General features: G+C 43.4%; 2 protein-coding genes across 3 annotated transcripts; both read left to right on the top strand.

Annotated features, from left to right (window-relative positions):
- Positions 1–3165: 3165 nt before the first annotated feature.
- Positions 3166–6011, top strand: LOC147437498 (uncharacterized). Its single transcript, XM_086486572.1, has 8 exons — positions 3166–3226; positions 3756–4244; positions 4565–4625; positions 4715–4922; positions 5085–5216; positions 5306–5526; positions 5623–5851; positions 5955–6011. The coding sequence occupies exons 1-8, from the start codon at positions 3166–3168 to the stop codon at positions 6009–6011; spliced, it is 1458 nt and encodes a 485-aa protein (XP_086342698.1).
- Positions 6012–33947: 27936 nt separating this feature from the next.
- Positions 33948–128774, top strand: LOC147437497 (persulfide dioxygenase ETHE1 homolog, mitochondrial-like). 2 transcript variants are annotated; one of them, XM_086487017.1, is made up of 9 exons: positions 33958–34329; positions 79463–79591; positions 85644–85751; positions 101171–101305; positions 101400–101441; positions 104569–104628; positions 126789–126842; positions 128250–128274; positions 128343–128774. In XM_086487017.1, the coding sequence occupies exons 1-9, from the start codon at positions 34036–34038 to the stop codon at positions 128423–128425; spliced, it is 930 nt and encodes a 309-aa protein (XP_086343143.1). In that variant the 5' UTR covers positions 33958–34035; the 3' UTR covers positions 128426–128774. The 2 variants fall into 2 exon arrangements, with proteins under 2 accessions (XP_086343144.1, XP_086343143.1); XM_086487018.1 differs by lacking the exon at positions 79463–79591 and having other exon boundaries at positions 33948–34329.
- The last annotated feature ends 15405 nt before the right edge of the window (positions 128775–144179 follow it).

Here is a 144179-nt window from a genome sequence, read left to right as displayed (position 1 = left end):
TTGCTTTTCAAGTCAAGCACTGCATCAAGACCTTTTGAAGTGATATTCTTTGATCTTTTTGCAGACTCCAAACTTCGTTCGACTCTCCTTTAATTTGACAGGGGAGTCATACTGTCAAGGAATTCAGCAAATTCCAAATCTTCAATCATTACACTTGCAGTTGAACCTGCTCCAATAAGCTTTTCCATGATAAGATATTAGTGGTGGCCCGCTCCAATTGTTTCGCAGTCACCATAGGGTCCCGACTTGCTCGATCAAGCAACATTTCATCTATGTGACTTTCAACCATCTGACTCCTCCCTTCTACACATGGATGATTATATTCTCCAAGATGCAAAGCACACCTAGTACAATTATGCTTATCTCTAGGCAAACAATAGTAAATTACTGCAGGACATGTAGATACACATTCAGGAATCTGTCCACAATGAGTGCATACTAGTGTGCCATATTGAGAAGAGATCAATCCTTTAGGAATGGATTTAACAAGCCGACCTCGCCATTGAGACTCATTGAACATATTTGAGCGCAAATAAAATGGACAATCAATGTTGATGCAGCGCAAATGCTCAGAGCATCTACTAAATCTGACAATGCCATTAAAACTATCACTGCTACAAGTGACATACTCTATCCACATGTGACTATCATGTCTTTGCTCCATACCACTCATACCTGAAGAATTACCAGATGGCGGTAATTCAAAAGCAATATACCCATCATAATGAGCTAGTAGCTCATCAGTACATACCACTTTCTTGGCTTGATGGAGGGCAATATATAAATTTCTTTGCAATGGCATGCACTTAATCATGTCAATAACACTCGCATTGATCTCAGAGAGAGGTACTTTCTTGTCTTTCATGTCTTGAGAAACTCTGCCAATGCCGGTATCAATCTGATCCTCACTTCTCATATCCACCTTGTAGAACTGGTGTTGTTCATGACCAAGCATAAAAGTTTGCTCACCATGTGATGATATAGTAGCTTCTACCTTGACTTGCGGTCCAGATAATGTTAGTGGACGAAGATAGAAATTAGCATCACGAAGCTCAAAATGTTCTTGCAAAGAAGCAATTGTCAAGGAATAAATTCTGGTATCAAACATAAGCACTAGCTTCTGTCCACGCCCTGGACCAAAAACTGTAATGCATCTCCCCATGGGTTAATAGTGTATTTAGCAGAAGGTAAGAATATCAAAGAGGAGTGGCATGGTTGTTTTTGATACAGCGGGTGTAAATAGAATAGATTGATATCCTTAAAATTCTATCCAGAATCACAAGCTGCCAGGAATATTGCACGTTTGTGTTCCCATGAACAACACTTATTGTTTTATAAAATATATATTAGAAATAATAATTCACTATATAATATAGTCAAAACATGAAATATAAAGTGCTCAAAAAACGAGCCTACTTTTAGTGTTAAAACACTAAAAAAGAACCTGTTTTAGTTTTAAAAACACTAAAAAAACGAACCTGCTTTTAATTTTTAAAACACTATAAACGACCCTGCTTTTAGTTCTTTGAGTTTTACGATTTTCAGTCAATTGAGCATATTAATGACAACCGAACTTCACCTACCCAGTTAAATGTCCCATGCACAATATCCCATGCCGAAGTTAAGGGTGTTTATACACTACTGAGTGTTTTTGGTTTATTAAATTCTAAGACACTCAAATTTCAAAAATTCCCAAAAAAGCCCTAATATTTTGTCACAAATTTCTAAAATGCTCTTCAAGTTTTTCAAAATTCCCAAAGTACCCCTTGTCGTGAGATTAAATGTCTTGAAAGGCAAAAAAATTGTAGCTTTTCATAAGAAGACTGACTGTCTATCAATACGAGTAATTGCTTTATTATTTTTAGTTATAATTACCCTTTTTGCATCGTAATTTGTGACAAATTACATGCTAAGAAATTAAAAACGGAGTCATGGTTTCATATTCTTTAATCAAGCTCAAAAAAAACCTAGATATAGTGTAATCCCAACTACAAATTTTGAAATTTACCTTTAAATTTTATATTTGAAGGTGAAAAAACCCGTAAAATTTAGAAAAAATTAGTGTAATTTGGTATAAAAACCTTAAAATTTTGTCAATTTACCTCCGTTGTTTCACATATGTAGGTTTTCCAAGTTTTTGAAAAAAAAGTTTTTTTCAAGCACTGTGATCATTAGCTATACGCGGGCAACTCCATGACCATTAGCTATATGCGGGCAACTCCATGATCATTAGCTATACTCCATGCACTATAACTATTACCTCATGAGAGAGAGAGAGAAAGAAAGAAAGATAGAGGACGATCATAATATGAAAGGGGCCCTGTAGGCCCCTACTGTAGTTTTTTAAAGCAATTCACAGGTCTAGCTTTAAAGAAATTCACAGGTCCAGCTTTAACGTTTCTACGGCGCTCTCTCTCATCTCTCTTTGCGCTATCTCTGATGCCGCTTGCTGCTTTGTTTGATCCTTTCACGCCAAGCCTTTCACGCCTCTTGCCTCAGGTTCCTTTCACGCCAAGCTCTTCACGCATCTCGCCTCACGTTTCCTCTCGCCTCTCCCCTCCACCTGCTCGCCACCAAGCGCCTTGCTTGCGCCCACTTGAGGGAATTTTGCCTACGCTAATTGAGTGCACCGGCCTGTTGCATAACTAATGAGTTAATCTCTCAAGCTGATAACGTTCAACCACCTTCACAACTCGAATCAAGTTCGGAGCTCGGAGAAGGGAGAAGGGAGAAGGGAGTCTAACTCGGCCATGGGGAGAAGGGAGTCTACGTCGGCCCGAAAACCTCCTGCCAGGTAGATTTGTAAACTACCTGTAGCCATCCACGCCGGCGTGGATGGCTACAGGTAGTTTTTTTTTCAATGTTTTAAAGCTATGTTTCTAAGTCTTATGTTTTAATTAAAATGAGAAGCCTTCTGTAACTGTAACTCTTCAATTGGAATTTGAACCTTTCTGTAATTGTAACGCTCTCTGTAAAGCCCAAGAGAGATGTTGGAGGGGTAGTGCACCCCCCGCAAAGAGAGAGAGAGAGAGAGAGAGAGAGAGAGAGAGAGAGAGAGAGAGAGAGAGAGAGAGAGAGAGAGAGAGAGAGAGAGAGAGAGAGAGAGAGAGAGAGAGAGAGAGAGAGAGAGAGAGAGAGACCTTCTAGCCAGTGTATAGGAGAATCATGGCGGAAACTCAAACCAAAGCGCTTGTGTTGGGTGCCAAGGCTCTGCCAGGACTTCTGTGTAGCTTCTTTATCATTATGATTCTAAGCCTAAACTACCTGTAGCCATCCACGCCGGTGTGGATGGCTAGAAGGAGTTTTGCATGTGAAAATCTACCTATTTATAAGCTCTCTCTGAGAATCTTCATATCAGTATAGCTTCTCTTAAAACTACCTGAATCCATCCACGCCGGCGTGGATGGCTAGAATTAGTTTCTTGCGACATTGGTTTAGCGGTAGTGATTCGTTTTTGCATTGAATTTAATCATGTTTTATTAAGCTAAGTAAGCTCAGTCAAGCTATCCACGCCAACATGGATGTCTAGAGGGAATTTCTCAAAATTAATTTTTATAATTGACCATGCTTTTTTGAAATTGTTAGCTCCCCTCTATCAATCCAAGCCGACATGGATGCTTAGGTGGAGATCAATAAGATAAAGTTTTGATTTTTTGAATTGCCTCTAGGCATCCGCGTCGGCATGGACGCCTAGAGGGAATTTTAGTGAAGTAATTAAATTGTTTTTGGTTTTGTTCAAAAAATTCGTGGATGAGGTCGCAGAGGGAGACGACTTTCTTCAACTCAAGCTTCCAGTATCTTAGAGAGCAGTCATCAAATAAGTGCAGTCTCTGTCACAGATATGACAAATGGTTTGGAGACACAGGAGGAGGAGATGCAAAGTCAGGACTTGGGGCTTGGCTCCATAAATGAAGTTGATGAATCTCTTGCCCCACAAGAGGCATGTTTTCAAATAGTGCCTTATGTCAAAAGAGATGAAGTAGCAGTAGAGACTGAGATAGGGGAAGAGCACAAACTTTACATGCATAGAGGACAAGACATTCTTCAATGTACTCGTATGTTCAGTTGTTTTGATTGTCCACCAATTCCTTTATGTCGATTGATCCCTTATGCAAGGGTGAGAGGCTTACGAGATGATGTTAGTGGATTGAAAGTTGCTTTTGCAAAGGAGGGCTACATGCAAGAAAAAGGAGCTTTTATTGTTTCAGTTTGGAATTGCAAGAAGGAGGAAGCTTATGTGACAGGTATTTCATTTCTCTGCTTTGGTCTTTCCTACTCTCTGTTTCTATGTTGTTTTTTGTTTTTCTCATAAATAGTAGTTGAGTGTGCTTTTTTGTCTATGATTATCTTTTTTGCAGAGGACTTCTTTCTTCATGGGACCCAATATGGGTTGATATATATAAAGAGTTTGAAATTGAGCTTTCTAAAAGACCAAATCTTCAAGTTCTCTCTAATAAAATGTTCTATGTTTGGGAGGGTAATCATAGAACGGTCGCTTGGATGGCTGCTATTAAAGAGAGATTCTTCGTTGATCGAGAGAAACATTGTAGTGTGCTTTGTACAGTTATTGATCCTACTCGAGTGCCAGAGATAGCTCTGCTTAGTAGCTTGCAAAGAATGAATTTGTAAGCTTCATGACTTTCTATATATTTTAGTAGAAATTTTCTATGTTGTGTTTTTGACTTTGTATATATTGTATATGACCTTGGAATAGCATGAATACACATGCCCTTGTAGTCACGCATCCTAGGGATGAGCTTGTCAACTGCTCCCACATTTGTGCAGCAGATCATGAAGCCTATGTAACAAGGCTACCAGAAAAAGATCAAAAGTTGATTACAGCAGTCCATAAGAAATACTCGAAGGGTGTGGAGCCTTGGTATCCACTTACTCGTCGATACTTGGGAAAGCTCTTATACGATGTGAGTGTCTTTGGCTTGCTTTTTTGGAACGATCTTATATTTGCTTTTTGTGAAAATTACATATATTAAATTGTGTATTGAAGGATAAAATATGCAAGTAATTGAGCCAAAGAGTATGTGCTTGTTTTTTGCAAATTATTTATTTTTAAGTATGTGTTGAAGGTTCAAATGTCCAAGGAATTGAGCCAAAGAATAGAGCAAGCTAGGCACACAATGAAAAATGAAGAACTAATAAAAGAGGAGGAGAAAATATTGAATGATTTAGCACTCAAATATGGAGAGCGCATTGGGAAGGTGGTTGAATTATTTTTGTTTTGGGTGTTTTTCACATAGTGTAATAGCCGTTTAAACTTGGTTTTCTATTCGTTCCTCAAAAACTGCAGTTGCTAAATATTGTTAATCCGAATCTTGGACCGGATTGGATGGTTCGAGTTCTTGCACTCAAATGGGGTCCTGATAGTTGGGCTATGCTTGAGAAACTGAACTTGATTGCTATGCATGATGCTCCTATCTTGAGCAAACTGTTATGGGTTTCCTTGCTTGAGGAAGATAAGATTACTAGATCCTCTTATGGTTTAAAGAAAGGAGATCACGTGTATCGCATGTGAGTAAAGTTTCTTTTGACTTTCAAGAATCTTTGATGTAGAGTTTTTAGTTTTTGTGATTATTTTAGTTTTTTCTCAACTTCCTTGTTATGTAGTTGGATCCGTAGAGAGGGCCTTCTACAAAGGATTTTTGATAGGGCCACAAAGTTTGTGGAGGACTTGAGCAACATTGCTGGTGGTATTTTGTTGCCTCATGATTGCTCTCTTGCCTCTTACTTTGAGGAGCTCAAGTTTGAAGCACGGCCCTATCTTTATCCTTTGGAGACCTCTCTTGAAGCTAAGACAAAAGATGTTGACAAGCAAGCTATGAAGAAAGTGGACACGGTACGCATGGCATCTCAGCGGCTAGCCTACAGGTCAAGCTCATCATACTTTTATTTCAAGCTTTCATAATTATGAAGTGTGTAGTGATGTTATTTTGTTTTAGATTTCTATTATTCTTGGTTGGAAAAGACTTTCTACCAGGGATTCCATTCTTAGCTAAGCAGTGGGCACAACTATCTACTGGGGAAGGATGCATGTACTCCCCTTCCATGCATAAGCTCACTACTTGGGAGATGGAGGCATGTCCATGGTGGATAGACATGGCTTCTGGGCATGTATTGGCGAGAGAGAGAGAGAGAGCTTCACGATACTATGAGAGTTGGTGGCACATCCGTCGATGTGCCTCTCCCTCTTAGAGTGGACGAGGTTATATCCGGTAAATGGCTACTCAAAATAGCCTCAAATATAATTTGTCTAAGAGCTTTAAATTCTCTTTTTCCTAAAGTTATTTGTTATACATACCGGTAATATTGTGTTTCTTTGCTTTTTTCAAGCTACAAATACTTCTCGCAAGGGAAAGGAGGTGATTGTTGAGACTAGGGTGGCTGCAAACATGGAGGGAGAGCATGGTGAGCTTTCACTTGCGATGCAATTGTTTGTTTCATTCATTTATTGGAGTTAAGTCACTTTGTACTGCCTCTTATATCGCAGTACCTCTTGGGAGATTGTTGCAAAGAAAACCATTTCTTTTGTCTACATCGTTGATACTCCCTTTTCTTCTCTGTCCTCATTGCCTGACTCACGATGCATGGCCATTTCTGGGGACTACATAGCCATTGCTGTTGATTTTAGGGCCGGTGTTCGACATCCAACGTGGATTCGTGTTCATGAGCACATGGGATGTGCACGCCTCGATGGGACCTTGTGTGTGCGTGGTGGGAGAACAGACGCATGGGCTGCTGATTTTATTTTTTTGGATCTTCCCTTTGGTGGTTACCCATTAGCCTCCCCTGTTGTACCCCTTTGGGATGTTTGTAGCGAGGATCATGTTCGTGCAGGCATGCAACTTGCATATTCGAGTTTGTCAGACTTAGGGTGGTTGTTGATCATGGTCTCTATGGCAGGTTTTTGCTTCATTCATAATTTTATACAATACTTGTTGATTTTTGTTGTGTGTTTTCTATTGTGACTTTTGAAACCTCTTGCGGGAGATACCATTGGTTGGGTTGAGAGATTTTGTCGTGCATCAGAGATGGCTATTCATCGTCGCATTGTGGTCCTCCATCATGGAGCTTATGGTTATGGTAATAGCTTTGGTGGTAGGATTGAGGTAATGCTCTTCTACATATTAACTTGTTTATTTCTCATTTTGGTGTGTTATTATTATTGTGATTGCCCTCTAATTGTCTATGTGGTGGTGTAGTGTCATTGTTCTCTCTTACTTATGGTGCATAGGGTTGGCATGCAACCACCTTGCTTTGTGGTTGAGAGCACCCCACTATTCAATCGGCTTGGCATGCAGCCTTTGGATTCTTACATGATGCACCATCTTCCAGAGTCTTCTCTAGCCATGGCCGCAACCCTATCTTTCCTCGACCCACAAATATATTGTAATGCCTCTAACCCTGCCCTTCAACAACCCTGCACTAATCCTCTTACCACATGGGCACTAAACTTGAAGATATGAACTAATCATGAAGATATGAACTAATCATGAAGGCAAAATTCTTGTACAAAATGCCACTTATCTGATCAATGCTTCTTGGGCTAACAGATCATCATCAGGGGAGCCATGGCGTGGTGGCTTGCAACGAAGTCACTCTTTTATTGCATGTTTTGTGGAGCTTCTTTGTAGGCCTGGAGGTCTTTGTTTGGAGTTGGGATGTGGTACAGCGCCCGTATTGGCAGCATGCTTAGGCACAGGGCGGGTGTGTGCAGCAGTCGACATTGATGACACTTGATTTCAGATTATGTGCAACCATTATTTCGCCCTAAAAAGCGAAGCAGAGAGGGAGCCTCCACCTCTCTTGATGTTGATGATGTGGGTGACATGCCTTCGCATGTCAACCCCTTTGATGACTAGTCAGAGTCCACCTTACACTTCATTTCCCCCACCTATTTTATGTTTCCATCATACTTTTATGCTATTTTCTCACTTTTTTGTATCATTGTTTAGTATTTGAAAATTATGGATAATGATTCAAACAACAATTTGAGATTTCTTGTGCTTTTAGGATGTAGATTTTGTATTGCTTGCATGTGGATTGTGAGACTTATCTTTTTCTTTTTGTGTGGAAGTGTGTTGCCAGTTTATGCTGAGGGGATTGCAAAAACCATTGCTGCTGATATACGATGCAATTTTGACACCCACAAGAAGTGTCAGAGACGCAATGTCTTTATTGATGATGAGTGTGACTCTTCATAGTCACGAGATAGAACCATAGCATTTCTTGTTGTCATTAGAGTGCAGAGGCACGACATGCTGTTCTCTATATTCCACTAAATATTCCACTTGTTATCTTACAAATCTGAAGAAATCCCTATTTTTTTTGTATAAGATATGGCAATTCTCTCTTAGTACAGTTTTAGAAACTTTGTAGATGTATGAGCATTGTTGACTTGCATTAGATTGCTCCGTAAAATTTAAAGTTAAAATAAAAATTATGGTGTTGAATGTAGTTGTGGATCATTGCATGATTTGTAATAGCTTTGCTACTAGCTTGGATTTCTCATTGCTCGACAGCAAGTATCAACTGTGCAAAAGAATCTAGAGTCTAATTTTGAACAATCATATTGCTATGATTACTTAGGGATTCAAGATACTACTATTATTAAAGTAGGATCTTCATTCATCTTTCTTATCAAAGCCCATTTGGTTTCCTTATTCATTTGCTCGGATTTTCCTTCGCTCGAAAAATCTCGCTCGCCACACGGTAAGACTCCTTTTAGTGCAAAAGAAAGATGGTACATACCGCATGTGTGTGGACTATCGCTCACTAAACCATATCACTATCAAAAACAAATTTCCCGTACCTGGGGTAGAAGATCTATTTCACAAGCTACAAGGCTCTACCTACATTAGTAGAATTGACCTTAAAAGTAACTATCATCAAAGATGAAGATGTCCTAAAGAACATGTTCTGTACAACGTTTGGTATTTATGAATATATATTCATGCCTTTTGGCTTGACTAATGCACCAGCCACGTTCAATCGTTTAATGGAGAAAATCTTTAGAAACTATCGCAAATTCACTGGTGTTCTATGATGATATTATCATCTACTCCAAGTCCTTGGAGGAACACAAGAAACATCTTCAAGTGATAGCTGTTCTACATGTCCTAGACACATGAAAGCATTATCTATTGGGGACTCCATTTATTTTGCGAGCTGACCATTAAAGTCTCAAGTACTTCATAATGCAAACCAAGCTTTCCAACAAATAAATGAGGTGGAAAAATTTTCTTTCGCAATTTTACTTTCATATTGCTCACATTGCTGGTAAGCACAATCAAATGGCCGATGCAATTCACGACGACCAAAAGTTAATGTTGTGTCTATGGCAACTCACAATGATCTATCTTCTATGATAGATGAGTATGCTACTAACCTTGGCTTTAAAGACATAATGTCAGTCCTTGCTTTGGGGAAGAAAGAGAAACCATTCACCTTGCAGGATGGTTATCTTCTCCATGGCAATAGGCTATGTGTTACCCACTTCCTTTGTGAGAAAGTCATGTATGAATCCCATGCTCCTCCCTATGCGGGGCATAGAGGCATTCAACCTACTCTTCAAGGAGTAGGAACGTACTTTTATTGGCCTACCATGAAAGTGGACATACAAGAGTATGTTTCAAAATGTGTGGTATGCCAAAAGACTAAGTATGATAGAGGGAACCAACCTGGATTACTCCAGCCATTTCCAATCCCTAATTCACCATGGGAGAGTATATCCATGGATTTTATCTTTGGATTACCCAAGTCTATCCATGGGAATACGGGAATATGGACAATAGTTGACAGGTTTAGCAAGCAAGCACACTTTATTCATGTCAAAAAGACTATTAAGGCACACCAAATGGAAACTCTCTTCATATCCCAGATTTTCAAACACCATGGATTGCCGACATCCATCGTGTCAGATAGAGATCCTAGAATTGACCAGCAATTTTTGAAAAGGTCTCTTTGAAAATCTAGGTACAAGATTGCATTTCTCTTTGGCCTATCACCCACGAACGAATGGCCAAAGTGAGATAGCCAATCTTATGATTCTTGATCTACTAAAGACCTATGTTACAGAAGTAAATCAGCACTCACAATGGGAAAAGTACTTACCTCTTGTAGAGTATGCGTACAATAATATTGTCCATACTTCTACCGAAAAATCACCTTTTGAAATCATAGAGGGAAGACCTAAAAGTCCCTTGCTACTTAAAGTACATGGGAAGATCTTCATTGTCAATGAGTATAGCCGTGACTTGCAAGAATCTTTTCAAAAGATTAAGGAGGCTATATCCATCTCTCAACAAAGGCAAAAAGCTAATACTGACAAGCAGAAGGGCCTTAACGTTCAAAGAAAATGATTGGGTCTTACTTAAGTTTCCCAAGGCTCGATTGAGAAAAACAACGGGCAAAAATCCTATGGGCCATCAAAAGTATTATGCTAAACTAGCAAAAAGATACAATGGTCCTTTTCAAATTTTGAAGACAATCAATGAGGTGGCTTATCAACCCAAGTTGTCCAACCATTGGCTCATACACAATGCTTTTCATGTGAGCCTACTTAAGCCCTACAAAGAAGAGCCACAAAGGAACCAATTATAAAAGACCCTCTCAAAATCGAAGACCAAGAAGAGGTGCTACAACCCGAAGCTATACTTCGGCATGAAGACAAAGTACTACGACATGGTAAGATTATTCGACGGTATCTTATTCAGTTCAAAAATTATCCTTTTGAAGATGCTAGATCGATGCAAGAAATACATCTTGAGGATAGTATGAACCTTGTCAATGCTTACAATGCTACATTAGAGTAAGCAAATGTACATGTTTCTTTTAAATGATCAATGTTTTTGTCTTTCAAGATTAATTCTCTTTTTATTGCACAAATTTAAGTAGTATGCACACTTAGAATCGTGTTTGTGATGACGACGTCTCATAAACACCAAGTAGAATTTATCACGCTATTTGGGAAAATGAAATGGACTAAAGAGCAGACATGCTTGCGAAAGCTATGTCTCCCAAGCACCAAATGGATTAGTCATTCATCTTGCAATGATGTTGTAGGGTAAAAAGGAATCATCTACCCCCACTAAGAAAATTTGACTAATGACTATGGTTGTATCTCTTCTACCTCATAGTCGAGGACGACTATGATTTCAAGAGAGAGGTAATGTCATAAAATCTAATATCTAACCAGCCCAAATGATTTTCTCATATTAAATTGATCATTTAATGTGGGATAATAAACAGGAACAAGGGTTAGAATATAGACATGTACTTAAAGATCTATCTTAACACGGGGCCTATGGTAAAGGGGTCCAAATGAGATATGGTCTTTTAGAGAGCAAGGCTAGCTAATGGAGCTTAAAAAACTTTAGGGTTAGCTTCATTAAAGACCTCCAGTGGTTAGTGTTAAAAGTCCTTTAACCTTAGGCTTTACCTACGTCAGTAGGATTGACCTTAAAAGTGGCTATCATCAAATAAGGATAGTGAATGAAGATATCCTAAAGACCACGTTTTGTAGAACGTTTGGTCTTTAATAATATCTAGTCATGTCTTTTGGCTTGACTAATGCACCAGCCATGTTCAGTCGTTTAATGGAGAAAATATTTAGACCCTACCACAAATTCACTGAGGTGTTCTTTGATGATATTATCATCTACTCAAAGTCCTTGGAGGAACACAAGAAACATCTTCAAGTGATTTTTCAGGCGTTGAGGGAGAACAATCTTTTTCTCAATCAAAAGAAAAGTGAAGTTTTCCTTCAAGAGATTCAATACTTATGTCATATTATCTCTCAAGATGGTATCCATATGGATCCATCAAAGTTGGAGATGATAAAAACGTGCCCTAATCCAATGAATCTACATGAGCTAAGAAGCTTTATTGGTATGTGTGCATACTATAAACGCTTCATAGCAAAATTCTCTCAAATAGCAGAACCATTACATGACTTAACAAAGACGAATGTAAAGTATTCATGGACTGCTAAGGAGCAAAATGCTTTTGACAAGCTCAAAGAGAAGTTTACCTCCCAACCAGCCTTAATGCTTCCTGATCTCTCAAATCCATTTGAGGTCCAATGTGATGCTTGTGGTGATAGCATTGGAGCAGTCTTGCTTCAAGAAGAGCATGACATAGCATATGAGAGCCAAAGGCTCAATACAAATGAACGGGCCTTGGGCATTGATGCGAAAGAGCTTTTAGTTTTTCTACATGCCCTAGACACATGGAAGCATTATCTATTGGGGACTCCATTTATTTTGCAAACTGGCCACCAAAGTCTCAAGTAATTCATGATGCAAACCATGCTTTTCGACAAACAAATGAGGTGGGAAAATTTTCTTTCTCAATTTTACTTTCATATTGCTCACATTACTTGTAAGCACAATCAAGTGACCGATGCACTTTCACGATGACCAAAAGTTAATGATGTGTCCATAGCAACTCACAATGATCTATCTTCTATGATAGATGAGTATGCTACTGACCCTCGCTTTAAAGAAATAATGTGAGTCCTTGCTTTGGGGAAGAAAGAGGAACCATTCACCTTGCAGGATGGTTATCTTTTCCATGGCAATAGCCTATGTGTTACCCACTCCCTTTGTGAGAAATTCATGTATGAAGCCCAGGCTCCTCCCTATGCGGGGCATAGAGGCATTCAACCTAATCTTCAAGGAGTAGAGATGTACTTTTATTGGCCTACCATGAAAGTGGACATACAAGAGTATGTTTCAAAATGTCTAGTATGCCAAAAGACTAAGTATGATATAGGGAAGCAACCTGGATTACTCCAGTCATTGCCAATCTCTAATTCACCATGGGAGAGTATATCCATGGATTTTATCTTTGGATTACCCAATTCTATCCATGGGAATACGTGAATATGGACAATAGTTTATAGGTTTAGCAAGCAAGCACACTTTATTAAGACTGTTAAGGCAGACCAAATGGCAACTCTCTTCATATCCCAGATTTTCAAACACCATGGATTGCCAACATCCATCGTGACAAATAGAGATCCTAGAATGACCAGTAATTTTTGGAAAGGTCTCTTTGAAAATCTAGGTACAAGATTGAATTTCTCTTCGGCCTATCACCCGCAAACGAATGGCCAAAGTGAGATAGCCAATTTTACGATTCTTGATCTACTAAAGACCTATGTTACAGAAGTAGATCAGCGCTCACAATGGGAAAAGTACTTACCTCTTGTAGAGTATGCGTACAATAATATTGTCTATACTTCTACGGAAAAAACACCTTTTGAAATCATAAAGGGAAGACCTAAAAGTCCCTTGCTACTTAAAGTACATGGGAAGATCTTCGCTGCCGATGAGTATAGTCGTGACCTGCAAGAATCTTTTCAAAAGATTAAGGAGGCTATATCCATCTCTCAACAAAGGCAAAAAGCTGATGTTGATAAACACAAAAGGGCCTTAACATTCAAAGAAAATGATTGGGTGTTACTTAAGTTTCTCAAGGCTCGATTGAGGCAAAGGAGGGGCAAAAGTCCTACGGGCCATTAAAAGTATTATGCTAAACTAGCAAAAAGATACTATGGTCCTTTTTTTAAGACAATCAATGAGGTGTCTTATCAACCCAAGTTGCCAACCATTGGCTCATACACACTGCTTTTCATGTGAGCCTACTTAAGCCCTACAGAGGAGAGCCACCAAGTGAACCAATTATTGAAGACCCTCCCAAAATCGAAGACCAAGAAGAGGTGCTACAATCCAAAGCTATACTTCGGTATGAAGGCAAGGTACTATGACATGGTAAGATTATCTGACGGTATCTTATTAAGTTCAAAAATTATCCTTTTGAAGATGCTAGATGGATGCAAGGAATATAGCTTAAGGATAGTATGAACCTTATCAATGCTTACAATGCTACATTTGAGTAAGAAAATGTACATGTTTCTTTTAAATGATCAATTTTTTTGTCTTATAAAGACTAATTCTCTTTTTATTGTGCACAAATTTAAGTAGTATGCATACTTAGAATCATGTTTGTGATGACAATGTCTCTCAAACACCAAGTAGAATTTATCACGCTATTTGGGAGAATGAAATGGACTGAAGAGCAAACATGTATGTCTCCCAAGCACCAAATGGATTCGTTATCCATCTTGGAATGATGGCGTAGGGTAAAAAGGGATCCTCTACCCATTAGGAAAAATTGACTAATAACTAAGGATTTATCTCTTCTACCTCATAGTCGAGGACGATTATGATTTCAAGAGAGAGGTAATGTCATAAAATCTAATATCTAACCAACCCAAATGATTTTCTCATATTAAACTGATCATTTAATGTGGGATAATAAACGTGAACAAGGGTTAAAATATAGACATGTGCTTACGTAAAAATAGAAGCATGAGTGAGTTTGTCAAACAACTCATCCACTCGTGGTAATGGGTACTTGTTCTTAATAGTTATCACATTGAAACAATGGTAGTCAACGCACATGCGCATGGTACCATCCTTTTTCTTCACCAATAGAATAGGAGAAGCCCATGGAGAAGAATTGAGATAGTCAGCAAGCTGACATTCCACCTCAGCAGCCTCAGAATGACTCATTCTGTAGGGTGGTTTGCTAACCAGTTTACTGCATGCAACTATGTATAAGCCATGTTGCATAGATCGTGTCGACGGTAATCTTGGTGGTAAATCATTAGGAAGCATGGAAATATATTTTAAAATTCCATTAAAAAAAATTAATTGACTAGCAACTTTTGCTTCTTGAGCAGAGAGAGTAGTATCCATTGCTGGGAGAGAAGAGAGAGAAGCATGTGGCTTTGAGGAATTCTCAACGTAATCAATATTTGAAAGAAAATGACACAAAGAGTAACATAAGAAAACTTCTTCTATTGCATTATTAGAAGTGAGCTTCATAAGCTGTGATGTACATATGAGTGGTGAGGAAGGTACATCCTTCTCTCCTAACAACAACACATCTGCACCATGGGATTCAAACATCATATTGTTGTGCTTGTAGCTACACTTAAGTGATAGTCCTAGGCTATGCAACCACTCTCGACCAAGTACCACATCTGTTCACTCCATATTCATAACCTGAAAATCCAAGGATATGGCATACCCTTGAACTTCCAACGGTACAGCTCTCACTTGAGTGTCCCATACCTCGGCATCATGGTTGTTCATCATCACTACCTTGTAACGGTGGGCACTCAGAATTTAGGGCAACTTGAGTTGTTTCACTTATCCGTAGTTAATAAAATTGTGTGTGGCATCGTCATCTACCAATATACGCACCTTGTGCCCTTGAATAGATCCATGCACATGCACTAGCTCATGTGGATCAAAGGTCTACTTCCACATAGAAGTTGGTATATAGCATTCATGTACCACCTCGGTGTGTGTTACCTCCACATTGGAGAAACGTGAGGAAGACTCAAGAGGAAACAATTGCACCATGTGCACTGCTCTTTCCTTGCCTTGGGCAACAGATCCCCTTGGGACAATCCTTTTTTCCATGGCCACTTTCTAAGCATTAAAAATATAACTTTCTTATTTTTCCTTCTCAACCTCTTCTGTAGAGAGAGGCTCTCTAGACCCCTTAGGTTTCTTGGACGCCTCTAAATTGACTACTATGAGCTTTCTTTTATTGTGCCTATGTTGTGTATGTGTATTACCATGTGGATTGTTAGACACGTTAGTACTGTGCGGTGTCTTATCATCAGGATAATCATGGATGTGAGCTTGAACTAAGGCCTCCCCAAGTGTTTTGGGATCTTGAGTATTAACATGCTTCTTAAGCTCTGGTGTCAGACCGCGGATAAGACCACGCACTTGCAGAAAGGTATCTAACCTTTCCAGCTTGCAGATGACATCTCGATAGTGCAAGACATACTCCAACAAGGATTTATGATGCTGCATGGAACACTTATCCCAAGCCGACCAATTTCTACTCCATGCTGTCGCATGGAACACTTATCCCAAGCTGACCAATTTTTGTTAGCTTCATTCGTGGGTAGAAATTCCTTTCTAAATACAGCCTCAAAGGCGATCCAAGTCTATGGTATGATGTTCTTCTCCTCGAGAGACATCCACCATTTATAGGCCTTGCCTTCTATTATCAAACTTGTCTACAGTGCCCTGACTGCATTCGGAGTACGCCGCAAATCATGGTTTCCTTCCCTTTTTACTGAGAAAGATATTCACCACATCTTTATTGCCTCTCTTTCCTCTCCCTTAAATGTCGACGGCTTTGTAGTTTTCAAAAAATCGTCCACCTCCTTTTGAGTGAGAGAGTTCTGAGAAACCGAAGGGGGACCCTGTCCCTTATTGGAGCCTTGCTCCTGCATATGTGTATTAGAGAGCCCTTGGCCTACTGTTGCATAAATTGCACTACTAAAGTGGATAATTTACTAACATTTTCATTTAAAGATGAAAAATTATTTTTCATCACAGACATACGTGCTTGAAGTGCTCAATTTTTGAATATCAAGCAATTCGTAAGTATCATCTCCTCCCGTAGCCACACGGGTACCCTTTGTGAATCAACAGCGGGCCATCATTCGGAAGATTGGGTGTAGTGTGCTTGAAATCAAACGTCATTGAGAATCCATGGTGACTACGTGCAGTGCTAGCAAGAGAAAGAAGAGTACCTTTACTCAAGATGCATGTAGCCATAATATGCATCGCAGATGCCAATAATTAGCCGTTCTAATTGCATCTTCAATTTATAGACACATGTTTGCCGACAAACCACCCTTCAAAAACATTGCCGATGAAGTAGTGCTAGTACTCTGCTTTTGGAATTCGCACAATGTCTCTCTTGAATTCATGCAATCTCATTCTCGAATTTGCACTTACTCGAGAAGAATTTTTTAACTTTCCAAAAAAAAATCTTGTCATAAATTTTTTGAAATTCTGTTGCATCGTTGGCGGTTGCTCACCCCAATACGGTGGTTTGTCGAGGTGCCAAGGTCAAAGGCCAACGGGATGAAGGGGGATTAGCCCGTGGGCACCCTCTCGTGATTTTAAAATTTTCCCTAAGGTAAAAGACCTTGAGCGCTCAATATGAAAGGGGGCCCTGGTTTTTGCTATGGCATTAAGCAGCTACAATGAATGAGAGAGAGAGAGAGAGAGAGAGAGAGAGAGAGAGAGAGAGATTCCACCTACCTTGATGCTCTTCGGTCCACGCTCACGTGACGTGAAGTGCCATGCACACCGAGGAAATCTTGCCAAGCCCTTTTGCATGCGCTTTTGAGTAGGTCAATGTCACCTCTTCGCCCTTGCTAGGGTTGCTGCATGCAAGTCTCTTGGCTCTTTCTTCCTTGTCGGCTCCATGGCTATTGCATGAGCATGCATCAAAGCCTCAGTTCAAGATGACCACTCCCTCCCTTTCCCCCAAAAAGTCTAGCTTTGACACCAGTATAAAACCCCTGGGAACTGCATGAAAGAATCCTCCTCCCTACCTCCCTATTTATAGCCCCTTGGCCTTGTAGGATTCCTTGCCCACTAGCAATCAGCCCTTGGCCCAGGTCCTTGACCCGACCTTGGCATGACAAATCCATATGGGGATTATTTACATATGACACCTTGTCAGACGTCCACCAAGCACGGATCCATCTATACATGGTTGTAGCTTCTTCCTCACTTTGAGTGCAATGCCACATTTTACAAAGCCTCTTGTGCTCATTTTGAAAGTTCTTGTTTACATATTGGTTAGTGTGAATATTTAGGCTTTGTTCCTAGTGAAACAAAGAGGAATGTTCTCTTCCATCCATCACATTTTGCGGTCCTCCATTAAAAACAGTTCAAATTGCTCTCTAGTTTGCACTGGCTTCGTCAGCCATGAACCCTCAAAAATCTGCTAGGGGGTGTCCATTATCCAACATCACTGCATTCATCATCTCCCAAAACATGACCTAGGCTTTTGTATCCTCCTCTTTCATTTTGCATATTGCTATAGTTTGTATTTCTTGGATCTTGCAATACAATATATGGCAAACTCATTTTCTAAAGCAAAGACTTAACTACTTGTATTCACACCTATTTACGTTGGATCATACACATGTGCTACCATGGTTGTCCAACCAGACACTCTTCAAAAATGATCAAAGCAAACCCAGCTCCTACGTAGATCACAAGATTTATCTTGACACATTCTATTCACTAGCTCGATTCCAAAACCAGTTCTAGTGGTTGACATTTTGAAAACGTGACATCTTCTATACGGGTCACTACTCTGATCAGGAAACAAAATGCCATGGAAAAAAGGATATCTACAAGTTCTTTTTAATTTCAGTAGTTACGTTTTGACACCAACACCGATTTTGATACCACTTTTCCTCCATCATTTGTTTGAATCTACATAAAGCAAAATGTGAGTGCTTAAAAATTAATAGAAAATACATTTCAAGTCAAAGAAATATCAGGAAAAACTTGTGCATATGCACCAAGGATCTCGTCTCTTCTAAAATTGACAAGAGCTCATTACTATTTGATTCACCACCATCCTCTCATATGACAACTCCCATCACCATTTGTTTTGCAACATTCAATTGCATTTGTCTTGGTCCTACCGTGGGTACGTCTAAAATGGCACGGGACACAAGATCATGTGTTCTTATGATAGCAGATCTAAGCACTCCTTTGGCCATTGGATGATTATATGTACCTTGATAAATGAAAAAACGAGTCTTGTTGTTGTATGTCAACACATAATATACATAGCAAGGGAAATCTTGTAACCTTATTGGTGATTCACCACAATGAAAGCAAGCGAGAGATCCATTTGCATTAATTTTCATGCCTAATGATGGGATAACATGCAATAGTTTTCCTATTCATGTTGTCTTGTTTGGTGCACCACTATGAGCTCTAATGGGACACATACGGTTATTGCACGTTAGATTTTCTCCACATTTGCTTCTCCTCACCACAATAAAAAAATTCACCCTAGTTTGCACTAGCTTCACCCAGCAATGACCATCGTACTTCTGTTCCATCCCCACCATAGTTGAGCCACCACCATTGATAGGGGGCAATTCGTATATACAATTCCCATTGTAGTGTTGTAGTATTTCCTCAACTTGCTCAATAATTGTGCAACTTGAAATAATTCTGCTCAATTTGTGATACCTGTGTTTAGCCAAAAGAATGCGCTACAAAGTGCTTTTTGTATCAATGAAATTGGGTGTAGTACACACAAAACCCTCCACGTTGTGACCTATGACATGGGTTCCAAGGCTGTTAAGAAAGCTAAAGTCATTTATTATTTCTTCGTTGCGATTGTCACTAAGCAAAGAGGATGGAAGCATTGGTTTTTCATCAAGCTCATCCAAAGAACTTGATGAAACATCAATAATAGTCTCTCCGTTCTTGTTTTGAAACATGCCAGGTGTCATTTGACATGAGGATCCTTCATTTTGAATGATCAAGAATTTCTTTGCAAAAGTCAAATCCAACACGAAGTGGAAATCTTTTCCTATCGTCACACCATCCCTCACACGAGTTTGAATCTCACCTTTCAAAGTAGGCACAAGTATTTGCAAACACCTCAGAGTTTCTCGACCCTCCATGATCTTTTGGGTTGATCATAGCATATCTCTGTGGACAATCAATAGCAAAAGGTTGCGATGCAATAGAGCCCTAAAATAAACTCGCTTCTTAGAAGAATCCATGAGCAATGACTTGATGATAAACTAGTGAATTTTTCGTTCAATTAATGTTATATTTATAGGTAAATAGGTTCTTATTAGACAACACCTAACGAAGCTTTCTATCAACCACCTAAATATGGTTTCAACACACCTCATATGCTTTGTGTCCTATTCCATATTGGCAAATGAAAGTCTTGAACCGAGATTACTCAATTGAAGAACATGATTATAAGAGCATGGAAAATTCCATGTTGTGGATGGGGAGAGAGAGAGAGAGAGAGAGAGAGAGAGAGAGAGAGAGAGAGAGAGAGAGAGAGAGAGAGAGAGAGATTTTCTTGAATAAAATTCTTAATCTAGGTATATTTGGCTTAGTGCATTTAGGGGAAAGTAATTTGACCCAAGTGTATTCCACTAGAGAGATAAAAAATCAATACAATAGAGAGAGATAGAGAATTTTTAGATTAGAATCTTCAACTTGTGATTTCAAAGTGTTAACTTAGAAATAGAGTTGAAGTTGGAGTGTATTATACTTGAATGTATGCCAAAAGTGTTTTCAAACCTAGGCTTGGAAGACAATAAAGATAAATCACGTAGGGCACAATAATCAGGTTGGTCGTTAATAATGTTATCGAGTCCTTTGACTAGTAATGATAAGTCAACCAAGCATCAAAGGTTTTATTTAGGGGCAACCCTTTGCATCCAACAACACCCTAGATTCTTGTAATTGAACAGAAGCAACCCCTCAGCATGTTGGGGTGCTAGGCACCCCAGATTATAAGCTGCGAGATAGACAAATTATTAAAAACTTATTAATATACAATCAAAGAAAATCGTGTCTTGGTATGGTATCTAGTTAACATGATTATAATTGAAACTTGTGTCTCCTTTTGTAGAGAAAGAAGTCAGAGGCCTTAATTGGCTAGGTATGCCCAAGTTTCCTAGCACCCCAGGTTGCCAACTCAATGCTCTAACAAGGTGCCTAGCCCCAGCTTGCCTCGCGATTCCAATCTAACTAGCTTTGGTGTGAGTTATGACTAGCACCCTAGGAATTCTCTAGTTGGACCACTATGAATGATGCATAACTCCCTCTGGCAATAGGTCAATTGTCTCTTATGAGTAAGTTCCACAAACGTTTTTGAAGTGGTTAACTAAGAAGAATAGTAGCAATTGCCCCTTGAGTAAAGAGATGAAATGAAAGGTGAAGGGTTGGAGTCATGCAAGGCTGGGAAGGACAGAGAGTGGGACAGTTGGCAGGTGGAAGTGGTAGATGTCAAATAAGGTGGGTGGCAGATAGAGGAGGGAGCCTCAAAGCATATTGGGGTGCTAGGAACCCCAAATTTTTATTTCTTTGCAAACCCTCTAGAGACTCTAAAGTAAGCACAATATCTTGCCCATGCATTTTTGGGTGCTATGCATCCCAGAGGCTTGCAAAAATTATAGTTTGAAAAAGCATAGCCACATAATGTGGTCAATTTTCCAAAAACAATATTGCCCCTCAAATGAGGCATTTTCTTTATCAAATCATACATTATCTGAATTTTTAGCACACTCTAATCTTTTGGAGTATCCTCCTTATGGTGTCATTAAACATAGTTCAAGTGTCCTACTAGAGGACATGAAAGGACATTGGAATTCCAACCGAGTGATGATCAAGCACATGCCTTACCATTACCCTCAGTAACTTGATGGCTTGTAGATCCCCCTTGTGTTCTACAGGCATGGTTAGGTTCTGTTGACATGCTTCGAGCTCTCTTCCTATCTTGGTATGTCTTCGGGCGCTAGGCGCTCTTGCTCTCTTCGCGCTCTTGCTCTCTTCGCCCTAGAATCTTCCAAAAAAGAATCTTGAACAAGTCTCCCTTTCTCTCTTGCTCTCTTCGCACTCTTGGGGTTCTATGCGCCCAAGAGTCTTTGAAAATCCCCACATGCATCTTGGGGCGCTAGGCACCTTGGAGTCTTCCAATACCAAAGATTGAACAAGTCTCCCTTGCATCATGGGGTGCTAAGCACCCCATGCTATAGCAAAAATGAGATCGACATAGTCTCTTGTGCATCTCGAGGCACTACGCACCCAAGACTTGCGAAAACTGAAATCTCCCTCTATGTGAGCATCGAGAACTCTCCCGTGCATCCTGAGGTGCTAGGCACCCTAGAGCCTTAACAAAAAAACATTTACAATTTTGCCCTTGTATCTAGGGGTGCTAAGCGCCCTAAAGACTAGCAAAATAGCAGCAACCACACAATATAGCTAGAGTGCTAGTAGGCGTCCCACATACTCTGGCATAATTGCTTGAGATCTTTCTTTAGCTAGATTTGGTATGAGTTATGAGTAGGAGCTGGTAGCAACAGTTACTCCCATCCAATTTCCAACCCCTTAGCATGTTGGAGCGCTAAGTGCCCTAGAATCTATACTATCATCTGAATAAGCATTTAACAGATTCAAATGTCTTTGCAAACCCTTTGTAGACTAAAATTAGCACAATATTAGCAGTAGAGGTTTCATGTATTTAAAAACACTGACCATATATCCTCTGCAGTCTCAATATAGTAAAAAATCTCATCAATCTACAATCCAAACAAAGTTGAAGACGATTGTTTGATGCATATTTGGACGCTAGACACCCCAAAAACATGAAAACCCTCTATAGATTTTGAAATCATCACAATATCATTGATAGTGTAGCAATAGAGGTTTATGTACCTAAAGTATGTGACCCTATATCCCCTGCAATCTCAATATAGTTAGAAATCTCATTAATCTACAATCTTGGGGCACTGGGCACCCCATAATCAAGCAAAAACGGTCACTTGCAATAGACTTGAGGAGACCATATGGTGGGGAAAGGAATCCGAGGAGGAGGATGTGGACGAGGTACCAACCCCTCAAGTGATAGGGGTGCTAAGCGCCCTAGAAACATGACTAAGAGCCACTATCTAATAATAACCTAGAATATCAACTACCACATTGTAGATTCATTACAACAATGACCACAATTTTATTATAATACCTTTCTCTTCCTCTATAACACATAAATATCTTTTAAGTTACAAGCTCTAGGATGATTGTCGATGAGAAGTTTTGATCGAAGAGCACTTTGCTATGTGAATATCATTAGGTTCTTTCAATGTTCTTGTTTGGCATGTGTAGTAATACTATATTTAGTAGCATCATATTACTATCTGTAACAAACTATCTATATGCCATGTTTATCTATATGTTCTTGAAATCAATATCCAAGTTATTTTCTCTATTTCGCAGTCCTCCAATAGACATGGCTCCCACAAAAGCAAAGAAAGTTGTTCCCTTGGCGAGAAATAAAAGAACTGTGGGAGAATTAGTTGAATTTTGGAACAATGGAGAAGCTATTGGTAGAGGAAAAATAACAAAGGTATGAAATTTGGACGTTTTGTATGGCTCAAGAATGACTAGTGGATATTATGGTGTATATGTGGTTTAAGTTTATGCTGGTAAGGATGCACCTTTGCGTCAACTCAATCCAATGGATAAAGACACAAAAACTTTGCGTTGTGCCGTGAACACCATTGTTGCTTGGCCCAAAGAAGAGCTGGTAGGATTTGATTTCTGGACCACTTGATTGATTTTGAATCTCCAGTATTATATTTACATTTTGATATGGTCCTTTCTTACCATTCATTTTAGAAAATTCTTGAGGACATTGGACAAGAGGTCGCATCCACAAAGCCTCCAATGGACATGCCATCACAATTACATCCAGGCACAGAGAGTGAGATGACAATTCTGAGTACTAGAGTCAGACCTATCAGTACACATATGATAGAAAGGGAAAGAGTAAAAAGACAAGGCTGCTAAAGAACACATCCCGTATGAATCAGAACATCCATACTAGAGAGAGAAGAATTTAAAGAAGAGCTTGATGATGAAGAGATTGAAGCTTACATTAAAGAGGGAGCTAATGTTGAGGGAGAGTTTCCCATAAATAAGGACGTTACCCTTCATCAGGACATGCTATCAAAGCATCTCACAAAATAAAAGTAAGTAGTCCTCCAGAACTTTGATTGGGTCACTCAGTTATAAATTCATTTTGGCATATATCTTAAAATTTTCTCGAGCAGGACGAGCGAGAACAACAGTTGCCTTGGGTGCAGCTTTGTCGTCTCTTGAAATTGGAGAAGGCAAGGCAGGTTAGCTGGAATCCCAAGATACTGCAGTCTCTCGCCGAAGCGTTCTTGATAGAGAGGTACTTTGAACCAAAGGGTTCATTCATTTGTTCTCTTGATGCTCCTAGTCATCCAACAGGTCTAGTGAGCAGCAAGATTACAGAGCAATGGGATAGTTTGTGGTACTTGGCCAATGAAGGTTTTGAGCATGAAATTGCAAATACATGTTGGAGTGATTTGAGTGGGAAGATTCTCTACACTTGGGATGGGAATCGTCGGCTCACAACTTGGATGGGAGTGTTGCGAACATGTGGGTTATTCTTAGCTTTGCAATTGTCACTTCAAAATGCCAATCAATATAATGTTTCAAAAATACTCGTGTTTACGACTATTACTTTTAAAAAACGATGCTTCAATGTATCCAAGAGTTCGACTAGAGCTTGTGAAGGTGGATGATTATAACAAGACAAATAATTTGAGCATTGTGATACACATCAATAGGTAAGTTTAACCACCATTGGCCATTCTAAACTTCTCCTAAAATGCATAATTATTTTGATTCGTGTTTTGAGGTGATTTGCAGGTTGAATGATTCTGGATATGTCACCACTTCATACAATGACATGTTTTGGATGGTGCGTGCAATAGGGTTAGCTTCAAAATACGCCTTGGTTAAGAAGACAAATTTCACAATCTACAATTGGATGTAATCATATATTGAAAAAAATATGGAAAGAAAGCGTGGTACCATGTCCTAGTGGTGGCAGTGATGTCACAATTGTTGAATCCGGTGAGTATACCTTATTATGTAATTTTCATTTTCTCAATGTGTGCATCTCATAGGTTGCAATGTATCATAGGACAAGTACGCTATAGCCTTGAAACAACTACAGACTGAAAAGGATACTCTGCTACCTTCAAAGTTTCAACAACACTACAAGAAGGCTTTTTTGAAGGAGATGGTCCGAGTAGGAGGAGGACAAAATAGCCACTCGCTATTGTAGATCCCAATTTGGGTGATGAATGGTAGAGGTAAGGAAGTGTATTGTGGATCATTGCTCTATGTCCAGTGCTAATTTGATTATCAGAACTCTGTGGACTATTGAATGGACTAATCCACCCAAGTGGATTACTAAAGGATAGATTGTACGTGCTAGTGTGTGTCGATCTTTTTCCGCAAAAGAAAAGTTATATTCTTTGAGTAACGGCCTCCAATAAATGTCAAGAGTTTGGATATTTCGCACACATGTACTATCTTTCGTTTTGTTTTGCGCAAAATAAAAAATGGTATGTTTTTCTCGATGTAATTGGCGTTCTTCTCTATTTTTGGTATTATAGTTGACCATGCCTCGTTCCGTGAATGAATGCGTATGGAGGTTCTATAGAACACCATAGAGCGTGAAGCTCATATTCTATACAACAACATGAGAGATATTAGAGCCAAGCTTGGTCCAGAAGAGATGCTTGATTCTTTCTTAGATGAAGCAAAGTTGGCTCATAAAATTGAGGTGTTCCAATACGAGCTCGGTAAATTTAAGTCTTCAACAAGAGATAGCCTTGAGATTAAGAAAGCGTTCATTGACACCGTTCACATATGACTTTGCAAGTTGGAATATTTCTCTAGGCACTTCTGTCATTCGGTGGCCTGAATGTGGATCGCATACAATTGGATTGATAGCTTCTGATTATGTAGGTGGTTGACCAGGCATAGCTTCAACCTTAGAAGCGCTCATAGTCTATCCACCCTCCTCAACATCTCAAAAAAAGAAACCATTTTCAACCCAACACAATTGGCACGTAACTTCAACACAACAATTTATTTTTTGTGTTCATGGTTTCTAGAGTATAAGGAAGGCAGATTCTCGGCCAAAAAATAATTATGTTGTCAAAGAGAGGGAGGAACATGCACGAAGAGCTGTCCAAGTAGAGATGACGAAAACACCTACAAAACTTACTTTTGCAATAAGAACAGCCCTCGAGTCCAAGAAAGTCATCCAAGTATCGTAATCTAAAGTACGCTTTGATCTTAGAATGTTTTGAACGCATCATTTTCAAACTAGGACTTTGCTAACAATATTTGGTTACAAATTGGGACTTCAAAAGACATAGGAAAGAAACCCTCCTCAATCAATCTAAAGGAAATAAGTGAGTTGCAAATTTTTGGTGTTATTCTAGTTAGAAAAGAATGCAAGGATCTTGCCTTTATGAAAACTGTTCTGACTGTTCTGTACTATAGAGCACGGTGGGATTGGGCCAATTGAAAAAGAGCTCAAAGAATTCTCCCAGTCCTTGCAGCAATTGTTAGATTAGGAGGGAGATTTTCGAATGGTGACAAGCACTGAGCCGGGTTTTTGTAGGGCCAATTTTAATATTTTAAATGCTATCATTTTTGCGAGCGTAGCTGCTAACCAACTACTTTAATTTGCCCTTTGTGTTTAGTGTTCGACGAGAAAAATGTGTCTATTTCCTATTTAAATACATGCATGCAAGAAATGGAGATTGTTAGTTCCATGTTGGTAGGTATCGAAGGGCGTTAAAAAAAGGACCATCACGTGTATGTCTAAGATGGGGTTTGGGTGGCTGTCTCTGTATCCACTTCAATCATACTTTTGCCACCAAATTGCCTTGTGTATGGCATGCCGTGGCCAACTACATAGGAATGGAATGACATGGACGTTTTTCATTTTGGCAAAGTTGCACATCTGAGTTTTTTGACAGCAGATGAAAATGGCATGTTCACTGTTGTTTGCATACCTAGCCAGCATCGAATGGTCCTTGATGCTGCAGGAGCTGCAAGATGGGAGTAAGCATACACTACAATCACAGTTTGCAAGACACTAGTATGCAAGGATGCTAATATGACCATAAGCTCACTTCTTCTTACCGTGTTCAAGAAAACCCAAACCCCAATTGCTGAAGTGGTGTTGAAACCAGATGAGGACACATGGCTAGATACAATTTAAGAAGGTGAATGGACCATGCAAGAAGATGAACACCATTGAGAGGTAAGTCTAATTTTGTATAAAGTAATTTCTTTCTCTATTTCCCCCCATATCTCACTAGTCCTCTCGTTGCAGGAGGAATGGAACCTAGACATTGCTATATGTATCAAATATTGAATGTATACACCAAGAAGGGAGATATGGTTGTGTATATGGAGGAGACACGTATTCTTGCATTGCTTGGTAGCCACATGGTTCGATACTTCATGGTTATGGAGCATAGTGAAATGTATTTGGACAAGCTTCCAAAGATAATGAAAGCACAGCCAGTGTGGCTTACCAAAAGAAAACCATTAGATCATTGATTGTGGGGTATGGACAAATACTAGTAGACATCAGGTACATTTGCGATGTAGAAGTTGAAAAGTTGTAATAAGTAACGCTTTGATTCACATCGCATGCGTATTAATTGTGTTCTCTTCTTTGTTCTTATTGTGATATTGTAATTTGAACCAATGTGATAATGAGCTTGTCAAACCAATTATTGGAAAATGTGTGTGAAAATGTTCTTTTCTTTTTAGTTATTGTGTTATTGTAATGTGAACCAAGGTGATAATGTGCTTGCTAAAAAAAATGGGCATTCCTCTCATTGGTGAGTGACTAGTAGTTCCATTGGTGAACGAAGCACATGCATTGTATGTTTTTAGAATTGCGTTTGCTTCTTTGTTCTTATTGTGATATTGTAATGTGAACCAGTTGTCATACCAATTATTGGAATTTGTGTTTGGAAATATTATCTTCTTTGTTCTTATTACGATATTGTAATGTGATCCAATGTGATAATGTGCTTGTCAAGGAAAATGGGCATTCCTCTCATCGACAAGTGACGAGTGGTTCCATTGGTGAACGAAGCACGCACATTGCATGTTCTTAGAGTGTTGAGTAGGCATGTTTCTATTTGGAAAGACGATCTTGGCAAGTGGTGTTGGCTCCCGTCTACCCATGGCATGAGAGGGGCATGAGTAGCACACACCGTCGATCTGCCTCCGTTTGGATCGACGTTGTAGCTCCAAGAGTCGTCGTTGATGGAGAAAACGCAATGGCTTTCAGAGAAAATGTGCATTTCTCTCATTAGAAAGCAACAAGTGGTTCCCTTGGCAAACAAAAAACATGAATTACAAGTTTCCAGAGTGTTGGGTAGGCATGTTTAGTATCAACGTGGTTGGACGCCTAGAACCCTCGGATATTGGGCAAAGAGGGAAAGATGCAATGGGTTTCAAAGGGAGTAGAGTGAGGTTGTGGCGGCCTATAAGGAAAGACGATCTTGGCAAGTGGTGTTGAGTCTCGTCTACCCATAGCATGAGCAACATACACCATTGATTTGGCTCCGTTTGGATCACTGTAGCTCCAAGAGTCAGTAGCAACGAAAAAACGCAACAGATTTTAGAGAGAATATATATTCCTCTCATTGGCGAGCGACGAGTGGTTCCCTTGGCGAACAAACCACATGAATTGCATGTCTCTAGATTGTTGATTAGGCATGTTTAGTGTCAAGGTGGTTGGGATTCCTAGAATCCTAAGATGTTGGTCAAAGATGGAAAGATACAATGCGTTTCAGAGGGAGTAGAGTGAGGTTGTGTCAGCCTATGTGGAAAGATGATCTTGGCAAGTGGTGTTGGATCTTGTCTACCCATGGTGTGAGCATCACACAACGTTGATCTGGCTCTGTTTGGATCATCGTAGCTCCATTTGGGCTAAAAAGTGCCAAAAGGTGGAAATCAAGCAAGGTTCATGCTTGTATTGACCATAACTTGCACAAAAAATGTTGAAAATTGAATTCTAAAAGTTGTTGAGAGTTGCTTGAGTGATAAAGAGTCTTTGGGATAAAATTCACTTCATTTTGCCACAAAAGACATCATACGCGTATGATGTCTCAAGTCCCAAATTAGAGGCCAAAACTTACATCCGAGCTTACAGACTTGTTTTCCATCACAAAATAGGCCTAGAGACCAAGTTTCATTCAATTTGGATCACTTTTGGCTTAGCTAACCTCCTAGGGAAGTTGCACTCAACCAAATAGAAAAAGGAGTGACAAGACCTGACTAAAAGTGTCAAAATCACAAGCTGAGACTTGGGGTGGTTAGATACATCAAGGAGAGAATTAAAGTTTGGAGAAATTCTGAGTTAGGAGACATCATACGCGTATGAAGACTCTAGCTCAGGTTGAGGCCATCCAGGAACTTTGACTAGTCAAAGGACAGGGAAAATGGGCATTCCTCTCATTGGCAAGTGATGAGTGGTTCCCTTGGTGAACAAAGCACATGAATTTCATGTTTCTAGAGTGTTGAGTAGCCATGCTAAATGTCAAGTTGGTTTGATGCCTAGAACCCTCATATGCTGGTCAAAGAGGGAAAGATGCAGTGCGTTAGAGTGAGACTGCGTCGGCCTATAAGGAAAGACGATCTTGGAAAAGGTGTTGGCGAGCGACAAATGGTTCCCTTGATGAACGAAGCACATGAATGCATGTTTCCAAAGTGTTGATTAGGTATGTTTAGCATCAAGGTGGTCAGATGCCTAGAACCCTAAGACGTTGTCAAAGAGAGACTTGCAATGCGTTTTAGAGGGGATTAGAGTGAGGTTGCGTCGGCCTATAAGGAAAGCCGATCTTGTGCTTTAGGGTTCTTTATGGCTTATGCCCCTTAAGACAAGAGTGATGAAGATGGGAGTGCACCCGATGCGCAATGGACTAAGGGTGGGAGTGGCTAATAAGTCAGGGGTAGGGACACAAAGATTCTTCCACAAACAAAATCTTGACTGCTTTGTCAAATTCTCTTCAAAACCTATGTGTGCTACATAAAGGATTGGATAATCCGTAGAAGGAGAATCTTTCTGAGCTCTGATACCATTGTTACACACTTGGACTCCAAACGAGAAATCAATAGCAACACATGAATAGAAGCTGCAAAATCATTGAACTTTGAAGAGAGAGAGAGAGAGAGAGAGAGAGAGAGAGAGAGAGAGAGAGAGAGAGAGTGAGTCGACACAATACGGTGGAGTTCCATCATCCATGCCTAGAAGCACTCGCCCCAAAGACTGGCACTCCTTTTGGTATTCCTTTATTATTGCTCACAAAAAAGTACAACTCTTGAGGGTCCCCTCTGCTCTCAGACTCTACGTCCAGATGTTCTCAAAAGTAAGAGGCCCAAGGGCTCTTTTAAACTTACAAGGGATGCCCAAAAGCAGAGCCCTAAAAAGCTTCAATACTAAAAGCACATCAACCCAAAAGCATCTTCTCGCAAAAGCTAGCGGTGGGCTCTCCAAAAGCAGCCAACGTAATTTGTAAAAATTTGTATAGCCTGCCACGTGGCACCAGCAATGAAAAATGCAAAAAATTGTATTGTCTTGCCACGCCATTGCCCGTACAGACTGCCATGTCAGCATGTCATCTTAATCTCTTTCAGAGTTTATTGGACACTCCAAGCGTGAAATCAATAGCAACACATGAACAAAAACTTCAAAATTACTGAACTTTGAGAGAGAGAGAGAGAGAGAGAGAGAGAGAGAGAGAGAGAGAGAGAGAGAGAGAGAGAGAGAGAGAGAGAGAGAGAGAGAGAGAGAGAGAGAGAGAGAGAGAGAGACGATACATCCTGGCGGAGTTTCGTGCCCAAAGGTATTGGCACCAAAGGCGAGCTAATTTTGTGAAGCCATAGAAAGAAGCTCGCTCCATGAAAAAAAAAGCTTACTCAAAAAGCTCGCTTCCTACCCTTCCTCAAAGAGATTTCTGCTATCTCCTGTCTCTTTCATCCCATTAGGTTCCAAGCTGGTTTGCAGAATGTGGAAGGCATGGACACAATCAAGGCTTCATGGAAACCTTCCAAGGAAATTTTTTACTAATTATTTGTCTTTCATGCTAGATTCTACTTGGTTTGGCATTTTTGTAGGTAAATCTAATTTTAAGCTTTGCAGAAAAACCCATAAGTAATTCAAAGCTAGCATTAGGGTCTGGGCTGATTTGATACATCAAGCTAAACTGAAATCGATTCTCTCTCTTCATAGTAAATTTTCCATCTCTCTACAAGATGTAAGCTGGTGCCAGGAAAGAGCTAAAAGACTCATGTCTGAAATTGGAATTCCAGCCATAGCAGTTCAAGCTACTTGTAAAATATCTCATGTAGTTTCTGAAATCGGTTCTCTCTCTTCATAGTAAATTTTCCATCTCTCTATAAGATGTAAGCTAGTGCCAGGAAAGAGCTAAAAGACTCTTGTCTGAAATTAGAATTCCAGCCATAGCAGTTCAAGCTACTTGTAAAATATCTCATGTTGTTTCTAAAATTTACAAACGTTACTACCCTAAAGGGGGAGTGGAGAATGAAGTAAAGAAAAGGTTAAATAGAATATGGAAAGTTTCTTGGAGCTGCAAGCATTGGACCTACAAGTTCAAATGCCTCTCGACTTTTCCAATAACTAATAAACACTGCACTCTCATGTGGCTCATAATGCATCAAGGAATATGGAGTGGAGACAAAGCACTCAGAGCTGGAGTCAGCAATGGAGTATGTTGATTCAAGAGGTCCATAGTAGGACTTTGTTGATATTTGATTCAATTGCAGAGAAAATAAGGGTATCTTGCTGAATCTGCAGACTGCCCTCAGCCAAGTCAATTTAAAAGCTTTGGATCTAAAGGCCCTTCTTTTGGGAAATTGCAAAGGCTTGGTATATCCCATTGTGGAATATATGGAGAGGATACATTTTATGGTTATGTGGCTTAAGAGAAACTAGTATGTGACCCGCGTGTTGCTGCAGCCAAGGAAACAATGCCTCTATTCTCATAGGGCTATCTTCTCTTCCAAGTGGAACACTATCAATACTCTCTTCTTACACATATAGTCTATGGCATTTATAAAAGTGATGCATGACACCACCTCTTAATAGATGCTGCAAAGCATTCTTTGATACCAAGATTGGAAGCTTCTCATAGACATTATTTTTCATGAGGTGCTAGCCCTTGTTCAACAAACTTAGGAGTGTTCTAATTCTATTGGGGGGTGTGTGCGTGGAGAGAGAGAGAGAGAGAGAGAGAGAGAGAGAGAGAGAGAGAGAGAGAGAGAGATTCCTCCTATTGGACTACCTTGATCTAGCAATGTTACCAAGCTTGATTGTAGAGATTAGATAAGCTAGCATGGTGTGAAGAGATGAAAGCTAAGTCAATGTAATAATAAAACTTTTTTTTAATAAATTGAGTGGGTTCTAGAATTGGTTTCAATGATAGGAATGTAATTGGATTCAATGTCTCTGCTCCACTCTCTTACTTGCTTCTATCCTTGTACATATGTATGGATATATGTATACATATATATCTATATGTACACATAGTACACACACCCACACACATCTCTCTCTCTCTCTCTCTCTCTCTCTCTATATATATATATATATATATATATATATATATATATATATATATATATATATATATATATATATATATATATATATATATATATATGCTTGAAGCAAAAGATTTGTCACATAGGTCTTGAGACATCTTGATATGTTCCAATTATGTCTATATGTACACAGCGCGCGCGCACATACACACACACACACACACATGTGCTTGAAGGAAAGATTTGTCACATAGGTCTTGAGGCATACTGCTATTGTTCCAATACAATAACTATGACATTCAAAGTTTCTATGCTCCCCTCGTCCCCCCCCAAAACCCTCTAGTTGAAGTGACGATCCCATGTGGACATATAAAAAGGAGAAGCGAACTCATTTTTCTCATTTTTTTGAAAAGAAAAGTATAGATGGCTCTCTCTCTCTTTACCATCGGATAGATCTTTGAGATCATTGGATGTTCCTACAATATTTCAAATTCTCCTTTTATCAAGACGCGCGTGTGTGTGTGTGTGTGTGAGAGAGAGAGAGAGAGAGAGGATGAAATGAAAATAACTTTATTCTTACCCATGTTGTGAGATATATCTTTTGGGATTGTTCTGACCCTTCTCTCTCTCCCTCTTACCCTTCTCTCTCTCTCTCTCTCTCTCTGATTTTAGATTGGCACCCTTGCCTGCCAAAATTTAAAGAATTTATAGATTTTTAAGATTGGCCCACATGTTAACTCTTAAAAACAAAAAGAACAAAATATCCAAGAATTTGTAAAAGGTCCATCAACTGGGAAATCTCTACACCCATTTGTGGTGTTCTCTCTCGTTGATTTTAGATTGGCACCTTTACTTGCCAAAATTTAAGGAATTTATAGATTTTTAAGCATGGCCCACATGTTAACTCTCTCTCTCTCACACACACACACACACACATACACACACACACATAAGTAATGCGATGGTCTCTCTCTCTCTCTCTCTCTCACACACACACACACACACACACATTCATGGTCAATAATGTGGATAACGACCTCTGCATTTGTATGTCATGCATGTCCTCAAAGTGAAACATCCCCAAGTCAACGCTAGGTGAGCGTTTTTCTTTTTCTCAAGCTCTTTAAAAAAATACATACTTCCAAAATTTTCTAAAACATATCAATATTGGTTTTGAAAAAAGCCCCTTGAAAAGATAAAGCCAAATATATCTTCAAAAATTACATTTCCATTAAATAAAAAAAAACACTAAAATTCTTCCTTTTTTGTTATATCTTCAAAAAGTAAATTCACATTAAGTAACAAAACCTCCACTAAAGTTATCCCCATTTTGTTATGTGCAATAGAACTTCTATGTATAATAGAAAGTCTTTTGACTTTACATTTGAAAAGGCTTGTTAGTTGTTACATTTTGCAGTGTGATTTCTTACAATCTTACCCTTTACTTTTGCATTTTAGGTTAGATGTTTAAAGTGTTTTTTGAAATAAACCGAAAGTCACATATGGATGCCCTCTCTTTCCTTGAAAATTTTAAGCTGCATTATAAAGAGTATAGATGCCTCTGCCTTAAAGCAGGAATCCTCCTTCCCTTTATGTTTACCACATCATGATGTTAAACACTCAGCTCTAACCTTTTACTCTCCCTAAGGACTCTACTGTTTCTAGCATCCAAAAAGTTACGAGATGGCCACAATGTAAATCAATTGTACCTTTGTTATACCATCTTTAGAATGTTGCAGCTTTTGTAATGTCATCCTCAGCTAGGGGACTGTCTTACCTTCTATATGTGCTATGGGAGTGTCCCACCTTCTATATGTGGGATGTTTGTATCTCGTTACGCTCTTTCTTTCTTTAGTTGCACGTTTCTCAAAAAAAAATAAAAAATTCACCGAAGGATGTATTCTCTTCGGTGACGGTGGTTCGTATGGAGTGTAGCTTAGAGATAAACGTTGTCGTCCTGCGAATGCGCCAAAACAGGGTGCCGTTGAGGACATCGACAGTCGTTAGTAGGCGTGCTATGCAGCTCGCCTCGTTCTATTTGCGCAGCGGAAGTCGCTCTTCTTCTTGTGTTTGGTCCCGCAGCAGCAGCAGAGCTTTCGCGACCATGGCTCCCAGCAGCAGCCCCGTGCATCTTCTGTTTCGTCAGCTCTTTGAGAAGGAGTCTTCCACCTACACGTACCTGCTGGCCGATCTCGCCCATCCAGATAAACCTGCCGTTGTAAGTACCTTCTCTCTCTCTTTTTGTATGCAATTCCCAAGACTCGTGTGCTGAGACTTGGACTAATCCTTTTAGTCAGCTCCTCGATCATCATCCTCCCCAACTTCCTTTTGTCATTACTCGTCTTCAACTTCCCCTTCTGTTTCCCCTGGTACTCCATGTAGAAGGTGGAAACTAATACCTTGCACAAGGGTTTATTCAGATCGATTACCTAGCAAAACTATTGACCCTAAATGACTGTGCAGCCAGTCAAACCTCAACGTGGACACCTAGAAATAGGACCCATTACTCCCATTTTAGGGATCGATGGATCGATAGATTGGTACTCTTGTATCTCAACTCTAGTTGCTAGACGTTTTATAGAGCTTCACCTATAAATAGGATCCATTACTCCCATTTTAGGGATGGATGGATCGATAGATTGGAGCTCTTGTATCTCAACTCTAGTTGCTAGACGTTTTTTAGAGCTTCTGAGCACTAAGTGAGGTACTTGTAAGGTGCAGCGGAAGTGAATGTTGATCTTGCTCAAGATGAGTGCTCCGAACTTTGCTCAAGGGTTCCTTTTACTTATGGAAGGGAGAGCCTTCCGTTCCTTTAGTGAGAGAGTGCAATGATCTCAAACAAAGTGAATGCTACTGTGAATGAAGGTCCCGAGAGAGAGAGAGAGAGAGAGAGAGAGAGAGAGAGAGAGAGAGAGAGAAGAATACGATACCAGACGGTTCTCAAACCCTCCTCCAAGGGCCCCCTTCTCTATGGCGAGAGAGGTTTATGCTATTGATTGCACAAAACTGGTACAATCTAGATGCAATGGATTTACCGACGATGTCGACGAGGACGAGGACGAGGATGGGCTGAAATCTGAAAACTCTAGGGGTTGAAATTTGAAATCTGCAAAACGTTGACTTTCTGTTGACCTTTGACATTGTGTCGGCGAGGACCGCGATGGTGACAACGCGACGACGATGCGCTGAAAACGTAGAACAGCGGGTTGAATTTGAAAACACTGGTTGATCTGCGGGTAGGTGAGATCTGCGAGGCTAAGGGTTGAATCTGTGGTGTCAAGTGCTGGAAACGGAAAACGTTGAAGCACAGGGGCTGATTTGACGCCAAAAATTGCAAAACGGCAAGGTATGCAACTGAAAAACGCCAGTTGGAATCTTCTGCCGACGAAAAACGCTAGGTGGAATATGGTGTTGAAAACGCTATGGAAAGGAATCCCAAAACGCTGTCAGTTCTGTTGGTTGAAAATGCTAGGCCTTCGGCCGATCTTGTTGAGAAGGTGCACTGCAAGTTATTGATACTTCTTCTGCCAAAAAGTGCTAGCGCTAGGTTTCTTTTATAGTAGCTTAGCAAATTTTCCCTACTCAGTTTTCCAACGAAAGTCACTTATTAAATAATCAGTGAAAAATGGATAAATTGGAAAAATGGGTTTTGTGCACTGTAAAATGCTCATGATGGGTACTGAATGTCATGCTGATGATCATGCTGCGTGCAACCACAGGATATGCAACTACTCTAAGTGCCTGGACATGCACGGCCTGTGCACAGGCTCACAAGGTGCCACAACACTTCCTAAGCTGACCTGAACCCTAGACTTGAAGTAGCTTGTCCACATGCACATAGTGTTAGATGTGCAGGTGACAGTACTACTTGTACTTCCGAACTTTGTACTTTTGAATGAGTTTATGGATGTGAATCGTTCATGTCGAGTTGTCTCAATTCATGTCATTTGAAGTCTTTCATTTCAATTCAATTATTTGTGTGACTTCTCAATTTGGTCTTTTGAAGTCTAATTATGGTCATCTAATTTGACTTGACATTTGGTATTTGACTTTGAAATTCTAACATTGGAAAGACCAACTCATTCTATTTTGGTGATCATGGTGGTAAGCTAAAGCTCTTAACAGGAACCAGTCTCCTACATAGAATTTAAAGTCGATCAACTATTTGCAATGCCTCCACGTCGTCTAGTGCGAGGAAGAAGAGCTACTCCAGTGTTTGTTGGATCAAGGCAATATCAGCACAATAGCTAAGGAATCAAAGCAGAGCTTTGATGAACGACCACACTTTTTTGAAACCGGCCCGTGGGGCGGTAGGTGCTGGCTTTCACCCGAAAATCTTTACTTTAGACACACACACACAGAGCACTTTACAAAGAGAACCTGCGACGGGAGTTAACACTTGAATACACACACGGCTTGGACGCTAGAATGCCCTGAGCAGACGCCGACAACCTGTAGGCCCCAAAATTGGCGTCCCTTTCGGTATTTCTTTATTCTTTGAGAGGTAAATTACAAAGTAGAGTCCTAGGAATCCTTTACTTGTATCCCGCTAGATACTACCTGATCTGGCCAAATTTTGGCAGCATAGTAGCCCCAAAACTTGCGCGAAACCAATTCCCTTGTTGGAACTCACTTCCATTGGCGTATACCCTCTGATTTCTGCCCAAAAACAGTAAATTCAGCACGCTGTATTTACCGGTGTTTGCCCTGTTTTCAGCCCCAAACAGTCCCCTAGCTATCCTCTGCCAGTGGGGCACCATTCCCAAGGGTTCTGGCGTTCGTATGGCTGAAAAACAGTCAATTTTCTGCGCATACACAGCGCTGAATTTGCACTTGTACGGTGAGGTTATGACCGTCACTGGTGCCTGCTTTGGAGTAGCAGCTAGCTACCCCTGTTCCTGCTCAAGGAGGCTCTTGCCTCCGCACAAAAGCATGAACCCACACAGCTGTACATTAGTCAAATGAAGAGTCCTCTTGTGGGGCATCACATAACTGCACGTAGGGGAGAGACAGAGCAGTGTGTAGCGTGCAAGGCATCACTCCTAGCACCACACTGTACATGGGAGGGAAAGAAAGCACTCCATAGCTCTTAATCTGTGACAAGGCTCTCAATGAAGCATCCCCCCAGCATAAATCGAGTGCTCCCTCTGCTGCCCTTGACCTGTAATGCATCTGTGAACAAATAGATACAAAAAGGGGAAGATTTCCATGGGTGCCAAAACCTGGGTATCGCTGAAAATGCAGCAAAACAGCCCTGTAAACACACATCTGATGCCTTCCAATGTTGAAAATGAGCTCCTCGGACCTAAATATAGTCTTGGGAAGCCCAAAAATGGAGAGAAATGGCTGAAAAGCACAGTTATTAGCCTCCAAAACTGCTCCAAAAAGTTAGTTACGAGTTTTTGTTCTCTCAGACTTGGTAAATTGACCAAAAAGTGCCACTTGGCACTTATACATGCAATTTCCCGCATTGGGCTTCTTGCTTAAAAATCTCTCAACTGCTGCATCAGTTGACTTTGCAGCAGAGTAATAAAATGTTCCCCTGGTCATACCGAAGGTAATGACGCGAACACATTTCACGGCCCAAAATAGCAGTTCCCTAATTTTTAGGAGATGCTTCTGTTGGGCTCCCACTGGTCATCTGACCATCTATCCTCATTGGAACCGCATCCAAAAGTGCAATGTGGCCCAATTGTCGGATACTTTCTGTTGGTGATCCCACCTTGACTTTATGCCTTTATTGAGTTCACTTCCTAGTATCCAACTTGCTAAGTGCGACGGAGGGACCTACATGATCTTGCTTTAAGCCTAGATATCCTCTTACCATACGAATCATAGTTACCCGGAACGCGGAACAGGAACGGTGACGGGATCCCTGCGGAACGGGGGAACGGCTAGTGGTCCGGAACGGGAACGGCGCGGAACGGGAGGTATAAAAAACACCCAAATAGTGCATTTTTTAGCTCCTTGTGTTTAAATACAAGGAGTATTAGAGTGCTTTGATTGTAATACTCACAAAAAACTCGTTTTGAAGACCATTCAACCTTGCTTTGACTAGATGATGATGATGATGAGAGAGAGAGAGAGAGAGAGAGAGAGAGAGAGAGAGAGAGAGAGAGAGAGATTTGAGAGAGTGGGAGGGAGAGGAAGAGAGCTTGAAGGCGTGAAGCCTTGAGCCTTGAGAGAGTGAGTCTTGAGAGGGAGAGATCTTGAGAGTGAGAGAAAGAGAGCTTGAGCCTTGAGGATTAGCTTGTGGAGAGAAAGGGGGAGGGGGGTGCATTTTATGAGTCCTTGAGGCCTTGCACACTTCAAAAAGAAGCCCAAACATTTACTTCAATTTTTCAATTTTTGCCAAATTTGTTTGTAGCCGTTGGCCGTTCCAGGGGCATTCCGGAACGTTCCGGGGGCGTTCCGGAACGGCCGTTCCGGTTTGCATTGGCCACCCGGAACGTTTCGGGACGTTTTGGAACGTTCGGGAAGGGAACTGCCCCTCGGAACGGCGGAACAGGGGTTAGGGGGCGTTCCCTGGTAACTCTGATACGAATTCCAATGCAGAAGGTAATGACACGAACACATTTCACGGCCCAAAATAGCAGTTTCCTAATTTTTAGGAGATGCTTCCGTTGGGCTCCCACTGGTCATCTGACCATCTATCCTCATTGGGACCGCATCCAAAAGTGCAATGTGGCCCAATTGTCGCATACTTTCTGTTGGTGATTCCACCTTGACTTTATGCCTTTATTGAGTTCACTTCCTAGTATCCACCAACTTGGTAAGTGCGACGGGGGGACCTACATGATCTTGCTCTAAGCCTAGACATCCTTTTACCATACGAATTCCAGTGCCGACCATTACCCATCTGCGGGTGAAACTACCGTCCACATTGGCCAAACAATGTCCGACCATTTGCAACTTCAAAAAGAGGGTCTCAAAAATTAAACAAAAATTATTGGAAAGAAACCAACAACTAAGATTAGCAGTTGCCACGTTCTCGTGACATACCCCTATCTTGAAATCGCAAACGGCCTCGATTGCATACCGTAAATACATGCCATAGATGATCTTGTGCTGTTAGCACTCTTTTATCATCGCATGTATCCGTTAGAAATGTCGTAACACATAGATACAAATGACTTAATGAGGCCTTCATACGTTTGTCATTTCCATCTATTACACTGAATTCATATGTACATTTGATGTGCTAGCTCTATCATTACCCCTCCTTTGCACACGTTGGGTTGGGGCATAAGTAGGCTGTAACCCAAATGCTTCAAGGTAAAAGCTGCAATACATTTGGTGACTCTGACAGTTCATGCTCTTCCATCCACTTTGCATCCATAGGTGGATAGTTCTTGAACTTCACCACATAGCATCTTGCAACCTGTCCCTTAACTTTTACCTGTGCAAAAGGCTCTTGCCTCTGCAAACGAGCATAATTCCACAACATTGACGTACCACCCACAACCAAGCAAGCTCAAATTTCAAGATGATTTACCAATACATCATAGAATCCAAGCAATCGCCTCAAAGAATCGGCAAGCAGCGTGTCACCTAGCAGACCCGCATCACTCCCGCAGGAGATCTAGTGGCCAATCTATCACCATGAGACCTCTCCCTATCTCATCTTGGTTCATACTTGCAAACCCTAAAAACGCACCAAAAAATGAGCCCTGATTTGACCACTTTTTGGCAGGGCGAACATGCGGAATTTCCTGTGTGTCCTGTGAAGAGGAACCCTCTTTCATAATGCCCTTCCCTTTGTCGGCCATAGTGTAATCCTGCATTCCTGTACTGTGTCTTTACCCAAAACAACCAAGGCTCACTCTTTGAGGAAAAAGTGATTTATCCCGGCAATGAAACCTTGAAACCGGCCCGTGGAGCGGTAGGCGTTGGCTTTCACCTGAAAATCTTTACTTTAGACACACACACAGAGCACTTTGCAAAGAGAACCTGCGACGGGAGTTAACACTTGAATACACACACGGCTCGGAAGCTAGAATGCCCCTAGCAGACGTCGACAACTTATAGGCCCCAGAATTGGCACCCCTTTCGGTATTTCTTTATTCTTTGAGAGGTAAATTACAAAGTAGAGTCCTGGGAATCCTTTACTTGTATCCCGCTAGATACTACCTGATTTGGCCAAATTTCGGCAGCAGAACAGCCCCAAAACTTGCGCGAAACCAATTCCCCTGCTGGAACTCACTTCCACTGGCGTATACCCTCTGATTTCTACCCAAAAACAGTAAATTCAGCACGCTGTATTTACTGGTTTTTGCCCTGTTTTCAGCCCCAAACAGTCCCCTAGCTGTCTTGTGCCAGTGGGGCACCATTCCCAAGGGTTCTGGCGTCCGTATGGCTGAAAAACAGTCAATTTTCTGCGCATACACAGTGCTGAATTTGCACCTGTACGGTGAGGTTATGACCCTCACTGGTGCCTGCTTTGGAGTAGCAGCTAGCTACCCCTGTTCCTGCTCAAGGAGGCTCTTGCCTCAACACAAAAACATGAACCCACACAGCTGTACATCAGTCAAATGAAGAGCCCTCTTGTGGGGCATCACATAACTGCGCGTAGGGGAGAGAGAGCAGTGTGTAGCGTGCAAGGCATCACTCCTAGCACCACACTGTACATGGGAGGGAAAGGAAGCACTCCATAGCTCTTAACCTGTGAGACAGGGTTCTCAATGAAGCATACCCCCAGCATAAATCGAGCGCCCCCTCTGCTGCCCTTGACCTGTAATGCATCTGTGAACAAATAGATGCAAAAAGGGGAGGATTTCCATGGCTGCCAAAACCTGTGTATCGTTGAAAATGCAGCGAAACAATCGTGTAAACACGCATCTGATGCCTTCCAATGCTGTAAATGAGCTCCTCGGACCTAGATAAAGTCTTGGGAAGCTAAAAAATGGAGAGAAATGGCTGAAAATCACAGTTATCAGCCTCCAAAAACTGCTCCAAAAAGTCAGTTACGAGTTTTTGTTCTCCCAGACTTGGTAAATTGACCAAAAAGTGCTACATGCAATTTCCCGCATTGGGCTTCTTGCTTAAAAATCTCTCAACTGGTGCATCCGTTGACTTTGTAGCAGAGTAATAAAATGTTCCCCTGGTCATACCGAAGGTAATTACGCGAACACATAGCAGTTCCCTAATTTTTAGGAGATGCTTCTGTTGGGCTCCCACTGGTCATCTGACCATCTATCCTAATTGGGACCGCATCCAAAAGTGCAATGTGGCCCAACTGTCGGCTACTTTCTGTTGGTGATCCCACCTTGACTTTATGCCTTTATTGAGTTCACTTCCTAGTATCCACCAACTTGCTAACTGCGACGGGGGGACCTACATGATCTTGCTCTGAGCCTAGACATCCTCTTACCATACGAATTGCAGTGCTGACCACTACCCATCTGCGGGTGAAACTACCGTTCACATTGGCCATACAATGTCCGACCATTTGCAACTTCAAAAGAGGGTCTCAAAAATTAAACAAAAATTATTTGAAAGAAACCAACAACTAAGATTAGCAGTTGCCACGTCCTCGTGACACTCTTAGAATGACGAAACTGATGCCAATTCAAGGATAAGAGGGGGTGAGGAGCATCGAGCCTCTCAACACATTCAAGAAGACTTTTAGAGAGCTAAAAGATGCTCTCATTCACATGGATCTTTATATTTAGATGAAAAAGGCAAAGTGAAAGTTCATACTGACGCCAGTGATGCCAGTAGGCATAGTAATTAAGCAGGATCACTCACAAAATCTGGTTGAGAGAAGGAGCTTGACATAGTTACAGAGAGTGATGACGACTACAATGAGAGATGGGGAGCAGACACGGACCGTCATGATAAGCATAGACATTGGAAGAGAAAAGAAGATCACAATGATAAATCCAAACACGGTGAACAATCCAACGATCTAAAAATCGTGTTTCCTACTTTCAAATGTAATCGAAGAGACGATCTAGATGTTTACATACAAGCCTTTGAGCAGTATGTTGATCTAAAGGACATCAGTGAGGATGACTGATCAGTGAGGATGACTGAACATATATTTTCCTCAAACTTTGAAGGACACAGCAAGGAAATGGTACTACCATTATCCAGCTTGCAAGCTTAGAACTTATAGTAAGCTGAAGAAGGATTTCTTGGTGGAGTACCATGAAAACCGCGGGGATGAGGATATCCTCTGCGAAGTGGATAAAATCAAATAGAGTAGGCTATCCGTTAAGAGTTATGTGGAGAAAATCAAGAAATTGACCAGTCAGCTGAATGAACCACCATTAGAAAAATGCATGTGTGCATGGTTTTTGAGTGGGTTCAGAAGTAAGAAATTAAGAGAACAAGAGTTACCAACACCAACCCAAAAATTTAATGAACTGATGCAAAGAGCTGCGAAATTGGAGCAACAAGTTAAGAAAGAGAAGAGTTCCAGTTTCAGTGAGTCATCTATTGAAGGATCGTCAACCAGCTCCAGCTCTTTGGATAGTGATTCAGTAAACACATCCAAGAATAGGAAGAAGGGAACTTGAACCAGAAAGATTGAGGCGTTATTCGAGCAGATCTCTAAGATCTTTAAGACCAGATATTCAATAGGGAAAGTAGAGACCTAGTGTACAAAATGCAAATCAAAAGAACATTGATCTAATGAATGTTGCTAGTGCACTTATTGCAAATGCGTCATTTCAAGGAAGGAAAAGATGTTTCCATGATAGCTCTGACAAATCTGGAACCAATCAAGCAAGAGAGGCTACCTGAGAACATCGACAATGGAGCCGGTACTAACAATATTGCTGGAAGAGGACGCTATCAGAATTTTTTTGATAGATGTAGAGGTAGAGTTGACTTTACAAGACATAATTTCAGCTGCTACATATGCGGAAAATACGGACACTTACTAATGTAATATCTAGAGAATGTGAAAGCTGAAGTGGCCGAGGGGAAGGTGGTAGAGCCAGTTTCAGTGCGCGTGATCACTACGAGCGCTGGCGTTGTCATCGAGGAATTAAAGTGAAGAGGGTCATAAGTGGGAGAAATAAAGAGCTGTTTGGAAGGCCAAGCGAAAGGCTAAAGAAGTGGACGAGTGGTAGGAGCAGAGGGTGCTGGTAGCTCACATCACTCAAGATCTCAGATGACTCAAGATCTAGAGCGGAGGAAGCTAGAGAGGCAAAAACCATTCAAAGGCTTTTGTCGAAAGCTTTAGAAGTTTTGGAAGTGGAAATCCTAGCTTTTGAATCTGGTAAGAAGAGTGCTGAAGTAGAAAGTGAGAAACCAGAAAAAGGCTTTGAGGAGCACCCTGAGAAAGAGGTACGGTAAGTCAAGGTGGACTTGACCGGAGCTGATAAAAAGGATTTGAAGATAGAAAATGTTTAGCAGCAACAACGTGAATCTCCACAAAGGATCCATCAGCTAAGAGACGCAGGAGGCTAACAAAGACATGGCACTTTGAAGACAATTTTCTAGATGGGAGGTCGTCTAGTTCAAATAGTAGCTCTTGGAACAAACAAGATGAGATATATGTCAAAGTATGCGAAAGAATGCAGAAACTAACTATTGAATTGGATGATATCAGAAGGACGTTACCTAAAGCTGTCAATTTCATGAGAAGGTAGAAAAAGAGAGAGTCAAACGCAATGGGAGTGGGCTTATTGAAATCAAGTATGATGAAGTATCAATCATTCAAATTGACTACCAGGTGAGAAAGCAATGGGAACCACTGTCAGGTGTCATTCTGGATGGACGTGCTAGGGATTGAGGAGATGAATCCTGCTCCTTTCAGAATTAGGATGACAAATCAAAGGATTTTCCAAATGAGGGGTCTGATCGAGAATCTCCAAATGAATCGGATCAGAAAAGTTTAAAACGAGTTTTCTGGTTCTGAATGTCCAAGGTGTGTACAGTATGCTCTTAGGAAGGCCATGGTTAAGAAGTGCAGGAGCCATACATGATTATGCAAGCCAAAGACTCACCATACAAGGACCCAATAGAAGAATATAGATTAAATTGAATAATACTTGAAGTTGGAGAAGGGCGATGCGCCCAGAAGAGCAATGCAGAAGATATGGGACCAAAAAGATGAATATCTTTCTTACAACTGAAATAGACCTTAATGCAATTCTTCTAGATGAGTAGAGGGGAGAATAATAAAGACAATAGTACCAGGATAACTTGACTTAGTCAAACTAGGGGGAAAGACCAGTTAATGTGGACGGAAGGCTATCAGGAGAAGGTGAAAGCCAGATAACTGGGGAAACCAGACTAGATAGGCGGACACAGGAAACAGACAGTAGAACACACAAGCACTTGATCGTAATAGGGTTCGAGTTGATCAAGGTGAGGATTCAGCCAACACAAATAAACCTTACAATGAATATGCAACAGGTATACGTACAGAAAAAGCAGCTGAATCTCTAGGCTGACGGAACGGGGGTGGAATGCCGAACTAGTTGTTACGAGATGATCAAGAAATAAAAGAATGGAATTTGGGTTCAGAGTCAGATGCTAAGGTAATAAAGATCAATAAGCATTAAAAACCGGAGATCAAAGAAAAAGCAAGACAACTATTTCAAAATTATGGGGATGTCTTAGCTTGGGAACATACGGATTTAAAAGGGGTGAATCCAGAAGTACGCCAACATCGAATACCACTGAAATCAGATGCATGACCAGTACGACTCCAGAGGTATAGGATGAATTTCAACCATGTGAAGAAGGTTTTGACACCTACTAAAGGAGGGATTTATCAATGAAGTAGCAAGCTGTGACTGGTTATTTCTCATTGTAGTAGTTTCGATTCCCGAAAAAGGATGGAAAACTCCGGGTATGTGTTGACTACATGAAACTCAATGCTTAGCTAATAAAAGATCGATCCCTACTACCATCTATAGACATGATGTTGGATGAAATAGCTGAACATGAAATGTATAGTAGGTACATTGGGTATAATTAGTTGAAAATAGCACGAGAAAATTATTGAATGGAGAGCTTTCATGTATTTGGTTATGCCATTCGATCTATGTAATGCTCCAATAACCTTTCAACGATGTATAATGGAAATTCTTAACCAATTCTTTAGTAATTTTTGTGGATGACTTCACAATCTTCTCATCTGAAGACATGCATTTCCCATTTTTGGAGGGGTATTCGAAGATGCAGAGGGAAGAGGATCTGTCTGAATCTGTTTAAGTCAATATTCATGGTCTGGAAGGGACAATTACTCGAACATATTGTGTCTAAACTGTTAGAGTTCGGTTTCCTATCCAGTGGTAGCTCCAATATCTCCCAGGAGCAAATTAGGGAGTGAGGGCTGTTTTGTGGTTGTGCCCGGCCGTATCTGAGGTAGACGTACTTGTTCTCGGCGACGCACTCCACGGGGTTTCTCACCCTATAGGCTGGCATGAGGCGGGACCCCCGTTCCTAGGGTTTCCTGGGGTTAGAGTCTCGAGTCTTCTGTAGTTCTGCTACTAAATATGTGTGTCAGGTCATTTCAATGAGTTTATATATTTATTTATTAGCCATTTATCAGGATTGTGGGGTTTTGTTGTAGGTAGGGAAAATTTGGGATTTGCCTATATATGCAACCTCTCCCCTTGTACTTTTGGCATGTTGTGCATTGCAAAGATCAAGCGTTTTGGGCATCACACACTCTCTCTAGCGTTTTCAGTTTGTAGCGCTATGTGTGCACATTTCCTGTTTCTAGCGTTTTCTAACACTATCGATCTCTCCTCCCTTTCAGTGTTTTGCCTTGCGATCTCTATCTCTCTGCTAGGGCTCCCTTTCCTCTTTGCAGTGAGACCCCTCCCCCCCTTTGTGGTTACACGTGTGTTGTAACAAACTGCTGACGTGTCAAAGCCCTGAAGAAGGGAGCCAACTTGTAGATGTCGGCCGAGGGGCCTAAACCCTAAGAAGGACAAGTAACAGAAGAAGAAGTTCTACCAACTTATGGGGACCTCGTTCGATGGGGCCCCAAGTGACAAAGGATCAAAATAAAGCAGGACCTGCACACACACATACACAAACTGATGACGTGGCAGCTTTTCGAGAATTGCGCTGACATGATGACGTGGCAGGCTGTACGGATTTTCGTGTTTTGCGTTGGCTGATGACGTGGTAGGCTATATGGATTTCCGTGATTTACGCTGGCAGCTTTTTGGCTTTGCTTTTGGACCAGATGCTTTTGAGTTTGAAGGCTTTTTACTGTAAATTGCTTTTGGGGCCTAGGGCCTTTAAATATGATGTTAGGGCTCATTCTCTGGGATGCTTCTTGGAGAAGATGCAAAGTCTGGAGTACCGGCTTGTACTGTGTTGATGCAATATAAAGAAATACCGAAAGGGGGCGCCAACACTCTCTGGGGTGGAATTCCGCCACTCCGTGTCGCGTGTGGTCTCTCTCTCTCTCTCTCTCTCAGTTCTGTATTTATTGAAGTGCTAAAAGTCTGTTCAGTCTGTTCTTTTCTATTGGCCCATGGTGCCCGTCTTGTGACAGCGGTATCAGAGCATCAGGCGTGTACTTTTCTGAAAGCATACCGGTCCCACAAAAGACAAAGCTATTGGAATTTTATTTAAGGTATCTGCTATTGGAATTTTATTTGAGGTATCTTCGCCCTCCAACCCGGACTTATTAGCCACTCCCACCTTTACTTCATCGTGGATCGGGCGTGCTCCCGTCTTCACCGCTCGTCTTACAAGGCATAAGCATTAATATCACTTGCAAGAGAAGGATCCAAGATTTATTTCAAGTCACTGTTTTTCTCAAAAGCAGTGCCATACAGATATTGATGTCTACAGCTACCAAGCAGCACACTTCCAAGGACTTGGCAAGCTTTCAAATTTTTTTTTGCCCGAAGTTATATGGTTTTTGACATCTTCCTTTGGAGTGCAACTTTTGGCAGAGTGGGGTATCCTGAAATGCTTGCCATGGAAATCGTAGTAGATTATATCTTGAAATTTCTCAACATCTCTTTGTAGATGTCTCTTCTTGAATTGATAACCCTGGAGGTTCGGTGCGATTGTTATGTCTCGGGACTAACATCGCCGCCAGACGAACATTGTCTGTCCAAGGGTTGATGGACCATGCTGTGGTTGTCTACGACCTTATGGAAGGAACCTAACCCTAATTTTTGATGCAGGTTTCAGGATGGAAAGTCAATCGACTTTTCAAGTTCGACTGATATCGAGATTGCTTTTTAAGTTTGAGTTCTTGATCTTGTTTGGTGATCCTGTTTGGAATTTGTTTGAAATGGATGGTATTTGTTTTGAACTTGTTTTGGTGCCGATTTGAATTGTTTGACTCTGGTTCGATACTGGTTTCAATAATTGGTGATTTTACTCCCGGGTGGAGAAGTGAGAAATACTGTTTTGGTATTGTTTGAACCTCGGAACGACGCAGGCCAATGCCTGGGGATCGTTTCATTGTATGTTTGAAAACCTCGGAACGACGCAAGTCGATGCCTGGGGAGTGTTTCGTTGTATGCTAGAAAACCTATGAACGACGTAGGTTGATGCCTGGGGAGCTTTTGGTTGTATGCTTGAACCTCCAAGCGACGTAGACTGCGGTCTGGGGAGCGTTTGGTTGTACAGTCCTCTGAGCTCATGGCCCGGACCTTTTTAGGTTATTTGCAGGGGGAGTGATGAGGTAGTCGTTGAGTAGCTTCATACTGCAGACCGTTTGTCTCGGGGAGTGCTCAGCGGCACTGTTTGTTGTGTCTTGTAACATGCATATGTAAGCATTTGTGTTGCATTGTGATGTGCCAATTACTGAATATTCCTAATTGGATGAGATTGCCTTGGTATGTAATTTTAGTGCCAAGACACCCGTGGAAGATCAGTACGGTCTGGGGGTGATGGCTAATTTTACTATGCCGGAATATCAAGAGTTTCGATATGGACGAAAGGAGAAGCTAACTCCTTGATCAAAAGAGCAGAAAGGAGAAGCTAACTCCTTGATCAAAAGAGCAGAAAAGAAGAAGCTAACTCCTTTAAAAAAAAGAAAAAAAAGAAAAGAGCAAACGGAATGTCCCTCGGAATGACCCTCGGAAATTTTTGAGCTAACTTGAGCTGTTTTGCAGATATGCTGTAATCGCGGACGATTACTCTCTTTCAAGAAGGGGAGATGTAACAAACTGCGGACGTGTCAAAGCCTTGAAGAAGTTGCTAACTTGCAGATGTCGGTTGAGGGGCCTAAACCCTAAGAAGAACAAGTAACAGAAGAAGTCCTACCAACTTATGGGGACCCCGTTCGATGGAGCCCCAAGTGACAAAGGATTAAAATAAAGCAGGACTTGCACACACACACACAAAATCTGATGACGTGGCAGATTTTTGAAAATTGCGTTGACATGATGACGTGGTAGGCTACGGATTTTCCGTGTTTTACATTGGCTGATGACGTGGCAGGTTGTACGGATTCGTGATTTACGCTGGCAGCTTTTTGGCTTTGCTTTTGGACCGGATGCTTTTGAGTTTGAAGGCTTTTTACTGTAAACTGCTTTTGGGGCCTAGGGCCTTTAAATATGAGGTTAGGGCTCATTCTCTGGGATGCTTCCTGGAGAAGATGCAAAGTCTTGTGGTTCTTTCCTTGAGTAATGCAGAACACTTCCAAAGCTCTGATACCAATGTTAGGTGCAGCGGAATGAATGTTGTATTTTCTCAAGATTAGTGATCTTTATTGCTCAAGGTTCCTTTTAGTTCTTTATGGAAAGAGAGAGCTTTCCGTCTTGTAGAGTGTTGTGGTCACGAACAAAGTGAGTGGATATTGTGCGTGCAAGTGAATGAGACTGAGAGAAGGAGAGAGAAGAGATACGACACCGAGAGGTTGTAAAACCCTCCTCCGAAGCCCCACTCTCGTCGGCGAGAGTGGTCTACTTTGATTGCACAAAGGTGTACAATGCGTATGCAATGGACTGATGCAAGTTGGACTATGCCGATGACGACGACGATGATGACGACGACGACTTGGTGGCTGAAATCTGAGATCTTCTAATCGCTGAATTTCGGGACTGTTTCGGTGGCTGAAAATGACTGTTTTGTCTGCGTTTTCTTGGGCTAAAGATGGGGGAACTTCTGCAACCGATCTGGGATGTATCTACTACCTTGCTAAAGGCTGAAAATGCTGTGTATCTGCGGCAGGTTGGGGTTGAAAGTCAAAACGCTGCAGCAATGCAAAAACGCCAGCAAAAACACTAGCTTGGCTGAAATTGCTGATGTCAAAACGCTGATTTTGCTGATGCTTTGCAATCCCAAAAAAGCTGGGCTTTGGGGGCTGCCTGAAGGGGGAACAAACGCTAGAAAGGGTTGGACTTGATGGCGATGGCTGATGCTGAGAAAACGTTGAGGATGGGAACTTGCCCGGCGAGGATGGGGATCCAAAACGCTGGGGGTGCTGGGGGGTACTGCTGAGAAATTGCCTGTTGAGCGGGAAGCTCCTGTTGCCTCTTCTGCCAAAAAGTGCTAACTTGGGTTTGCTTATATATTAACTTAGCAAAATTGCCCTACCTACTTTTGTTGGAAAGTCACTTAAAAATAATAAGTGAAAATAACCAAAAATAGGAAAATAGGCTAAATGCATTGGAAAATTCTCCTAACTGATGCTAATGGATTCTGATGGGAATTTCGATGATCATGCTGTGTGCAACCGGAGGATATGCATCTACACTCGGTGACTGGGCATGCACGGTCTACGAATAGACTCACAAAAGTGCCAGATCACTGCTAATCTAAACTGACTGGACTGACTGAACCCTGCTGTGGTGTAGCTTGTCCACGGACACATAGGGTTGGGATGTGTCACGTGACATCCCCTCCTTTTCAAAGTGAGGTACTGGTACCGAACTGTATGGCGTCGAGGGAGATCGCCAACAGCATCCGGAATCCTGGAAAGTACTCTTCGCCGGCCCACTCTGCTGTGTGGGTCGAGGGGTACTTGAACTTCATAAAGGTCTGCAACGCTTGCTTCTTTGGGTCGTGCCGAAAGCGACACAAAGTCGTTTGTATCTCCTTTTTTGCGTCAACTTCGTCTAGAGATCTGCTTCTTTTGTCTTCAAGAATCTCCATGGCTGAAAATTCCTGAAACCATCTCCAACACAAAACCATGAACATACTCATTCCATGTAAAGTGAAGGAAAAAAATCTTGTCTTTTCTAACGACTATGCATGCAATGTAGATGAACATAGAGACGTCGTGACAAACCGTTCATCAAACACATGCAAACGATGCGATCGAATCTTTTCTATTTGATCGAAATCAATCAACTGGGGCAAATCACAATGGAAATGCCTATGCTTGGTGCTCATACTATCATGTGCTCTTTCAGAAACTGTGTCATGCCACGGAAGAGACATGGAATGTGACTTCCTGACATACAAACTTTCAGCTTTTCATGAACAATCCGCATACATTCGTGCTAATCCATGAGAGAAACGTGCTCAACATACAATGTCATGCCTAAGAAAAGGGATCACATAACAATGTTGACTAAAATACAGGAAACCTTCACGAATGAAACACTCGAACAATGCGGCGTATCAATCATGCGAACACATAATACTTCCTGTGAGGGTTCCTTGGACCAAGGCTCGAGAGCCAAGATCAGTTCGTTCTGAATGATCGAATCGTCCTGTGGGGGTTCTTTGGACCTCGACTCGAAAGCCAAGATCGGATCTTCATGATCGATCGAATCTACAACAAGGTTAGCTTCGCTAGAAAAAACATCTACTAACACCTCATCCTGGTGAACAATCAAATCTTCTTCATGCAATTCATCAAGCTTGTCTTTTCCATCCAAATCATCATGCAAATCATTATCCTTCAAATCATCATGCTTCTCATTCTCATGCAAATTCTGTGTGTCATGCTGTGGAGAAAAAGAGATTGAGAGAATCTCCTTATCCCGAATCCTTTCAACCTTGTCCTGCATATTAGCAATGAGAAATGGAGAATGAGCAATGTCCTCTCCATGAATGACAATAGGAGAATCACTTTTGAGAGTTATAGTGTTAGTCAGAAAATCCATGAGAGCGTCATTATCACGAAACCATCGAATGCCCAAAATCATATCACATCCTGAGAGAGGAGAAACAACAAATCTTCTAGTGAAGGCAGTCTGTTTAATTGCAAATAACACATCAAGGCATTCCTCGGTGATGAGAGCGTCCATACCGGGACGAAAGCCAGAGACCTCGATAGGAGATCTCGGACTAACTTCAAGGCGGGCTCTCTCAACAAGAGAGGAACTGATCACATCATGCATACTACCTGGGTTAAACAATATGACAAAATGGTGCCCCGACGTACGACCATAACATTTAATGAGAGAATCATCAATGGGAGGGTCTTGAGAAACTGTGGGCACAATCGTGTTATCATTCATTGCATTTACAGATGTAGTGGGTTCTTTAAATGCATTCGATTCAAGCTTAGGACATGTTCTTTTTATGTGACCCTTAATGTGACAATGAAAACAACGACCTTCCTTAGAATACGTGCTTTGTTCTTCCGAAGTGATGTAACCTCCTACAATTCCTTGTGCTACCTTTTCATCTGGAGTAAGCTTAGGTTTAGCAGTTGTGTTAGTCTTACCCTTAGATTCATTGGAAGAATTCTTTGATGAGATATTGTTGGTAGATTGGTGAGAAGAGTTATCATTCTTACCGTTCTTACCGTTCTGAGGGTTCTGAGAAGTCTGCGAGGTACTTGTGGAAGTCTTGTTCTCCTTAGGCTTTCCCTTGTTGTGCTTCATCTCCTGTGCGAGAGCAATCGCTACCGCCTTGTTGAGATCGATTGGATCGAATACCTTGACATCATACTTGATATACTCGTCCAATCCAAAGAGAAAAGCCTCTTTGCGTTCATCATCCGACATGCGTAATTGGGTACCTAGCTGCAAAACACGATTAGAAAAAGACATAACTGGCATACCATTTTGCTTGAGAGCGTGCCTATCGTCCTTTAATCGTGCGAGGTACTGAGGTGGCATAAACCGCGCCTTGAGCTTGTCTTGGAAATCAGCTCAATTAAAAGAGAGGGGCGTGAAATCGTCGGCTGCCTCAAGGTGCGCGGCTAGCTGTGCCTCTTGCCATGCGTGGTACCAATTGATGGCATCACCGGCAAGGTACATAGCTGCCGTCAAAACTTTGCTATTTCCTGTCTTCTCAGTTGTCGCAAAATAAGCATTAAATTGATGCAACCAAGAATGAATAACTGTAGCATCCATCTTACCGTCATACTTACTGAAAGTCACTTTTTCGGTGATTGGGTTGTTGGAATCCGCATCGTGGCTTGCACCACGAGAGGAACTCCCACGATCTTTGGGTGGTTCGATCTTCGAAGCTAGGATGTGGGAAATAAATTCTTGATGACGAATCTCCCTTTGAGCTTCTCGTTCATTGCGCTCGCGTTCGAAAGCAAGTCGATTTTCTTCTTGTTTTGCGGCAAGAGCAAGGCGATTTGCTTCTTGTCTATCCATCATGGCCATCATCTGCTTGACCACTTCCTCCATAGGGTTTGGTGGCGTAGATGGCGAAGGGGGAGGGTTGAAGAAATCATCTCCGGGTGGGGACGAGTCTTCGTCGCCTCTCTCATGCTCATCACCTGTATGCGAAGTATCCATTCCGCTTCCGGTGACGACCATGATCTTGGGTTCTGAAGTTCGCGAGGAACTTGGGTTCTTGAGGGTCTTGAGGTCCTTGATTCGTGAGAATCTTGGGTTCTTGAGGTTCTTGAGTCTTGAGGGTCTTGGGTTCTTGGGGTTTTTGAGGTTTTCTTTCGCTTGCAAATCGCGTTGAGAAGGATCTTCTCTTCACCGGAGTTCTACTCTTTTCTGTGGGCGCACCCCTTGGCGGCCTTGCGCTCACACCAAGGTTGCTTTTTTCCACCTCACGTCGATTGGCCGGCCGCTAAGTGCACGGTCCGCTCTCAATGAGTGAAAAGAGACACAAGGGGAGGCTGGACAAGCCCTTCTTTCTTGGGATTCCTGTCACTCTTCAACAAAACACGATTAGGAATCGCCACGCCCAAGTAAACTTGGGTTCGTGCGATCGCAACAAGCAAAAAAAATTCTTGCGGTTCTTGTGGTTATTTCCTTGAGTAATGCAGAACACTTCCAAAGCTCTGATACCAATGCTAGGTGCAGCGGAATGAATGTTGTATTTTCTCAAGATTAGTGATCTTTATTGCTCAAGGTTCCTTTTAGTTCTTTATGGAAAGATAGAGCTTTCCGTCTTGTAGAGTGCTGTGGTCACGAACAAAGTGAGTGGATATTGTGCGTGCAAGTGAATGAGAGTGAGAGAAGGAGAGAGAAGAGATACGACACCGAGAGGTTATAAAACCCTCCTCCGAAGCCCCACTCTCGTCGGCGAGAGTGGTCTACTTTGATTGCACAAAGGTGTACAATGCGTATGCAATGGACTGATGCAAGTTGGACTATGCCGATGACGACGACGGTGATAACGACGACGACTTGGTGGCTGAAATCTGAGATCTTCTAATCACTGAATTTCGGGACTGTTTCGGTGGCTGAAAATGACTGTTTTGGCTGCGTTTTCTTGGGCTAAAGATGGGGGAACTTCTGCAACCGATCTGGGATATATCTGCTACCTTGCTAAAGGCTGAAAATGCTGTGTATCTGCGCAGGTTGGGGTTGAAAGTCAAAACGCTGCAGCAATGCAAAAACGCCGGCAAAAACACTAGCTTGGCTGAAATTGCTGATGTCAAAACGCTGATTCTGCTGATGCTTTGCAATCCCAAAAAAGCTGGGCTTTGGGGGCTGCCTGAAGGGGGAACAAACGCTAGAAAGGGTTGGACTTGATGGCGATGGCTGATGCTGAGAAAACGTTGAGGATGGGAACTTGCCCGGCGAGGATGGGGATCCAAAACGCTGGGGGTGCTGAGAAGTTGCCTGTTGAGCGGGAAGCTCCTGCTGCCTCTTCTGCGAGAAAGTGCTAACTTGGGTTTGCTTATATATTAACTTAGCAAAATTGCCCTACCTAAAAATAATAAGTGAAAGTAACCAAAAATAGGAAAATAGGCTAAATGCAATGGAAAATTTCCCTAATTGATGCTAATGGATTCTGATGGGAATTCCGATGATCATGCTGTGTGCAACCGAAGGATATGCATCTACACTCAGTGACTGGGCATGCACGGTCTACGAATAGACTCACAAAAGTGCCAGATCACTGCTAATCTAAACTGACTGGACTGACTGAACCGTGCTGTGGTGTAGCTTGTTCACGGACACATAGGGTTGGGATGTGTCACGTGACATTGGCTACCGTGCCCATTCGGTGGGCGGTATGCGCTAGGGGCTTGACGACGAGGAGATCCACTGTGATAGATACGAGATCTATTGGCTGCCTGGTACGGAGAGAAGGTTTGCTCACGGTTGCAGACAAGTTCATCACCCGATTCACCTTTTTCCACTGCACCTTTGACATGGTATCAGAGCCACGGCGTGCTCTTGAATCGGATAGGTGATTTGTGCGAGTTTTTGGTGCTGAATTTCCGCGACGAAAAGAGACGGTTTGTTGTTTTTTTTTTGCGTTTTTCACTCATTTGGGATTGATTTTGGCTATAGTGGGCAGATTTGCATATTTTCTCACTTCTACCACGACCTAGCCTCATAAGTTCTTCAACACCATGGAGAGGAGTGATGACTTTGACACAAACTCAGCTTGTGGTGACGAAGTATACAATGAGGGTACTACCGGCGGTCAGGAGTGGGGAGATTGGTCCTAGTTCAACTTCGATGTAGGCGATCAATCAATCAAGATACCTACCCTTCCTACTTTTTCCTCGGATCGACAATTGAATGGAGACAATTATGACATTTGGTAAGCTACCATAATGTTGGTCTTTGGCTCTTACGAGCTTGGAGGTTTTGTCTTGAGCAACTTTTGAAAGCCAAAGGACCCTGTAGGAGCAAAGTAATGGGAATATGTCAATGCTCAAATCCGGTCTTCCATTATGCTCAACAGTACACCATCAATTATTAGCCACATATGATTGATGAAAGATGTGAAGTTGATTTGGGATTGGCTTTCCTCATTTTATGATCGAGTTTCTCTAATGAAGCGGACAGCCCTCGAGGTGTAGTTGAGGACCTTAGATGCGAAGAACTCTTCCATACGGGATCACATCAACAAGATGTAGGAGCTTCAACAAGAGATACTTCATATGGGAAAGCTTATTAGTTCAAAGGACATGGCCATCCAACTTTTGGCCCAATTACCTCCTCGGTACACCAACTTTTACTCTTCATTGATTACGAGTGGCCGGCTGAATACTCTCTCTTGGGGGGAGATTGTTCCAATGGTATTGGACCAAGAGGAGCGGTTCAATACGGGGAAGAAGTTAGGCTCCAAAGCCTTTGCGGGTTCTTCCGACAACAACAAGAAGCAAAAGGGTAAGAGGAAAAACACCACCACCAAAGACTAGAAGAGTTATGAACCCTCTTCTCCTTCCCTTGTCCCTCAGGCTTCGGAGGAGAATGCACCCATTCTTGATGATGTAGATGACAATGGTTCTCATCATAGTGTAGAGCTAGAGCCAGATATACCAGTAGCTCTTCCTCAGGGAGCAAGACAGACAAGTTACTGAAGTGGCTATTGGAGAATTTGCGAGATTTAACAACTTCAGATTTTCCACCCGATTAGCGTGAAGCCGGTACTACACGACGCTCTCAGCTACTTTGTGTTGCTGAGGTGGATGGGACTTTATTACAGGTGAACTATGCTTTGATGACTACAGTGATCAAGGATAGAGATCCTCTTATAGTTGAGGAGACACTTCCACAACCAAAGTGGAAGTTGGCCATACAGAAAGAACTTGATTTCCATCAAGAAGAACAACACTTGGGAGTTGGTTCCGCAGCGTGCCAAGCGGAAAGTGATTGGTGTCAAATGGGTCTACGGGATAAAGTGCAAATCTGATGGTTCTTTCGACAAGCACAAGGCAAGACTAGTTGCCAAGGGCTTCTCTCAGAAACCTGGTGTGGACTATGACGAGACCTTTGCACTGACTGCACAAACGACGACCATTCAGATAGTTTTTGCCCTTGCTACCTTTTTCGTGTGGCTCGTTTTTCAGATGAATGTTGTTTCAACATTTCTCAATGATGATTTAGAGGAGGAGGTGTATATGGAGCAACCTCCAAGGTTCGAGGATCCAGACTTTACAGACATGGTTTGTAGGTTGCTAAAGGCTCTCTATGGCTTAAAGAAATTCCCTCGAGTGTGGTACTAGAAGATAGACTCTTTCTTCCTACGACACTCCTTTTGACGATCTTTTGCAGACCTAGATTTATACATTTACCGTAAGGGAGAGCTGGCGACACTTGTTATCCTCTATGTGGACGATCTTGTGATTACAGGTAGCCATGTTGAGCACATCCGCAGTACTATGGAGCCTTGGCTAAGGAGTTTGAGATGACAGATCTTGGCTTGCTTCATCATTTTCTTGGATTGGAGATATGGCAGATGGAGGGGGGCATCTTTCTCTCCTAGGAGCACTATATCCAAGAATTGTTGGAAGCATTTGGTATGACCGAGTGCAAACCTATCTCAACCCCTATGGATCCCAATTAGAAGTTGTCATAGTATGATTCTCCAGATGTAGCAGATGCTACAATGCATCGAAAATTGGTCGGGTCTCTCATTCGGGTTCTCAACACCCAGTTTGATGTGAGTTTCCCGATGGGACTTCTCAGTTCTTTCATGCAGAAACCGGCCAAGTCACATTTGGAGTAGGCTCTTCGGACTCTGCGGTATTTAAAGGCAACCAAGTCATTAGGCATACACTATGCGGCTGGAGGTACAGACTCCCAGATCATTCTACGAGGATGGAGTGATTCGCATTGGGGTGGAGATCTAGATGGATGACGGTCTACTACAGGTTACACCTTTTCTTTTGGCTGAGGAGCAGTCTCATGGAGTAGGAAGAAACAACCTACAATTGCCTTATCTTCCACAGAGGCAGAATACGGAGTTGTTTGTAGTGCTACATGTGAGTCAGTGTGGATACGAAGGTTATTTTTGGAGATGCGCTTTCCCCAGCAAACGCCCATCATGTACTTTGATAACAAGAGTTGTATAGTCATTGTGAGGGACTCGATGTTCCATGCCTGGACCAAGCATATAGAGATACAATACCATTTCCTTCATGAAAAGACCAAGGATGGCTCTATCCGACTAGAGTATATCCCGACTTCGGATAACCTTGCTGACATCTTCACCAAACCTCTTCCACAGGCGATATTATCCTCTCATGCCAGCTCCCTTCAACTTGTTTCCTGTCCAGTTGAGAGGGGGTGTTAAGAGTTCAGTTTCCTGTCTGGTGGTATCTCCAGTATCTCCCAAGAGTAGATTAGGGAGTGAGGGCTGTTTTGTGGCTGTGCCTGGCCATATCTGAGGTAGACATACCTGTTCTCGGTGACGCACTCAAAGTTACCCGGAACGCGGAACGGGAACGGCGACGGGCCTCCCTGTGGAACGGGGGAACGAGAACGGGCCCGGAACGGGAACGGCGCGGAACGGCAGGCTAAAAAAACACCCAAATATTATTATTTTTTAGCGTTATGTGTTTGAATACAAGTAGTATTAGAGTCCTTTGACTCTAATACCCACAAAAAACACAATTCGAAGACCATTTAACCTTATTATGACTTGATTGGGATGTGAGGCGCCCAGAGTACATAGCCAGATGAACAACAATGAGCAAACACAATGCCCATAGTACATACACAATGCTCTCAAATAATTGCAAGAGTAGTAGTCAGAGATAACACTTTGGAATTAATTATGCCTCAAGGGCCGCTAGCGGCCAAGGTGCTACAAAAAAACCAAAGGGGGGCAAAGTTCAAACCAGACTTCAGTGACCACAATACCAAAAGACTGAAGGTGACAAATACCATAAAGATGCTAGTAGCTACAAATGGCAAAGAGGGCAAGGCTCAAGCAGCCATACAAAAAGGTGGATAAATGGCAAAGACTCAAGACTCAAGAGCCACTAGCCTGAGAGGCCTCCCAATCCGTAGTAGCCGGCATGTAAATCATGCACATCCTCCCATTCCTCATCATCGAGGTCTAGGTCCGGCTCGATCTCAGCCACAGATGAACTACCTTGTGTTGGTGGATGTGCATCTCCACCCGCTTGAGAAGCCTCTTGCTCCATCTCCCACTGTGTAAAAGGATCTGTCTGTTTGTCTGTACTCTTGCAAAGCATTTTCAAATTTGCGCTGACGAAGACAAGATCATTAGCCTTCTCCACTCCAAGCCGATTTCTCTTCTTGGAAGCAATGTGGCTAAAGGTACTCCACAATTGCTCCAAGCATGAGGTACTAACTGACTGACTGAGAATACGGATCGCCAATCTCTGAAGCTCAGGGCCATCATAGCCATAGTCCTCCCACCAAAGCACTGAACCTATTTTCCTGCGATCAATCTGAGCATCTGGACTGCCAAATGACCCCCGCATCTCTCTGTACTGTCTCAGTTGATCTCTGACAATGCGTCGCCCATCTCTGTCTAGAACCATCTTGTTTAAGATCTCTGTAAATTGGTTCATGACTTCCCTATCTGTCTCTTGCCCTGCACCTTGGAACTCTGGATCCACCATGTACGCTGTCCCGTGTAAAGGAGAGGCATATGAATTCCACCTCGAGCTGCAAAGCGCATGGATCTCCTCATATCGCTCTGCGTTCGGCTCAAGCTGTGCAAGCTGCTCAATCATGCGGTCCATTGCCTCATAAATCTTGCCAATGCAAGGATCCATGCCATCCAGAACTCGAAGCAAATGAACCACCGGTTTTACCTGTGCATCTAGACTCTTGAGCTCCTTCCAGAACTCAAGATCCTCTGCCTTATCCTTGCACAAAATCCCTGCAACTGTCTTTGCATAGGGGGAGGTGGTGAACTCATCACTGATGAAGACCTGTCGGACCGCATTTTGACATTCAGACAGCCTGCGTACAAGAAGAAAGTTGAATGCGAAGCGAGTATCTGAATACTTTAGAAGCACTTTGCCGCCCGACCTCTTGAGGTACTCACTCCGAACCAAGTTGTGATTGTTGATGAAAGTAACCATCTTCACTGCATCAGCAATGACTGGAGCAATCCAGTCTAGCTTGCCGATGTCTTTTAGAAGGTTGTTCAAGCAGTGTGCCATGCAAAAGCACACTGTCACATGCGGATAGTGGCCCTCTATGATAGCTGCTGCTGCCCTGTTTGATGCCTCCCCATCTGTGACAAAGGCCACCACGTGTTGCTCACCGATGGTTTCTATGGCCGCTGTCCACTCTGCAGAGAGGACATCGGCGGACTTGCCACTCTCAGTGGCATCATGAGAGTGCACAAAGTACATCTCTCCACTGGAGTATGCGACGAGACCATGGATAGATCTCTTCCTTGTATCGCTCCACCCGTCAGCAATGAGGGAAACGCCATGTTTTGCCCAAAGACGCTGAATGTTGAGGGTTGCTTGCTCCACGATAGCCTTCTCTCGATCGAGCAAGGTGGTTCGGAGAGCCTCTGAAGATGGCGGCACATAGCCGGTGCCATACTCTCCTATCTGTTGCACCATGACTTTCCAATACTCCGACCTATTTCGATCAAACATAGAAGAGGTTAGTATCAAAAAAGTGGAAACGACGATAACGGAAGAAATGAGAGAGAAGATTGATGAATCATAAAACAATGAACATACCTCGCTGCGACAAATGGGATATGGTCGTTTTAGAAGAATCGGGCCACGGCCGCATCCACCTCTTCCTTCTTCTTTGGGTCCCAAGAGGTGGAAAGGGTCTTTTGGCGACGAATTGGACCTTTTGAAGATGCACCAACACCTACACTGGGTAGAGAGGAAGAAGGGAAAATGAGGGTCTTTGGATCAATACCTTTGCGTGCCGGCTTGGCTTTATGGTTGAATTGCCGATCCTTTTCCTCGAGCTCCTTCCTCTTCTCGATGGTTACGTTGGCACAAAATTTCACCTCATGTCCCGGCACTCGAAGAAAGTGTGCCCTCACTTTGTCATGCCCCCCTTTCCGCGTGTAAGAGCATAGCTTGCATCCCCATGCACGAGAACCTCCCGCCGCCGACAAGGTGCCCTCCGAGGTCACTCCATCCCACCACGACCATTCCTTCGCCTTTTGAGTGTTGCCCGCATTAACGGAGGGGGTTGAACGAGAAGAAGAGGCCATGGATGATGGATTATCAGTGAAAGAGAGAGCTTGATCTTGAACTTTGAGAGAGAGAGAGGGCTTGAGAGAGAGAGGCTTGCCGCTTGATTCCGTGAGAGCTTGAAAGAGAGCTTGAGCCTTGAGCCTTGAGCCTTGAAAGTTGAGGGTTAGAACTTAGAAGTTAGCCCAAGAGAGAGAGAGGTTGAGAGCTTGAGCCTTGAGGCATGCCGCGGCGCCACACTATGGCTTGAGAGTTGAGAGCAAGTTAGGGAGAATGAGCTTGGCTTGAGAGTTGAGAGCAAGGCTCAAGCAAGGGAGAATGGGCCTTGAGGCTTGATGAGTGTGTGAAGAATGGGGGAGGAGGCGGGCATTATATACTTTTTTCACTGCTGAAAGTGGCCGTTGGCTGCCCAACAGTCATTTTTTTAAATTTCAAAAACTGCCGTTGGGGCCGTTCCGGCCCGTTCCAGTCCGTTCTGGTGGTCCCATTCTGGTGACAGCTTTCAACTGGAACGCCGTTCCGTTCCGACGCGTTCCAGAAACCTCCAGTCGGCCGGAACGCCGTTCCGGCGTTCCAAGGCCCTAAAATGCCGTTCCCCGGTAACTCTGGACGCACTCCACGGTGTTGCTTACTCGGTAGGCTGGCATGAAGCGGGATCCCCGTTCTTAGGGTTTTAAGAGGTTAGAGTCTCGACTCGTCTGTAGTTTTGCTACTAAATATGTGTGTCAAGTCACTTTTAGTGAGTTTACATATTTATTAGCATTGGTCTTTCTAGTAGGTGACACGATTTTTGAAAAAACAAAAAGAAAGCGAGAAACTCATGAGATGCAAGGCGCAGATTGCTAGCAGGCAAGTGGTGACCTGAGACGAGGGAGTGAGGGCAATGCAATTGGGCACAGGCCATGAAAGTTATGGGGGGCAATAGCAGCGCGGATGAGGGTAAGGGCGATGGAGCCGCTAGTGCGAAACCTTTTTTTTTTTATACGGTTTAGTGTGTAGGTCACGACCACCTGGATGGTGGGTTGGCTAAGGGGATCCCCTCAGGGCGTTGGACTTCTACCTTGGCGGCGTTCGAATCTGCCACTACCGTTTTAGAGGGTAATTGTCTACAGCTCGAAGGTTGGGAGTAGGAGATGCGGAGGAATCTCTTGAATAAATGACTTAATAAAATAAAGGGAGAGCAAGTAGAGCGAGTAGTATGTTGTATTTGACCATTTAGCATACCACCCTTTTGTTCTAGCCGCTATCATGCCACATCCTCATGCCACTATTTTATATACGTTTTTTAAAATCACAATGATTATTCTTTACAACCTATTTCTTGAGATGTATGGCATGAGGTTTATGTATCATTGTGACTATTGTTTACAACCTACTTTTTGAGACATATGACATGAGGTTTATGTCATTGACTAGCCATTTGAGATGTATACTAGTATTTGTCACAACTTGGTGACGTGGCTGCCCACTACACACACAGACACACCCTCTGGCTAGAACCATAAATGCTGACGTGGCTGGCTGCCGGGAAGGAACTGACATGTGGCAGGCTGTAAGGATGCCCGGAAATCGTGGCAGGATTTACGGCAGCAGGAAAAGCAGGGAAATTGCGACAGCTTTTGCTTTTGTTTTGCTACGCAATTGGAGAGAGAGATAGAGAGCTCTTTTGTTTTGCTTTATTTCCGAGAGAGAGAGAGAGAGAGAGAGAGAGAGAGAGAGAGAGAGAGAGAGAGAGAGAGAGAGAGAGAGAGAGAGAGAGAGAGAGAGAGAGAGAGAGGGCTTTTGCTTTATTCTACAAGGTTTTTGATTTTCAGCTTTTGGGGCTCTGCTTTTGGCATCCCTTGTAAACTCTTAAAATTAGTAGTTGTGCTCTCACTTCTTAGAGCATCTGGATGCAGAGTCTGAGAGTGAGTCCCGGCTACTCGCTTGTACTTTGAGTTGCAGATTAATACAAAAAGAAATACCGAAAGGGGTGCCAGTCTTTAGGGCCAATATCTCTAGGCACGGAACTCCGCCGGGCCAGTGTGGAATCGATTGTGAACTTTGAACTGTTTTGAAGTATTTTATTGTGGTGTCGCGGTAGATTCTGGACTTGGAGTGTCCAGGTCTGTTATAGTGGTATCAGAGCACGACCGATTTCTCTTCTACGGAAAATCTGATCCTTTTTACGTGGCACTTATGGCTTCAGCACAGACTAGTCGACTTCTTCTGCATCTAGAGATGCGGAAAGAGATCACAACGAAGATTCACGCGAGGAGTATGGCCCGCCCTGGCCTATCTCAAGCGGAGCTCGAAGAGATGGAGCGTCGACGATTGATCGGCGATGCAACAAAGATGATGCTTAATTTGCGAAGGACCCAAAATTTGCAAAATATATGATTCTTTCGATGAGGTGCACACATAGTGGCGGCGGACCATAGAACCACCCCTCAAACCGGCTCTCAAGAAACCTCCTACTCCCAGGATGTACACAGAGCAAGAATTAGAAGAGGTGGTTGATGCACGAATTGCTCAGCTCTTTGACGCGCAAAACAAAATTAAAAAGCACGACAAAAAGCAGAAGAAAGGCCTGGACTTCCCGGGTTATTTGGGTTGTCAGCCTACTTTTGAATCGGCAAGAAAGAAAAAGAAGCGTGTTCGATTTGAAGGAGTACCCAGTTCTTCTTCTTCTTCTTCTGACAGTTCTTCTAGCTCATCTGACTCGAGCGAAGGAGACAGAAAAGACAAAAAGTGAAGCAAAAAGCAAAGCTTCGGAAAGGGCAAGAAAAAGGCAAAGAAGCCTAAATCTTGCCCCGTGGTTGACAGTTCTACAGAGGACTTGTCTTCAGATAGTTCGGACTCATAGAAGAATTATTTTTATAAAGCCAACCAGTATGACTTTCTGGAAGATAAAAGCAAGAAGTTTGAGAGTTTAAGGAAGGTAGACAGTCAATTAAATTTGACACATTTTCTGGTTATAGAGATGCTTCGAAGGCTTTGTCTTTTATACAACAGTTTGACGTAGCTTTCTCACGAGGGCGTTACTCAGAGCACTCTTAAGATTCGGAGGGCTGCCTCTTACTTTAAGGGGAATGCTCGAACTTGGTGGTCCACGCTTCTATTTAATGGCTGAAATTCAAAAGGCTTTTTATTTCTTCTTGGCTGACTTGAGAGTATGAACGCGACATATGAACTGCTTGGAATCATCTTTGGATGACCAAGAAGGATACAGTGGATGCTTATTGCGAGAGATTCTGGAGCTCTTTTCTACCCGCATCTTCATTTAGGAAGATCTCGTTCAAGGAAGAGATTGAGCGGTTTACTTTGGGTCTTCCTACAGAGATCCGAGATCACTGCTTGGAACAAAAGTCAGCTTCCATTCAGGAGTTGATGAGTCATGCGAAACCGGGTTTTGCCATTCACTCGGGTAGTTTGACCTACCCCACAAATGAAATCATGACGCAAAAGGTTGAACAGACTTCGACAAATGAAAGTAGAAAGAAGAAGAGCAATTCAGAAAAAAAAGAAAAGGATGCACGACCCAAACTCACTCCTCGAGAGAGAGCTCTCTACATCAAGGAGGGGAAGTTCCTTGGATGCGGGAAAACTGGGCATATCTCCACGAAGTGCCCTAAAAAGGCATAGAAAAAACAGAACGACAAGGACGATGAGAGGCCTGAGAGTTCGAGAGCAGCTGAGGAACGTGGAAGAAAAGGCAAGATGAAAACAGGATTGGTTCCAGATTGCGGGGGTACTAATCCCAGCACGATGGACGAGAGTACAGAACTTTGCCGAGCTTGGGGCAAAGTGAAAGACCAAGAAGCCTTGATCTTCTTTGATGGAGGAGCCAAGGCCAACTTCATTTCACCGGAATTGGCGGCGCGGCTCGAGATCACTCCCTATCGGATGGGACCACTAGCAGAGGCAATTCTAGCGGCACCCGGCAGGGACGTAGCCATTACACCTATCATTGGCAAACTTCGGTTGCATTGTCAAGGGTATTTGGGACATGAAGACTTTTACATAATGCCTTTGGAAGGTTGTGATGTTCTCTTGGTAATTTTCTGGTACCACAAGAACAACGCCGTGGTCGACTATCGGGCGAGGAAAGCGACTTTGACCAGAGAGAAGGGCAGAACCATTGTACTCGATGTAAAACTTAAGGGCGAGTCTGTCCCTATTGTATCGGCTTCGGCCATTTCCAAATTAATGAAATCCAGTCTGTTTGTTTACTTGATCTTTTTGAAAGAGTTGAGTGGTAAAGATAGGACAAATATGTCTGAACTTGATAAACAACGCCAAGATTTTCTCCACGCTCATGCCGATTGCTTCTCAGAGGGCCAGCCAGGCGAGTTAGCGCTTGTCCTGAAGATCATACCATTGATATGATACCTGGAAGCATACCACCGAACCGGCCACCTTACCGTGTGAGTCGAGCCTAGAATGAAGAGATTATGAACCAAGTGAAAGACCTCTTGGAAAAGGGTCTTGTCCAGCCTAGTACTTCACCGTACTACTCTCTAATGTTGTTGGTTTTGAAGAAAGACGGATCTTGGAGAATGTGCATCGATTATAGAGCTCTCAACAAAATCACCATTAAGAACAGATTTTCGATTCCTAGAATCGATGATATACTTGACCGACCCTTGTGCTTTAGCAGGATCGACTTGAAAAGTGAATATCATCAGATTTGAATTGCGCCGGGAGACATCTACAAGACAACCTTTCGGACGACTTTTGGGTCATTTTGAGTTTTTGGTGATGCCTTTTGGCCTAAACAAGTCTCCTGAGACATTTAACCGGATGATGGACAAGATTTTTCGAGAGTATAGACTATTTGTTGGCACTTTCTTTGACGATATCATTGTTTTCTCCAAGGATGAGGCAGAACATAGAGAACATCTGCTTTATGTTTCTCAGGCATTACGAGATCACAAGTTAGTGATTAATGCGAAGAAAAGTGATTTTTTCCTACCAAAGATACACTTTTTGGGACACATTGTGTCAACAGCAGGAGTGCAGATGGATCTGGCCAAGATAGAGACTATCCGTGATTGGCCCGATTTGAAGAATGTCCATGAAGTTAGAAGCTTCTTGGGATTGTGTTCGTACTACATGCGGCAGAGGTGACTGCCTTTCAGACACTGAAAGAGAAAGTGACTATGGGACCGGTTTTGACTTTGCCGGACTTGCAGAAGTCATTTGAAGTATATTATGATGCTTGTTGTCGTATTCTCGGTGCGGTCTTAATGCAAGAAAGCCATGTCATTGCTTACAAGAGCCGATTGTTCTCAATGATGAGCGCGCGGCGGTGTGTGCAAGTGATAGAGCACGCGAAGATGTGCAGGCCTTGAGGCTTGAAGTGGAGGCACTGTGCTGCAGAAGGGAAGCGCTAGCAGAACGAAGAGGGAGAGAGAGAGGGCTCACGTTTTTGGGGAAAACTCAATAAGTGAGTTTTGGGTTTTCCCACTTTTATTATAAGTGACCTTTAAAAAATGTGTCCAGGTAATAGAACCTGGACAAAGTATAAAAATGTACAAAAAGGGGTTATTTAGGCCTTTAACCCAACAACCTCCCACTTAAAGGCATAAATGACGCCTTTAAGTTAACCAACTCCCACCAGCTGTATGCAATGCTCATGTTGAGCCTTAGCAAGACTCTTGGTGAGAACATCTGCATGGTTATACTGTGTATGAATCTTAGTCAAGCTGACTAGACCATCCTCCAATACCTGTCGTATGAAGTGGTACCGCATATCTATGTGTTTGGTACGCGCATGAAACATGGCATTTTTGGCTAAATAGATAACACTCTGGCTATCACAACCCAACACGGGTGTATGAGCAGGCATGCCAAGTTCTTTTGCAAGTCTGCCCAACCAAATGGCCTCTTTTGAAGCCTCTGTGGCTGAAATATATTCAGCCTCAATAGTACTCAATGCCACAATTTTCTGTAACCTAGAACACCAAGAGACTGCACCACCAACAATGGCAAATACATATCCACTGGTAGATTTCCTGGTATCCATGTCACCTACCATGTCTGCATCACAATATCCCTGCAACTTTAAGTCACTTTTGCCATAATAGATACACTGAAGGGCAAAAGTGTCACCTTGAGAGTGACATAGCCACAAGTGAAGAAAAACTAAACATTGGCTTTAGAAGCACCAAAAGAACAAACTGAAATGGAAACACAAGCGACCAAGAAGCATGGTAAAAGTGCAACAGAAGCTTCTGAAAAGGCTCCTAAGAAACAAAAACTGACAAAAGAATTCTAGGATCTGCTTAGTGCCAAAACCAAGAAGACACAGGAACTCGAGGGGGAAGAAGTCCAAAGTAACTACTGCACGGATTGCAAGGATGTCTGCATTGTGGTACTACCAGGTACTACCTCGGAGATCACTATGGATTTGTAGAAGAGTCCAAACCAGATAATTGAAGAACCAGAAACATCTGAGCAGACCACCACTGGTACAAGACAAGCCACAACAATTGCCACAACGATAGTTCATAGGACCGATTACAGGTCCATCAAAAGAATCGACTAATGGGTGATCTGATTATTGACACTTCCAAACGAATGGTGGTGCCAAATCCCACAGACAACTCTGTATGGTCTACAAAGCTCCACAAAGTGTCATGCTAGTAGTCAACGTACGACTGACAATCCCTGCTGCAAATGCTCCCACTGTAGCTGCTAGATCGGACCTCGACACTAACAAGTCAAACCTAAGATGCCCGAACACTGACAAAATTTGTGCAAACCTGGTTGTACTCACCTCCCCTACGCTATCTGCAATCAATGCATCATCAAAACTTTCCATCACATATGGATGTGTCAACACCGACACTTGGATAGCTACATTCCTCTCACCCATAGGCGGAACTGTGCGTCTTGGTACCAACTAATCAGCCTCTAACATGAGCATATCAAAAAACTCCATGTCTATCATCTTTGTCTATGTCTCTAAGGAGCAAAATTTCTCTACCTCTGCCTGATAAACTCTAACAACACCTACTATGTCTCACTAGAGCACTACCGCTCTACCTTTGTCTCTACAGAGTCTACTGGCACGTCTTGTACAGCTAAATGCTCTGTCTCATGAGCATGGTGGAGATCACTTGTGAAGGAGACACATCTCGTCTCTCGCTCAAAGCATGCCAGCAACAAGATCGAGACTATGTTGTCTCGAACCTCAGACACATGCATAGGATATACCAAGCCGTTGCGGGCTCCTATGGAAATCACTAATGAACCGCAATGCATCTGGAAAGACTTCTGTCTAAGCAGTGTTTGACAACCAAAATCTGCTAATTGTCTCACTGAGATCAAACTCTATCTCAGTTAAGGAATGTAGCACACATGTCATGTATGATGCACCACTGGGCAATGACAAACAAACGTCTCATGCACCCTCTATGCCAAACGCTGAACCATCAGCCAAGTGCAAAATCTACAAGCACAGTCGAACCATCTGCAAACTCTGCAAGCACACAATCTGGGACAAACTGCACAACAGAGCGTAAAGCGCATAATTGTATACGCAAGCAGAGGGCAAACTAGGTAAAAACGCATCCCACAAGAGAAACTACCTGTAAAAATCTGGAAAAAAAACCTGTGAAACATGTGACTGTCTATCTGTAGCCACCTATCTGTAGCCACACAAGCATACGCAATACTCACTCATGTGAGAGTGGGTACAAGAACACTAAACATGTCGAAGCTGGCAAAACCTATGAAAGTGGAAGTTGCGCTCGACCACTAAACCATCAGAGAACAAACTGCGGATACGCATAAACCATGGCGAGAATCTGAGAAAAACCGGACGAAAGTTTTCCTGAAAACTGAGTAAAAACTCAAAAAATCTCACCAAATCGCACGAAAAAAAAAAAGACACTTAGTGTCTCAATAAACAGATCTACAAATGGTCTACATGCAATGCCAAAAGCCTGGCAAACTGGCTCACTCCTGATCAAGTGGCTCTATGGATGTGTACTTGTTCAAATTTGTTGCAAACCTCTAAACCTACTACCTACGAGCTACACCTAGCTCAAGCTGTATCCACAAAGTGCATACATAGAATGAATTTGCACAAAACTGTGCTAAGAAGCTCTCTGGAATGCCCCATACAGTCGTACATGAGCACTACATGTGCCACATAATGCTGCAATGGAAGAACTGTGCAACCTATGAGCAAAACCATTGGGAAACTGGCACACACTACCTCATTGGTTGGTAAACTCATTGATCGAAAACACCTACCAAAAGACCTACCAAGAGTTGATCGCACTCAAGGGAAAACCTACTCTAGAATGGGCCGTCGAAGTCGTAGGTGTCAGTGTGTTCCGTCGAAGCCAAAAATTGGAGAATCGTCGAGGCAAAAACGTCGTGGAGAGTACGTCGGAGCCCTGCCGCTTCGGATGTGGGCTAGAGGAAGGGTGATGCCGCTCTCGCTCGTCAGTCTCCTGCAATGTCAAGGTCAAGATGTCAGGGTGCCGAGGATATGCATCGAAGCTCCAGAATGAGCGTGGGAGGGACGTCAATGGCGAGGCTATTCCGGAGGAGAGCCCTGTCACTCTCACAATGTCAAAGTCGAGGAAAATGCTTGATGTCGTCTTCCGTCACTGGACAGAAGCACTCGTCGATGTCAGGAAGAACGTCGAAGATGAGAAATGAATCGTGCGGGAGAAGCTCTCTCAATCAAAATGTCGTAGTCCCAGCCGAAGGGAAATTGTCAAAGTCGAGGTCGTCGAAGCCCTACTCTTTCTCTCTCTCTCTCTCTCTCTCTCTCTCTCACACACACACACACACACTCGCTCACTCTCTCTCCATGTTCTATCACTCACTCACTCACTCTCTATCTCCCCTTTTGGGGGTGTGTGTGTGTGTGGCTCTGCACAACCAAGAAAATATTCGATGCTTGACTTGTTACTTGGTGAGCCAAATAGCCTTTTTCACTTTCTGGATCGTAGAGTGAGCCACTTGGCTCAAGCTCAACCATCCAATAATTGAAATCTGGGTCGTTGTCTCAAAGAGGGCAAAATTAGCGTGCAGCGCCATGAAAAGCTTTTTTTTTTTTTTAAGGTCTCAACAAGTTCGGTTTTCTGCAGAGATGAGCGGCAGCCGAGGGGGTGGGCAGAGCACGGATGGCTTAGGGACGGCACAAGGGCACGGGCGTTTGGCGAGAGTACCCAAGGCGTCGATGATGGTGCTGTTGGCGGGTCCACAACAGTGAATGTCTACAGTGGTACTGCACAACGACAAGCAAACAATGCAAGGCGATAGTTGGACGTGGCGGTCGACGATTGCAGTACTAAGCAGTGGTGAAGCGGGTTACTGGCGGTGTTGGTAGGTTGCTACCGTTCTCGCTTGCATCTAATCAACTGCGTTTTCCCCTTTTGTTGACTTCATACAACATCGATCAGCACTACGTCCACTACAGTTTGCAGCTTTAGCAGGTGATGATACCCGCCGAAATCGGCATCATGAGCACAGGCACGACAGTGAGCAACCATGTTGCTTGGCAGAGATCAAAGAGAAAGAGATTAATGCGAGGTGTCTCACAGTGGAAAACAAGCAAGCAAGAGGGCGATAGACAGCCTGAATGAGAGTGTGTGCGCGTGAAAATGGGCTCGAAAAGTGGGGATGAGAGCTCAGAACGCCATAACTTTCTTCCTCGTTGATAATTACTTGGTGAACCTAATATCCCTTTTTATTGGTTATTTGAGCAAAAATCGGCCAGGTATAACCAAAGAAAAAAAGCAACGAGCGGAGGGATAAATAAGAGAATAAAGATGCACCACAGAGAGTAATTAGTGGGTCTGGGGGATGATTGTAGTGCTCAGAAGTCATTGGTAGACGGCGACCAGTTGACGAGCAGTCAAGGATCAAGCATGAAGCGAGTCGAGAGGAGGACAAGAAGGGGAGCGAGTTGCTGAGGAGGCCTCTTAAAAGGAGGAAGGCTGAGAGGACTCCCTCTTGTTCTGTTCCTGCTCTGCTAGCTCTAGGGGTGGTCCTGAGTCTCATGATTGTCCTTTCTTGAAGTTCGACTCTTTCCCTTAGCTCAATGAGCTCATCCTTGGCTGCCTCCAGCTCATCTTCTATTCGCTCCTTTGCTTCTTGTGAGCTTGTTACCTCTCTTGAAGCTTCGGCTAGTTGGAGTATCAAGCCGTCTCTCTCGTTTTCTGCGTCGTAGAGTGATGCTTTATGACTTTCAGATTCAGTCATAGCATTCTCTAACTTCTTCTGCAACTCTGCTTCCTTTTGTTTTGCTGTCTCAAGTGCTACTTCCTTTGCTCTGGATCTTTCTTTAATCTTGCTGAGCAGTTCATGCACCATGTGCATGTCTTTTTCATCTTCATCTGTCAACTTGACAGCTCTTTCTGCCACCACCTCCATTGGCTTCGGCTCAACCATTTTTTCTTCACTCTCCATTGTACCCTTTGTCTTTTCTTTTGTCATTTAAGGGAACCTTATGGGTTGATGTGGATGCTTCATGTGCATGGGTGTAATTGCTTCCCACCTTTCTAGGTCAAAACTAGCTCTATGTGCTAGAGAGGTGAAGTGCAAATATGATGCATCAACTTTGAATGATTGGATGTTGTCAAAATTGGATTTTTATATCATGTTTAGTTGCTGGTCATACTTATTTTATGAATGAAAATCTCTTGCTTAATGAACTCAATCAACAGACGAACATGCCGTGCATGCCATAAGTTGCCTATAATCCTCATAGGAATGGACTTCTTCATTATAGGCGGGTTGCCATAGAAAAAATGGTAGGTACACATGTACACCAAGGCGTGTCGTACATGGTGTCTAGACATATCTTACATGCCTGACACACGGAGTCCTACTGTAAGGTATGCATAATAGAACTCGTAAAGAAAACGATTCCTGCATGAAGTTAAGAGCATACCAAGATAGATAACTTGGTGGAGATGTTGGTGTCACATGCCAAGAACCCCAAAACCCAGGTCGAGTTTGCATGTCGACCAGTGTGTATTGTCTTGCCGATGGCACAGAGGAAGCGTAGGCGGTGCATGCATGTCCTTACATGCCCATGGCGGTCAACCCGGCCCACTTACTTGAGGCGGCCCCCATGGGTGAGACAGCCCCCTTGTTGGAAGAAAACTCACACCGAAGCTCGTAGGAACTTACCACACGTAGAAGCCGATAGCGCGCACTCTTGGTATCTGTGCGTAGCTCTCACCGTTGCTAACGCAATGGTGGTGTCGCTTCTCCAATGGCGGTCCCGTAGCTCGCGTAGCAAGGAGATAAGACTCTCTCTCTCTCTCTCTCTCTCTCAGACACAGTCACGACGCTCAAAAACTCCCTTTGATTAATAATTGAATCTTCCTTTAGGTTACAAAACTTTGGCTTATATACCTCAGCCTTGGAGGTGAAAACATCTCTAATTATTTACATCAGCAGGTGAAATTACGTCGGGATTACAAGCTGGAAACTCAATTGAGTCCCGTTACTTAATGAATGGCTCAAATCAAAATTAATGTCGGAAAGACATTTATTACAATCAATGGTTACAAAATGATGGGTGTGAACAAAAATGCGGGTGTGATCCTCTGCTGGCTCAACACTCCCCCCCTCCGCGTTCATGTCGTCCCTGACATGACTTTTAGGCTTGATCAATAGAGTCCTGTCGTCTTGAGCATCTGCAAATGTGATTCGTAGCGTAGGTTGCCGATGGTCAAGGTTGGGCCAAATATTTTGCTTTCGTGAGTGAAAAAACCGGTGTAGAAAGCTTCTTCGAATGTTTGCATGTGGAAGCTAGGCAAAAACATAATTCTTTGGTATAAGAGATGTAACACCTTTGGTGATGGCTGCAAAGAAAGATCATACATCATATCTGTCAATGTGTCGGCCGTCGATAGTAGACTCGAGGTCGTGGCTTTATCTGGCGCGAACACTTCAATGCATGCGATAGGTCTCTTCATCCAATCCCACCGCTTTGTGATTAGGAGGAGAATGTCGTCTCTCTTGGGAGAGTCCTCGATGTAATCACTACAAGAAGAGAGAGGAAATGTACTAAGTAGAGAAACAAGCATGTAGAATTTAGATATATAGAGAATGTATTATGTAATAATAAATATGTAGTTATACCGTGTTCCATCAGGAGCCCCATCTAGGATTGTAGACTTCTCAATCTCCTTGTAAGCTTCCTCCATGAAGTGCCATAGAAGCCCAATAGTTGTCCCTTCCATGTCGGTCACGCGGAGAGCCTTGTACAAGGGCAAGATCGCAACGACAAGACCCTTAATTTCTTGCCAAGACTCCTCCCGCAAGCAAAGCCGTTGGATGGCTTTTGCATCTTGTTGTGAGGCGGCGGTCTCTCCATTCATCCACTCCTTAAACTCATCGGAGACCATGGTCTTTTGTATTTTGTTTTGCACATCATAGAGCCGCTCTAGAAGTAGCCACATGGCGGCAAAGCGAGTGGCCGATGGCTTCTTCAACTCAAGGTCGGAGTAGGTGCGGTAAATGGCAAGCACCCTCACTTTGCCATTGATGAAATTGATGATGGAGAGTGCTTGGTTGAGGATATCTTTCACCCAACCTAGCTCCCCTATGTCTTCAAAGAGAAGGTCAAGGCAATGAGAGGCACATGGAGTCCATACTGTTGATGGAAATTCCTTCTCTAGCCTCTTACTCATTGCCTTGCAATTTGAAGCATTGTCGGTAATCACTTGCACGACATGCTCCGCACCAACCTACACAAGAGGCATTTGTGACAAGAAGAGTTAAAACTTAAAAATTAAAACATAGGACTCATTGGCAATTGCTCAAGACATAAAGGCTCGATTTACGGTTTTACCTCAAGAATGGCTTGGCGGATGTGCTTCCAAATGAATGCCCCGATCACTTTCTTCCCTCTCGAACCCGCATCCACCGCCCGCAAGAAGTACGTGCCAAGAGGACAAGAAACAAGAATGTTGATGATGCCCCTCTTCTTGTGGTCGCTCCATCCGTCGGAGAGGATAGAGCATCCATACTTTGCCCAACCCGCATGTACGGGCTCAAGTGACTTGTCAATCCTTGCCCTCTCTTCATCAAGCTTCTTTGTTCTCATGTCGTGGTATGACACACCCGTCCACCCTTCGCATGGACCAACCGCCGCAATTGCTATGATCATCCTCTTCCATCGCTCCAACCGAAGAATGTTGAAGGAGAGATTGCATTCAATCACCGTGCGGGCAATCTCTATTTCCGTGATTCTTTGTCTCTCCTTGAGGAAAGACAAGGGGCCGGAGCATCCACCCACCGATTTCGCAAGAGAAGTTTGCTTTGCCATCTTCGGAGGCTGGCCACCATCACTTGAAGACCCCTTGGACTTCTTGGACTTCTTGGAGGAGGCACTACCATCACATGAGGCCGCGGTGGCACCGGTAGCCATGGACATAGTTGGAGAGGCCTCTTCCTCCGAATCGGAGCTATCAACATCCGGAGACACGAACTCATCCGAGGTGACTCTACCCTTGCGTGTCTTCAATGGAAGATACTTTCTCTTGCATTCCGCAAGGATATCTTCGGGGATATTAGGACATGGCCCCGCTTGTCCTCCCATCTTTGTCAAGTGGATGATGAGACGGGTGAGCACGTCCTCTGCTGGCTCAACACTCCCCCCCTCGCGTTCATGTCGTCCCGGGACATGACTTTTAGGCTTGATCTCATAGAGTCCTGTCGTCTTGAGCATCTGCAAATGTGATTCGTAGCGTAGGTTGCCGATGGTCAAGGTTGGGCCAAATATTTTGCTTTCGTGAGTGAAAAAACCGGTGTAGAAAGCTTCTTCGAATGTTTGCATGTGGAAGCTAGGCAAAAACATAATTCTTTGGTATAAGAGATGTAACACCTTTGGTGATGGCTGCAAAGAAAGATCATACATCATATCTGTCAATGTGTCGGCCGTCGATAGTAGACTCGAGGTCGTGGCTTTATCTGGCGCGAACACTTCAATGCATGCGATAGGTCTCTTCATCCAATCCCACCGCTTTGTGATTAGGAGGAGAATGTCGTCTCTCTTGGGAGAGTCCTCGATGTAATCACTACAAGAAGAGAGAGGAAATGTACTAAGTAGAGAAACAAGCATGTAGAATTTAGATATATAGAGAATGTATTATGTAATAATAAATATGTAGTTATACCGTGTTCCATCAGGAGCCCCATCTAGGATTGTAGACTTCTCAATCTCCTTGTAAGCTTCCTCCATGAAGTGCCATAGAAGCCCAATAGTTGTCCCTTCCATGTCGGTCACGCGGAGAGCCTTGTACAAGGGCAAGATCGCAACGACAAGACCCTTAATTTCTTGCCAAGACTCCTCCCGCAAGCAAAGCCGTTGGATGGCTTTTGCATCTTGTTGTGAGGCGGCGGTCTCTCCATTCATCCACTCCTTAAACTCATCGGAGACCATGGTCTTTTGTATTTTGTTTTGCACATCATAGAGCCGCTCTAGAAGTAGCCACATGGCGGCAAAGCGAGTGGCCGATGGCTTCTTCAACTCAAGGTCGGAGTAGGTGCGGTAAATGGCAAGCACCCTCACTTTGCCATTGATGAAATTGATGATGGAGAGTGCTTGGTTGAGGATATCTTTCACCCAACCTAGCTCCCCTATGTCTTCAAAGAGAAGGTCAAGGCAATGAGAGGCACATGGAGTCCATACTGTTGATGGAAATTCCTTCTCTAGCCTCTTACTCATTGCCTTGCAATTTGAAGCATTGTCGGTAATCACTTGCACGACATGCTCCGCACCAACCTACACAAGAGGCATTTGTGACAAGAAGAGTTAAAACTTAAAAATTAAAACATAGGACTCATTGGCAATTGCTCAAGACATAAAGGCTCGATTTACGGTTTTACCTCAAGAATGGCTTGGCGGATGTGCTTCCAAATGAATGCCCCGATCACTTTCTTCCCTCTCGAACCCGCATCCACCGCCCGCAAGAAGTACGTGCCAAGAGGACAAGAAACAAGAATGTTGATGATGCCCCTCTTCTTGTGGTCGCTCCATCCGTCGGAGAGGATAGAGCATCCATACTTTGCCCAACCGCATGTACGGGCTCAAGTGACTTGTCAATCCTTGCCCTCTCTTCATCAAGCTTCTTTGTTCTCATGTCGTGGTATGACACACCCGTCCACCCTTCGCATGGACCAACCGCCGCAATTGCTATGATCATCCTCTTCCATCGCTCCAACCGAAGAATGTTGAAGGAGAGATTGCATTCAATTCACATCCGTGCGGGCAATCTATTTTCCGTGATTCTTTGTCTCTCCTTGAGGAAAGACAAGGGGCCGGAGCATCCACCCACCGATTTCGCAAGAGAAGTTTGCTTTGCCATCTTCGGAGGCTGGCCACCATCACTTGAAGACCCCTTGGACTTCTTGGACTTCTTGGAGGAGGCACTACCATCACATGAGGCCGCGGTGGCACCGGTAGCCATGGACATAGTTGGAGAGGCCTCTTCCTCCGAATCGGAGCTATCAACATCCGGAGACACGAACTCATCCGAGGTGACTCTACCCTTGCGTGTCTTCAATGGAAGATACTTTCTCTTGCATTCCGCAAGGATATCTTCGGGGATATTAGGACATGGCCCCGCTTGTCCTCCCATCTTTGTCAAGTGGATGATGAGACGGGTGACGGAAGAGGTCATACCTTTTGGGCAATATATGCACTACCACTTGCAAGAGTTTTGCTTGCCCCCCACCCGCTCAAAATATCGGCAATGCTTCTCAAAGGCTTCATAAAGAGGAGGCGGCATTATGTAGTTACTAGTATGTAGCTAGTAGCTACTAGTATGATGTATGATGTATCAATAGATTAGAGAGAGAGAGAGGGAGAGAGAGGGAGAGAGAGAGACCCAAGGAAGCTTGAAGGAGAGACCCGTCACCCAAGGGAGCTTGAAGGAGAGAGACGGTAGACCGAATGGAGACTCGAGAGCTTGAGCCCACTTGAGAGCTTCAATGGAAGCACATGGATGATGAGAGGCTAGAGCATTGAGAGGCTTAGGGCTAGAGCTTGTACAATGTAGCTTGTAGTTGTAGGTTGTGTTGGATAACAAAGGGGAAGGGTTGCTTAAATAGGAAGAGCCTAGAGGAAGAGCATGTGAGCAATGGGCATTGGGCAATAAGCATGGCAATGGCCCATGGGCCATGGGCATTGCAATTCGCTTCAAAACTGCCCGTAAACGGCTCCAAAAGCCTACAAAGTGGACGCTGCAAACGGTCAAAAATTTGCCAACGGTCATAAACTGCCGAAAAAAATGACCGGACGGAACGAACGGGACGGGATGGGTCCGGCCGGACGGAACGACAGGTTCCGTTCGATGTACGAAAACTACCCTGGTCCACACTCCATCAAGGCCTCCTTGAACTGTTGTGATTGTTGGTGAAGGGTTTGGCACCGCATGCTCCACCTCTAAACCTCATCCAAGGAAGTCAGATGATCAAACAATAAGTGGTTCTGGAGATAGAAGTATCCCTCTTTGTTGGTCAAAGCCAACTCCAACACATGCACTGGAACATGCACCTGAAGTGTTGCATACCGTATGAACAAGGGTTAACTGAATCTAGAACTGTAACTTCCATCCTTAGATGGACAATGGAAAATCAAAGAACATCCTCTGCGTCAAGAAGCGAAGAGGTCCCCCTCTGTCATCCACAATCCACAATCTGGTACAAAAGTGCAACCGAATCATCTACCTACTACCTATCGGATAGGTAGCTCCGTCGACAATTCCAAGGAGGACGTGCATTTGCAAAAGGTAGAACAAATCTGCCAATCCATCTCCTCGAAGAAAACACAGACATAAGAACTCCACGACTTGGTAAACATCCCAGAATGGGGAAAATAGAGGAAGTGGCTTATAGGGTCCTGGGAAAGTAGGAAAAAATGCCTAGGGGGTGCAGAAGGCTACATGGCCATGGAACCAAGCCAAGACGGAGCTAAACATGGCTAGACACAACCCGACATGAGAAACCTACCTCACAGTGGCGAGGCACGGCCACAAAACAGCCCTCACTCCCTAACACCTATCTCTGGGAGAAATTGGGACGGACTGGACGAATCCATAGAGATGCTTGAACTCTAACAAGAAGATATATCACATATGTACATTGATTTGTCAACTAGGCCTTTCAGAGACCAGCTCTCTCTCTCTCTCTCTCTCTCTCTCTCTCTCTCTCTCTCTCTCTCTCTCTCTCTCTCACAAAGGCCTAGTCATAAGTGGATTCTTGATTTTTTCTTCTTATCGATGCCCGAAGTGGAATGTAATGAAGTATCTTTGTCCCATAGGTCGAGTTTGGCCTCCCGTGGACGTTAATAGATCTCTCTCTCTCTCTCTCTCTCTCTCTCTCTCTCTCTTCGCAAGCATGGCGGCCTGGGGCCAAATAATCTCTCCCTCCTAATCTAACGTACACACACACACACCCCCACTTACGCACTTGCCCTACATAGCCTCTCACATACACACACTCTCTCTCTCTCTCTCTCTCTCTCTCTCTCTCTCTCTCTCTCTCTCTCTCTCTCTCTCTCTCTCTCTCTCTCGGATAATGTCTCCTTCTCTTGGTTCCCACTATCTCCGTCTCTCTGTCTACTAATAGACGTCAAAAGATCTTTCTCTCTCTCCCCCTTTCTTAGTGTCAGACATGCATATTGTTAGTCTACCACGCATAGGACGCCCTAGTGCATTTGGTGTTTTTTGGTCGGATTCTTGCATCCTAGCTGCAACAACTGAGCTAGGTGGCATCAACATGGAGGTGTCCACCCTACACCACGTGAGGCGGAGATGACAGGGTGAGTTGTCCAGAGGCTACATCCGGTGACGGTTTCAATTTCCGGCTCTCAATGGTCTAAGCATTACTTGATGATTTGTCTAGAAAACTTTCTTGATATGAAGTTTGATTCTTTCTCTAATTTTCAAGATTGGAGGGCCTTGTAAGAAATGGAATTTCTCTCTCAAGAAAACCACTTGAAAGGTGTAGCCTTGAAGGGATTTGGTAGAAAAGGACAAACCATCACTGTGAAAAGTGAACTTGACACTGCAGATGGTCTAAAAATATCAAAATTTAATGACGTCAGCAAGTGAGTATATGTGACTCCTTTACGTTATCATAAGATGGTGGCAACCTAGGTTGCATGGCATGGTTGTATGGCCAGATTAGCCTTGGCATTAAGAAATTTTTGAGCTCTTTTGGAGGGTCTTATAAGAAATGGAATTTCTCTCTATAGAAAACCACTCAAAAGGCGAAGCCTTAAAGGGATTAGGTTGAGAAGGACAAACCATCACTTTGAAAAGTGAACTTGACATGGCACATGGTGTAAAAAGGTTAAAATCTAATGATGTCAGCAAGTAAGAATGCGTGACTCTTTTACGTTAGAAACTTGTGTAACTGTACGTGTGGACACTAAACAATGCATAACCAAGCCCAGTGGGGGCAAAAAAAGACTCGAAAGCAAAGTGCTGATCAATGCGCAGAGGCCATTTCATTTCAAATGGAATGGCCAAATCGCTATGCTCGGCACTTCTGGCTTTTTGACCCTTTTTGGCCCATATCCTTCTCTCTCGATGTCCGAATGACGCAAGTATGTAGTTGTTTTTAAGGCTTTGGAGCATTCTGGATGCATTTTTAGGTCAAAATTGTCAAAATATACCCCCAGCAAAAGTTTTGTAACATGTTTTATCTTTAATGATGACGAAAGCTATATTAAATGAAGCCACTTCCACCCCGTGAAAAGGAGAAAGTGTTCGTCGTATGGGTAAGTGGCTAATATTCCTAAGAAATTATTAACCTATTTTCCAAAGTAATGTTGGCCCTTTCTTGATTGGACGAGTCCTTTTCCTCTCTCTACTAAAGGCCCTGCAAATGGGCTCAAAATTGCACTAATGCATGTGCACATGCATATTTTTCCTTTTGGTCCATTATTGTTGACCTAGACCTTTTATTAGTCAATTGACCCTTTTTGGTTCAGTTGCACCATTTAAGATGAGATGGCATATTGATTAGCTGGAAGCCCTCTCTAGCATTTGGGTGCACCTCTAGGTCAACCTATACTGGTATAGAGGTGAGCAAATACCATTTAACCCACGCACTCACCTCGAACACAGTTTTTTCCTTTAATTCTTCTTTTCTCATCTGCTGTGTATGTATGTGGTAAAGGAATGCTTCATCTCATGGTTAATAATTTAGATATGTTTTGCAGCTGGTTGACCCCGTGGACCAGACGGTTGATAGAGATTTGAATCTTGTAAAACAGCTTGGACTGAAGCTAATCTATGCCATGAACACCCATGTTCATGCTGATCATATCACGGGGACTGGTCTTATCAAGGTCTGAGGTTTTTTGAATCTACACAGCTAGGTGCTTAGTGCTTGTGAAAGGTTTGAGGTTTTTAATATTTACAGCATATTCATTGGTTTGAATTCCTTCGCATAGCTGGCAGGAAGTAATTCTGCCCTTTGAGGTTTGAGTTTTGTAATTGTCAATTACTATAAATGTATTAGTGTGTAGAGAAGACTAGTTTTGGCTTTAATTCTTTATCATCCCCAGTAGGAAGTAATTTTGACCTTTCTCTCTCTTTAAGTAGAGAAAAGTCAAAGATAACCTTCGATTTCTTCATGAGCTTTACACTCAGTGTATCTTCCATTTATTGAAGATCCCTGTCATTCAATCAAGTTGTGAAGCTGAACAAGTCACCTGTATGGGCAAGTTCAACATAGCATGAAAAGCACATGCACCTGTAGCCCCATGGGCAGTTTTTCTTAACAAATGGAAGCATCTTTTTTTGGAGAAAAGAAAATATCGTCCTGAACGCTGTCTTGTGCACATCCTTTGGCCTAATACGAATCTGATGGTAGCCACTCAGAGACGCGCTAGGGCAGACGCCTCCCAAAAAGTGAAGACGCACTAGGCTCCTTGACAAAACCTGTCTGGGTCCCATGTATAATGCTCTCTAGCAGTGGGTGGATCCTCAAGTTCAGAGCCTTTGCTAGAATTTTGTAGGATGAGTTGTGGATGGTAATGGGTCCCCGCTGTCGAATCTTATCCAAGGAGCCTCCCTCCTTAAGAATCAGGTAGATCAAGCCCTCACTCATGCTATCAGGCATCTTGCCATTGTGCAAAACGTACTGGAATGCGTTGCAAAGATCTGAACCAAGCAAGTCCCAGTACTCCAAGAAAAAGCTAGGAGTCAAACCATCCTTACGTGGACAAGTACCTCGGGGGAGTGCTCTGAGGGCCTCATGGAGCTCCTCTAGTTGGAGGGGAAGCTCAAGTCTCTTTCACATCTCCTTAGTAACAAGGCAAGGCATTTGTGCCCAAACCTGCTCTCTGCATGCATCTTGACGCTCTGACTGAGGCTCAGTTGACAGCAGATTGCGGTAGAAGTCAGTAGTAACTGCATGCATATCCTCAGGCTTTGAAGCAATTGATCTGTCAGGTCTCCTCACCTGATTAACACTCGTGTGCGAATGGCGTGGCCCCACTGTCTCAAAGAACTTCCTAGTAACTCTGCCACCCACCTGGGTCCACTAAGATGCCTGCCGATGGAAGGTAAACTCATGACGCCGCTCCTCAATGCTAGTCAACTCCTACCTAGCCTGCTGCTTCTGCTCCTCCAACCAAGGACTGTGTGGATGCTGCTCGTGCATCCTCTGCAAGGAAACAATGCCCCGTCAAAGACGCTTCTCCTCTTCTCGAGCTGCAGCCAAGCGAGTTGCAGACTCTTGAAGGAAGAAGCGACTAAGCTCTGTCAGTCCAGAGGCCACTCTACTACTACGGGTGTCTTGCTTGTCCAAGCTCTCTGTCTAGAGTGCCTCCACTCGCTCTCTAAGCTCTGGATCCAGCAAGATCCTCTTCGGAATGCGTAGCATCGCACCCCCCCCCTCCTCTGTCTGTCTGTCACAGTGAGAATCATTGGCGTGTGGCCGGAAAAAGTAGTCCCTACCAGGATGTACATAGATCCCCCCATGTCACAAATGTGGTCACTGGCGTAGAAGCGATCTATCTGAGATAGATGCACTGCTCCTACCTTGCGGTCAGAGCGAGAGAAAATCAAGCTGTCTGGGAGACTCACAAAGCCCGAGTGTTGCCAAACATCGAAAACCCTCATAGTCATCACAAAGCCTAAGTGCTCCAAAGCTGCCAACTCAGCCCCATGCACCGTAGCATGGCCACCTCCAATTCTGTCAGAGGGGTCCTCCAACATGTTGAAGTCCCTCGCAACACGCCACTGCTCTACATGCGGCAAAGACTCAACAACATGAGACCAAAACTCTACTCGTGCACTTGCCACATTGGGCGCGCATATATGTTGAGGAAACCCATGAGGCAACCGTGAACCTGCATAGTAATCTACTGAGCTCTACCTGGCACAATAATACCTCTGCCCACAATGGCCTGCTGCCAAGAATCTGCAATAGTCATACATACCCCTCCCTGGATACCTCCAGATCCAAATGCAGCTGACCAAAATGTCTCATAGCGACCACGCTAAATTTGACCACATCGTCTAATGCGGCTCTCATAAAGATGATGCTCCTGTAGCATAAGAATATCAATTTCACTGCGCACAAGGCATCGCTGAAGCTCCTTGAACCGACCACATTGAAACTTGGGCCCTCCTAATCCCTGCACTTTCCATGAGACGAACCTCCCCCACAACGTATCGCTGAGGCTTCTGACACAACCGACTCCTTTGGCGCTGAAATTGGGGCCCTCCTAATCCTTACACATTTCATGAGACGATCCTCATGGAGTCTGTGAGTATAGTCTCTGATGCTCTCCTCAGTGAAAACACTGGTCCACCGAAGACTACCCCAAGATAAGTATATGCATGTGTGTACTCCACAATCTCCTGGCCATACGTACATGTGGGTGTTGACCTCCTGACCCACTGTGGTGTGGTGTTGAACACCATAACCTTGGTTTTCCCCAAGTTGACAGACAATCCATTGTCATGAGCAAATGTATGCAAAGCATCCAAATGACGCTGCATCCTCTTTGGAGAGTTAGAAATCAACACAATACCATCAGCATATAGTAACAACGGAATCCATGTCCCTGCTAGCTGAGCCTCTCTGTCTCCCTGACGCTCTACATAGTCCGAAAACTCATCCACATACATCCCAAAAAGAGTCGGAGATAGGGGGCATCCCTGCTTTACTCCAATAGTGGAGTGGACCATGTCAGACATTCCCTCAGTAGTGCGTACCCACCTCATCACTGTCCTGTATAAAGCCAGAATACCCTAGATCAGCTCTGTAGGCACACCCATGTCCTGTAGTCTGCGTATAAGTCTGGCTCTCGGCACTGTGTCGAAAGCTTTTCGGAAATCCACAAAGCTACAATAGATCCTCTTGCCATGGTGTATACCCTTCTCAATGATAGCTATGAGTGTCAGAATTTGGTCAATAGTGGAGAAACCTCTTGTGAATCCTGCTTGCCCTGGTGCTCGTATGCCCTCCCGCTCTGCCCATCTACTCAGCTCCTACTCAAGAACGGATGCATACAGCCTAGCTAATGTGTGACCAACCATGATGGTGCGATAATTCCCGGGAATCATGGGATCTCCTGAATTGAAAATAGGCACAATTGTAGACATACTCCAAGTCTCAGGGAAGCCTTCATACATGGCACGATTAAACATCATAGCAAGGAGCTCTGCAAGCATATCTCTGGCATGGATGAAGTGCTCTGCTACCAGCCCATCATGATCATGTGCTCTCCTTGTCTTCATCTTGTCAACGGCTTTCTTTACCCTCTCGGCAGTAAAGAAAGAACATGTCTCCGGGCATGTCTCTGGTGGGTCCGGCAAGGTGGTTGCCCTAATGCTGTATAGAGTGCTTTCCTGTGCCGCCACGCGCTCATCGAGTGCGTTAATAGTACCTAGGAGATGGCGATTGATCTTGTTGATGGACTCGCTTATTTCTTCTTTGCATTTTTAAATTGCATCCTCCATAGGGTCATCCTTGCCATTTTGTTTCCTCATGATTGAAGGTCGCAAAAGGGCAGGGGGGAGGTAGAAGTTTTTTTTTTCCTCCCTCTCTCTCTACGCGGGCACAGACTCTCTCTCTCTCTCTCTCTCTCTCTCTCTCTCTCTCTCTCTCTCTCTCTCTCTCTCGCGTGCAATATTTTTTTTCCTCTCTTTCTCTCTCTACGCGGGCAGAGACTCTCTACGTGTTCTCTCTACGCTATTCATCTCTCTCTCTCTCCCTCTCTCTCTCTCTCTCTTCCCCCCCCCCCCCGTCCCTGCTCCCGCTTGCGCTACCCCCTTCCTGCTCCCGCGCCCCTGCCTAGCCCCCCGGTTCCCTGCTCCCGCACGTGCTACCCCCTCCCCCTGCTCTTGCTCCCGCTCGCTCTACGCCCTCCCCCTGCTCCTACTCCCGCTGCGCTACCCCCTCTGGAGTTTTTGACTCTCTCTCTCTCTCTCTCTCTCTCTCTCTCTCTCTCTCTCTCTCTCTCTGCTCCCTGTTCCCGCTCGCGCTACCCCCTCCTTGCTCTTTGCTCCAACCCCCTGCCTAGCCCCCCCCCCCCCCCCCCGCTCCCTGCTCCCGCACGCGCTACCCCCCCCCGTGCTGCTGCTCCCGCTGCCCTTGCCTAGCCTCTCTTCATCCCTCTCTCGCGCCCCTGCTCTCGCTGCTGCTGCTCCACACTGCTGCCCCTTCTACTCCCTCGCGCTCTCGCTGCAACCCCGGGACTCCAACCAAGCGTAGAGAGAGAAAGGGCACATGTGTAGAAAGAGAGGTGGGGAAAAAAAAATTGCTATGCAATCTCGTAGTGTCTCTACACAGCCACCTCTCATCTGCATATAGCTCACTTCTGCAGAGTACTTTCTCTTTTGGCTGTATTGATTCAATTTGTTTTGAGTACATTCAGCCCCTCTCGATACGCCTTACTGGGACGGTGAGTGGCTCAATGGTGGACAATCTGTAGCTAGCTACAGTGATATAGCCATGGTAGGGGTGACAAGTGGCGGTGGGTCACGACTGTAAAGGTTGGAGAGTGATTCTAGAGGCAAGGACTGAAAAGGTGCTCCAGCTAGAGGCCATTCAGCCATATGGCCCTTGTGACTAGGGTACCATGGTGTAGGTGTGTGAACCAGTGTATGAGAGTAGCCAGGTGGACCAGGGACCAAGCTGTAGCTGTGTAGACCAGTATACCAGTGGATAGACCAGAAGGGCACCCATACCTGTGGACTAACACCCATTCTTACCCTCATCCTGTGATAGCTAACGGTTGTAGCCAGACCACTTATTTAGATATTTTGAGCAGATATATCTTCGGTGGGATGTACCGTATGGATTATCATGAGTCATTGAGTTAGAAGTATCTTCATTGAGTCGGTTGTAACTCTCGCTACACTGTCGTACTAGTCCAAGTCTAGAGTTTGCACCTCTCCATTGCAACTTAAGCCCCTGCCCCCCATTGTCTTGATCTCGACTAGGGTGTGCTACTAGCCGGTTGTCACTCTCTGGTCATGGTCTTGTAGTAGTCTTGTGGCAATGCGTGAGTTGCTTCATTTTTCTGAGCATTGTTAGATGTTCTCCTAAGGTGTCTTGTGGTGTGCTGCGACTTTCTTACAGTGTCTACCGTGCTGTCTGAGTATTCAACTGTGGATGTGACTGAGACTTCGGCATACTGCACAGAGGCAACCCCTCTCATAGGGAGCACAGTACTTACTTTCTTGCTACAATGCCAGGGCCTTCCTAAAGATTTTCTATCTGATTTCTGGTCAATTTCTGGTCTGGTTTCCAAGCTTGCAGGATTACTGTTTTTCAGCTGCTGGTTGCAAACAGAGGGACACCAGTGGGAGTCTGGATGGCCTACAGTGGACACCCCTCAGTTTGCATTGGCTGTGGGCATCCTGAGGAGGTTTTTGGTAATAAAAAGTAAAAAAAGCACATGGTTAAGAGGCTGTGGCCAAGGAAATTCACTACTTGTACCGGTAAAGTTAATCAACTGGCTTGGGATGGTCAAGTACAGACCATGAAGGGGAAAATGACTAGTAGTGGAATGAATGATGCTCACAAACAGACCAATTATGATCATTTTCAGTTTTATGGTTTGAAATCAGAGCTTGACTAAGTGCTCATCAAAACTGTTCTGTTCCTAATAGAGAATTTTTGCAGTCACTAGTTTCTATGAAAAGATCTTCTGTTTTACTAGAGGTTGCTAAATTTTTCATCCACCATCTTTTCTATATTTATTGCTTCTTGTAGAGAGTTCATCTTGTATGAAACTTTAGGAGAATTTTATACTGTAAGTGCAAGCAGAATCCAGACACAGCTATACAGCCGTTGAAGAATTATTTTGAATATTGCTTTTGGTTGCAATAATAAAGATTGTGTTTTTGAGCTGTATGACTAAGCTCTGAATGTTACAGAAACAAATGCCAAACGTTCGTTCATTGATATCAAGAGCAAGTTGTGCGAAGGCAGACATTTTTGTGGACCCAGGGGAGAAGATTCATGTTGGGAATCTCCTTTTGGAGGTATGTGTGAGCATTATGCCTTTTTGCATGCACTTTACCTTGCAATATACTGATTATTACAATTAAAAAATATATTGAATAAACATGTAAATATCATCTGGAGTGTGCACAAAAGCCTCCTTTCGTGGACATCGTACAAGATACTGCTCAAGGCAGGCTAAAACCTGCTAGAACAGATGTTTGTGATGCATTTTGGGTGTGCATAGTATTTCTTCCTGAAATAAACAATGGAGGGTGAATAATGATCAATGAACGATTTGAAAATGCATGTGTAGAGGCCAAGTGAGAGTTTTTACGGTGCATGTGTGACTCATGAATTCCCCATACTAAGGTGATGGCATGTTGTGTTTTTGCAGTCTATTTAAGAAATGACTTCTCACAAGGCCAAAGTTTATTTTGAATGCCATATTCTACACACTACATGCTGGGTCATTCATAGGCATAGTTTACAGATCCTCTCTCTCTCTCTCTCTCTCTCTCTCTCTCTCTCTCTCTCTCTCTCGGGATAGTCTTCAATGGGCAAGTGTTTTCATTGAGGAGAGCAGCTGGGACTAGATTGACCAGAGCTTATGCTGCTCTAGGCAGATTAGAGAGGATGTGTTTGCAGGTTCAGTTCCAGGAACCATGAACAAAGTTATGGCTCTTGGATACGTTAGCGACATCAACTATGCTTTATGGAGTCCATATATGGGGACCTTCCGTGGACCACCACAATAGATCTGGTGGCACTGATAGGTGGAGATGTTGTCAAAGGTGGCAATGGAAGATGTAATGAAGACAAGAACAGGCTCATGATCCGGTGGACATCTCGACTTGATCTAGAACACCTACAATGCTACATACATGAACAAGGCTCCTGTGAAGAAGAGAGACCACTGAGGGAGAAATAGACAAGATGTGTGTGTGTGTGTGTGTGTGTGAGAGAGAGAGAGAGAGAGAGAGAGAGAGAGAGAGAGAGAGAGAGAGAGAGATGAAATGAAATGAAATGTTAACGTCTTCAAAAGGCCAAAGTGACCTATGAGACCAAAAAGTTACAATGTGGTGGATCTGATAGATAGTCAGAGTAACAAAATAACAACATAATAAAATAAAAATACTATGGAATCCTAAGCTGCTCAATGTGAACTAAGCGAAGTGGCTGGGATAGCTAAATAGCTAAATCACAGGAGATCCAGCATCGGTCGCTGTCGGATCTCATCAATCTCCTCCATGGTCAATAGTCTGACCGGGCGTCGTGCATGCCTTGCCAAACTGATCTGAATCCTCTGATGCAGCCTCCGTCAATGATGTGTAGTCCTCCGCAGTCGTGGGCGTCTGGATCTCCCCATCTCAATTGCTCGGTCGATCAGTGTGCCTTTGGTGCGAGACGAATGTGAGCTCTGCTGTGGTAGTAGCTCCTTCGGCTGTCCAGTGTCTGCTCTAAAGAAATCTGTGATCCGTCTCTGAGACTAGCTAGCCTCTCCTCTCATCATGCTCTCTCTTTGTCTGCGCAGCTTGAGCAAGAACAAACATGACTCTGGAGAGTGGTCCAAAACCCTCTCTGAACAAGCAATGGAAGCGGCCTCGTATCTCGTAGTAGACGGGGCAGCGGCATGTGTAGTGCAACTCTGTCTCAGGCTCCCTGTCACACAAGGGGCATGTCCTAGCCTCTGTTGGTACTCCGCTGTATCTCCCAGTCTTAATCCGCAGCTGGTGTGAAGATGTGCGTATCTGGCCAATAGCACATCGTATCCCATGGGACAGGTGGGTGTCCATGTATAGGGTCTCGTCACAAAACCGTCCTCCATAAGTTGGAGAAGATGCTCTCTGCAGAAAGTCATCTTCGTGCCCAGCTCCTGTGCTGGCTGTATCCATGTCCTCATGGTGTCTAGCTGAGTCAAGTTCTGGCGGATGAGCCTGGTGATCTCGGACTGTGTAAGAGTGGGAGATGGTGCATTCAGTGAGTACTGGAAGGGTGGCTTTCCGAGAGAGAGAGAGAGAGAGAGAGAGAGAGAGAGAGAGAGAGAGAGAGAGAGAGAGAGAGAGAGAGAGAGAGAGAGAGTCACAAAGCGATGACAAGAGCTTGTGTGGCCAAGGAACAGAGCCAAAACCTTGAGCTAGACATGGCTAGAATATCCCGATAAGAGAAAATTACCTCATATTGGTCGGGCACAACGACAAAACAATCTCACTCCTTGTGGCTTGTGGAGTTTAGCCCCTTGCCACCTTGATGTGTGAGCTCTATGTGCCGAGCTCACAATGCCTCCAAAGCCATGGACATTCCGAGCTTCTATCTGTTGCCAATGTGAAGCTCACCGAGAAGAGGGAAATAACACCCGTCCTTGGGAGAAATTGGCACCGACTGAAAGATTCAAAGAGATGCCTGAACTCTAAAACCCCCTCTTAGTTCTTGGAAAGAAAGACGGACGAGGAAGATGGAGTGAGCATTCTGCAACTGTAGAGAGGGGTTTCTAGGTCGTGAGGGCTGAGGGCTGGTTCGGGCAGTTTATGGATGACCCTATATAGAGAGCAGGGGGGGAGTCACTTGTAATGTATGCATTCAGTGCCCAGAGGGGGGCGCCCTCCCTTGGGTGCCCCAAAGGGGTTTTGGTGCAGATCAGCCTGGCGTTTCTCCTCCAGATTAGCCTAGCGTTTTGGTGCAGATCAGCCCAGCGTTTTTGGCATGGATTAGCCCAGTGTTTTCCTTGGGTAGCAGATGCAGTGGGCAGCAAGCACCCTTCCTAGCGTTTTCTCTCCAGATCCATCCTGTTGTCGGGAGGAGATGTAGCTCAGTGCAGCCCATGTGGAAACCGTGACAGTGGTCTCGTGTGCAGGAGCAGTTGACAGTGTCAGTAGCAATCGCAGTTGTGTGTGTCCTCGGATCTATCCATTGGCATGTCAATTCTATGCCGGACCACCCTTGGTCACTTGTATGAGTAGATTGTTATCAGCATGGAGAGCCTTTCCCAGATCTCTCTCTCTCTCTCTTTCTCTCTCTCTCTCTCATTCTCAGATGTCGTGTCTCATTCTACCTATGTGATCTCTCTTCTCTACAAGTGTGCCTTGTTCATGTGTTTGGCATTGCAGGTGTTCTAGATCGGAGTCGAGGTACCCACCGGATCACGAGCCAGGTCTTGTCCTCATTGCATCTTACGCTGCCACCTTTGACATGGTATCACAGCTCTATGGTGTTACGACCACCTGAGTGCTCGGATATGGTTGATCCGGTGCGGTCTTGGACATGATTGAGAGAGAAGAAGCTCGCTGTTTTTTTCTGGTTTTCTCCAAATTTGGGGCAGCTTTGGGTATGTGGAGGCCTTGGATCTTCGTCTACGACTTCCCCGCCTTTACCCTTGATTACCCCGACCTCTCTTCACCGAGGGAACCCGATGGAGACTCGAGGATGTGTCGCAATGCTGGAATGCCTTAGTTATTCTAGATTATCAATAATCTCTCCCGCAACGAGAGCAAGCAACGGTTGTTGGATCAAGAGGGGGGCTACTATTTCCGGCTTCTTCTTCAAAAGGGAAGTCTTTTGGACGGAAGTAGGATCTTCTTCATCCTTTTGAGGAGCTTTCTATGGCTGTGTTTGGATTGGGAGATTTCTTTTTGCAAATTACTCTTTCTTGTAATTTGTCGAAATTCTCTATCTTAAGCTTATCCAGGTTTATGATTGATGATTCCTTTTCATTTGTTCCAGATTGTGGATTATGGATGACAAATGGGGTTTCTTCCCGACCTAAAGCAGGGGATGGTCCATGATTTTTCATTTTCCATCTATGGATGGAAGTTCCAGTTCCAGCTTAGCTTCAGTAGACTCTTGTTTATCCGGCATGCATCAGTTTAGGTACATGTTCCAATGCATGTGTTGGAGTTGGCTTTGATAGGTAGAGGGGGAAACTTCTACCTCCAGAACCACTTCTTGTTTGATCATTTGACTTCCTTGGATGAGGTTTAGAGGTGGAGCATGTGGTGCCAGACTCTTAGCCAACAATGACATCAATACGAGGATGTTATGTTGGAGTATGAACCCTTCCTTTCTCCATGTTTTCTCCTTTCCCCAGTGGTAGTGTGGCCCTACAGAGTTGGTCACTCCTTGCCCTCTTGTGAGCTTGTCAGTGTCAATTGTGGGACAGTTTACGATCCTTGTCAGTTAGTCAACACTAGTTTTGGGACAGGTTTACAACCCTTTATGGGCAGTGTTTCTTGATGATCGACAGCAGATTTGTCGAGATCCTTTGGACGACAAGTTTGCATGTAGTGTCAGCAGTTAGTGGGGACATCTAGTTCCTACTCCTGCAGTCAGCAACATTTGGATGCCTCTTCCAATACATCTCTTTGAAGATCTCCAACCTTGGGGGCAGCCCTTCTTCAGGTGAGCAGATTTGTCCACGGCTGGCTAGTATAGTAGGTTCTTCCCTTGCAGTTTTGTGCCCAGTTCTTTGGCATGTTACAAATCAGCCCCAGCGTCCTTCACGGGCTAGTTTCCCGAGCTGGTTCCTTTACTCTCCGTTTGAGTATTGCAGTTATGCTGTGTATTGGATATTGATTGCAGAATTCAGTTGTGGATATGCTCTCTTTAGTACAAATACAAAGGACAATTTTCTGATGAAGATTGTAAGGAAGCAAGTTACAACAGTGGCAGTATATTGCTATTTTGAGTCTGTATGCAGTTTGGCATATTGTATTAGATTGTACCACGACTGGTTTGATCTTGACAGATGCAGAGATATGGCGGACATTTGGTTTGATCTCAATGAGTTTGCTTGAGTAGCTAGGTCTTTTTGGACCCCGACGACTTCTTTGGCAAACATGATCCTTAGGTGACGACCTTTCAGGTCTTCTTGTTCTTCGCAATCCGAGTTTACCGATGGTGTGATTCTCTTTGAGTCGAGTTTCATGAGATTGAGGCTTTGCTATTCGTTTTCAAAGGAAGCAGTTTTACTCCACGTTGTCTCGATTTCTTTCTGGTGGTACTTATTCTCTTTTCCTAGGATTGAGCGGGAGGGGGACTTCCTATCTTTGGGGAAGCTCTCAGCCTTAGCTGTTGAGCTTTCAGTGTTAGTGCTTGCTCTATTCCAACGTGGGTTGAGTCACTTGCTTCCTCAGGGCGTACTTTTGAGGATACTTCTCTTTCAAAGGGGGCTTCCAGGTTATTATCTTCAGTCAACTACCGGTGCTCCATTCAGCGGAGTACCACGTATGGTGTCTTCTAGTCCTTGGTTTTCCTTGCCCATTCCTTTCAGTTTTGGATGGTGTGCTTGAGCCCACAGTGCAGTTATTATCTTGGCGGATGTTTTCCCTTAGCCATTTCGGTGGTTGCCTTGTTCTTCGGATTTGTGGTGTGACGGTTGCTCTTCCCTGTGCATTTGAGCAGTAGTTCCTATGCCTAGTCTACCATATTGATCCTTGGAGACTGTACCATACAAGACACACCTACTTCCCTTATCCTTAGACCGGCATGTTCTCTTTTGTGCAGGTGGATAGTGGTCCTTCTCGGACTAGGAACCAGTTACAGTTAGCCATAGCATTCTTCAAAGAGGGGAGACAATCTTCTTGCTTCCCCCAAATTTGGTTCCAGGTTCCACAGGTGTATGGTTATCATTTTTTCCTTTCGGATTCACCTATCCTTGGTGATCCAATTACACAGGCAGAGACTGTTGGAGAGTTATGACTTTTATCCATGGTTCGAGTGTTCTCCCTTCAGAGGGGGATATGAAGTAATCCGGATACCATTCTTTTTTATGCCTTTTACCCTCAGTTCGGATGTATACTCTTGGAGCGGTCATCATCGGACATATAGTTCCATAATAGCCTCGGATTGTTCCTTTCCTTGGACTTCCGTCGTAGCTTGGAGTTTTTTTTTTTGGCATGTGGTATATGACTGGAGGTGCAGACTTCGGACTCTTTTCTTGAGGGTGGAGTACTTTAGAGTTGGAAAGTAATCCGGATACCATTCTTTTTTATGCCTTTTACCCTCAGTTTGGATGTATACTCTTGGAGCGGTCAGCAACAGTACCTTCTGTAGATGCTGGTTGTGCGACTTGTGAGTCGGTTGGCTTGAGGAGATTCTTGATAGAGCTGGATTTACTTTCAGCAGCAGACAACATTATACTTCCCGGACGTCTTTCAGGGGTAGCAGTTGGATCGTACTTACTGCAGGATACTTTCCCACTGCAGAGTTTGTAGCATACATCCTCGTCCATGAAACCCCAATTGCAGATTGCTCACTCTAGCTCCTTGGACCCGTTTCTCGTCCAGATCTGAGAGGGGGTGTTAGAGTTCATATTCCCGTCCGGTGGTAGCTTCGATATCTCCTAGGAGCAGATTAGGGAGTGAGGGCTGTTTTGTGGCTGTGCCCGGCTAGTGTGAGGTTGTACTCTCATGTCCGGTCATGTCTAGCCATGTTTAGCTCAGGTTTTGGCTTTGTTCCATGGTCACATAGGCTCCTAGAGGCTTGGGATATTTTATCCCAGACTCCCCCTATTTTTCCCTCTGTCTCCCATAGGCATCTCATGCCCTTCTCCCTATTTTCCGATATTTACAAGGTCGTGAGGGCTGAGGGCTGGGTCGGGTAGTTTATGGCTGACCCTATATAGGGAGCAGGGGGGAGTCACTTGTAATGTATGCATTCAGTGCCCAGAGGGGAGCGCCCTCCCTTGGGTGCCCCAGAGGGGTTTTGGTGCAGATCAGCCTAGCGTTTCTCCTCCAGATCAGCCTAGCGTTTTGGTGCAGATCAGCCCGTTGTTATTGGCATGGATTAGCCCAACGGTTTCTTGCCCAGCAGTCCAGCCCTAGCGCTTTCCTTGGATAGCAGATGTAATGGGCAAGAGGCACCCTTCCTAGCGTTTTCTCTCCAGATCCATCCTGTTGTCGGGAGGAGATGTAGCTCGGTACAGCCCATGTGGAGACCGTGACAATGGTCTCATGTGCAGGAGTAGTTGACAGTGTCAGTAGCAGTCGCAATTGTGTGTGTCCTCGGGTCTATCCATTGGCATGTCAGTTCTATGCCAGACCACCCTTGGTCACCTGTATGAGCAAATTGTTATCAGCATGGAGAGCCTTTCCCAAATCTCTCTCTCTCTCTCTCTCATTCTCAGATGTCCTGTCTCATTCTACCTATGTGATCTCTCTTCTCCACAAGTGTGCCTTGTTCATGTGTTTGGCAGTGCAGGTGTTCTAGATCGGAGTCCAGGTACCCACCGGATCACGAGCCAGGTCTTGTCCTCATTGCATCTTCCGTTGCCACCTACAACACAACCATCATATACAATGATGAACTACAAACTATATCTGAAGGAACTTCATGGGGACTGAGAGTGAAAACTGCTATTTTGTCTGGAACACATCCCGAGAGAATATGACCCCACTTTCAGAGTGAATCCGGAACAAACATCCAAGAGAAAGGATCATACATCAATACTGAGAGACCCTTCACCCAAGCTCTGCAAGAGAAGAACAAGGTGTTGTAGAAATCCACCAAATAGATTTGTCAATCTTGTCCGCTGCACATGGAACCACTAGAACTGTAAGGAAGTAGTCTTGGAAAGTGACTCCGATGTTGGCTCCACATCCCACTCCGAAGGAAGAACACCTGAACTATGGATAATCGTCACAACTCTCCAACAGTCTCTACCTTTGTAACTAGATCACCCGAGGTAGGTGAATCCGAAAGGAAATATATGCGAGGAACCTGGAATCAAATATGGGAAAACCATGAAGACCGTCTCTCTCTCCCCAGTGTGAAGAATGCCATCTAAGTGTAACTGGTTCCTAGTCCAAGAAGGACCACTATCCACCTGTATGAAACAACACGCCAGGTGTGTCCTGAATGGTACAGTCTCCATGGATCAATCTGGAAGACAAGGCATAGGAACTACTGCTCGGATGCACTAGGAAGAGCAACTGTCACACCACAAATCTAAAAGACAAAGCAACCACCAAAATGGCTCAAGAAAACATCCGCCAAGATACTAACTCCCTGTCCACACCATCCAAAGCTGCAAGAAATGGGCAAGGAAACCAAGGGTCACTGGAAACTCCAGAGCTAAAGCTGAGAATTCCCCCAAGATAGGTAGCCCCCTAACCTGCTCCAGAAGTGATGAAGAAGATCCTACTACTGTCCAAACACTTCTATTTGAAGATGAAGCTGGGAATGAATAGCTCCCCCTCTGGATCCAACAACCGCATGCTTGCTTCCCTTGTGGGAAGGCATGACAACACGACTCCATCTGGGAAGACCAAAGAAATCCAGCAATGCTACACATCCTATTATCTCCATGGGGTTCTTCTTGGTGAAGAGAGGTCGGTGTAAACAAGGGTGATGATGGGGAAGTTGTAGAGGAGAGTCCATAGCCTCCAGAGACCCAAATCAGCCCCAAACCGAAGAAAAATCAGAGAAAAATAGCAAGCTTCTTCTCTCTCAATGAAGTCCAAAACGGCACCGGATCAGCCAAATCCGAGCATCCAAGGTGGTCGTGTCACCTAGGGTTGTGATACCATGTCAAAGGCGGCAGCGGAAGATGTAAGGAAGACAAGAACTGGTTCGTGATCTAGTGGACACCTGCAATGCCACATACATGAACAAGGCACGTGTGGAGAAGAGAGACCACCGAGGTAGAAAGAGACAGGATCTCTGAGAGAGAGAGAGAGAGAGAGAGAGAGAGAGAGAGAGAGAGAGAGAGAGAGAGAGAGAGAGAGAGAGAGAGAGAGAGATGAAATGTTATATTAATGTCTTCGAAAGGCCAAAATGACCTATGAGACCAGAAAGTTACAATTGGTGAATCTGATACCATGTCTGAGTACGGAAAGTACAAAGAACTAAAACTAAAACATTAAAACACTAAGGAAATGAATCTGAAGCTAATCCGGAACTGAAATGAGATAGAGGGAGGGGGGTTGTGGGTTCAAATGAAATCTCTCATCGGTCGCTATCGAATCTGTTCAATATCCTCCATGGTCAGTACTCTGATTGGGCGTCTTGCATGTCGAGCTGGAGTGATCTGGACCTTTTGTTGCAGCCTTCGTCGATTGTGGGAGACCCCCCCGAGGTCGTGGGCATCTGGATTTGTCTAGCTCAATGGCTCAATCAATCAACGTACCTCTAGTGTGGGTGGGCTCCGAGATTTGCTGTAATGACTACTCCTCTCGCTCTCCATTGGCTGGTGTAAAGAAATCTGTGATCTGTCTCTCAGACTGTCTCGCCCCTGATGTCCTCAACAAGCTCTCCCTAAGTCTGCGCAGCTCTAGTAGAAACAATCCGAGACATCTGTGATCCTCGTATCTCATGACTCTAGAAAATGGTCCAAAACCCTCTCTGAACAGACAGTGGAAGCGGCCTCGTATCTCATAGTACACCGGGTAATGACATGTGTAGTGCTGCTCTGTCTCTGCCTCTAAGTGACATAAGTGACATATCCTCACCCCTGCTGGTACTCGAAATCGGCCAGTCTCAATCTAGAGCTGATGTGAGGATGTGTGTGTGCCAAATAGCGCATCGTATCCCATGAGACAAGTGAGTACATTTTTTGACCCCTAGGAAGCTTCAGGAGTCGCTTTTGCAAAGGACCTCTTTGCTAAATTTTTCTTTGACTGACCCCCTTTCAGGTTTCCTTGGAATCCACTGTCTTCTCCCTTCAACAAGGCAAGGCCAATGTTGGCAACTTCCATAAGTTGAGTAAGGGTGGCCACTTTGTTCTTTACACAATAGTTCATGAGCCCTTTAGGCAGCCCACAACAATACTTCCTTGTCTACTCTGTCAATGGCACAAACCTGTAGGAAGTACCGAGAGCAACGCTTTACAGAACCTTTGATTGTACTCCTCTAGGGTCTTGCAAGTAGCCGCAATAAGTTGGTGCCAATCCGTCTAACATCGGCTTCAAATTCATTCGACAGCCACACAGATGCAAACATGTGCTTGAAGTATACCCATGTGGCGGGTGCCTGTCCTTGCATCAACAGTGTCGTCCACCATGTAAGCGCATTGCCTTTCAAGAAAGTGGCAGCTTTCCTAACCTTGAGGCTTCTGTAAAATTCCTCCCTGCATAAGCTATACGGTAGGCTGTAATTTTTGTTTCACATCATTTTGAGCAGAGAAAACACGTCTACGCATGTCTCAGAAGATCACGCTCGCAATGGGATAGTTGCCCTGTAAATCGGACAAGTTTTCACGCGAGAAAACTCTCCATTTTTGCATTCCTTCTTCGCAATGGAACTGTGCGTACCAAAACGGGATTAGCAAGTAGCTAATCCAATTCCTGTTCTTGTTCCACCAACTTATGAAGTCCTGTCAAGGGGCCTAAATGACTTTAGTTGAGCTTAGCCACTTCTTTACTAGTCGGATCCCAGTGCCGATTGGCCCAACCATCTCGTGGTTGCCTGGCCTTGACTCCTACGGATGAAACTCTCGGCCAATGGTCGTTTCACACTGGCCATGCAATGTCTAGGCATTTGTGATTTTAAGAAGAGGGTCCCAAAAATTAAATAAAAATCAAGGCAAAGAAACCAACAAATATATATAGTGGTTGTCACAGCCTTGTGAGATAATCCGCATCCAAGCGACCTCGAGAAAGACGTGTTTGGAGTGTCTGTCGGACCCATACCCATGCAAGGCATGGAGTCCGTAGAGCTACACGGTTTGTCGAAGAGTTTTATATAGTAGGGTGCACTCTGAGTGTCTGCCAAAAAGTGTACCACAATGTGTCTACATCCTGCTATATTTGGTGGTGTCACAGAAAACTTGGCCAACGGCCACAAAATCTGTATCAAGTCAGTCATCCCCAAGTCTCCTGTGTGGTGAGAGAACTCGAGAGCCTCAACACTATATGCATTGTCCACCCAGTTTGATCTGTGCCTCACAAGGGGAAGGAGAAACCAAGGCGAAAATGCCGATGATAAACACTTATGCGCTGAGGACATCCCTCAAGAGTTATACGTCGACTGAGGAATGCGGGGCGCGGCAAGGGGGGGGGGAGTCGGGGGGGGGGGAGTCAAATTGGTGGTGGTGGTGGGGAAGAGGAAAGCAAGGGGGGCAAGGAATGGCGCAGGAGCAGCAACAAGTTTTGTTAGAGGTCACATTCAATGACATTATTCTCCACAACAGTGGTTCATCCTGCATTGTTCTCATACCTCATGTTGAGGAGTTGCATTTGGTGGATTCTTCCATATCGACCTTTGGTTTTTTACAGCCATGCACATTGTGCGAGCTAGGCTATCTGCAACATCTTGAAGGTTCTATTGTACTTAGATTTGTAGAGATGATCTTTACAAAACACACACACACACACACACACACACACAAACACACACACACACACACACACACACACACACAAACACACACACACACACACACACACAGAGAGAGAGAGAGAGAGAGAGAGAGAGAGAGAGAGAGAGAGAGAGAGAGAGAGAGAGATGAAACGATATATTAACGTCTTCAAATGGCCAATATGACCTATGAGACCAAGTTGTTACAACATGTGAATCTGATACCACGTTCGGAATCAAAAGAACTGAAACAAAAAAATACAACAACAAGCTGGGACTGTATGGATGTGCCAACTGATACAAAAGATGCCCAGTACAATGTGTAGTACAATGAGAGAAGGGGGGGGGGGATATATGGTAGAGATCCATCCCCATCTGCACTCTGGACGTCGAGAAAGTATGGCTCGAATCCTCTGCTATAGTCTCCATCGATATTGTGTAGCTCCTCTCCTCAATCGCGGTCGTCTAGATCTCCCTAGCTCCAATGCTCGGTCTATGAGAATGCCAGTAGTTGTAGTATGAGTGCGGGTAGAGCTCTGCAATGGTGGCTGCTCCTCTGGGTGTCCAATATCTAGTGTGTAATCTGTCTTTGGGACCGTCTCTCTCGAGCTCTCCTTAGTAAAGTGTCAGGTTTTTCAGCTTTTCCAGAGCTGCCAACGTAGTTTTGATTGCCAAATATGTTGAGGTAGATGGGTTCTATCTATGGCATACCATTCATGCACTCAGTGGAGATCCAGACATCTATGTCATCTATGAAGGTGGCTACTATCCCTACTACAGTCTTTCTAGATACCATTATTTTTAGTGGAAAGGGGTGCTGCACTCGCAGAGGATCGTGGTTACGGGCATATCGAACGAGTGCCTTAGATGTCCTGAGATGGGGCACTTGGTGAGGGATTTCGCTAGAGGGCGACAACAGAGACAAATTGGTTGGAGGAGGAGACGACCCTGAGAACCACAAAAGAGTTCTGTACAGCAATAGGACCCTGCGTAGAGTTCGCAGCAGCGAGTGTACAATAACAACACAATGTAGAGCAGATACAGACACAAAGACAAAGACAGAGCCAGACATGTAGATAGGTACATGCACAACCTATCCTTGTTTACAAAAGGGTAGTGAAATAGAGGTTGGCAGAGGCAAAGCAACCTATAGGCAGATCTCCGGAGGAGAGGTTATCGGACCAGGATCGTGACGAGGTACCATGGAAATTGGACAGAGGGTTAGAGGAGGATCAATAGTCGATGACAGTTGAGGAGTAGCCTGAGTTGCCCCAAGATAGACCGGTCTAGTAGACTTTGGATCTCTTGGAGATTCAATTGCAAGTGTCTCTCACAGTAGGCATTGTTCAGGGGGAGCAAGAGAGTGAGTCTTCCCAGTTTGCACAGGATTTTGACTATTCAACAAACTTCCCATCTCCGACAAATGTCCTACTTTTTGAGATCTTACCAGCTCAGTTCTTCACGATTGATCCAATGGAGATCTCGAGATGTTTCTTTGAGGAGTGGACCACTATGTGTCGACATGCTTTTCTTGCAATTATCAGGAACACGTCACATTTTCGTCGGCCCAGAGAGAGCCCCCTTGATCAAATTTAGAGTGCAGGTTTCACATGATGAGCCCTTGTGGACGAGGGAGGCTATCTATGATACCGTATAGGAGCAGACAATGGTTGAGGCCAATTACTTTATGGATATCAGGCAGTTTGCAGATTTGTTTGAGAGCCAGTTTAGAGAGGCCTTAGGGAAGTTGGTTTGGTCAGAGAGATGTGTATCTTGGTACCTTCCCTTGGCTTTTGAGGTGGAGAGCGAGTGGGTTCCCCCTCCCTCTCTTATAGTTTGGTTGTGCCATAGATCCGCATCCTTCTTTGGAGTACATCGTTAGGAAATGTTAGAATGGATGCGGATGATTTTGGAGGCACGGCCTAGGGGTTTCAGAGGCCCTTGGCTTTTGTGAGCTGGATGCTTTATATTAATCAGATAACGAGCACTAGACTTTGTGGTTTTTGCTACATTGCCTGAGGTGGACAAAGCTTTGGGCAAATCTGTGTAGACTTGATCACTATCCAGATAGCCACACTTCACCACCTAGTTAGAGTATCTTTATCCCCAGATGTTTCTTGTGACGGTTTTTATGGGATTTTACCCCCATGATTTCATTGTACATATGTTAGGGTTTTTCCCATATTTCTTGTGTATGGACTGATGGTCGATTCTTATGTAATGCAAAGGGTCAAATTTCACTTTTTTGGGGGGGGGGGGGAGAGAGAGAGAGAGAGAGAGAGGAGGAGGAGGAGGAGGAGGAGAAGAGAATTTTAACATCGTAGGAAGCTATCCCAAGAGACATTAAAGATCTATATGACGAGAGTTGAACTCAAGACCTGTTATTCAAGAGGGAAATGGCATAACCAATCTACCACACTTGGGTGATAGAAAGGTTATACCAATTTCCTCTTCTTATTAACACACTCACACACCCGAGAAGAAGAGAATTTTAACGGCGTAGGAAGCTATCCCAAGAGACCTCAAAGATCTATTCGACGAGAGTTGAACTCAAGACATCTTATTCAAGAGGGAAATGGCGTAACCAATCTACCACACTTGGGTGATAGAAAGGTTATACCAACTTCCTCTTCTTATTAACACACTCACACACTCACACACCCACACACACGCCCGAGAAGAAGAGAATTTTAACGTCGTAGGAAGCTATCCCAAGAGACCTCAAAGATCTATCCGATGAGAGTTGAACTCAAGACCTGTTATTCAAGAGGGAAATGGCATAAGCAATCTACCACACTTGGGTGATAGGTATACCAATTTCCTCTTGTTATTAACACACTCACACACACTCACACACCCGAGAAGAAGAGAATTTTAACGTCGTAGGAAGCTATCCCAAGAGACCTCAAAGATCTATCCGACAAGAGTTGAACTCAAGACCTGTTATTCAAGAGGGAAATGGTATAACCAATCTACCACACTTGGGTGATAGAAAGGTTATACCAATTTCCTCTTGTTATTAACACACTCACACACCCGAGAAGAAGAGAACTTTAACGTCGTTGGAAGCTATCCCAAGAGACCTCAAAGATCTATCCGACGAGAGTTGAACTCAAGACCTGTTATTCAAGAGGGAAATGGCAAATCAATCTACCACACTTGGGTGATAGAAAGGTTATACCAATTTCCTCTTGTTATTAACACACTTACACACCCACACACACACCCGAGAAGAAGAGAATTTTAACATCATAGGAAGCTATCCCAAGAGACCTCAAAGATCTATCCGACGAGAGTTGAACTCAAGACCTGTTATTCAAGAGGGAAATGGCATAACCAATCTACCACATTTGGGTGATAGAAAGGTTATACCAATTTCCTCTTGTTATTAACACACTTACACACCCACACACACACCCGAGAAGAAGAGAATTTTAACATCATAGGAAGCTATCCCAAGAGACCTCAAAGATCTATCCGACGAGAGTTGAACTCAAGACCTGTTATTCAAGAGGGAAATGGCATAACCAATCTACCACATTTGGGTGATAGAAAGGTTATACCAGTTTCCTCTTGTTATTAATACACTCACACACCCACACACACCCGAGAGGAAGAGAATTTTAACGTCGTAGGAAGCTATCCCAAGAGACCTCAAAGATCTATCCGACGAGAGTTGAACTCAAGACCTGTTATTCAAGAGGGAAATGGCATAACCAATCTACCACACTTGGGTGATAGAAAGGCTATACCAATTTCCTCTTGTTATTAACACACCCACACACACACCCGAGAAGAAGAGAATTTTAACGTCGTAGGAAGCTATCCCAAGAGACCTTAAAGATCTATCGGACGAGAGTTGAACTCAAGACCTGTTATTCAAGAGGGAAATGGCATAACCAATCTACCACACTTGGGTGAAAGAAAGGTTATACCAATTTGAGAGAGAGAGAGAGAGAGAGAGAGAGAGAGAGGGAGAGAGAGTTGAGTTGTCACTATAGTGGCTCTCCTCCTTACATTCAGCTTGTACACCCCACGTGATAGGCTATTTTGGCATCCGCTGGGGATTACATTGTACTCAGTAATATACAGCCCTGAATTTTTCCAAAAAAGAAAAAGAGAGAGAGAGAGAGAGAGAGAGAGAGAGAGAGAGAGGCTTTTCTTTTAACAGGTTCGACCGACCCCAGGACACACTGCAGGTTGTGTCACTTATGTGACGGGAGAAGGGGAAGGCCAGCCATATCCAAGGATGGCATTTACTGGAGATGCTCTTCTGATACGTGGGTGTGGAAGAACTGATTTTCAAGTACTGACCCCTCCATGTTATTTGTCTGTAGTATGGGAACGTTGCCAAGTCTTGTTGTCCTTTGCCAAACTTATAAAATTGTAATTGCCTGCAGGGAGGTGATGCCCATGAGCTGTACAAGTCAGTACACACGCAGGTAGTCTCACAGGTCCTTTATTCTTGTTTATCCACCACACAGAATTTCTCGTTGAAAATTGGTTCATGCATGGATTATGCTTGTCTATGCTCAGTATTTTTATTTTGTTAAAGGTATTTGGAATTTATAGCATTTTTAAATGAATCTCGGATTAGGATTTAGTCAGGTTCAGCAGAACTTGAATTTTGTGAAAGTAGCTTGGTTTGTGGTTTTGTTGAGGCTGATTCTGAATGAGAGGTCCATGAAATTTTTGTTATTTTCCTACGTCTTTTGACCTCTCTTCTGACAAACAACTCCGGTTTACAGAGTTACAAATCCTGATATGGGTAATGAATAAATACAAGCTTTCATCTAAAATAATATCTCCTGTGTATCCATTGTCTCATTCAAACATCAACTAGAGTTGTGTGATGTGAGGCCATGTTTTACTCCCTTTCAGCTTTATAGCCTTTTTATAATAAGAAAAATCAGCCTGGTGTCATGTTTAGAAAAGTTTTACATAATCTGTACCCTGTCTTCTTGACTCTAAGTTAATCTTTGACTCATGGAGATTGTAACTATTACCCAGGAGTCTTTTGGAATCATTTTTCTTTGTACAAACTTATTTTAATACTTATTGATGTTAGCCAAGCAGCAGCTAGGCCTGCAAACATCAGAAATTTTCAGCATTCTACAAGATCTTAATTTCAAGCGAGATTAGTTTTGGGCCCTCTTTTCTAATCTTCAGTCTGTTTCTCACCCTCCTTTCTGCTGGAAGAGAAAGCAGGTTAGCTGGCTGAGGTCGATAATCTCTGGCAGGAGACCATCATCTGCAAAGTTTTTAGCACTCATCCCAGTCATGGGACATCTTGTGATGTGTTTCAAGCTCCCCTTCTTGTGGAGGTGGATGAAGTTATTGATGTGTGGGTCGTGGGCCATGACCACTATATATATAGTTTGAGGACCCAAACATGGTATCGATGCCACTCATGCACACCTAAGATGCTGGGGCAGTGGATTCAATCTGGCAGTTGATGGCTGACTTTCCGTTTCAGTCTGCTTTCCTCGCCTGCAAGATGAGAGTACCTTGCCCTGCTTACTTGACTTGGTGATCTCATTGCTGCAACGTCTCACCGTCGTTGCAACTACTACTTGTCCGTTTTCAGTTGTGCATAAAGAATTGATTGGTCAGCCTTGAAGTTGGCTATGGGTAGAGAGCACTTTGAGTTTCTTTCATGCGACCTATTGGTGATACAGATGCAGTTGTTGTGGTAGGCCGTTTCGGGCTCATCGAATCCTCTTGTCAGCCAAGAACGATATGGCCTTGGACTCCTTTGTGGGCCTCTCCAATGTGTGGTGTTGGTCAGCAAGAGTGGACCACCAAGTAGGACGTGAATTGCTTACGAGCACTCGCCTTAGAGTTTTCATAAAACTTGAGCGACCTTAGTGTGACAGACTTGCTAAAGACTGTAGCCCCCTCCAGCGGTCAATTCACCTACAGTGCTCAGTTCACTGTAACAATTAACAGGGGGATACGGTTCACTCTTCCTAGTCGACTCAGTGGACTAGCGGGCCAGGATTAATGGCTGACTCACGGGCCACTACACTACTGGGTGAGCGCTTAGCAGGAGATGGACTAGTTGTGATGGCATAGCACCCATCACACAATCTACATACTTCAACTTATCCTAAGAGATATTTGGTCCTTGGTCCTCGTTTATATTTAGTCTATCACTGCTTGGAGATATATCAGTTCTACATCTCAGTTGTGGTGTTGGGTCTTGTCATACCAGTCTAGCACACAATGTCTTCACAATTTTCCTAGAACACACTACTTTGCAATGTGCACTATCTAGCCTCGACACCCCCTCACATTTCAGTCGCACAGTTGTTGGTCTAGAGCTGAGTGTGTAATTACTTTGGGGACCATGTGGCAGAGAAAAGAATAACTGGAACAGATTTTAGCACTTTATCACAATTGAATTGAAAGAGAGAATCACAATATAGACAGAGTGGCGGAGTTTTACTCCAATATTTATTGGCCCCAAACCCGCCCCTTTCGGTAGAGATCTGCATTTGGCACTTTCTTTTTAATTGTAAAGCCCCCCCTCCCCGCCCCCACCCCAACCACCAAATCCTCTCTCGTCGGATAGACCTTTGAGGTCTCTTGGGATAGTTTTTTTACGACTTTAAAATTCTCTTCTTCTTCTTCTCTCTCTCAGTATGGCCACAAATGCTTAATTTCTCTACAAAGGGGTCTGTCCAATATGTGGGAATGCAGCCTTGCCATTAGCACAACCATTTGTTGCAAACAGGGCCAGCACAATTAGGTGTTGGTGGCCATTTGGCTGCAAAGGTGAGATGGTACTCTGATAGATCATGCTTTTCTCTCTGTAAGTATGATAAAAAGAAAACATTTATTGCTGCTTGCGCTATGTAGGGAAAGATGAAACTTCTCACAGTTAAAAAACAGGCAGGTCATATCTAGCACCTGGTGAGATACCTACAAGATAGACTTCCGGGCTGTATACACCCGAAAGAAAAGAAGCAAGGGCAGACTCCAAAATAAATCTGAAGCGGTCATGACCAACATCTCATTATCAAGGTTGCACTGAAGCACTTTGACAGAATTTAAACTGTGACTAAATGAATATATTCAGTCATGAAATGTCTTTTGATACTTGTAGATGTTCCACCTTTTGATAAGCACGAGAATGGCGTGCTTCATGAGCTGGTTAATTTGCAAGTTTATTCCTTAAGCCATACAAGGCCCAATAGGGAGAGTGACAGAATCGCAATACTCTGACAACAATTACATTACATTTAACAACATCAAGGAGACCTTGAAACATGTTCGAGGTAAGCAGACACACATATACTCATTCAAGACCTTGGCACATTGTGTACTATCGATGTAGCTGTTTTCGGGCCATTTGCACGTGGAGTGCTAGGTTTTATTATATCCAACCATCAATCGACTTGAAGAACATACTCCGTTCTTCCTTATTTTTTACTTTATTTTATAGTCAGTTGATCATCAGTCTTTTTGTTTATTTGAAGATGTTCTATGTCTGTGTCACATGTTTAAATTCCAATCGCATGCAAGAAGGCGGGAATAAGTAAATAAAGTGTGTGCTCTGATTTGCAGATTTTTTCACTTCCAAGGGAAACGCTTTTGTATCCAGCTCATGATTACAAGGGTCAAACTGTAAGTATATATTTGTTTTGGTATCCTAAATGGTGGTAATCGATTTTTTAACGAAAGTTCAATACCATCTCTCTCTCTCTCTCTCTCTCTCTCTCTCTCTCTCTCTCTCTCTGGGACACATCAAGCCCCTGGGCAGTCTATGCCTCACATCAGTGGATACAGATGAGAGACAGTCTGCAGATAGGGACACGATAAGAGCATAGAGGGCGGGGCTCAAGGGGAGTGGCAGTGTTTCCAGGGAGAATTTGCAGCTGTTGATGCAAGGATGAGCAGGCTAGGTACATGTGGGTGAGATTGAGAGCAAAGACATGAAGGTATCTTTACATTGCTATTTGCTACTTTGCCCAGAGTACGTCAGTATATTCACCACCCAGAGGACAGTCCCTCTTTTCTATTTTGGATGATGACATATGGGAGTTCTCTAGAGATGGTGACATTATCATCCTAGGAGACTTCTATGCTAGGACTGCACATCACCAGACAATATGTTATGATAATTCAGAGGAGAAGCTGAGAGCGTTGGATGTTGCAGGCCTGTCTAGACTATCACAGGATGTGGAACATATTGAGTATGGATGACACTTGATAGACATGGGGACTGCACATGAATTGGCCATCTTGATTGGCCTACAGAGATTTCCCGCTGCGGGAGGTTTGACATGCTTGCCACACAGACATGGAGCTGGAGGAGCTACTACCACAGCAGAGCCCACATTCTCCTCTAGAGGCACGCTGATCGACTGAGTGGCCGAGCTGGGGAGATCCAAACGCCCACGACTGCGGAGGACTATAGAGCATCGACAGAGGCTGCATCAGAGGATTCAGATCACTTTGGCCCGACATGCACAACGCCCGACCAAACTACTGACCATGGAGGAGATTGATGAGATCCGCCAGTGATCAATGCTAGATCTCCTGTGATTTTTCTCTTTTTGAAGATACACCCACATTGTGTTGTATTAGCTCCCCATTCGCTTCACACCCCCCACTCATATCCTACACAATCCCAGCTAGCTGCTTAGTTCACATCTAGTAGCTTAGGATTCCATAGTATTTTTATTTTTTTACTCAAACTTTGTATCAGATCCACCACGTTGTAACTTTTTGGTCTCATAGGTCACTTTGGCCTTTTGAAGACGTTAATATAACATTTCATTTCATTTCTCTCTCTCTCTCTCTCTCTCTCTCTCTCTCTCTCTCTTAGAATAGGTAGCGGAAGGTTCATAAAGACAAGAACTGGCCTCTGATCTGATGGATGCCTCGACTTCGATCTGGCTCGTCTTCAATAAGATCCTCTAACACTAGAGAACACCTGCAACGCCACATACATGAACAAGAATTGTGGAGAAGAGAGATCATTGTGTGTGTGTGTGTGTGTGTGTGTGTGTGAGAGAGAGAGAGAGAGAGAGAGAGAGAGAGAGAGAGAGAGAGAGAGAGAGAGAGAGAGAGAGAGAGAGAGAGAGAGAGAGAGAGAGAGATGAAATGAAATGAAATGTAATGTTATATTAACGTCTTCAAAAGGCCAAAGTGACCTATGAGACCAGAAAGTTACAATGTGGTGGATTTGATACAAAGTCAAAGTAACAAAAGTAACAGAATGACAAAATAAAAATACTATGCTATGGAATCCTAAACTGCTAGGTGTGAACTAAGCGACTAGCTGGGATAGCTAAATCGCAAGAGATCCAGCATCAATCGCTGGCGGATCTCATCAATCTCCTCCATGGTCAGTAGTCTGACTGGGCGTCGTGCATGTCGGGCCAAAGTGATCCGGATTCTTTGATGCAGCCTCCGTCGATGCTGTGTAGTCCTCCGCAGTCGTGGGCATTTGGATCTCCCCATCTCGGTCCCTCGATCGATCAGTGTGCCTCTGGTGTAAGGTGACGAGCTCTACTGTGGTGGTAGCTCCTCTGGGTGTCCAGTGTCTGCTCTAAAGAAGTCTGTGATTTGTCTCTGAGACTGCCTAGCCTATCCTCTCCCCAGTCTCTCTCTGTGTCTGCACAGCTCGAGAAAAAACAAACCCAGGTATCTCTGATCCTCGTACCGCATGACTCTGGAGAGTGGTCCAAATCCCTCTCTGAACAAGCAGTGGAAGCGGCCTCGTATCTCGTAGTAGACGGGGCACTGGCATGTGTAGTGCAACTCTGTCTCAGGCTCCATGTCACACAGGGGGCATGTCTTGGCATCTGCTGGTACTCTGCTGTATCTCCCAGTCTCGATCAGTAACTGGTGTGAAGATGTGTGTATCTGGCCAATAGCACATCGTATCCCATGAGACAAGTGGGTGTCCATGTATCTGGGCCTCGTCACAAAACCGTCCTCAGTAAGCTAGAGAAGATGCTCTCTGTAGAAAGCCATCTTCGTGCCCAGCTCCTGTACTGGCTGTATCCATGTCCTCCTGGTGTCTAGCTGAGTCAAGTCCTGGCGAATGAGCCTGGTGATCTCGGACTGTGTAAGGGTTAGAGAGGGTGCATCCAGTGAGTACTGGAAGGGGGGCAATCTGTCTATGCTGAACCCATGCGCCTGAAACCATGATGTCATCTCCCCATACCAGCATGCTGTATCTCCCTGCATGGCTAACTGTCGAGAGGACTCAAGTGCAAGGCAGGCTTATTTGTCTCTAGGAAGTTCCCACATGCGGTGTATGGAGGAGACGGATCTGGTGAGTGCCTCAACCACTAGTGGGGGGGGCAGCTAGCTCTGCTCGGATAATGGCACGTGGGACTGAAGCCTTGGCTCTAATGAGCCGCGAGATCATAGAGACGAGAGGTTTCTCCATGTCTCCCCATCCATCAGTGCGACCCGTCCTCCCGTGATGATCCAATGAAGGTCCCCATATCTCAGCTCCATAGAGCAATGCAGAAGCCACCAAAGTGTCAAAGAGCCAGAGCTTCGTTCGAGGCTCCTGAAACCGGACCTGTGAACACATCCTCTCCAATCTACTCAGTGCTGCATGGGCTCTGGTCAATCTAGTGTCTCCGCTCTCCTCAATGAAAATGCTGGTCCACTAAAAACCACTCCAAGGTAAGTGTATACTCCACTGTCTCCTGGCCGTATGTGAAAGAGCCGCCATGCCTCACATGAATCCTGACTCAAATATAACTGGTATAGAACCTGTTCTAGGCGATCTGGGAAAGGCTCTCCATGCTGATAAGACACTACTAAACCAAGTGAGCACGGGTGGTTTGGCATGGAACTGACATGCCTCAAATGAATAGACCCAAGGTACACACTACTGCCATTGCTACTGCCATCTGCTCTTGCACACGAGACCATTGACTTGGCCTCAACCTAGCCTTCTGTGAAAGCAAGGTTCTGGTGGAACTTCTGTTGGCTAGAGGATTGATGTGGAGGGAGAAGTAACTAGATCAGGGCTACCCATGGTGAGGAGATTATGGATCTCCTCCTCCCCTATGCTTGCACCAAGATGGAGATGCTCTACATCTACATGATCATAGCGCCTCCATGCATCTACCTTGAGTGTAACGGGGGGGGGGGCACCACGTGCCAATTAAAAGAACAAAACTGAAATAGACTTTAGCACTTCAAACACAATTGAACACACACACACACACACACAGATCCGGTCTTGGAGATGCTTTGCATCCACATGATATAGCGCCTCCATGCATCTACCTTGAGTGTAACAGGGGGGGGGGGCACCATGTGCCAATTAAAAGAACAAAACTGAAATAGACTTTAGCACTTCAAACACAATTGAACACACAAAAAAACACACACACACACACACAAATCCGGTCTTCATGCTTACTCCTTACAGATATAGATCAGACACTCTACAGATGATCCCAGATGCAGGTCACTAGCTGGATTTCTACCAGCGAGACATTGTTTTCACCACGATATGCAACATTACGCTATGGACTGTATGGAAGGCTCGCTATGCTCACGTTTTGGGCTCACAGTGCTCCCCTACGTCCACTGTTTTGAGAGCCTTTGGGACTAAGCTATGCACACTCTTGGCATTCAGTGGGATTCTTCAACCGGCTTCTCCATGGCAACGGAGCAGTGTTGATACATCTTTCTTCGCACATGGGTGAGGTCATCACTTCTTTTCCATCGCGATCATTGCCACTTATGCACCCCCATAGTGGTTCATTCTATGCTCATCGTACAGACCACCTTGTGTTTACATAGCCTACACATTGTTGCCCCGCTTTTGTACTTGCTCTAGGTGACATGCCATTGGGCATCTTTAAAGGTATCTTATGTACACGCAGTACAATCCTGTTTCTCGCAAAAGAGAGAAAGATATATATATATATATATATATATATATATATATATATTATATATATATATATAATATATATATATATATATATATATATATATATAAGAGAGAGAGAGAGAAGAGAGAGAGAGAGAGAGAGAGAGAGAGAGATTGCAAGCAGAAGGAGTATTTTAAGATGTATTCGACATACAAAGTATGGACAAGGTGTGTAAAGGATCGCTATAGAAATTACAACATAAGGCTAGGCTTCTCTTGAGATATCATATATTCACATATAAGAGTTCTTGCGCTCACTATGAGATAATTTACAATGAAGGGGAGTCTCCCTTTTATAGGAGATTGGGTGGCTTCCTCTACAAGTTTCATGTTGTGCGCATTTCTCTCTAAAGTGAACATGTGTATTCCACTAGAGTGAACATGTGTAATATGTATTTTATTAAAGTAGAATTTCTTAGGCACTCCATTATGCGCACGCTTTTTTCCAGTCACTATGTGTTGGCACAGCCATTGCATTGTGGATGATATCAGTGCTTATGTCACCAAGAGTTAGTGGAGAGGAAATAATATTATTCCACCCGGTCTGTGGGATGAGACGGCTTAGGATGTCAGTGAACACGTTGCGGGCGCCTTTGATGTGTTCGTACTTGTAGTCGCACTGGGCAAACCAAGAGGCCCATCGGATAAGGCATTTATCTTCGCTGACATATTTTGAAGTAAGAAATCGAGGGAAAATGTTGAAATCTATTCGGAGAATGAAAATTCGTCCCAAAAGAAATAGCTTGAATTTCTTGATGCTTAATTTTGCAGCAAGAATCTCTTTTTGAGCAGAGGGATAATTTTGTTCTGCTTTCAGGAAGGATCCACTTGAAAATCTGCAGACCATCATTTCTTTGTTGTTAATTTCTTCACAGAGGACTGCTCCCCATTCTTCGAGAGAAGCGTCGGTGTGGAGAATAAGTTGTCCATCACTGGGTAGCTTTAATGGGAGAAGTTGATTGCAGATGATTTTGATTAATTCGATGGTTTTGCTGTGTGAAACCTCCCATTGTTTAGAACTATTCTTCGGCAAAAGCACCCTAATTTTCTTTGTGAGGGTGGTTAGGTAAGGGATATTCCAATTGATCCAATTTAAGCATCCAAGAAATTGTTGGAGCTCGGTGATATTTTTAAGTGATTTGGAGTATTAGCGATTTTAGCTAATACATGCTTCTGTAATTTTATACATCCATACATGATGGTAATGGCTAAAAAGTCTACTTCTTCTTGAGCAAAGCTGCACTTCGTGTAAGATAAAATGAGACCTGTTTTTCTCAGCAGCTCATAGAATTCTTTCAGATGTTCTATGTGTTTTGCCATGTTTTTCGAGTATATAAGGATGTTATCCAAATATATACTAAATAAAATTTCTTGATAGGGCCAAATATCATTTCAACCCTGAGTTGGTTCTTTGAAGGGGCATTTGCTAATCCCATGGGCATAGATATCCATTCATACATTCCTTGGGGTACTACAAAAGCTGTTTTGTACCTATCTTTGGGATGCACCTTAAATTGCTAGAATCCGTCAAATTTGGAGAAGACTTTTCCGCCATTTATTCTTCTGATTAAGTCTTCCTGGAGAGGGATAGGAAATTTCTTTGGAACCAAGAATTTGTTTAGGGGTTTGTAGTCAATTACTAACCTCTTTTTCCCTCTCTTTTGTTCGCTGTGATTGTTGACGTAGAAGACTCTGCAGGCCTAATTTGAGTTAGATGGTTGGATTATACCTTTCTGTAGTAGTTCTTCAATTTCTCTGCGGCAAAGCTCATTATCTGAAATTGACATTCCTGTGTGTGAAGCTTTGGTTGGATTAACTTCAGGGATAGTAGGGAGAGTGATCATGTACGTTTCTTCATCCCAGAAAGCTAATAGGTTGTTGGAGGTTCTCTGCATGATTTTCTCTTTTATTTCTTCTATTTGGGTTTGATATTTTGCTTTTTCTTTCTGGAATTATTCTCTAAATTTGCTATCACAATAGTTGATGAAACTAAACAACTATTGATAGCATAACTGGCTCTCTGCTTAATTGGAGTAGTATATCTTTTACCCAAATAAGAGAAATGAAAGCTGGCTTTTGTGAATGTGCTAGGGGCTGATTTTGACACTATGTCGAATCCAATTACTAGATCATAGTACATGTTTGAACTGTGTAAAAATAGTATGATAGGTAATTCGGCATTACCTAGTTCTATCCATGTATAGACATATTCTCCGATTGTTGCCTTGGAGCCGTTACCATATTTTACTTGCCTGGCTTCTGGATATTGCTTGATCATTGTTAACGGGAATAAAGCTTTTTCTGCAAAGCTTCCTCTTGCACCTGTATCGACTAAAGCATCCTGAGCAATTGCTTGAAAACCTTTCGGCTTGATTAGTAATCCAACAATAGGGATGGCTACATTATTATCATTGATGATTTGTGTTTGGTTGGCCATATTCATTTCTGTAGACTCCTTTGTTTCCTCTGGTTGAGGCTTGGGTTGCTTGAATAGGGTTATCAACTCTTTAAGATTTTTAATATCTTCTTCAGATAGTTGATTACCTTTTGAAGTTGGCTCAGCTAGTTGTCCTTTTGGTAGCAAGATATCCCATGGAATTGGAGCAGGTGGAGTTGACTGAGGTTGAGAATTTCGAGAGAACTGAGAAGTCTCACCTCCCCGAGAAAGGAAAGTGGTTTCTCATGTAGTTAGATCAGCTTCCCATCTAAGGCGAGCCTGTTGTTTTTCTAATATGAGCTCGTGTTGGCGCAATTCGTACTCTTTATGGCGAAATTTTTCATAAGAGTGATCCTGTTTGTGGGATGTCAATGGAATATCTGGAGGAAATCCAGAAGCTTTGTCATCAGAACTAGAGGAATTGGACTCTGGAGGGTGTTCTTCCTGGTGGCAATTCTTGGAGAGGTCAAGCTTGGATTTTGCCTGAGACCAGATTGTTGATGAAGTTGTGATCAAAGAGAGGCTGACTTGCTTTGATTTGTTTTAGTTTCATTTTAGTGGCCAAGGTTAGAATGACCATTCGTTCTATAAAGCTGGTGCTTTAGGTTTGTCAGCTTCTCGTAGAGCATTTCTGAGCTGCTTTTGATAAGTAGATGCTTCTTTAGAGTTTTGTTGAGAAAAGATCTTTTTACCTGGTTTTTCAGATTCAAAAGAATAATCTGAATTGCTTGAAGCAGAGTCATGAGGTTGGAATTGTTGTTTTCCTTTAGAAAACTTCTTCCATTGTTGTGGGTTGAAGGGAGTAGGCATGAAATCTTCTAAGCTCATTACATTCATTGCAATAGGGCAATCTTGAAAGCTTGAGTCGGAGTCGTAAAAACTGCTTTCTTCTATTGAAGGCATTTTGCTTTCAAGTTGAGCAATATTGAACTCGAAATCAGAGATATCTGAGGAAGATAGCTTGGAATAGCTATATCCATCTTGAAGAATAATATTGTTGAATGCTACTAATTTTTTCTTCTTTGGACATTCTGAAGCCCAATGACCTTGTTTGCCACAAATAAAACATTTGTTGTCATTCTTTGAGGATGTGGACTTACGTTTTCTGGAAAAACGTGTGCTTTGGTTTCTTTCTAAAATTCTTCTCCTTCTTTCCCTTCTTTGAATGCCTGCAAGAACATTTTTTCTTTTTGTCTGCACATCCAAAATCTCTGGAGTAATAATTCTGTTTGGAGAATGTCTTTGTAGGTTTGGAATCCTTCAATTCTTTTTGTGCTTGCTTTTGAGAACAGAGTTCCTGTATGACCACCTGTAGAGCTTGGATTATATCTCCAAGAGTTGTTGTTTGGAGATTTAGATTTTGGTTATCCAGCTTCTCAATAAGGAGCTTTGTAATTGCTTTTGGTAGTTTGTGCACAAATTCTGCTTTGATTTCCCCAGAATGGTATTTTCCTGCTTTGTATATCAGGTTTCTGCAATAAATACAAAAATCCCAGATAGAGGAGACGTTACAGATCTGAGCCTCATGAAAGGCTTGTAAGGCTAGTGTTGCTTGGTCTTCGTGATGTCCAATGAATTCTTTATATATGCTCTCTATCAAGAGTAAGAGAGACGAGGCGTTACCAGTAGGTCGTAAGATAGAGTTTTTGATCTCTAGAGGTAACATTTCCCACCACCGTTTAAGAATACCTGTAAAACCATCGACTGCAGCTTCTACTGCAGTTTGTTGTCGCATCCGCCCAAATAACATTTGCTGATAAATCCAATTATGCATGCATTCCAGAACAAGAATGATGTCCCCTTGTTCTAAATTATCAATGTTGTAAAAGGTAATGTCACTTACCTTCTTATACCTTGCACAAATTGGGGATGTTTAGGAGCTTGGGCTGCACTTGTTGAGGCTTTATCTATAGGTTCATCTTTTTCCATTTGTAATGGCACCAGAGGGATTTCGGGTTGTGAATCATCAATTTCTGACTCTTCCTGAGAAAAAGGACTGTCAAATTCTATTGGAGGAGATGGAAGGTTGTCAGGAATGATTTCTGCTTGAAGACCATTGTAAATTCTTTCATCATAGAAAGAATCAAACTGATCCCAGTCAACATAGACAAATGCAGGACCATAATCTTTAATTCCAACTCTGTATTCTGCCATTGACATATTCCATATTGGCTCGAGTTGGTATTTAGTCCATTTGTAGTCGATGGATTCTATGGTTACACCTTTAGGTTTTATGGATGACGGTTTACCTGCGTTATCAATTAGTTTGTTGCGATTTTTGTGGCAACAAGCAAGAGTGTAAAGATCTCTATCATCTTCATCAGGCAAGCCACTTCGTGGCTGGTAATAAAGCTGCTCCGCAGCTTTTCAGTCTTCCCACCCCGGTTCAATGTCTGAAGAATTATCCTGTTCTTGGTCAACATTCAAGACATTAAAGGACAGATTTTTGCCAGAGTGACCAGAGCGATGATGCAATGAGGGTTTATAGAAAGAGAAGTAAAGTAGCTCTAGAGAAGAGGGGACAATTAAATCTGTATGTATAGAGGAGGGAGATGTGTCAAGCATTTGTTGTAATTGAATTTGCATATGAGCAAGTTTATGAGTAGACTCAGTAACTAACTTATGCAAGTCATTCAATTGCTTTCAAGGAAATGCAACTTGACAGTATGGTAATTGCTTTGTAGCAATTCCGGGCGAGGTTTTGCTTGATCAAGTATAGTTACATGAGGAGCTATAAAGATTTTGTTCGTGTCACAGACAATAAAATCTTTTTCTTCGATTATGCAAAACTGGATAGTAAAAGCAGATGAGGAAGAGTTTAGTCTTCCAATTAGTCTTAAGCAATGCCTGCAAAAGGTTTTATCTTTATTTTCAAAGGTTTCGAAATGTTGGCAATCCTTTATTCGCATGGCTCTAGACTTTGTAGGGGCTTTATGTACAATTGCAGAAGAAATGGGTTTTTGTGAACTAATTAAATAATCATAGAAATTTATGCTATCTATACTTAGAACTCTATTTATAAGTTTTGTTTGTAGTGTAGGTTGTATATCTACTGCCCAATTTTCTGGTAGTTTTACTTCAGACCATGCAATTTGATCACAGCGAAGCATCTGAGAATGATCATTTGAGCGGATAATGATGTTTTGCCCTTTATGATCTTTTTTCTCACTTGCCGTCAATTTTCCTTCATATATTGCTGGTAACTCGGAGTTAATTGCTCTCCCTAAAACAGAGAAAGCTATTTCGACAGTGGGAGTTAGATGCTTTAGATCAGAGCCAACAATTTTTATTGTAAGAGTTAAGGCTTCGCCAAAATAGGGGTCGTCAAGCGACACATTATAGTTTGGGCGAACTTGCAAATAGCAGGTTCGTCTGCAAGGTTGCTTTCGATTCCTCCTAGGAATTGATCTTGCAAATTTTTGTGTCTTGTGTCAAAAATCATTACTAAACATGATACAGCTAGGCCTGCTCTAAAAAGAGGATTTACACCTATTTGTACACATCCAAGGTGAACAAAGTGATAATTCTTTTTTAGGGCTTTTGCTTTGTCATGTTGGAGGATCTTAGTAATCTTAATAAAATGCATTTGATTGTCTGAAGGAATAGATGCAACTGACCTATTATCTAGATAGACAGTGGGGTCTTTAAGCTTAAATAAGTTTATATACTTGGTCGGGTTTAAGTTCTTGGAAATGCCATTGAGCAGAAAGTTCGGCTTCTTCTACTGCCATAGAGAGGTGTACAAAAGACTTCGTCACTTTTGACAAAGATCTGTTCAAGAATACCATTGAAAGTTTACCTGAAATTGAGTCGAGCGGTAGGAGTTTACTACGGGAATCGAGGATTTCTTGCCTGTGGCTATACTCTCAAATGCCTGCGGCGATCGTTGGACCACGTGACCACGCGACCTTGCCTCACGACACGATTTCGGAAACAACAATTGATTCTCTAGCAGACGTTATTGAAAGAGAAAAAGACTTTGCTAACCTTCTTGGTAGTTATCAAAGATAACCTTCAATGAACTTAATAATGGTATTAGCAAGAGATTAACTAGGCTCTGATACCAAAATACGCACACTAAAGGGATTACAAGCGGAAGGAGTATATTAAGATGTATTCGACATACAAAGTATGGACAAGGTGTGCAAAGGATCGCTATAGAAATTACAACATAAGGCTAGGCTTCTCTTGGGATATCATATAAAGGACCTCCATTTTGGCATTGGAACGCGTTCAGGTAACAATTTCTGGTTATGTGCAGAAAATTACAGCAAGTGTGTGTGTGTGTGTTTTTGCATGTTTCTGTGGTTGGTTAATTGCAGGAATGATTACGCCCAAAGTGGCACAATTAGCGGAAGATAGACCCTCATTCGTGAGAGCTTCTGATGAGTTTTGTGGAAGGTAGACTCTCCCCTACGAGAGCTTCCCAAAATCTCGCAGAAGAGGATAGATCCTCTCAGTAGTCAAAGAGCAGTTCTTCTACTCTCTCAGACAGAAGCAGAAAAAGGCCAAGAAAGAACAGAGGACAGGCTTTCGTCCCGTTCTTGTGCTTGTAAAGATTCTCCCTTAGTAATAAAGATATTCTCTTTATGGGGGGGGGACCAGCAGCCCATCTTCTGGTCCCCAATGAAGTGCCAAGCTTTCTCTCTCTCTCTAATTCTCTTGAGTATTTGAAGTGCAATTAAACGTCAGTTTACGCTTTCGTATTTTTTTGTGACAGCTTGTCAGAACAACAAACGAGTGACGGTCTAATACCACTAAAGTGGGAAGGAGGGGGGGGGGGGGGGGGGGGGGGGGGGGGGGGGGGGGGGGGGGGGGGGGGGGGGGGGGGGTGGGGGGGGGGGGGGGGGGGGGGGGGGGGGGGGGGGGGGGGGGGGGGGGGGGGGGGGGGGGGGGGGGGGGGGGGGGGGGTGGGGGGGGCACCATGTGCCAACTAAAAGAACAAAACTAAAATAGACTATAGCACTTCAAACACAACTGAACACACACACACACACAGAGTTCACTTGGTAGACACGGAATGGCGGAGTTCCACTCCCAGAGCCATTGTTTTTTCACACATCAACGTCGGACGCACACAAGAACGGTAGTACGGATCAAATCCTCTGGAAGTTCCACACGTTGGATTCCACACCACACTAAAATTAGCCTACATATGTACTTTAAAGCCTACATACTACATCACTATGTTTAAAACTTTATACGAGAACACCAAACCAGCCTAAAGTCATGTAGACAAAGAACAAAAAGTGGAGAGATGGAGCCTCAAAGTAATGAAGTAGTCTCCAAGCAAAAAGGACCGTAGAAGCAAGCCAAAAACGTGAAGGAGTGTAGGCTCCTGAATCCAAAACATAAGTAGATACTGGAGGTCAACACCATAAATAGAGGTCCAATGGTGGAGAGTAGAGGGTAGAGGAGGCTGGAAGCAGGAGCTGTGAGCTCTAACTCTCACCAAAGTTGACATCCTCATCGTCATAAGCGGCATCGTCACTATCATCCTCATCCTCATCACCTACCAACTGAGCATGATATTCCAATATGATTGGCACCAGCAATGGGAATAGGCTCTATCGCATCATCTGTACTCTCTGCAATGGCATCCTGAATCTCTTGCAAAGCAAGCGAGCGGTCCTCATCCTTTTCCTTATTGAGCATTTCCAATATGATCTTCGTTCTCTCATAGCCGCGCTCTTTCATTTTGGATATGAACCTCAAGTTTGTGTGTATGTACACAAGCTTTTGTGATTGAGATGGAAGTAGCCTATTTCTTCTCTTGGTATAAATGAGAAAGCAGGTCTAACGGGGGACAGGCAACACTTGCCAACGGAAAAGAACAGACTGAACAGCTTTAAGCACTTCAAATAACAATTGAACTGAGAGAGATGCATGACACACAAGACGAGAGAGAGCACTGGCCCAAAACCTTGGCACCCCTTTCGATATTTCTTTATATTGCTTGAACTCTGTACAATGCCGATACTCGTGCTTTGCACCTTCACCCGGAAGTAAGCCAGAGACTGAGCCCTTTGCACATATTGAAAGGCCCTTGGCCTATGAAAAGCAGTTACATGAAAAGCATCTGGCCTCAAAAGCTGGCATTGAAAGGCTGCCCAATGTAAATCACGGAAATTCGTACATCTGCCACGTCAGCATGCTGCAACGCAAATTGCGGAAATCCGTACATTTTACCACGTCAGTAGCCAGCGTGAATTCTGAGTTGTCCGTATAGTTGCCACGTCATCAATTTTTACCCTATGTGTGTGGGTCCAGCTTTATTTATTGTCTTTGTGTCACTGGGGCCCCATCAAATGGGGTCTCATAAGTTGGTGGGAACCCTTCTTGAAAAATAGGCCACTCGGTAAGACTTTGCAAGTTGGTAAAACTTCTTCTGCTGCTTCTTATTAGGGTTAGGCCCCTCGGCCGGGATCTGTAGGTTGGCTCCGTTCTTCAGTGGCTTGACACGTCAGCAGTTTGTGACAGAAGGTGCTCCAATTCCTCTCACATGGAGAGGCACATATCCCTTGAGGGGCTTGTGGTTGAAATTCCAAAAGAATTGAATGAAACATATACTCTTTTAATTGTTGTTTTTGTTTGAGTATGTGTAAATGATGAAATGACTGCAACATTTTATCTTGTTGATGTGAATCCGGAGTGGCGAGAGTTAATGCATCAAGACATCTGTAAATGATTAGTGCAGTTTGGACGTGATGCCTAATAATTCATAATGATCAGAGTTCATGTCTAAGATCTCGACGGGAATAGTGGCGTGAATGTGATTATGATTGTTTAGTGAGTTGTGTCTTTGTGTTAGTGCATGGTTTGAAGGGTCAGTGTCTACAGAGCTATTCTCTATCTGCAGTTTGTTTTGCAGGCGTAATCAAGCGTGACTACTCTTTTTTTTCTTTTTAAAGGGGGGGGGGGGGGGGGGGGGGGGGGGGGGGGGGGGGTGGGGTGTGGTGTGTTTTCGCACAAAAGTGATGGCATGGTACTCTGGCAAGAATGGTCAAAGAAGGGATCGCAAAATTTGATAACGGAGTTAACATGGCAAATTTTCCGTGATTTGCGGCAGAAAATCTGTTGATGACGTGGTAGTTTTGTACGGCAGAACTGGGCTGCTTATAATGCTCTTGGGGTTTCTGTTTTTAGTCGTGCTCAACTTTTGGGGGCGCCCTGTTTTTGGGGATCCATGCTTATGTACTGGTGCCTATTTTAGTGTGCCTAGAGAAGCACTTTGACAAATCAGGGTATGGTTACACACGCAGAGTGGCTCTTCCGGTAGTTGTGTTGTGTGATTATCAATACAAAAAGAAGTACCGAAGGGGACACCAGACTCAGTGGCCAGTGCATCTGGAAGTGGAACTCTGCCGCTTCGTGTCTTGACTACTTGGAGTTTTGAAGTACAAGTATTGAAGTTTCTGTTTTGTTCATGTGGTGTTGAAAATTTACCGGCTAGCTAGTGCCAAGCCAGTTTCAAACAATAGCAACAAAGCAAGGCAAGCTTCCAAATCAAAAAGACCCTCTACCACACCAGCACTCCACACAATTTTTATGCATGTAGCAACCTCCATCAAACAAAAAGTAAACAACAAACAACATGCAAGAATAGGCACAAACAAACATACAAGATACCCACACACACACACACACACACCCTACCGCAAGTATTGAAGTTTTTGTTTAGTTTGTGTGTTGCTGAGGATTTCCCGTCTTGTCAGTGCCAAGCCGGTTTCAAACAACAGTAACAAAGCAAGAGAAGCTTCCACAGCAAAATGACCATCACTGCAGCACTCTACACAATTTTAAGGCCTGTAGCAACCTCCACCAAACAAAGAATAAACAGCAAACAACATGCAGGAATGAATAGGCACAAACATGAATAGGCGCGCACGCGCACACACACAGTCACACACCATTGCACACATGCAACGGCAAACAAGGCTGTCAAAGTAGATGGAGGCAATTTTGTACAACCAATCCATTTCATCTTTTAGCTTGAATATCATTTTTATGCACTTGCATTTCTCTGTAGGCGGACTCTGCACTATGTACCCTCTCTCCATTTCATCTCTCTCTCTCTCTCTCTCTCTCTCTCTCTCTCTCTCTCTCTCTCTCTCTCTCTCTCTCTCTCTCTCACCAAGGTTTGACGGGTACTTGAGAGTGACTCTTGTGGCGTTTTTACACGGCTTGAGGGCATTTCCGCTGGCTTTGTGTATGTTTAAGTCTTATAATAGTTTGTACACTAAGCTAATTTTTTATTTAAAAGAACCGTCATTTCTTGATCGTGTCGACCTCGATCGAAACTCCGAAACTCTAGTTTTTCCGTTTCCAGTTTTGGTGGTGACTATGCTTACAAGAGGGTAAGACAAAAGTATTAGCCAATGGACACCCCTTAAAAGTGATGAAAAAGTAACATCACATAGTCACAAGATTCTAAAAAATTAAACCAAAGTCAACAGCCTCATGTGACATACCACTGTAAATTATTGAAATGTGGACCAATTTTCCTTGAAAATCGGCATCCAAGTCACTACAAACTTAAAAACTGTTTGGTTGTGTTACCATATCTATTATCATACCTGCTATTACCATCTGTAGAAATATTTGGAGTGCATCCTGTATCGAAAAGCTAGTAGCTTTTAAGCACCATCTACAAGAATAACCTCATGCTCTTGCCTTTCAAAAAAGTTTCTTTCCAGTTTATCTATGCTACCCAAGTCCCCATATATATTGAGGACGGCATTTGTTATTCATGTCACAAAAGTGATGACGTGGCACATGGCTGGACAAGTCAAAAAGGGAGAGTACAAACTATGATGACGACTTGGCATTTTTGTGATTTGCACCGTGTTTTGCGAGTTGCCATGTGGCAGACTCACTACGAACTTTTGGACCAGGTTTTGGCGAAGCTTTTGAGACACTATTTTCTGCCTTGTGCTTTTCATGGAGCGTCTTGATTTTAGGGGCTTTTGAAAGAAGGCCTAGGGGGTCACTTTGGTGAGATTATTGTATTGTTACACAGATGCAGAGTGACTCCCCGCCGACAGTTGCACTCTATATTCATCAATATAAAAAGAAGTATTGAAAGGGGCGTGAGACATTGGGGTCAATGTATCTGGAAACGGAACTCTCGACTACTTTGAGTTTTGAAGTTCAACTGTTAAAGGTTTTGTAATGTTTGTGCATGTTGTTGAGGATTTTTTGTCTTGTCGGTGTCAAGCTAGTTACAGCCAACCACCGAAACATCGTAACTCTCCTCGGCTGCCTGCTGTCACACAGCCGCTCCCAAAAACCCGTCAAGAACTCAGCTGTGAGGCCCTCCTCCTGCCAGTGAAGTGTTGCAGCTAGGGGAGCCTCTCTCTGTGCTGTCAGAATGTGTCACCCCATATGTGCTGTGTACTGGAAGAAAGGAACTCCTGGGTGGTCGGCTGAAGCGAAGGGATCCTGCCAGAACCACTCACGTGGGTCCCACTGTACTCGTACCAAAGGGTGGCTCTCCCAAGCCCAAAGCTGCCAGTGTCCTGATTCAAGGTCTGTTGGGTCAGGATGGATGACAAAGGTCCCCCCACAGATGCCCACAACTCTAATCCTTTGAAAACAACACTCTGCAACCTGTGATGTCTCTACTGATACTGTGAGCCCGCCCCTCCCCCTGAATCTCGAAAAACATGTGGGGCACTGTCTCCGAGCAAGCCCTAACTGCAATGAGAACCTCCAAGGGCGTGAAGGCCCCCATCTATCTAGGAGTTGCTGCCTCAAGAGGGGTGTGCCACTCAACTAGTATAGCATGTGTAATATCCTGACACATGCTCTGTTCCCCCCCCCCCCCCCCCCCCCCCCCCCCCCCCCCCCCCCCCCCCCCCCCCCCCCCCCCGCCCGCATGCCTCGTAATTGGATGCTCTGAACTTCCTCGGGAAGGTCTGAAAACTGTAGCCGGTCACCGAACGTGCAGGCTGGACCCTCTGCCATGGGACCCCAAGAAACATGAGGCATGTTGCCAACCAAGTGGCCTCTCTATGTGCTAAAGATGGGGTTCCAAACAAGAGGCTCTCAATCGCTCCTCTATGCAAGTGGGCTGGTGCTTCTCCGGGCCCTCCTCGGCTACTTCCAACACCTAAGCAGATTCGCAGAAAAGCGGTCCTCCCAACTCTTGCTCAAGCTGACCCGATGCATCTTTGTAAAAATCCATTTGATGGACGGACTCCAAGCGCCATCCGTATGAGGGGACTCGAGCATGGATCCGCGAGCATGGATCCGATGTAGCAACAACTCCTCCGAGGGCTCCTCACCTAGAAGACCTCTGACCACCAGCTTCCCAAGGAGGGCTCTAATCTGCCGTGTTGGGTCGATGATCCCTAGCCCTCCCTAGGAACATGGTGAGGTGATGACCTGCCAGGACACCTTGGCCTTGGCTGACTGGGTGTCGCGCCCTGACCACAAAAAATTCCTGATCAGCCTCTCTAGCTGGCTGATACAAGAAACTTGAAAAGATCCAACAAGATGTGATGTACCGCATAGTAGCCAAAAGCACCTAGTTGGCCATCACCACTCTACCAGCCAAAGAGAGTCGTGCAAAGCTCCAATGTAACAGCTTTCGCCTAATGTATAGGAGGAGGGGGGTAGTCTGCTGCTTTGGAGACAAAATTGAGGCCTACTTGACAGCCCAGATATCATACCGAAGTCCCTAAGGGGATCCACTTGAAGCCCTCGCCTGGTGACCAATCAAGCTTAGGAGCATTGCCAACTCAGAAAGCCACAGTCTTTCTCCAGTTGATCAGTGCCCCTCATGCACAACAAGACACCTCAAGAGCGTGCTCACACCTTTGCAAATTGGCCTCATGGGCCCTCCGGTACGTGCCTGAGTCTTCAACAAACTCAGCGTCAAGCAACTCATCTCCCCTAAATAGGGAGCTCTAATCGGTGCAAACCAACCTCCTGTGGAGTCAAAAATCTGCTCATCGCCTCAACATAGAAGAGAAAGAGGAAGGGGGCAAGAGGGCAACCCTATCTAACCAAATGCGTGAGCATGAAGCGTTCCCCTCTTCCCCCTGCCAAGAGCACCTGATTGTGCGCACATTTGTAGAGAACTGACACTTCTCTGATCAGCATCTGAGAAGCCCATCCTGCCTCCAAGAAATCCCAGTCAACTCTATCGTAAGCCTTCTCAAAGTCGAGGAGTATCACAAGATCCTCTCCTCGGAGACATGCGAGGTCTGACGCCTCCCAGAAGGTAAAGATGTTGTCAAGGATATTGCGCTCCTTGACAAAACCTGTCTAAGTCTCATGTATAATGCTCTCAAGTAGTGGTTGATTTCTCAAACTCAGAGCCTTCGCTAAGATTTTGTAGGCCGAGTTGAGAATAGTGATGGATCGCCATTGCCAAATCTCATCCAAGGAGCCTCCCTCCTTGGGAATAAGGTAAATCAGCCCCCTCATTCAAGCTGCCAGGCATCTCTCGAGTGTGCAAGATGTGTTGATAGGTGCTACATAAATCCGAACCAAGCAGCTCCCAATACTCCAATAAAAAAATGGGTGTCAAACCATCCTCCCTTGGGCAACTGCCTCGAGGAAGTGCTTTGAAGGCCTCATGTAGCTCCTCTAGCTGGAGAGGCAACTCTAGTCTCTGACACATCTCCTCAATAACTAGGCAAGGAATTTGTGCCCAAACCTGGTCTCTAACACTCTGTCTGAGGCTCAATTGAAGAAAGTCACGGTAGAAGTCAGTAGAAACCGCACGCATATCCTCAGGCTTTGGAGCAACTGACCCATCAGGTCTCCTCAACTGGCTAACTTTGGTACGTGCATGGCGAGGCCCCACTGTCTCAAACAACTCATCAGTAACTCTGTCGCCCACCTTGGTCCACTGAGATGCCTGTTGATGCAAGGCAAACTCATGGCGACGCTCCTCAATGGTGGTCAGCTCTTGTCAAGGTTGCTCTCTCTTATAGGCCGGTTTGGATGGGGAATAATCAGCATCCGAGCGACCTCTAGACAAGCGCATGTGAAGTGATTGTCTCACTCAAGCCCAAGCAGAGCGTGCAGTCCGTAGGACCACATCCTCTGTCCAAGAATCCTCATGTACAAATACATAGCAAGGGGGCTCCAAGTGTCAGTAAACAAGTGAACCACAAGGTGTCTACATGTAAGGTGCAGCAGAAGTGAATGTTGAACTTTGCTCAAGATGAGTGCTCCGAACTGTGCTCAAGGTCCCTTTTACTTATAAAAGGGAGAGCCTTCCGTTCCTTTAGTGAGAGAGTGCAAGTGATCACAAACAAAGTGGCAAACACTGTGAATGAAGGTGCTGAGACTTAGAGATAGAGAGAGAAGAATACGACACCAGAATGTTGTCAAACCCTCCTCCGAAGGCTCCACGTTCTATGGCGAGAGCGGTCTACTATTGAATGCACAAATCTCTACAATGCTTGGACTTGCCGACGATGTCGACGACGACGAGACAGGCTGAGATCTGAAAACGCTAATGGTTGAAATCTGCAAATCTTTATCTGCTGAATTTTGACTCTAGCTGATGACGATGCGACGACGACGCGCTGAAAATGCAGATGCTGAAATCTGCGTTTCCGGGCTGAAACTGCAAACTACGCTGGATCTGACCGTGCTGCGAGGATCTATTGCGGGATGGTGAGATGTGCGAGGTTCTGGACTTGTTCTGCTGTGTCTAAATGCTGAAAACTGAGAACGCTGGTGCTTATTGAGGTTCCGTCGTGATGGAACTGCAAAACGCCGAGGCTTATCTTCAAACCAAAAATGCTAGGGCTGAAAACTGTCCTGCTTGTGGAAATCTGCTAACGCTAGGGCTGCTCTGTGGTCTTGTTGTCGCCAGGCTGCTGCAATGCAAAAATGCTATGCTAATCTTGGTCTTGGTGCAAAAAAGCTAGGCTTTGCAGCTCGTGCAAAAACGCTAGGTCTGCTGAGGGGGTTCCTGCTGAGAAGTTGCATATTGAACCGAAGTTCCTGCTGCCTCTTCTGCCCAAAAGTGCTAATGCTAGGTTTTCTTATATACTTGCTCTGCTAATTTGCCCTACCCAGTTCCTAACAAAAGTCAGTTAAAATAAGTGAAAAATGTCAAAAATAGGGAGAATAGGTCTATGCACTGTAAAAATGCTCTTGATGGGTTCTAACTGAAATTTGATGATCATGCTGTGTGCAACTAGAGGATATGCATCTTATCTAAGTGTCTGGACATGCACGATCTGCGAACAGACTCACAAAAGTGCTAGATCACTTCCTAGGCTAACTGAACTGAACTGAACTGAATCCATGTCATGAAGTAGCTTGTCCACGTACACATAGGGTTAGATGTGCACGTGACACTACATCCTGCTGCATCCAGTGGCGTCACAGTGAACTTGGCTAGAGGCCAAAGTGTCTGTACCAAATTTGTCACCCTCGGGTCCCCTCTATGGTGTGAGAACTCTTACCGCCTGGACCTTGACAAGGACTGTGTGCAAGGTCCACTTTGTGTGATCCTTGCCGCACAACGGAAAGGAGTGCCAACCGTCAGCTGGCTAATCGTTGTCCTGTGTTGAAGTGCCGGCTTGTGTGTCCTGGGTACCTGTCTACTGGGCGTGTTCGGCCTTGGGGGGCTAAGCATGCATTGTGGGTCGAGATCTCCTGCGAGGATAGGACTTTTGCTACTGTCTGAATGAGCTATGATCGCTCGGATGGGCAAGAGGCTCATCGAAATGACCTTGGCAGTCATCTTGGGAGTCTCAAACTCAATCTGGTGGTATCCTTGCCCGAGAGGCTGGATGTCAATAATCTTTCCCACCTCTGCTAGAAGAGGCGGGCCTGGAGGGGGTCATGTATCTCACCTCTACTGGGACGACTGCCAATGATCTTGCAGGTGATAGAGGTGGCCTCAAGGCATTCCACCTCTGCTGCAAGGCTTGCTTTCTCTGCGGGTGACAGAGCAAGTCAGATGGTGGGCTCGACGGGGTTGGGCGAGGGGGCTTCATCTGAGTCCCTCTGTGGCGGAACACAAGCCTTCATCTGTCTCTGCTATTGCGAGGAGGTCGGGATGAGGCGTTTCCCTGCTGGTGTGGCTGGCGATCAAAACAGCTGAGGAAACTCCTAAGTGGAAAAGACTGCGAGGGCAGGGAGAAAAAGGGGGGGGGGGGCTCTTGCGGGGAGCAGGGCAGGGACGAAGGCAGCGCTGGATGGGAGGGGGCAGCGAGGGGGCAAGAGCTGGCGGGGGTAGCGGGAATAGGCTGGCGAGAAGGTCGGGGGGGGGGGGGGGGGGGGGGGGGGGGCATTGCAGCAGTAGTGAGCTCTCGACATCACCTTTGATTACGACCGAGTTTACCACCTTTACGATGCTTTTCTTGTTGTTGCTTTCTTTGATTGATTGCTCATTAGTTCAGAGGCTTGCCCAGTGTGCCATGCATTGTGGCACTCTTACTGCTATGATGATTCCAGTGTGGTCACATGATTTCTTACGTACGACACACAAGATTTCATAAAACATATATGCAGTTATTTCATAGAGTGGCTAGCTCTAAGTTTTACCTATGATAGTTATCTCCATGACGTAGGCCATAAATCGTGATTAGCATGTTCCATGTTTTTATGTTGAGATACGTAACCTAGTATTTGCAATACTAGAAACTTGGCAAAATTCACCACCTTGAACAATGGAGGTGTTTATTGGAAATGGAGGAAGAGCACTTTCCTTTATGAATATGCTGGGCAGAATTGTGCCAACTCCTCAACATAATGATGAAATAGGCTGTCAAATACCACCAAAATGAAACTTGGACATGCTGATTACATTTTCACTGGGTTCCCTTCTATGCATGCAGAAACTCATGCCACTCATGAGTTGGAGTTGATGCAAAACTAGTCAAAGAGTCCTCAACTCATTTTATGAGTTTTATTATCTTTTTCAAAGATGCACTATATTCGTAGGTGGTAAGAAAATCTGAAAAGCATGGTGTCACAAGTATAGGGAGCATTTTGGCAAGGCCATCCAACAAACTAGTTCTACTGCTTAGAACTATGTAGGGAGGGGGGGAGAGGCTTGAGAGCAGAGGCTTGGTGAAACCTAGAAGGCAATGATGGGTCTGTGTCGTCCAAGGTAGCGACCGCTTGATTGAGAGGCTAGAGACTCTAGAGGCTTGCAGGAGAGGGCATTTGACAAGCCAGAGCGAGGTAGAAGGCAATGGTCAAGAGCTGTTCAGAAACTCTTAAATGGTCAAAAGCAACCGGACAGGCAGGTGACAAAGAGGCCTTTTTTTGTACGAACTGGTACAAATATATGCAGTACAGTACAGTACAAAAAGTTCATTAGTATGGGTACCATTTTATAAGTAATTTTGGCTCACAGAAGTTGGCCCGGTTGCCATCTTGAAGATTCAACTTTAGCACTTGCTTATTCTAGAGAGGGAGAGGGGACAATTATTTCATCTTTGCTTGCAGGTAACAACTGTGGGAGAGGAGATCTTACATAATCCACGCCTTTCTAAAGATGAGGTACACTGGGCAAGTTTTAAGTTTCTAAGGATCTTCAAGTTTGCAAAGTAAAAAAAATGATGGTGCCTCTTTTGGTATGATATTATTTGGGTTGATTAGCTTCTTTCAACATTTTTAAATTACAAGTATTGGATCCTCGAGAAAGGCACTAGTTCTTGCAGGAAAGGAAGAAACTTTTTTCTCTGACTTGTTATCATATCTCGCTGAACAGTCCGTAACTACTAGGGTCGTTATTGGTGAAGAGATTGTTCATATAACCGCCGTCATTCCTCTTCTAGCGTCTATGGTGAAGGGATAGTCCTGCTAGAAAACCATCCTTCCCCTTGCAGGTGTCCTGGTTTTATAGGCTGTTAGCTCTTCCTGAAGTAGCAGGTGTGCCATGGTGGAAACCAGCTTACTTCATTGGAGCAGTGTTAGGTTGCACATTTCGGGTATGATCAACAACTAGGGCATTTGGTTTTTATGACTGAAAGGGACTGAAAATGAACAAGATATGGCTTCTCTCTTTAGCTCCAACAAAAACGACTCTCTCAAGATCAGGTCAAATAGAGCCTTGAGGATATGCTGGGATCAAATACAAGGCATCTTTTAGCATCTTTAGGCGATCCTTCAAGACCATGAATCTGGGATTGTCTTGTTTCTTCTTATTGTGATGTGATCTATGTGATAGAACTGTCCTCTTCTCAACATGAAAGCTTGTCTTCATGCTGCTCAGATAATCTAAACAGTCATGCTTTTGTTTATTTGTCCGTATGTGAAATTTGTTCAAACTAAATATAAGAGCAGAACGCTTGTTATGTCCAAGGAGACCAATCCAACCGACTGTGTCCTGCATACGGACGAGCATTGTGGCCCGTCACCTATAAAAGGAGGTCAGGTCTCATTCGTAACAACGACCTCCATTTGCTAAGTGCCAGTGGTTAGCCCGTGAGGCTGGGCATGCATGAGGTCATCTCGAGGCGATGCTTGGTGTTACAGGTGTATGTCTATGACCTCTGACCCTACCCAGCTAGGGGTTGATGCCGGAGGATGGCAGAGTTTACTTTAGCTCCTGGAGTCATGATTTTCATCTAGGAAACCTCAGGATTACATTTTTTGAGAGTACTGCAAGGCAAATGCTTACGAGATGCACATCTCCAACTTTGGACATTTTTATTGATCCTACTAGCTTCCCCATAATTCTTTCAACATCTGCCCAGATGACTCTTGTCCTACTCCTTTCTTCTCTTATGCCCCAGGTATGCCCAGGCCCTTCCTTTGTGGGCTTAGTTAGGTGACTCTATATGTTGTTATAGAGAGATAACTATATAAATGTGTGTTTGTGGGTGGAGAGAGAGAGAGAGAGAGAGAGAGAGAGAGAGAGAGAGAGAGAGAGAGTTAATTTGTGCTTATGTTTGGGAGAAGCAGGAATCTTTCAACACGATTATGGAAAGTAAGTGCCTGTTTTTTAACTTGGTCACATTAATATGCAATATAAGCTCAAGGCTTGGAACCCTGCAGATTTGGGCTTGGCATATCCGAAAATGTTCGATGTTGCTGTGCCTGCCAATATGGTTTGTGGTATTCAAGACTCGCATGCTTGACCAGAGAATCTGGTGTGCATATTGCATGGGTTATTCTGAGGAATCCCCATATATTTACTACCTGACATAATATACCTAAAGAAAGTATATCACTAAGGTAATTCAATAGCTAAAGACATGCTCCTAAACATAAGGCATATACCCCAACTTAAAGCATATATGTAAACAGCAGGGAGCATCGATTGAATTACATGTACTGCCAATTAGCTTTACATGGCAACATTATTCGTTTATACCTGTAACTCAATTAGCTTTACAGAGGATCATGAGGAGCGGATACATGTACAGCAAATAATTGAAATACAAAACTTTTTTAAAAGCAATGAATGCTGAAAGAATTGACCATAAATTGTGTCGAATCGTTAAGCAATGTTTTGTTGACCCTAATTGCAACAATATCCTTCAAAAAATAGTCAATGGCACCACCTCCATTATGTCTTCTACAAAAGGTACACCACTTTGCAATGTGCAATGTCATCCGTTTGGCAATGTTTTCTTGAACCACCATGCTAGCTTCCCCATCAAAAAAATACTTTTGCTACACCATATTGTGACTCAACACCATCAAAGGTGAAGGCTCCATCTTTTATGAAATCTCTTCGTCAATAAACATTTGAAAACCAGGTCTTGCAACTAGCAAATAGAAGAAAACATTATATCCTTGCATATTTAGTAAGATTAGCATTAAGAACGAACTTCACTCGTTAGTGATTCACATATCCACCAAAATGAGTGATTCACATATCCAGCTCTTTGAGTGACCTTACCTTCCTCTTTCGTTACATCTTTTATTTGATGTATATACAACATTTGTGCATTGGTAGATTATGCCTTGCTGTACCTTGATTTCATCGTATTGTTCAACTTGTACTCCCATCATCAATGGAAACAAACGGTTGTCATAGCTTGTAGTGAGAGATCTAATATTCTACCACATCTTTGCCAAAATGTAGGCATCATATGCAACTTTTTGTAAGTTGATAGATTCATCAAGTACTTATATTATAGGATGAGGAGCAGATGTGTAAATCGTGGTTAAATATCAATCATTTTTAAGGTTTGGGTTCATACCATTTTTCCTCTAGTAGAAAGAGTTGTCAAGCTATTTACCCTCTAGCCAAATGAGGTGCCAAGTTGTTTAACCTCTACCAAATAGGGATCATGCCTCAGAACCTTTGGCAAAAAGAAGGGGAATGTTAAACCCATTAAGAAAAACACTTAGGGTAATAGTCATACAATATACTTTGTGTTTTTCACATATGCTAGATATTATTGTGCATCATTTGCATATTTGTCTCGTAAGAATCTAGGCTAGAAAGGTTGCAATGGATATGCGCACAATTTCTTATATCATATCAAACATTTTGTTAATGAGTGGCTCGTTTCCTTCCAATGAAGAGAGACTTGTGCTTTTATTATTCTCCATTGCCTTTCACTTTAGTGATGTTGGAAGCTTCCTCTTTGGTTTGTTGTTTGTTGCGGGCTTCATTAACCTTTTACACCAATGGATTGCTTTTCTTGCTATATCAAATCCACTGACTCCATTAACAAACTCCCCAATGTTACATACGTTTGGATTGTTGTTTAAAACAATTGTGTGAGTTGATAAGAAAACTTTGATAAAAATTTCCAAAGCCATTAAGAGTTTGTCCTTACAAGTGAATTGCCATAAATTATTTTATAATACTTTCATTGTATAAACTAAATACCTCTTCAAATTGTTGAATTTAATTAACAAATTGCTCATAAGGTCACCATTCACGTGTGTGAATTACTTATGCAAGTAGTATGTGCTCCATTGAAATCTTGGATGAATACAACACACTCAGGTCGCTTTAGCATTCTTAATCAAAATTATGCTAGTAGTATGTTTCATTGAAACATGGCTAAAACATGCTCTTGTGCATCTCTATCAGCTTACCTATTCCATTCTTGTGTCAATCGTTGGTGTGTCTATTTTGGCTACTAGTATGTGATCCATCTTCCATAAAGGCACAATTGACGAGACCTTGCCTAGATGTAGAATGCTTACACCTTTCTCAATGGAATATTGCTTGTCGTAATATTTCACAAATTTTTCCAAACATAGGCTATATTATTTTTCAATAGAAATGCTATAGCTAAAAATACCAGAGGTGGCATAAATAGGGCTTTAATTGCTTGAATGATGCCTTTTGAAGATGTCATAGACCAATGGCTTGAAGAAAATATCAAATTTAAGGAAACAAAGATCAAAACTACAAATTGTGTCCTAGGAAGCATGTGTCAATAATTAGCAAAACATTGCAATTTGGATAATCTCATCCAAATTAATAAAATGTCGCTGCCCATGTAGGGATGGAGCACTGGGAGAAGAAATGTTGGGTATGAATTATTATGCTCTTCTTGTCATAGAAGATGTCTCTCAATCATCGTAATGTGTTGATCATGGTCATGGAAGACATCCATAAAATGACCCTCCATGGCCAATATATTTCATAACCGAAAAAGCATAGAGTATGCATAGCAAAAATGGTTTGGCTCTCAAGGATTGCGAGAGTTGTGTTTCAAACAAGATTGGATCAGTACAGTGTCTTGCTACTCGTAAAGGAATGGAGCTTTGAGAGATGGTATGTGTCGATTGCTCTTATCTCCCCATCTTTGAAAATACCTCTGAATCAAACCACCAAAAGATAAATAGATATTAAATGCTCCTATCCCCTACACCCAAGAGCTTTTATAGACAAATAATTATGGGGGATGGAAAAGAGCAACAGTTCTCATAAAATTTTAGAAAGAAACTCAACAAAAAAAAATCTTTTTCCTCGTGTGGAGGCGGAGCTTGGAAGATGGATGGGTGTCATCGCTCTAAGTCTCCAACATAAAAGATGTCTCTGAACTACCTTCCAATTGCAAGAGCTCTCACAATAGAAAAGGATAGGGATGCAAAACAACAATGACTCGATCCTCGAAGACATCTTGCTCCTTATATCAGGATGGAGCATTGCTCTAATCTTTTTATCAAAATAATATGTCGTCAAACTGTTGGAGAATGGATGGGTATCAATATTATGATCTACCTATCATGGAAGATGTCCCTAAACCACCCTCCAAGTCCAAGAGCTTTCAGACCACAAAACATAGGAATGCAAAACAAAAATGGTATGCTCCTCAACTATTGTGGGAGTTATTATTTTAAAACAAGAATTCAAAAATAGAACGTTGTAGTTGCAACAATTTTTCACAAATACAAATGATCAAGATGCTAAAATATTATACCTAACCAAGAAGGCAAGCTTAGCTTATAGTTTCTACAAAATCTTGTCATAGACTAGTCAGCATGTAATTAGTATCCTTGAAATGGTGGGCTTGCTATACCCTTGAGGCTTTTGCTTGTGTAGGTCCTTGCTATTGTGCCTTAGACTCTCCCATGACCAAACTTGAGTACATACAATACACAATCAAGAATCGGTTGTTGAATTCAAGGGCAATGAAATTGGTCTACGTGTACTACAATCATGGATTGATTATAAAATTTGAGGATGACAACTACGCAGTGGAAATAAAACATCAATAGTGTAGAGGTTGCATTAAACAATGGGGTAGATGAAAATTTTGACATTTTAGACCACCATGCTTGCATGTTAAATGAAACAAAGGAGCGTATAGAGATAATAGATTACTAAATAGATCCAGGAAGTGAATATTTAGATTAGTGTCACACAGCACTCATGGCATTGTAGCCAATATGAACTTTCTTATTTATCCTTACTATATATTTGGGTAAAACACTTTATTCACTCGTTTCCACATTATAGTAATGTTATTGTGACCAAGGGCCAATTTTTCAAGTAAAATAAGATTGTGCTTGGTAATTATTCTCTTGGTAGAATCATGTCACACAACATTTACAACATTGATGTTTTCTAATTGGTAAAACAATCTTATGCTAGGTCAGTCAACCTTATACTTGTTGATTTCATTTTTTTCCAATCAAATGTTTAAACTAGCCACTTATGGACATTAAATAATGGGCAAGAGTCTTGCTCATGAGAAAACATAATAGATTGATCTTATTTGCACATCATGATAAGGTGAGTCAACCTTATACTTGGTGATTGCATTTTGTCCAATTAAACGTCTAAACTAGTCACTTTTGGAAATTAAATTATGGGCAAGAGCCTTGCTCATGAGAAAACATAGTAGATCGATAGCATATATGGATAATACACAATTGAAAAGCTTATTTGCACATCACAATCAGGTGAGTCAGCCTTATACTTGTTGATTGCCTTTAGTCCAGTTAAATGTCTAAACTAGCCATTTATGGAAATTAAATTATGGGCAAGAGTCTTGCTCGTGAGAAAACATAGTAGATCGATAGTTATGGATAACACACAATTGACAAGCTTATTTGCACATCATAATAGATTATTTAACATGCACGCACCACTTTGTTCACCATCCAAAACATTTTCTCTATACAAAGAACAAACAATCATACAAAGAGAGACCCAAGTTGTCAAAACTTCATGTCTCATTGTTGTATTCAAACACAAGACAAGGACCGGAAGAGGAACTCCCTTGTAGGATCCTCACAACTAGCGGTGGTAAGACTAAGGAGCTTGTAGCCCAAGACCTCCATTTATACTATATCTTTGGGAGGTTAAGAGGGACACGTGTTAATAGAAGAGTGTGCCACATGGCATGACAACACATGGTGTAGGACGTATGACAAGTGGATATTGATATAAGCAGTGATGTAGGAAATCCTCTAGAAGCTTCTAGTACAAGCTTTTAGAATCTTGTAAGATCTTTTTTTGGAGTGTTGACATAAGTGATTACATAAGCGGATGATGCAGACAATCACCTAGAAACTTCTAGTACAAGCTTCTAGGATCTTCGTTCTAAAATCTTCTAGACTTTACTAGGAGCTTGCATCTATGACATATACTATGTCATAAAATCTAATATCTAACCAACCTAAATGATTTTCTCATATTAAATTGATCATCTAATGTGGGAGAATAAATGGTAACAAGGGTTAGAATATAGACATGTGCTTATGGATCTATCTCAACATGAGGCCAAGGTTAAAGGGGTCCAAATGAGAGATGGTTTGTCAAAGAGCAAGGCTAGCTAATGGAGCTTAAAGACCTTAGGGTTAGCTTCATTAAATACCTCCAAATGTTAGTGTTAAATTCCTTTGACCTTAGGCAAGCTAGGGCTGTGCTTGAGGTGGGAACCCGGCCCAAGCTTGAGGCGCTTGCCGTGCTTGCTGACTAAGGTGCTTGAGGTGCTTATCGTGCTTGTTGACTAAGGTGCTTGAGGTGCTTAATGACTCAGATGCTAAGGTGCTCCATGACTAACGTGCTTAAGGGGTTCAAGGTATTCCCAAAAGTCAGCAACGGGGGCTCAAGGGGGGGCGAGCCCTCATTGTACGAGCATGAGAGAGAACACACACCCTCACACAAGGAAAGCTTGGTCTAAAGAAGCAACAAGGACACTTGTCAAGTTCCTCTCCATGTTGTCCTCATGGTATGCTTAAAGCCTATTGGTTGGCCTCTCAAGGGGTCCAATGATAATTTAGCTAATTAATTAATTGTTTATGCATTTATCAAGTTCTCTCTCTCAAAGGGAAAAGAGGGACACTTGTCCCAATTCTAGCATGGTTGCTTGATTTAACTAAAGCATGTGATTGGCTAAGCTTGTAGGGGTCCAAAAAATGTTTATCATGAGCTAGAAGGGGGGGTCGACCAAGGAAGCTAGGGGCTAGCTTGAAGGGTATACTCTCTCTCTCTCTCTCTCTCTCTCTCTCTCTCTCTCTCTCTCACACACACACACACACTCACACACACACACACACACACACACACACACACACACACACACACACACACACACACACACACACATTGTGTGAGGTGCAAAGTACAAGAGCTCCATCTCCTTCTCCAAGATTGTTGAGGATTTGAGAGCCTACACAAACACTCTTGGCTATGGAATGCAAAGCCAACCAAGAGTCATGCTCCAATGCTTAAGCTTGCCATATTCTTCATAATTATTATCATGCTATTAAGCTATGTTAGTGATGATAAGTGAGGAACTATCTCTTTCTCGTATGTTACTTCTTCTTCCTCTTTCCTATCCTCATTCCCCGCTAGCTCTCTCCATCTTCGAAGGTGTTTGAAGCCTTGGGATTGAGGTCGGGGATGGTTAATACTTTTACAAATTTTATGTTATGCTTGTGATGTATGAATCTTTCCATCTTCATTGCATCACCTAGGTCACAAGGAACACAAATATTGTATTGTATCAAGTCTCTCTTGATGGGAGAATCTATAATACAAAAGCCTATTGGAGGGGGATCGGCTCCACATAAATCCGGTCCTCAATTGTTGTCAAGTTCTCTAATTCTCTCTCTTGCAAAATTATTGTTCATGCCAAGTTAATTAAGTATAATGGCTATGTTGCTACCGCTATATAAGTTCACCCTCTATGTTTTCAAAGTAGTCTCATGAAAATGCTAACTCTAATTCTCTTAATTCTACTATTCTCAAAGTTTATAGGCCATTTCCATTACGTTGGTATCAGAGCTATTGTTTTCTCTTTTCTTGCTTGATAAGAGAGGTCCTTAAGTTGTCCATGAAAGGTTGTACATGTTCATTGCAATAGGGTAAGTGGGACAGGGATCTATTATCTTGGTTGAAAAGGACTTAGTTCGAGGTACACCGTTGGGAAATATAGTCTTAATAATGGAGTCTCTCGGGATTTACCTTTGGCTTAACCATTATTGAGCTATGAGCAAGCTCAACAGGAACCATAATCAATCGAGCAATGTTAGACCCTCTCCACTAGTCTTTGCAATCAACAGTGTCTAAACCAGGGGTGTGGCTACTTGAGAACTAATTTTCAAAGGTAAAGAAGAGTAGCAACTAAGGTTTTTAAAGGTATCGCACAAAGTGATTTATACATAAGTTTAATTAGCATGGCTGACAATAACCAAGAGAGTAGAATGAACATTAATAACTTTGATTTTGCACATGAAGGTGCTAATGATGATGCCCCCATGTTTGTTAATTATCTTGTTACTAGGTTGCAGTAGCAAGCTATGGGCAACTCTGCTTTGCAAGCCAAAGTTACTCAACAACTTCGTGCTTATGGGATTTCATTTCCTCTCCAAGAGGAGAGAGAGCTTAGGAGGCCTCTTGATGAGACTCCTAGAAGAAGACTCTCTCCCATAAGAGAGGAGGAATCTGTTAGAAGCTCGACACACCCCACGGCAGTAACTACTCGGAGGATTATTATTTTTTGTAATTATTCATTCATTGAGGAAAACCTTATTTTTCACCTTGTAATTATTGGGACTTACAGAAGTTTCCAGATTGTATCGCAGTTTTGATAGTTAGATTGAGTAGATGGTTGATTTTGGAACTTTAGGGTTTGAGAAATTGTAAGGTATATATACCACTTTTTGACCTTAATGAAAAACCTTTTTGTCATTTTAAAACAAGTTTGAAGTCTGTGAGTGAGCGTACTGTGTACGAGAGAGAGAGTGTGAGCTTCATCTTGACGCTACGTGTGCTCCGGTGGTCGGAATCGAGTGCGAAGAAGTGCAGCGTGTTGCCCCCAACGAGAGCTACGCGCCGATACCTACATTGCGCGCGTACGGTCCGGTTTTGCGAGCTCCTTCTACGAGCTTCATCGGGTGTTTGGGTGAGCATACATTGTTTGATTTTGCATTGCAGCATATCCACACGTTCACATTGAGTAGAACTACACATTAGGCACTTTAGATTTCAAAAACGAAGACCTGCAGATTTCGGCCAGACATCCTACGTGTTTCTGCACCAGGTGTTTTGGGTCGAGACTTTGGTTCATAGACCTTAGGGAGAGCGACCTATTGGTATTAGTAGGGTCTCCTTCAAGTTCTATGTTGTTTCGAGATTGTTTGATGGGTGTTCGGCTCTAGAAAGCATTGTAGGAAGTTTCCTCTTATGCACTCTTGAAGGCTGTGACTTAGACAATTGGTAGAGACCTCTTTAGGAATTAGTTGGGAGTCGGTCGAGTGTAGGTTGACACCTTATGCTTGCTTTCACGCGCCTGCGGGTCGATCTTCGTTCTTAGTTGACATTACATATTAGGTGAGTTCTCGCTATGCTGACGTTCGTCGCGGCGTATCCGTCCAACATTGGCGCCGGGAGGAAAACCTTAGGTAGGTGACTGAGACTAATCCTTGAGGATTGGGATTTTGGCTTGCTAAGAGTCTCGCTTTACATTTAGATAGGATCAGAGGGTGGAGGACTCTCTAGGTCTTAGAGGGAGTCTAGGAAGTGTGTGTCTGGCCTAGATCCTACGACTTAGGTAGATGAGGTAGACTTAGGTAGTTTTAGGTGGTAGTCGAGTTCTAGGGTAAGAGTTGGAGTGGTAGAAGCGGTCAGAGGAGAGCTCGAGAGTTCGAAGAGGCCAAAAAGCAACCAAAAACGCCATTATCACCATTTCACATGATAGGTAGGAGTAGAGTAAGTAGGACATCATGATTCAGGATCTAGAGCATTTCATGCATGAACACTTGCTTGGTAAAGTCATTACAAGTTTGTAAAAGACGCAAAAGTGTGTTTGGAAGCCTAATTGAAGTCCAAAAGTTACTGTGAGTGTTTCTAATAGATCTACAGAGCATCAAGAGCATTCCTGTCAGAAAATTTTCTTAATTTTAAGCCAAGAGACATCCTACACGTAGGATGTCTACAGGCTAATCTGGGAGGAATTTTGGGATTTTGAGTTGACCAATGTGTTCAGAGGTAGGGTTTTCCCTAATTTCAACTGGAAAGTGAAAATTTGACCATATCTTGACAGGATAAGGCCAGATAGACTGAAATTGCCAGACATCCTATCCAAATAGTGCCAAAATATTATTTTGAGACCAAAACCATAAGAAGGCAGCATGAGCATGTCTTGCATGATATATTGAGTGACTGAAAGGGGTTTCACCTCATTTGGGTGAGAAAATTGGATTTAAAGTGGACTTTAGCACTTTTGACTGAAAAAAGGCAAGAACAGCTAAAATTTGGGACTTTTGACATCCAAACCAAAATCTAAGCATACCATTGGGTTACCGACATCAAGAGGAAGCTGTGGGACAAGTTTGGGGTCAAACAGGACAAATAGACATCCTACACGTAGGATGTCTTTTGAGTGATTTTGGACTCCAAACTGAATTTTGAGTATACCAAAGTGATCAGCAACTCAAGGGGAGCTTGGGCTTTGAGTTTGAAGCCATTCTGATGAAAAAGACATCCTATGCGTAGGATGTCTAATGCAAGAAAATGAAGCCAGACTTTGACTTTGAGCATAGTAAGGTGTTATATAGCCCAAGGCAAGCCTCCCAGTCAATTTTGGTCCAATTTGGAGTTGATTAGACTGATCAATATCAGCAACAGGCTGTCGGAACAGATTTCTGACTCATTGACCAGCTCATAGGTGTCCAAATCAAAAAGTAAAAGAAATTGTAAGCTCAGCACAACAAGGGGAAACTACAGTGCAAAAATCCAGGCAAAACACAGCAGGAGACATCCTACGCGTAGGATGTCTATTGGGGCATACTGCAAAGAAAATTTGACCTGGCATAAAGAGTGAGATTCTATTTGGCTTAGGGGTTCCAGAACTTCTTTCAGAAGTGAATTTGGACCTTGCTTGCCCATTTGACAAAGCAAAGACTGAATTCAGACTTTTTCGTGTAAATTGACCAATATCTAAGGGTAGTCCTGTTTCAGATTAGCAAACCTAATCCAGAACATCAGCAGTGTATAGAATACAGTAGTGGTTGAGATTAACTCTCCAGTTATACCAATCATTACTAAGATAACCTCTAGCAGATAAATGCTTTGATTCAATTGCCGAAATTAAAACGCTTGTGTACAGGTATATTCAGCAACAAAGCAAGAAGTTGTGCAAAAACTGACCCTTTGTCAGGTGAGTGGTTGGATTTGTGATAAATTGCATTGACAAGTTTGATGAATTTAAGATCAGGAAGATACATTGTTAGAGACCAGAAGATGGCAGGTGACCAAGGTAGCTTAGTGTCCACCGAAGAGAGTGTGACTCAGGCAAGGCTAGATCCGCTAGCACCGATTATTGAGGAAGGTAGTGATACTGACACTTCGTCAGACAAATCTTTCTTCATGATGGGTAGTCAACAGCCAGGAGGTTTCACCTATGATGGACCTATGTGAGGAGGAAGCACCTCCCAAAATCCTTCAAATGATTCCAAGCTCACGGTGATCTTCTTAGAGGGAACAAACTCGAGAGGAGCCCTAGCCTATTCTGACGATCGAGGCCGCAAGTGCATTTGTATCGAAGAGAGGCCAGCTCAAAGATTGGAGATAATCCGAGTGTATGATGATGGAGATAGATTCCGAGATGAAAAGGGGAACCACTATTTAATAGTTAGTAACCCTGAAGATTACAACAGATACGGAGATAACGTGGCGAAAGGGAAAATGGTTTCAAAAACTCAAGAACCGCCACCAAGCATTGATCGGCCCGGAGCTATTTTTATGTATGATAAGAAAACAACCAGGATTCCAACTTATAACGAGAACGTGGGAATCTACAAGCATGAGAGTGAGGGTATAGTCTCTTACTTTCGCAGCAAAGAACCATACATAAACGAATTAAGCAAAGACAAGGTTCTTTACTTATTCTCTTACGAAACTGCTACGGGGAAGGGCATAGTTTTTGTTGATAGATACAGGCGAGAATACCAACGTATTCTCCCAGAGGAGGTAGAGAGGGCAACAGGTCCAAGAGCATCAGCATATGTCCCTGAGGAACTGCCAAGAGCCACCTACACCCCAAGCAAGTCAACGAATCCTTTTTCAGATGAGTATGACGGAACCTCACATTCCACCCGACCACAAGCATTCAACAACCAAGACCAACCAGCAAACCATCCATCATTGCAGGCATGGCTTTGACAGAGTGCAACAATGGAATCAGATCGAAACCGAGATAGTTATCAAGCCGCACGAGGGCTCAGGGATTTGCAAGAACCACCACTCTATTCAAGGTATCAGGCAGAGAGTAAGCCAAAGACTCAAGGGTCAACAGAGCCTGGAGGACCACCCTTAGAACGAGTTCGAAGAGAAGAACCACCTCCAGCGAGAACCGTTAGAAATTATGGCTTAGGAGCACCATTGGGAGAGGAACCAACCTATTACAGAAGGCCTGAGGAGGTATATCGACTAGGACGGGGGGATCCAATGATGAGGTTTGTAGACCATCGAAGAATTAGACCTTCTCAAGTGCAAAAATGGGTAAACAAGAAATACACAGGAAGCAGAGACCCAAGAGATCATGTAGCAGCCTTTGTGCATGTAATTAGAGCCGAAGAGGTGTTAGATTTTCCTACCCAATTTGCAGGTTTTGGACTAACCCTAGAGGATGATGCTGCCACTTGGTTCGACTCTGTAGAGCGTAGAGATTTTGAGTCGATGGAGGAAGTGTTTGACGAGTTTATTGAGGAATTCTCTCAAAGGGGAATAGCTCATAATACCGTCTCACAGATCCATAAATTCAAACAGAAAGATGGAGAATCTGTACGAAAGGCAGCCCTAAGACTAAAAATATATGTTAAGTTCTGTTCTGTTGAAGAACTGCCAACTCAGTCCAGACTTATGCTGATATTCATCCAAGGACTAAGGAATACAGTTCTCCAGAAAGACTTACATATGAAGAGGAGCACGACGTTGAATGAGTTGACCAAGGAGACTCTTTATCTTGTGGACAATTATGCGGTCTACAAAGAAGGGGAGTTCAAGGACCTTGATGACAATTCGTCTTCACATCAAAGTGGAAGCAAGTCTTCTAAGACAGCACCGAAAGGAGAAGTAGCAGTAAACCAGGAGCAGCTCGTAGATGAAGTGCTAAAAAAGATCAACTTGTACAAACCCCAGGCTAAACAACCCAATTGGTGTGCTATTGAACAAAAATGGACAAACCATGGGACCGAGGAATGTTATTATAACAAGGGATATGTGAGAGAGAGACCTTACGCTCCCCAAGCTCCAGTAGCTTCACCTCAAGTTCCACTGATGCCTAGATATCAAGCAGGCAACTTACCAGGACCTGTAGGTGTAGAAAGACCACAGCCGGTGTTGGGGCAACAACCACCCCTACCAGGATTACGACCAGTTGGTATAAGATACACACCAACAGTAACTGAATCAGAGGATAAGGCTTTGGTGCCTATGCATGCATATTATGAAGACCCCAATGGATATGCGGAAAACCCTATCTATTATCCACCGGAAGAACCCCCGACACCAGAACCATGGAGCATGATAGGAAATACAGGACCACCAACTGCTACACGGGCAGCAGGCGAAGGAAGATATAGCTTAGATGAACGAACACTGATGTTCATAGCCAATGGAGGCATGGGCGGACAGAGACATGCTTACCAACAAAGAGGAGCTCAAGGAGCACCTCAACAACCCAAGGGACCCTGTTACAAGTGTGGTGGAGGCCATTGGCTGAGAGACTGTCCTCATGATGAAATCATTAGAGTCAATGCGTATTGCCCAGAATGTGGAGTTACTCATTTGATTCCCGATTTCCCTAAAAACCCGAGCAAAGGAGCAAAAACCACCTTGAACATGTTAGAAACAATATCTTCCAGTGGAGGATCGGAAAATGAAACAACATACCTATTCAGGCGGTAACACGAGCCCAAGCTCAAAGAAGGACGAATGAACCCATAGTTGAAGAACCAAAAATCGATGCCCAAATTTCAGAAACAAAAAATCAGAGAAGCACTTGGAAAGCTAGAAAGGCGCGTAGGAAAGCCAGGAAGGAATGAGAGCAAACAGCCCTATCCGAGGAGTTGAAACATACAAAGAATAGATTGGAGCGGTTAGAGGATCTAGCTAGCTTAAGCTCACACACCACAGCCACCATCGCACCCAAGGAAATAGCAGAGCCCAAAAGTGCAGGATCAGGAGGATCTGTACTGGCAGACAAGGTAAATGAGCAGTTGGATGCGCTTCTAAAAGCTTATGAAGCTCGACTTAAAAAGAACCAAACCCAGGAGCAAAGGTGGATGACTTATCCATATGCAGAAATAGAAAAACAAAGGTTGGATATGTGTAAAAAGATGATCGAAATGGCTCAATCATTGATGGAAGACCCGCTGGGTAAACTTGCAAATTGGCATGAGGCACCAGCTCCAACCCCTATCCAACCAACTTTAGAGAAACATGTGGAGACAAAGGAAAGACTCACTAATGCCTATGAGTCCAGAGGAGAGCCTATCATAGTGCCAAATACCACCGATGGGGCAAGTGATGGGTTCCAGCCTAAAATATTGGCAGAAATGGGTAAGGATTGTAACGGTCTAGACGATCTGTGGAAGCAAATCCGAGAGGCCAATGAGGCTAACAGGATGAGTAACCACATGAATAGCGCGAGAAAAGAAAAGAATGTGATCTTACCTCCTATTGAAGAATTTGAGGCAAGGTCGCAAATGAACTTTGATATACATTCACAAGGGGGAGACCAAGGATCAATTAGTTCGGGGCACGGACAACCAGACTCGTTGAGAACTTTACCCTCTTACCTAGGAGAGTATGAAGCTAAGTCGGAGATGAGAGCAATCCCATCTCAAAGACTTTCTTCTAACAAGGTGATGGATTCGCAAGGATTGATTGAGTTGTTATCCACCCCGGTGGCATGCACAATCACGTTAGCAGAACTCCTAAGGTTAAGGCCAAACATGTGGACCACAGTAGGAAAATGCCTAGAAAAATTTGGAGTGAAAGACCCCACCTTGAAGCTACAAGAAGGAATCAGAGAGTTGGACAGGCCTCAACTAAACACTAGGCCAGTACCATTGAATAAGGTTGGAGAATATTGCGAGGGAGAAGATGGAAACACCACGCTACCAGTAGAATTCCAAGGAGTAATTTCCAAAGCTATTCTTGATAGTGGAGTGGGAGTTGCTATCGCCACCAAGGAAATCTGGAAAAAATGGGGAAAACCAGCTTTGAGGTCTACCAGAATGAAACTGCAATTGGCAGATGGGTTCATGGAGAAGCCTCTAGGACTCTTAGAAAAAGTGATTGTCACTTCGTGCGGAATCGAGTATGAGCATACATTTGCAATAGTCGATTTCGACAAAAAGAACAATTATGAGATCATCTTGGGACGACCATTCATGCGACAATTAAAGATGGTCCAAGATTGGGGTTATGACCACATATACCTGAGACATGGCGAGACAACAACTAAAATACACTTGAAAGACCATAGTTACAAAGATGTGAACCAAACACCTGTGGAAGAGTTTGATTCGGCTACAGTAGCAGGATCAGAACTACCAGCATAGTTGGGGCAACCAAAAGAGCTATGGATGTGCGGAGCTTCACATTGTGGAAGCTTAAGAAGAGAGGAATGCGTCTTAGAAAGAGCAATTGAGGACAAGGAGTATATTCCGGAACCTTTCCCTGAAGATGCCTTGGAACCTCTAGAATGGGAACACATACTAGCAACATTGGATGTCTATACCATTACCGACAGTCCAACAACAAAATTTTGCGAAAGGATGGCTATGATGTGTTACCCTATTACATGGTAAGCGTTATACCAGAAAAAGAGACAGTAGAACCATCAGAACAAGAAGAGTTTTACAACTCCTCTGAACATTTGGAAGTAAATGATGATGCAGATAATGAGTGTTCAGACACCTCAAGTGAGCGTGGAAATGAAACCGAGAATATCAAGTTTTATGATTTTGCTAATCAACACCCTAGACGCCAAGAACGCTATAAGAGGAAACGAGCAGGAAACAAAGCTAGAGAGAACATGATGCCGAGGATAAAAGGTAAAACTCACTATTTGATGCTTGTAAAAGCAGAGGATTGTGTAAAAGATCAAATATCAGGAAGATTCTCAAAAAATCAAAAAGAAAGAACGCGAGAGGAAATAAAACAGGTACGAAAAGCTAAAACCAAAACAAAATCTCAAAAATAAAAAAAAGAAACAACAAAAGACCAAGAGTGGACCAAACTGGAGCGTAAACAGAAATACCAAGAACTGAAATGTTCTATGAGAGAGATATGGACTACTGAAGAAGATAGTGATGGTAAACGGGAGTCAGAAAAGGGGAACATGAACGTACCATCACACTATCGGAAATTTACTGTCCAGGACAGAAAAATCATCATGACACCACCAGTCAGGGAAAGAACCAACCAAGAATCTTACGATGGGCCTGAAAATGCAAAAAAGATAGACCTCGCAGAACCAGGTGAAAAGCCTCAGCCGGTCTATATAGCTAACGATTTAGAGCCTGAAGAGGAAGAACAGCTAACACAACTTCTCAAAAAGTATAAAGATGTGTTCACCTGGTTCTATAAAGACCTCAAAGGAGTTGATCCATTGATATGCCAACATACAATTCCTTTGAAATTGGATGCAAAACCTAGCAAACAACGTCCTTATACATATAATGACACATTTGCTAAACGAATCAAAGAAGAGATCGATAAACTGATGGAAGCTGAATTCATCTATGAGATTGAACATACAGATTGGGTGTTACCCATAGTGGTAGTTCCCAAAAGGAATGGAAAACTGCGAGTGTGTGTAAACCTCAAGAAGGTGAATGCAGCAACCATAAGGGATAATTATCCCTTGCCAATCACAGAACATGTACTTGAGCGAGTGGCCGGAAAACGGGCTTATTCCTTTCTGGATGGGTTTTCAGGATACAACCAAC

This window comes from Adiantum capillus-veneris, chromosome 17, assembly GCF_014529385.1.
Source record: "Adiantum capillus-veneris isolate H3 chromosome 17, ASM1452938v2, whole genome shotgun sequence".
Lineage (NCBI taxonomy): Eukaryota > Viridiplantae > Streptophyta > Polypodiopsida > Polypodiales > Pteridaceae > Adiantum > Adiantum capillus-veneris.
This window is presented reverse-complemented; position numbering and strand designations above follow the sequence as displayed.

Bases quoted from the DNA above. Each gene is read 5' to 3' on its own strand.
- LOC147437498 (XM_086486572.1), top strand. From the start codon at position 3,166: ATGGCGGAAACTCAAACCAAAGCGCTTGTGTTGGGTGCCAAGGCTCTG. The intron at 4,245-4,564 runs GTATTTCATTTC...TGCTTTGTACAG, and splicing joins GGAGGAAGCTTATGTGACAG to TTATTGATCCTACTCGAGTG. The intron at 4,923-5,084 runs GTGAGTGTCTTT...TATGTGTTGAAG, and splicing joins TGGGAAAGCTCTTATACGAT to GTTCAAATGTCCAAGGAATT.
- LOC147437497 (XM_086487017.1), top strand. From the start codon at position 34,036: ATGGAGTGTAGCTTAGAGATAAACGTTGTCGTCCTGCGAATGCGCCAA. The intron at 101,306-101,399 runs GTACTGACCCCT...AATTGCCTGCAG, and splicing joins GTGGAAGAACTGATTTTCAA to GGAGGTGATGCCCATGAGCT. The intron at 104,629-126,788 runs GTAAGTATATAT...CTTTGCTTGCAG, and splicing joins ATGATTACAAGGGTCAAACT to GTAACAACTGTGGGAGAGGA.